Genomic DNA, 104,253 nt, shown 5'->3' with positions numbered 1-104,253 from the left:
TGATGAGTGGACCGAATCAACAAAACTAGCGATCAAACAGTGAAGATCAATGTCAGCATATGTGGGTCACGTTGTTGTATGTATGACCTGGCGGTTGAGACATTAGGCCACTCTGTGAACAAAACTCCAGGGTTAGTCACGACAGGAAGATCCGTGGTACAATAGCTGGTGTACCGTGGCAGAGAGGAATGTGAAGTATGAATGGAACATCACCTGAGCTAGGTGTTGGTTTCTGGAACGTTCCGAAATGTAGAAGTATTAACTCCTACACATTCACCACTAAAGCAGTATTTCTGCAGTTTTGTGTTTTTGATTCACACATATCCAATATTTTCCGTGATGATGTAGAAATCGTGTATGTCCGTTTGTACCACCAATAGAAATCGTTTAGAATTATTTCATGTGGTTACTATTATGTTACGAACCAACCAAATCCGACCAACATACTAACTAACTAACCAGCCAAATACCCACCAACCCAACCACCCTCCAACCCAACCATCCACCAACCTAACCACCCACTCACCAACCAATTACCCACCCCACCAACCAACCATCCAAATACCCCTTAACCAACCAACCACTCCATCAACCCAACCACCCACCAACCAACCAGCCAAATACCTACCAAGTCAACCAACCGCCAACCAACAAGCCCAAACAGCTTAGAAAATCCACCCAAAACAACCAACCAACAGATCAACAAACACAGTGACCACAGTGACCAATCAGACAAATACCTACCATCCAACCAAGCTACAGTCCATCTAAACCAACCCACCAAACTCAGGGACGAATTAAGGAGCAGTCAAGGTATCGGGTAGTTACATGGTTGCGTCGTATAGTAACATATACTGTCATACACTACTATGACTTTGAATACCTTTAACAGAAGTACCTTGCACATTTCTAATACTCATGGAACGATCCGTCCATGCCTCGGGTGTCGGAAAATACTGTATTTTATACAGCCATTCTCCTTTCACAAAAGATGCATTACGTATCCATAGGTAAACAAATCTATTATCAGTATGAAATTCGTTATTGTATAATGACTGTTTCACTAAGCTAATCTGATTCGTCCAGTTTGATGAACCATGTTTCTAAGACGAGACAGCTTGGGTATATTTTGCTAAGCTCGCCGTACTTTCAGTTCAGTGTTCTGTTTACAAACTGAACATTATAGAAAGTTGGAAGTCCCGAGATGAGAGATAACACCCAATATCTTTATATGTTATGCACCAGTGTCCCATCACTGTAGTACTCTGCACCTGCCTCTCAGCACTGCGATATATCTGTTATACACCAGCCACCCAGCAGTGTGATATATCTGTTATACTCAGCCACCCAGCACTGTGATATATCTGTTATATACAAGCTACCCAGTACTGTGATATACATGCTATACACGAGCCACCCAACACACCGATCACTGTGATATATCTATTATATAAAAGCTACCCAGTACCGTGATATACATGCTATACACGAGCCACCCAACACACCGATCACTGTGATATATGAACCAGACAACTATCATTATATATGTTGTCTATGTTATACACTAGTCACCCATTACTGTGATATATCGGTTATGCACAAGGCACCCATCACTGTGATACGTCTGTTATACGCCAGCACTATGGTACATATGCTATACACCAGCTACCCTAAACTATAAAATAAATGATATACACCAGGCACCCATCACTGTGATACATCTGTTATATGCCAGCTCTATGATATATATGCTATACACCAGCTACCCTAAACTATAAAATAAATGATATACACCAGGCACCCATCACTGTGATACATCTGTTATATGCCAGCTCTATGATATATATGCTATACACCAGCTACCCTAAACTATAAAATAAATGATATACACCAGGCACCCATCACTGTGATACATCTGTTATATGCCAGCTCTATGATATATATGCTATACACCAGCTACCCTAAACTATAAAATAAATGATATACACCAGGCACCCATCACTGTGATACATCTGTTATATGCCAGCTCTGTGATATATATGCTATACACAAGCTACCCTAAACTATAAAATAAATGATATACACCAGGCACCCATCACTGTGATACATCTGTTATATGCCAGCTCTATGATATATATGCTATACACCAGCTACCCTAAACTATAAAATAAATGATATACACCAGGCACCCATCACTGTGATACATCTGTTATATGCCAGCTCTATGATATATATGCTATACACCAGCTACCCTAAACTATAAAATAAATGATATACACCAGGCACCCATCACTGTGATACATCTGTTATATGCCAGCTCTATGATATATATGCTATACACCAGCTACCCTAAACTATAAAATAAATGATATACACCAGGCACCCATCACTGTGATACGTCTGTTATATGCCAGCTCTATGATATATATGCTATACACCAGCTACCCTAAAGTATGATATAAATGATACACACCAACCACCAAGCACTATGATATAAATGTTAATAAACACCTGCCACTCAGTACTGTAAATGATATACACAAGCCACCCAGCACAGATATAGCTGCTGATCCCCCGAGACACACATCATCTATGTTGCTGAATATGTTTCACCTCGCTACAAGGTGTATAATTACTTCTACAAATGACACTGAGGAACAATACTCAAGTCTACATCTACTCCCGAACACGGTGTAAGATGATCAGATAGGAGAAACTATCGACTGGTTGAGTCAGCGAAGCCTGACCTACTTGCCGAGATCACCTTGACCTAACAGCCATGTTGGTTTTATACGCAGCCATGTTTTACTTCCTTTGTTATTACAGCTGTTTGAGCTTTTCTAGAACAGGGCTGAATATATCCAACCCCAGACATCTGTATTCCTTAACCACATCCTTCTGTATCCCCAACCACGTCTTTTTTTATCCCTTATTCTCAGTGTTCTGCATTCCCAAAACAGAGCTTTCTGTATCTCCTATGGCTAACCACATCTGTCTGTATCCCTTAACCACAACTTCTGTATACCCTAACCACAACCTTTTGTATCCACTATCCCTAGCTTTCTGTATCCCCCAACTACAGGTATCTGTGTCACCGACCTGTCCTACTTACCCCACCCAAAGCTACTGTTAACCCACCCCACCACGATGCACCTCCCCCCTCCCTACTATAGCCTCCACTACTCCACATGGTGTTTCCTCTCCGTTCTAACACCCCACTTCATATAAGTCTGTATCTCCAACATACCGACTGTGTCCCCCACCCGTCAAACTATATCCCATACTTTTGATAATCTTTTGATAATGTTTTCTCCCACCCATCTAATACATCTCCCCTAACCTAACGCCCACCTACCCGTCACCCGTCTGTCGAACATCCACTAAGTGTGTCAGAGTCACATCAATACAGTCCCGATCAATAGAGCTCTTGTTCTGATGTTAGTATAATTCAGTACGACCACCTGGAACACACCAACTAATTTCACATTTCAGGACGAACTCAATGCCATGGTATTGATGGTTTTGTTGGAAATTTAATATTATTTATATAATTGTATCGATATCTATACTGAGTGTCTAATTAATACTACAAAAATCAACTAATCCTTGCCCTTGTCTTCACATATTCCTACGATATCATATCAACACGGAATTTAGATAGGTAGGTAGGTAAAGTTTTCGGGCGATCTTGGGCCTGTACCTTAAACGGCCTATATGCTCTTCACACTTAACAAACTGTTATATCTATGCTCAGTTAAATATGTCGTTCTTCCCCGTTTTAACTGGGAAATCCATCACAGCCCATCGCATACATTAAAGTGTCGCCGAGTATCGAGTTTATTGTGAAAATGTGTCTTGTTTTGTTAAGCACAGTTGGTTTAAGAGCCTGACGCGGTGTTTCTCGGGCTGGACATTCAATGAGATGCTGAACTGATTCTGGACAGTGTACGTTACAGCTTTCACAAGGAGGAGATAGGTATTTATGTAAATGTTTCTATACGCCTTCAATCCACAATGTCCTCGGCTGAACCGAGTTAAAACAACTGCGACTATGTCGCCGAATATGAAAATGTTCGAATTTGACAAGTGGAGTACATGGACCTGCATTTCTTTTGTCAAGGCGCATTTAATGAAGATGAAACAGAATTCAGAATAAGGCTGTCAGAATTATCTCCCTTGCATTAGATTTTCTTAATTCAACAACTGAGAGGTAGTGCATTAAGTACTCTCTGCTTACAATGTTATAATATAGCTATAATGTAGCCATAGAACGCAGTCGACATAACTGTTTGTCTTGATCACCAGCACCCACAATTATACAAGTATACCTCGATTATACTACAGAACGTGTAAATTGGGCAGGTCTGTGTTTGAGAGCAGTCTGGAAGTGGAAGTCTTTATTTTACTGTAATGAGGACACAACGACAGCTATACTGACAGCAGACAATACCCGAAGCAACAAGATGTTTGTTTCATTACTGTTTTATGGTTCTTCTTAACTGTACAGACTGCTACAGGTTTTCTATTTATCGCCTGGATAAACACGCCGTCTTCTGTACGAGGAGCGGCGACAAATATGTGACCTTTGGCATACATCCGGTAGAATCCGGTCACGCTCAGGCGCACTGATGACGCAACTGCCATGGGCTAATTTGCATATGACATAACGGCACTTATTTTTTTTGTTCTTTCCATTCCTGCTGTCATCTCGGTAAGCTTTATATATCATTTTGTATAATTATATATGCTTGCTTCTCCGCCACGACATTGAGACGACATGCAGATGTCTATCAGTTTATCACTACAATGGCTGTATGCCCATCTCGCTATGATCTGTTACTTTCTTGTCTAACGCCGCTGTCAGCAATATTCCAGTTATATTATAGTTATATTGACAATCCAGTGATCAACAGCATGAACATGGATTTACGCAAGTCGAATACGATGACAGGTGTCAACTAAGTCAGCGAGTCTGACCATCCCGTTTGTCGCGTTTTACGAAAGGCGTGTGTTGCTGAAGACGAGTTCTCACCCGGATCTTCACGGTGCTCTCTGTATGGTAAATCTGATCATAGGATAATAGCGCAAATGTATTATTGTCTCACCCAAAATAAACTGATGCAAAAACATGTCGTGTTAGGAAACGGACTGTGTAAGGTATCACGAATCGTGGCCGAGGTACTTTGATGGCTAAGAGGAGAGGAGTAGGAGAGTGTATTCGGATAGAATAGCTCTACGGTAATTCGTGGCGTCTTGAAACATCTCGATGTGATCTCGGTGACCTCGTTGGCTGTGACTCCTCCTTCCCCAAAGGCGTAGTCGCTGTCTGATGACATGAACCACTGTTATCTATTGTCTGGTCCTGGTTACTTGTCACCGTCAGATGCCTACAATACTGCTGTTAAATATACTGTACACTCAAACATAAATACATGGTAAATGCTAAATCTAAATACATATAATTTAGATATTGTCGCATCTAAGAGTAAGGTAGTTGAGACTGTACAATCAGTGCTGGTTAAGCAGTGCTGACTCATCCGTAAACAATTTTACCTCTACAACGGGTGCCTTTCACCCATTCATGCATAGGGTTTTTTTATATTTGTGAGCTGGTTTCTTTTGGCAAACAATGAAAGGAATGAGGTGTCATTTTACCAGTATATAATTTTCCATACTTTCTTTACACTGAAAATGTGCGTCCCAAACATGGACAATATGCAGAAGAGTTAACTTAAATCAGGGAAATTATTAGACTTATGTGGGAAAATCAAATATACAAGTCTTACAATTTACTCTTTCCATTTGAAGGCGGTCATGGAATAAAAAGAATCAATTCACAAATTGAAACCTGAATATTTCATGAGCATTCTTGATTCCATAAAATGTTTTCTGATGAACTAAATATCATAGTTGATGTATGTATTCCTAAGACCCCTGCTGTTATTCACACATGAAAACCACGGGACCAAGGTTATTTGGCAGTGTTAGGCAGGTTCATTCATTCACGCATCTAGGGGAAGTGAAGCCCCAGATAGCACGTCGGTGGTGGGCCACCCATGGCCCACCGTATGCGGTACTGGTGGCCACCGGTGGGCCACCTATGGCGTGTCCAGCTGATCTTCGATGACCCAACGGTGGCACTGGTGGCACCGTCGGCAAACCAGTGTCCCACTGGTGGCAAGCCGTTGCATTAACGGAGAGTATGTGTGTTTTGTATCCGTATTAAGGACACGATAAAATTATTATATCATGCGCAAACTTTTAAATACAAATACATTTTTTGGACATCATTTACTGAATTTTGTGACTTGCAGTTTTCACATCAATGATGAAAATAATTTTTATTTCTTTGCGATATATGTGAAAGTCTTTTATTGGCCCTGAAAACTCACTGACTCACTCGCTGAAGGAAATTTCAGTATACATGTATCTGTAATTAAATGGACATATTTCAGGTGATTATCACATTCAATGAGTATTTACTGAAGTCTGCAGTGATACTGTCACTTCAGGACAGGTTCTTATGACATATATAAAAGTGGCCACCAATTTACAAAATCATTTTGGTTATGGATTAAACATAAAATTTGCATTAATTTCTGTTCTTGACACAATGTATATCTGATTGAGTAGGTCTGTAGGTCTGTCCGTAATTGAATTTTACAAAGTTTCATATAAATTTCTGATTAATTTCAATATAATGATAATGAAAGAGATGATTAACAAAGTGTAATGATTATTTAACGATATTTGTATTTAATTTAGAGTTACTAATACATGAATTGTCTATAAAAGTAACTGCTTGCTGTTTAAATTGTATAACATGCTGCAGTTCTAGGTGTCCACAAGATATTCAATGCCATGATCTAAATTCATCATGAATTTATTTGCGTACAGCTTGAGGTGTAGATCACATATATTTCAGTGATTTCGTCAAGTTAAAGATATTGATATCAGTAGTTTTCCTCTCTTACTTCAATTATGTTCAAAACTCCAACTGGCCTTCATTAAAATATATTCGTGATTTATAACAATCATTCATGAATTTGGATAATAATTTACCCATGGTAAATTGTGAGTAAGTGTAATTAGCACCCTCCCAGTCTCAAGCAGGTGGAGCGGTGGGAGTGTCATAGTTGTAAACTGTTCGCTCGTCACGCCGAAGACACGGGTTCGATTTCCTACATGTTACAAGTTCTGGTGTTTCCCGTCGTGATATTGCTGGAATGTTGCTTAACCAAAACCCAAACTCATTCGTTCATTAAAGAACAAAAACGGAAATAATGTATGGACACTGATTGTTTATTCTGATATATTTATTTATATTTAATTATATAGAAACATCATAGATATCAATTTCCAGTTTTGTGTGGGTTCCTGTGTACACTGCGACCACCTTGTCTGTCCAATTAAAACGCAAATCAGTATTTTAAAGTACTGCACATGAAGCAATAGGAAATCATATTTACATTACATGTTAGGGAGTCCGAAGGTTTATACCATCTTTTATTAACAGCTAAAAGGAATGTGTTATCACTTAATTGATTTTTTAATGTTCTCAATGAACAATGGATTTTTGTCTGGGTGACATTTTCGAAATGAGTTCAACGAATTGAAAACACTACTAGAACACTTCCTCCCATATACGGGAGGAAAACATCACAGAGGAAAAGCAACAACTACAACAAAACAACAGCAACAACAACAACGACGCTGTTTTAAATAAATAAATCAGACGACGACATTGCCGATATATATAATTCCAACGCTGGGACAATGAATGCGACAGAGACGTACCAGTTATATTCGGACACTTGACGTCATGCCCGTTAACTTACATGTTATGTCAGTCTTGTATGCATACTTTCCATGAATTGAGTTTGGGATGGACGTTTCTAAAATTTGACAGGAAATTTTGAAGTTATATATGCACTGCGCACACAATTTCAGTTTATAAAACTTATGTATTATTCCACAATGGACAATCACAAAGGCAGTCATGTTAATTAGTTCACGGTACTGTGCATATGTTTGTTAAACTGTTGAATTTCAATAAATAAATAACGGAAAATTAAATAGAACTTTGTGACTGAAGTGGAGATGATTCCTCACAAATGTGCAAAATTTGACTTAATTGGATCTTTAAATTATTAATTAAATTACTAAAAAAAAATATTTATGCTACACCAAATTAACACGTAAGCTTTTGAAAATTACAAGTATGCGAATATCACTGGCACGGATCGGTCGATCCAGTTCTTTCAAAAACAGAGGTCATGAGGCAGAACTGTTCACGATTCATCACCTTTAATTTTTTCGGCAATCGAATTGTTTATCTCTTAAATTTCTTGTAAATGAATGCGTTAGGATCGCTAATTATATTCTCGCATATCCACAACTGGGTTTTACCGTAAACAACGTGTTTCATTACGAAAAATACATGTAACAACGTTGCATACCTTTATAGCAACATTGTTACAGCATACAAGCTGGCGAGCGGGTGCCAGCTACAAGCCACTGTCGGCTTGCCGACTGTAGCCACTGACGGACCGATGACGTCGTGTTATCTGGGAGGGTATTGGGTAAGTATTTCTTACTTCATAAGAAAATCACGTAAATCTTTACTTCTGTTTCTTGTATGTCAGTAAGTAGATTATTGGTTTCTAAGTGCCAAACTAATTAATTGATGATCATGCATTCCATGATTTTGTAAACGCAGCTAGTTTGTGAAATTTGAAGGATCGGTATGGTCACGTCCAGGATAAGGAGCTGGAACGATTTTAGCAACACTCCATGCTTAACCCCCTGGATGCCACAGGGACATATATGTCCCTCCTCTTCACCCCTCACTTTGAAGTCCAATAAACTTCTAAATACACCACGCATATATTAACACTTCACAGTTTTTGATTCTGCGGAAAATTCCCAGTTTCTTGATACCATCCACTATTATCTCAGACCAAGCTAAAGTGCTTAAAATCGCATTTCAAAATAGGCTTCATCATAAATGTCGCCATTTTTCAAACTGTACAAAATCGAGATTCACAGCGTTATTTGCAGTATGTTTTGAAATGTGAAAATCGGATAATTACTGGGAGTAATGAATTTCAAAAATTGCATATTAATGATCACTGATATCAAGTTTTCATGTAACCAGTAATGATAATTCTGAAACGTCACCGATGTACCCAGAATCGGTTGGGGTGTTTTCGAAAATACGCTTACGCGAACGCCGAAGTGCGCTTTCCGCCATATTGGATAGTGTTTACAAAATCACGTTTCGAGAGGGCCGGTATTGAGACGCCTATTGCATCATGTATACTTCATAGTTAGCTGCGACAAATGCATCATTGAATTCCCCAAGCATCTTAGAATCAAATTAAAAATGTCTTTGTCACCAATACCAACTGTCTAGACAAAACGAAACGAAATATACTTTGTATGAAAACGAACGCGGTGCTCGAAAGACAGCGCTTGACTGAAATGTAAACAAAGAAAAATTCCAATTTTACACTGCGTAGCATTTTCGGAAATTTTCCAACATGCAGAAGCCTAATCATTGCTTATGTAGCGGCCACAAAATATCCGAGTCCCGTGTTACCATTCGAACCTTCCGATCCGAAGTCGGACGCCTTGTCCACATGACCAAAGAAGTTAACCCCGTCAGCAAGCTGACAAGGTAAGGATGTCATCTTTGGGATGACTCCATGCCCTGCTACACTTACAATGGCTCAATACGCTTAGTATATCCAGGGGAAGAGTATCGTAGCAAGAAAAAGCAAATTGAAAACAGATACAATGAAAGCATTTGGTAATTCATAAGAAACTGTCAAACTTTCAGTGCAGCGTGACTCCATGACACGCAAAATCACGCAGAACGACAACGGTACTTATCGGCATTTCTGGCTTCATTTACAATGTAAACGACAAGAACATATAACCATACACAAAGAGTCAGAATAATTCTGATTACTCACATCTCACATTTATATACAAAAGATCCCTGAATCAAGCAAAAAGTCCTCGCAAATTCCTGTTGACCCTTGTCAGCGAAGCCGCCATTTTGAAAGAAATCGGTCATCGGTAGTGATGTCACACGTCAACATTGTAGCACATATTAGGCAATTTCTTTGAGGTGAAGGTCGGTTGAACAAGAGTAAACACAATGCCCATACCATTCCGATTGCACTTTCAGTATTGTGATGTATATTTTGCGTATCGTTCAGATATTTTTTCATGAAACTGATTTCAGTATCTACATATATTCATGTTCAACATCATATCATAAGTGGATATAAGGTATGCGATTTTATTCTTTGAAAGCTTTTGATTGTTTGAATAATATTTACATGGGAAATTGACTCAGTAAGTGTACTTTACCACATTTTAAGCCTCTACAAAAGTGTTACAAGATCACACATAGCCGTTACTGCAACATGTCCTTTAGTTCCCGTGATGTACGATATTCAATACGCTGGGACAAATATTGCAGTTTCATATGAACAGGTTAATAAACGGCGATTTAATTCCAACTTACAAGTAAAACTGATAATATTAATGAAAATGAGTTGTATATTTTATGAAATGTAGGGGCACACATATTTAAAGGAATTGTCTTGTTCATTGTATTGATTGTGTCGTTTTTATACACAAAACAATTATGAATATTGATTGACAAGGTGCGAGTTTGTCAACAACGTTTTATGATTCATTATCATTTTTTCGATAATAAAATCAATTCAAATTCCATTAAAATATATCTGATGGCAGAATATCTAACTCAAACAATATTTATACGAAAATTGTTAAAAATATATAAATCCGGTCATGTCTTAATTTGGACAAGCCTTACGTCCATATTCTAATACTTCTGTACTGAAAAGGCGATCTCTTTGTACCTTTCATTGCATACATTTCCGTAAAGATGCCAAATTTAAAAAAATCGTAGCAGTGTGCTGTTATTGGTGCACGATAAAAAAAATGGAGAAATTTACTGTTTTACAACACACACAAAAGTTTTGGACAACTTTTAGCAGTGTTTATTTGTCAAACCCCTGAGGTAGCCTCAGTTATATTTATACCAAAGGATAGGAAATTAAATATTCAACATTTCTGTGCAATTTTATAGCCGTACACACGCAAATCTCGCACAACGTTCAGTATTCAAACCTTACGAAAAACTGCGCCTGCAAAAAACTCGGCATCCAGGGGGTTAAGGAAATTCCACTGACGTCGAAATACTATCAAACTATCAAAAATGTTTAAAAGAGTTTCTAAACACGATTCTTCAAGTGCTTCGGGAGTTGATACTAATTGGTATCAGTAGTATCTTGAGCATGTATTAGAGCTGCATGAAGCTCATAAATAGAAAACGTTTCATTATAATCTTCCTCAGCAGAAGACTTTGGGATACAATCATCAACTATGATGTTTAGTTCATCAGAAAACTTATTATGGGATCAAGAATGCTCATGAAATGGCCAGGTTTCAATTTGAAAGTTTGGTTGTATTCGATGAAAGCTTTTAAACTAAAACAGTCAGTCTGAAGATTTAAGAGGTTGATGTCCCACCACCTAAGACTAATATATTACCTAATTTAAGTTTACTTATCTGCATATTGTCCTATTTTGGGGACGACACTTTAGTGGAATATTGAGTATGGAAAAATGCAAACTACTTTCATTTTATTTTTCTATTTGAACCACGAAAGTTTCAAACACATTTTAATGAACTTAAATGGTTCAAATGGTGACAAAGAAACAAAATCATCGCCGAATTGGAAGTGGAGCTGCCTTGCCATTGGAAGTGGCCATACTTAAAGAACTAAAAACTCTACACGTTTCAATACAATACTCTGCAAGGTTCAGTCAACAATTGCCCCAAGTTCATCCACGTCAATACTGCAAATTTCTAACTTCACCAATAGGAGAGAAATGCTTTTTTGATGTGCCCGTCCCCCAAAGGGACGATAATGGGTTAAGACTAAGCTAAATCTGAGTCTTTTTACCCCACCCTAGCAATTGGGGAGAGGTGAGGAAATCACACGAATATCGCGATCACGAATATTGCTTTGAAGAATGAGATACATACATACTCACATTAAACATCATGTAAACAACATATAACAAGCTGAAATACTACTACTTATCATACAATGGGCAGTGTTCTCGGTAGGATAAAGCCAACGGATATTTTCGGTATCCGTTGGGATCATATACGGATGCAAATTAGTGAGGTCATATGCAAATTTTAGGGACAGCTTTCACAGTGTCAACAAACACGGCACCGAGGGTCGGCGGTCTGTGCGGATTAATGGCGGCACTGTCAGTGTTTTTATCTCAGAATAGTCATGTCTGGTTATGACAGATGGAGTAGATTACAAAGCGAAGACAGAAATTCATAGGCGTTCGAAGATACCAACATCAGTTTCCCGACCAAATGTCAGTGTTAGCGAGAGAACGGCACAGGGATCCAGCAGTGTGTTCAATAGCCTGAAACGTTTTGCAACATTCTGTAAGAACAATCTGTTCACCTGTTGAACGCACTGTTTTGTGCAAACGTTCTGTGCACAGTTTGTGCAAACGTTTTTCAAAATGGCGTTATCTTTAGAAGAAATTGTAGTTCTCAGTGAACTAGCAGAGGGGGCCTACCTTCTACCTGCTGTAAACATTGCAAGAATAACATCCTTAACATCAGCTTCAGCTATCGGTATATGTTTGACAACTCAAGAGCAAACAGCAAGTGTGAAGGGCTACGTTGAAACAGTAATTCCAGAATACAGGGACTTCGATTTCAGATCACATTTCAGGATGAAAAGATTGACGTTTCAGGTACTGGTGACTCTAATTTTCGTACAAAAGAATTCATCATCATCATCATCATCGTCGTCATCATCATCATCATCATCATCATCATCATCATCATCATCATCATCATCATCACAACAACAATAATAATAGAACATTTAACATTTAGCATAATATATGCATCCTCCAGACTGGAATATATATACCGGTAGAACATGCAAAACACTATTTGGACAATAGGAAGCCAACGTAATTAAATTGGACTAACAAATGTTTCAAGCTGAAGCTTAACCCTTATCATACTGGTAGGGTAATATTACTAGCAAATCCCCTAGAATAATAATTTAGTTAGCATGGAAATAGTTAAAGAGTACATTGAGCCAGTTGTATGAGTACTGTTTCTTGTTGTAGGACCTATGTGAACGGATTGCACCTCTGTTACCCGAGAGAACACTGTCTGCAGAACGATAGCTACTGTCAACTTTATGGCTACTAGCCAGTCAGGAAACCTATCGTGGTATTACCGATAGGTTTGGTATGAGCAAAGGATCCCTGTATGTTATTGCTCTTAGTGTCTGTGGAGCAATTACTTCAACAATCAAGGGATATATAAAGTTGCCTACTCTCAATGAACTAGGGCTGTCGCTGAAGGATTTTCCAAACGGTGTGAATTCTCTAAAGTTATTGGTGCCATTGATGGTACTCATATTCCAATCTCCGGTACCTCTTGTAATAGAGATGCTTTCATCAACATTAAGGGTTACTCAAGCATGCAGTTACAGGTCGTTTGCGACTCCAAACTGCAGTTCACCGATATCTATGTAGGCTGGCCAGGGTCGATTCATGACTGCAGAATTTTCAAGAACAGCCCATTAACACACAAACTTGAGCAAGGATATTTGCCACCCGACTTCCATCTTATTGGTGATTCGGCCTACCCACATGCTCCGTACATCATGGTGCCATTCAAGGACAATGGACATGTATCACTTGCAGAAAAGAAGTTTAACAAATGCCATGCATCAACTAGGGTGGATGTTGAAAGAGCTATAGGACTCCTGAAATGTAGATTTCGGAGGCTGAAGTATCTTGACATGCAGCTAACAGAGGAAATGTGCAACTTCATGCTGATGCTGTTGTAAAGAGGAATGTCATTGTCCTTCTCCTGTAGATTTAGAGCCAAGTGTGCGCCTCGCAGGCAGCAGTCAACTTGAGCTCTCACAAACGTCCCCTGTTTCACCTATTTTTATCAAGTCCATGTCTATGAAAACTGCACAGCATTTGGGTCATGTTCTGGAGAATCTTCCTATGATGTTTTTGAAGTCCAAGATTGTTGCAAAATGTTGACTTTGCTGGCATTAACATTTTGCAATCTCATCTATATTGATCCTACTGCAGTGGACAGTAATTGTTCATCAATCAGTGAGCCAGGCCCACATAAAAGCAGGATCACTATGGGTGTTAGCCAACTCTCCTACAGCAGAAGCCAGCTGATTGACTCTCTCTTCAATCAAACACACAATGGATTCAGCCAGAGTTGTTGCGTCACATAAGAAGTTTGGACATCGGTGAGATTAAACCCACAAATAGAGGCTGTAGAGGTGGCAAACGTAAACAAAAAGCATTATGGTCTGCTGGTGAGATTTCAAGTGAGTACCCTGATGATCATACATTACAACCGGTTAATGACAGGACATCACTTGATAGTCTGAAGATAAGCGTATGGAATGCTCAGTCTGCTAGAAATAAAACTGTTGAAATTGCTGACTACATCATAGAATCAAACATTGACATTCTTTTCTTAACTGAAACTTGTTTGTCAGTAATTGGAGATGAATCAAAATGCTCTGAGATCACACCAATTGGTTACAAACTTCACCATGTACCCCGACTTAGTGGTAGAGGCGGAGGTAGCGCTATGATATATAGGAAGGACATGGTTATCAGTTTCTCTAAACTGACTGATAGATTCGTTACTTTTGAGTACATGGTGGCTGTCATCAGCTTCGGGAAAAAGACATTGAAGACTGTCTGTCTATATAGACCCCCATCCTCAAAAGGAAATAATCTGAAAAACTCAGATTTTCATACAGAGTTTTCATCACTGTGTGATTATTTAGATGGCAAGACTGGAACCTACCTGATTCTGGGAGACTTCAATGTCCAGTTTGACAAAAAAGAAAACAAAATGACAAAAAACGTGTGTGCAGTTCTTGACTCTCATGCCTTAAAACAACATGTTGCTGAGTCCCCACACAAATCTGGCCACGTTCTTGACTGGATAGTGTCTAGAGATGATAATACTATTCTTGGAGTCTCAGTCAATGATCGACAGATGTCGGACCATTTTATGATCGCGTGTCATCTTAACTTTAGCAGGCCTCCCGTCATCAAGAAGGAAGCTCAGATCCGGAATATGAAGTCCATTGATATTCAGTATTTCATAAATGATCTGAAGGCATCAACACTCCTTCGTTCTCCTCCTGATGATGTTAATGAACTGGCAGCATTGTTTGATAAAACATTGCTTGACCTACTGAATAAGCATGCACCAATCAAAATCAAACTAATTCGTCCTCAAGATACAGCACCTGGTACTGTTCAGAGGTCAGAAACGCAAAGAGAAAGAGGCGTGCTGCGGAGCGATGCTGGCGTAAGTCACGACTTGAAGTCCACCGCCAGATGTACAACTCTGCACGGAATGAAGTAAACAGATGTATCAGAAAGGCTAGATCAGATTACATCATTCAAGAAATTAACACTAACAGTGATAATCCTAAGCTCTTGTGTTCCACGCTTAACAAGTTGATCGGCAAGAAGGCGGATGTCACTTTGCCACATGGTACTGATACAACCCTGGCAAACAACTTTAGTACGTATTTCTCAGAGAAAATATCAAAGATACGCCATGGTGTAGGGTCCGTGTGTGATACTGGTTCTTACGCTAACTTCACGGGAACCAAATTTTCTTCTTTCACCCCAGTCTCGGAACTGCAATTAAAGAGACCAATCACTTCATCTAAACCAACATCATGCCCGCTCCAATACCCACAAAATTCCTCTTTGGATTAGTGGACGTGCTTGTAAACACCAGCTAGGCCACTGGAAAGGTGCCATCATGCTTCAAAGAGGCAGTTATCAAGCCACAAATCAAGAAACCAGCTCTTGACGTTCAGACCTTGAGCAACTACCGCCCGGTATCCAACTTGACATTCATGTCAAAGATTCTAGAAAAAGTTGTTAAAGCACAGGTCGTGGAACATCTTCAAAAGTCTAATGTGATGGACAACTATCAGTCCGCATATAGAGTGGCACACAGCACTGAGACGGCTCTAAACTGTGTTATGAATAACATAAAAATGTCTGTTGATTCTGGAGACATCGCCATGTTAGTCCTGTTAGACTTATCAGTCGCTTTCGACACCATCGACCACGCAATGCTGATGAGTCGTTTGGAACATGACTATGGCACTTTCCTGGAGTGGTGTTCATCACACCTTACAGATAGGAAACAGTTTGTCCAAATAAATAAAGCTATGTCCCGCAGTGAAGTTCTGGCCTGTGGTGTCCCTCAAGGGTCCGTGCTAGGTCCGATCCTTTTCACCATGTACACAAGACCTTTGGAACACTTGATATCAGAGAAGCATGTGGCTCATCATTTCTATGCCGATGACTCGCAGCTGGTAGACAGTTTCAGACCCACCTTAGCAAGTCAGATGGAATCTTTGCATAACATGGAAAGTTGTCTCAACAAGGTCAAATCCTGGATGTCAACCAACATGCTTAAGTTAAATGACGAAAAGACCGAGGCCATCATCATCGCTCCACCTTCTAGACAGCAAAAGTCCCGGCTAACCCACCTGCAAATTGGACAGTCTGTCATTCCTTTCTCGCCTCATGTAAAAAATCTTGGTGTTTTTATTGACTCTTCTCTTACTATGGATAAGCAAGTGGGCCATCTCTGCAAAGTATGTCACTTTCATTTGAGAAAAATAGGATCAATCCGTCATCTTCTTACAGCTGAAACCACTGCCACTCTGGCTAGATCGCTCATACTTTCTCGTCTGGGTTACTGTAACAGCTTACTGGTGGGAATATCAGGAGATCAGCTGAACAGACTGCAGAGGATACAGAACAGGGCTGCCCGTATCATAACTAGGACTAAGCTCCATTCTCACATCTCCCCAGCTCTAAAGTCACTGCACTGGATCAGGATCCGAGAAAGGATTGACTTTAAGATCCTTTCTTTAGTCTACAAGTCTTTTCAAAACACAGCCCCTGTCTATCTTCAGGACATGTTTGCCCACTACAAGCCCTCCAGAAATCCTCGATCAGCTGACCAACTGCTCTTGACTGTACCAGTATATAAACTGAAATCTATTGGGGCTCGATCCTTCTCACATGCAGCTGCCTCATTATGGAACTCTCCCCCATTTAACCTCAAGAGTGCACCTATGCTATCTTTGATTAAATCTGGACTAAAACGTATCTCTCCCAACGCTACCACTAACTGTATCCACTGTTGTCCGCCCTGTGCATATGCATAGATGCCATACACGCTTTGAGCATGTCCCTCAGTGATGTGGAACTAGCGCTTTATAAATACCCTTATTATTATTATGCTTTACAGATTGAGATAGAAATGCAGCAGAGAGGGTTTGGGTGATCCTGGCACAGTCAGGCTGGTCAAGCTCATCATCAACTCAGGGCCCTCGCCCCTCTACACGCAGCCCAGACAGCGAATGGGACTTCTCCCAGGAAACACTGCCTAGTCGAACCCACCAAAAACTTTCCGGAGAATATGGAGGCTCCCCAACACTGCAGCCTTCAGCATTACCCAGATTGTCAGAAGGGCTGTGCTCCCGGTGGAGAACCCGTGCACTCTCCTCATCTGCGCCAAGAGATCAGGAGGTACCAAACCAAGGGCACCGAGAACAATGGGGAGCCTGACGACAGTGTACTTGGGATGCAATCGAGACATTTCAAAGGCGAGGTCCGCATATTTATCATGCTTTTCCTGAATCTTGCCAATCACGTTGCTGTCAAAAGGGACAGAAAATTCTATGATATAAATAATTTCATTGGCTTTATCAAAAAGTACAAGATCAGGTTTGTTAGCTGGAATTCGTCCAAGGCTGTATATTGGCCTATTCCAGAGAAGTTTAAAAGCATCATTTTCCAGGACGCCAAGGACATGTTCAGGGTCGTACCATGGATGGACCTCGGAGTCAAAGCCACAGGCATGGCAGAGACGATAGTAAAAGCAGCGAGCCATGCCATCATGTCTTTTAAGATATGCTGTTTGTGCCAAGGAAGGGCACCCACTGACAAGGTGTTGGACAGTCTCTGTAAATTGATTGCAAAGACGACAGTTCATATTGATATTTTCTTTAAGAATCACATTCTGGCGATTGCGAGTGGGAAGTGACTGGTCCTGAGCAGCAAAAGGGAAGCCCTCAGTTTCACATTTGAGACCAGCCGACTTCATCCAGGCGAAGGACTCGGTTGGATTGCTGTTCTGTTCCACACACTGCATGTACACTCGGTGCAGTGGCTTCTCAGACAGCTTCTCCACAAAGGACCGACTCTGAGCAGACTTGGTGAAGGACTTTACCTGGTTTACTTCCATCACTGTACCGTCCAGCAGTACATCACCATCAACAAAATCAACTTCAAATTTCAAATTGTGTCCAACAACCTTGGCACGCTTAAAGTAGCTGTGGAATTCCTTGCTTTCATCGTGAATCTTGACGTGCATCACCAGAGGATCACCCGATAAATAAATATGTGCAAAAGTACACAATAAAATTCTGTCATGAAGAGCTTCCACATTAATCAAACCCCGACCTCCTGAACTGATTGGCATATATAAACGATTAAGAGAGGAACGAGGGTGGTGTGCTCTGTTATCAGACATGATCCTTCTGGTCAGGCGGTCAAGACTCTGGATGTCTTGTTTTGTTCAATCAACTACTCCAAAGGAATAGGAGAGGACTGGCACAGCAAAAGTATTGGTGGCTTTGATCTTGTTTCGAGCATTTACCTCTGAACTCCAGATTTTCTTTAAACGAGATTTATACTCGGCCCGAAGTTTATCTTGAATCTGGGCGTTCTGGAGCTTGTCTCGAACTTGCATTCCAAGATAGGTGTAGGCCTGATCTTCCACGAGATGCTCAATAACTCCTCCCCCTTGTAACTTGACCGATCCATCATTAGTTACCTTGCCACGTTTCAAATGAAGAGTATTACATTTGTCGAGTCCAAATGTCATGCCAATATCATTAGAGAAGGACTCGACAAGGAGAACCTGTTCTTTCAAATTGGTCTCTCCTTTGGCAAGGAGCCCGATGTCATCCATATAGAGGAGATGAGAAAGAGGTGTTGGGGATCTGTGCTGAGGAGGTCCGGGATGGTACCCTTCCTCCCTGTTGAGCAGAAAACTCAAAGGATTTAGAGACAGACAAAAAAGCAAAGGACTGAAGGAGTCCCCCTCTGATTGGAAAATTCCCCTTCTGATTGGAATAGATTCCGAAGTCTGCACCTCTCCTTGCGAGTACATCTCAAGTTGAGTCGACCAGCAACTCATTAAAGACTTGAGAAAATCAAGTAGTTGCTCAGGGAGGTCAATATACTGAAGAGACTTCAAAATCCATTCGTGAGGGACAGAGTCATATGCCTTTTTGTAGTCTATCCAGCACATGGAGAGATTGCGGTGGTATGTCTTAGCCTCTTCCAAAATCATTTTCTGTACAAGAAGTTGATCCTTGCACCCCCAACATCCCTTTCTCGCCACCTATATCTGTGTTTTCAAGGCCCTTCAGTCATGGTGACACTATCATGTGTCAATGAAATAATAAAGACGAACTGATAACAATCTGGCTTTTAAAAATTATTTATTAAAATAAACAAAACAATAAAATAAAAGTTTGGCACTCTTTGTTCACTGTTTACATCAACTTGGTCCAAATTATGTTATACAAAATAAATTAATAAAATAAATGAACACCTTGGTTTTCAACATGTCCTCAGACAAAAAAATCCACTGTCCACAGCATGACTTGCTTAACTGGAAAAAAGGATCACTGGTATCAATCTCAAAAAGATCAAAATAACAATAAAAACTGGAAACTGCAAATCTTTAAAGTTCTTGCTAAAGATAATTATTGTTGGATGACCCGTAACTCCTTTTGAGTAGGTATGATTAAAACAAGTCCATCAAGAACCAGAAAATAGACATGATAGAGACATACTCTTCTACTTTTTGTTTAAGATAGCCTTCAGAATTTCATTTCTTTCCCTGGCTACTTCATTTGCTGTTGCTTGTTGCTTGACCAACTCGGACAACTGCTTTTTGTTTTCCTCTGTAAACTGCTTAAACCATTCTGGTGCATGTCGCTTGCGGCCAGCCTTAGATGGTGTCTCAGCCGATGAAGATGATAGGGATTTGGAGGGAGATCCTGAAGCAGAAGGCGCACTAGTAGCTGAAAAGGCACTATGAGTTGTTTCTTGGGTCTTTTCACCTGCACAATTATACACAAACAAGACGTTTTCTTCACTATACACCTAATGCGAACATCAACAGTACATGTAATTCTAATCAATACATGAAATTTTGTTTCCCTCATTTTTATTATCATTATATTTGTGGCATACAAAATTATAATGAACCTGTGACAAATTCCTCTCTAGCATAGTGGTTATAGATATTCTTCTTAATTTGTCTTTCCTTGATTAACAGAGAAACATATGCACATGCCTTCAAGCGAAGAGACTGTTATGGTTGGTCGGACTGATGGATTGCCAGCCTGCAGATCTTCCATTAGATCAAAAAATTCCCAATTTCGTTTTCCCCTTCCAGTTTTGTTGTTTCCATCAACTATGACCTTGTGTCTGAATGAAGAGGTAGTCTTACTGAATATATGTAATAACAGACACCGGCATCATCTGCCTGAACAAAATATTCAGTTATCATTGCAGCTGTAAAGTGAATGCACTAAACATTTTTTTCCATCTAGATTTTAAAAAAGCAACACAGTTCGTTATATAATCTAAACCATTCACAAAATGACGAGCGAATGAGGTCCACGTGACTCCTCAACTGAAGTGTCACTTACTGACCGATAATACATGATTATGAATTATCATCTTGTAAAATGAATACTAATATAATGCTTAACTTTTTGCGAAGAAGACAACAATGTTAACATTCTTTTCAGTTAGACACATGATTATCTCCTAAATTACCTGTATTTCAAGCTTCTCATCTTTTTGTCACACTGATCTGCAGTATAACTATAGTTCTGTTTTTGTAAGTCTTTGACCACTCGTTTCCAAGCATCAATCTTCTTGTAGGCAGAAGATTTGAAAATATAATGTAGATCTCTGTAGGTTTCAATTAGGAGAATGGTCGGAGAGTACCCCCATGTGCAGTTGGTAGAATCTGCAAAGAAATAGTGTACTACATTGATACTGTGGGACATGCATAGGGAATATTCCTGTGTTTTTGTCGACTATCGTTTTTATCTCATGCAATTTTTATTTTCACTGTAGAAACCAGTTTTTCGTGGTTATAAGTATAATTAAGACTGCTTTACTGCATAGCTATCTTTGGTTCTATTTGCCCAATTTTCACGGTAAAGACTATATTTTACTTGATATCGTTTCCTTAACTCTGGCAAATAACTTGTTTGTTGTTCTCGTTAACCGTCTTGAAATAATATACATATAATCAATTTGCAAACAATATTTACTCTGACTGCAATTATGTATTCTATATTATGTGAACTGCATTTTCCTTCTGAATAACGTACTCTGAACTTCAATCTCCAAGTTATCATCAGTCCCGAGTTCGTCAATAGGCCTGGTCTGCATCTTAGTTGAAGCTGAAACAAATTGCAACAAGAACATATCTGGATACACTGAGAGTGTAAAATGCAGACACAGCATCTAAAATGATGCTACAAAGTGGAGAGCTGAATCACAATAACAAGACATATGCATTTTTTTGACATGGCGGCATGTGTCAATCATGATTTCGTTGCGTTCATACGTAATATTAGGTTACCACTATTGTAAAAAAATACTTCCAAAGTTTTCAGGATTCACCACAATCATGCTCAACAAAAACTTCCATCGTAGCATAGAAAATACCACACTGGGAGCACTTGTAAAATGACTTGCTGATGACACCGATGCATAGTCCGCCATCTTGGTCAATTCGCGTGCAACCTCGTTAGACTGTTCGCGGACTTTCGTAGCGTTAGGAAGAAACGGGTCTTTCAACAGACAAAACGCCCCGAATGTTGCGTAACGTTTTGCCTATTGAACGCAGGGCAGGTGCACGAACTAACGCGAACATTAAATTGTATCTGTTGTTCAAAGTGTTGCTTGAAGGATTCTGCAGTTCCACTCGAGTTTGTGGTAATTTTCGAAACGTAAGCTAAAATTTCTTGACAACCAATCGCGCTTTAACGTACTGGGAACTACATGACGTAACGCAGTCAAATGAGTGATCAGTAGAAAACTGCGTCAGCGAGCTTGTGACGTCATGTATTACTACGCACATATTTGTGACGTCATAGATATGTGGGCACATCTCAGGAAGTTTAGTTTCATAATCTGCGGCAAATGAAATCACTTTTTTAAAAATTTTAAAGTAAGAATGACATTGTATGATAAATAGATTATCACACTCGTGTGGTTTGTGACGGTTAATATCCTGCATTAGGAACAAACACTATGTATTTAGCTCGACAAGGCTCGTTAAATACAATGTTTATTCCCAGTGCAGGAAATTGACCATCCCAAAACACACTCGCGTGATAAGCTATATTTATTTCCTTTATTCGGTTGTATGTGTTTTCGATAAGGTTATATATGCGTTGATAAGGTGGTATATGTGTTGATAAGGTGGTTTATTATCCATACAGTGAAACATAACCAAGTACATGTACATAAAAATCATATGTTGCACACGTATAATAAATCCTAAAACGATTTTCATTGGTCAGTTATCCGACCATGACCTCCATGACCCCATTGGAATGTGGAACTACATTTTTGATTCATAACTTTTTACGACAAATTTAAAATTTAAAATTTACTCGCAAACATTTCATCCAGAAGCTGCAGGAACACAACGTAGCTCCAACGCAATCATGCATGTGTCTAGACATAACAATGTACAGAGTGTTAACAATTATTCACGCCACATCAAAATTGACAAGTCTTCTGTGGCAGTGAGTGACACCGAGCCGTTACAAACAGTCGCCATGTTGCTCGCTCTCCTCTCAGTGACTCTTCTGACGACGAATAACTCTCCCATTAAGAATGTTTCCAGTTACAGTTACTTAAGTTGATAAGTTGATAAAGATTACATTTCCATTCAAAATATGTTTGTATTTTTTGTCATCGTGCAAGAGTAGCTAGTCAATATGTCGCGCTCTTTTCTTAGTAGCATTACACAGGGAGTTTACGTCCATAGTGCCGTATCACTGTATTCTTGCGCGACCTTGACCTTTACGTCAAGCGACAACAGCTGATTTCGTTTTACGTGGAGCTGTTTAGAAATAAAAAGTTAGATACAAATGGATAATAAAGAAATGAAGACACTCGCGAGTGTGTCATATTGTTTTTACGAAACTCGTGTCAGAAAAATCCATACTTCCCTCGCTCTCACTTGGGAAATATGCATTTTTTCTGACATTCGTTTCGTGAAAACAGTATGACACACTCGTTCGTGTATTAATCTCCATATATATGTGGGTTAGGTGGTATACGTGTCGATAAGGTGGTATGTTTGTTCATAAGGTTGTATGTGTGTTGATAAGGTGATGCATATGTCGATAAGGTGGCATATGTGTCGACGAAGGGGTATATGAGGCGGTAAGGTTGTGTATGAGTTGATAAGGTTGTATATGTGTTGATAAGGTGGTGTATGTGTTGGTTAGGTGGTATATGTGTTTATAAGGTTGTGTATGTGTCTCGATAAGGTTGTGTATGTGTCGATAAGGTTGTGTATGTGTTGATAAGGTGGTATATTTATGACTTTATGGCACTTCTGTATGGCATAAACTATATGGCATACAAGTCTATCAACATCCATAACAGCTCTGTTGTTCTTACGAGAGTGTATTTTCTGTAAAATTGCAATATTAATTAAGTAGTAATTGTTATTGGGTCACAACGTTTAGTGTTTTCAATTATACTTATTATGGGTCAGATTTTGTATCATAAGTGTTCATTACTTTTGCAGCAGGTTTTAAGGAAGTGTTTTAGAGTTACCCCCCCTTGACCTTTATGTTTTGATTATTTGTGTTACTTCCGTGAGACTGCTAAATGATGCCACGTTGATGGCGATGGTCGTAAGTGCTCTAACTTTCAGGAATTGATGACTGGCTAGTTGCCATGTTGTCGATACGGATACAGATTGACTGGAGTACATATCTGTCAATCTCCGTCAACGCTTGATCTACATAAACGCTGCCTGACCTCTCGCGGTTACATTCTGCATAACTTTTTCTCACTCTCACATCAAGACTTCGGTGAGTTGGCATTATATTTGTGACCCATTAGTTTAGATTTGACCCAGCTGTGTTGTACATGAAACCTCTATTGTGAATCTCTTGTGAATCTTTTGTATCTTGCCTTTGTTTTTGCTGAATACAAAATTATTGAAATATGAAACTTGTCAGTGTTATATTTTGCTGTTTCTGTGGGGATTTCTTACGCCTTTTGTCACGGCATATTTTTAACCGTACCTTTGTCAACACTGTCATTACATTGTGAACAGTTGAGGCTATGGATGCTGACGTATGGACGATATTTTCCTAAAAACAACATAAATATTTAGAAGAGGTGATTTGACTATGACACAAACATTTTGTATGTTTTGTCGAAATTGCAGAATGGAATATGATTCATGGATATTTAGCAGTTCTAATTTCAAGTGTCATCGTTCATTATTTTTGACACCGAACTCCCGTGTGTACATGCTTACATCGAACCTAGCATTGGGCCACTTGACCAGTATTTTCTTCTTATACATAGATTGCACATTGATAGACAAATGTCAAACGACATGGAAGACTGGGCAGAATACACACTTTGGAAGGACTTGATGTTGCTCCTTCGTGAAGAACAATATGACCTGTTTGTCGGTTTGAATGTCTGAAACAAACACCAATTTTAGAGAGTAAACTTAAATCATACAGAACCAGGAATATTTCTTGACTCCATCGTTATAAGAAATCCGTTTCTCTTTACGACAGGTCTTTTGTGTAAAATATTTATTTCCAAACGTCGCCATTTTCAATTTCAGAATAATCCTTCATATTAAAATAGTCAGAACAATCTAGTGATATTTTACAACTGAAATTTTCATTGTCCCTCTCTGTTTTCAGAAAGTTATCAATGATTCACACATCGCGGAATCCATTAGGACACAAACATGCAGTAAAGGCTGATACCAAGGTCAATTAGCAATAAACAGAGAAGGTCAAAGGTTGATGAAGCAATTAAATTTTGTATTTCGCGGGGATTCGAATCTATTCAGAAACTTGTGGAGTATATACACTCTCCTTCATGAGAGGAATTATTCGCCTGATGAAGAAGTAGGTACATACTGCATAGCATTGTGTTCCTCATAGTAAGGGAATTGACATCCAAAAACTCCCTTCCTTTCGTGCACCACTTCCAAATGCCATTCAAAGAACTCATAATCCACTTGATCCACTTGAAATGCCTCACGTCACTGACACTGACAGTTAGTGCGCAGACTTGTACAGAGACCGGCAACTGCGTGCGACGCTTACAGTTACATGTTCCATGTTGACCATTACTTGACCATCTTGTCTCTAATGGCATGACCGGGTGCAACAAGCGCTCTTTTGGTGGAAAGGACAAGAATATGTCTCTGCGATGATAACACGATAGTCCTGAGATTCCTGCTGTTGTTGGCGTTTTCTGTACGTCACCACTTGGACGGGCGGCAGATTGATCAGAACACTGTCCTGGTTATAGATGCTTTGGTCGCACACTTGCTTTCGATCCCCCAGACACGTTCTTAACATAGTGCGGGTGCAGATTCTTTCGCGTATTTCTCCAGAAATCTCATCTTGCAAATATGAGGGACAAATCCTGTCAGCACCGCCACGTCGCAAATACCGCCACAACCACGTCTGAAAACAGAAAGAAAAAGCAGGAGCAAGGTCACTGAAATCTTTTTATGATTCTCGTGTATGAATTTAATAACGCCCATGTCAGATGACTTAAAATGCATTTACGTCATAAACCTCGATGCGAAGACATATTTCCCCTCAAATGTCGTTACTTTCAACACAAATAATGTGGTGTGTCATGAACAGTTCAATATTCTGGCAATGTATCTAAATTTATCACCGTTTAGATCGACACAGATAAGCCTGAGACGACAGTGGACAACCCGAATCTAGTTCTTGGAGCAGACATTGAAGCTATAAATAATGTTACTGACTCACGTTGGCGACTTCTTCCGGCAAGAAGTCTCAAAAGACGTTTTAACCTGCAATAGAAAGGACAAAACCCTTTCCGATTTTTTTTGCAATCTCAGCAAAAAAAAAAAAAAAGCAGAAGCGAGTGTACAGTTCTTGCTATTTCATGAGTATGTGTTTGTTAATTTTTCTCCCCACAATAATATTTTTCGTAATGTCCCATTTGAGGTTAGATAGTTGATTTTCATGTCCACAGACAGAGAGCTTATTCACTATTCCCTTGAGTTCATTTCCTGAGTACTCCTATATCTACTCGAACGGGACAATGGGGAAAGGAAGTGGACGTTTTCGCAGTCAAATAACCATAAAGCTTTAGAATGTTTGAAATTAAAGTCCCGATGTCTTTACAGTCCATTTTATCTATATTTGGCATGCTCGTCCTTCCCCACTACGGCGATATGCGGCCTAATCATGGCCGAAATATTTACAGAGGCCATTACATAATGGATTTGAACTTCATATAATTAGCTTGAAAGGTAGAATTAACACACTGGATGGTGAATTTAGATTATACGATGTAATATGTCTCACTTCTAATATGTCTCACATGTAATATGTCTCTCAGGGGCGTGGTTACATGCCGAAATCCGACATATTGATGCATCAATACCTGGATTCCAATTACCTTGGACAAACCTTCAGCGGTGGAGTAGTATACATCATAGAGGTTCTGGACCGCAATGGAAAAAATAATTATAAAATAAGAAGGAAAAAAGGAGAGGTGCATTTGTGCATTTGATCGTATACATGTGTATGGAGACATTCTTTGTCCTCCTTGCTCTCCTCCCACCAGTAGTCGACCCAACACCAAGACAGGTACGGAAAACAAACAACGGTATGTCAATGGGAGTTTTGACCAATCCTCTAGATTGTGTTGTTTCTACGCCTCCTCCAAACAGGGGCTTCCCGCAAGGAAAACCACCGGTAAAGGTGCACCCCTATTAGAGCTATTCAGGTACATAGGTATAGAACACAACAATGCCGGGAACCGAGCTATCATGTAAAACCTATGCCGAGATCCGAAGGGTCCCCATATGTTGCTTTCCGACCAAGCGAAACAGCCCCTGGAGCAATCGGGACACACCCTCTTGAGTGCTACCAGATCCCTCGCCAGTTTTTAAAACTCTTTCTTTAGTTGCCGTGCTTTTGCCAATTCGTAGAAGAAGGCATAATAGTTGATTTCTTCGACATGTACCCACTCAACCACTTTCAACCCGCGGCAGACAAACACTGAATAGTTCTTGCTGATAACTACTGCCCCGAACCCAAGGACAGCACTCACTGCCTCTCCGTTACATCGGAAGTCCCGACTCTCCTCCATTATACTACTAGTAGGGTAGCTATTTGTGTATCACTTTTTTACGAATAGGAGAAAACACGCCATCGAGGTTTTCGTAGACAATGTAAAAGCGGAGTTGGAGGGAAACCCGAGGGGCGGCTGACCCCGATGGTTTTACATTGTCTACCAAAACCTCGGAGAAGTGTCTTCTCTTTCATATATACCGTCAATGATGTATAATTACAATGTTGATGATTATTTAATGAAACTACATAGCAATAACCAAAGCGCACGTGAATTCAATGTAATGACAGTGACTATAATTAGATAATCTAACTCCTACACATTCGTCGATCCGGTGGCCGTGCGGTAGAGCGTCTGCCTACAGATGAGAATTTTGCGGTTCGAATCCCGTGTCGGACCACCTTTGTATTTTGACTATAAACTTGAACGATAATTTTCAATTGATTGCAAACCCCCGTGGATCATTTGAATCTTGATGTTCATATAAAGTTAGGAAAAGTAAAACCTGCGAAGCGGTCTCACTAACGAAAAGTAAAACCTGGGAAGCAGTCTTACTCCAAAACAAAAACCTCAAATGCGGTTATTCTGGGAAAACAAGACATGACCTAATATATACACTTTAGGTTTATATAGAGTAAAGATAACATGCAGCAGAAAGGGTTTAGGTGATCCTGGCACAGTCAGGCTGGTAAGGCTCGTCATCAGGTCAGGGCTCTTGCCCCGTCTGCACGCAGACCAGACAGCAAATATGATTTCTCCCAGGAAGCACTGCCAAGCTAGTCGTACCCACCAAAAACTTTCCGGAAAATATGTAGACTCCCCAACACTTGCTTGCTGAAGGCTCAGGTATTTTTCCCCTCGATCATTGGATGTGAATCTCAAGGGCACGTGGTATTATCAACTTCCATGGGAGTGACACTTACTGGGATTTGATTGATGAATATATTAGTACCTCTGTCAATCTTAACATGCTTACTACTGTTAATGGTGATTTTGACATAGGATTCAATCGCGGAAAGATAAGTAACCTGCAAGTGCTAAATGAAAGTGATGTATGGCCTGAAACAGATTATATGTGAACAAACAAGAATGACACCCGATCCCAGTCCCTTGATCGATGCAAGCTTACGTAGACGGCATCAACATATAAGTATCGTGAATACTGGCAGTGAAAGTAGATCCATCTCTACATTTGTAAGTAGGATCAAAGATGAATTAACACCTCAATCGATTGTAAACGCTTACCCTTACTCACTTATCCAACTCAGATCAGGTGAATTATCAATGAACTACAGTCCCTCATTCGAAAACCTGGCTAAGTCACTCTTTTACAAAGAATGCTATAAAAGGTGTTTCCCTCTAAAGATGAAGATTCTACCAGTGACATACGCACACTACCAAAACACTGCGACGACTGACCAACGCGTTTACAAAATCGGCTGATGAAACTCGGTAGTTTCCTGATAGTGTGGTAAGATTCTACAACGACCCAAGGGGATTATTAATGTTCTAAATTAAGGTTTTGATGATATGTCAACTGCAGGAGATCGAGATCGATATATGATTGGCAGGTTTCTCCTAACTCACTATCGATGACAACGGAGCTTACCAAAGATAAGGTTAGGCATATTTTCTTGTCTTTAGACACTACAAAAGCAACTGGTCCAAATGGATAAAGCAATAACGTATATGAAAGTACAGTAATAGCAAACAGCTAAGTAAATAGGAGACATGTGTAATGACGTATAAGCCATGGTTGGTGCCGGTATTTAGCTGGAATATTGTAAAACTTGCTGAGTACGGCGTTAAACAACAAACTGAACAATCAATCTTACACGTTTAGAGGTTGACGGCATGAAGGTCAGAAATGACTCGATGTGTGAAATACTTCCGATAAGGTAATGGCGAGTGGTCCTGTGCGTAGTGCTCAGGTCACAGATCACTTGAAGTTAAGCACCGTCGAGCTCGGACAGTCTATGATGGGTGACTGGCAGTTTGACTTCAGAGAGTTTCTAGACCGTCGGTTCTGCCCCACAACGAAGCACATGTGACACATGTGGTCTCACCTTAGGCAAGTCAGTTTGTTAAAAAAAAATGCCTCCCAGCACCCAGCAGAAAATGGGTACCCGGTGAGTTAAATGTCACGTGACTATAACCTTCTAGCGCATAACAGGCAGCTTGGGTAATCCTGGGTAATAATGATAATCAGTGTGTTAGCGCTTTAAGCTTGCTTTGTTGCATGGAGATTAGCACATTATAAGAATTCACATTATTGTTTTTAATGGCGTGTTCTAAAATATTGCTTAGCTGTTTAAGTTCGTTCCTCGTCATCATTAATTTGCTATTTTCCAAAAACGCCACAAGAAGCCTTTCACTAAAGACATTAGCGGAAATACGACAAACCCTACAAGAAGACTTCCATTAAAGACATTAGCGGAAGTACAACAAACCAATCGCAATCGTGAATCAAGTACTTCTGTCAAAGAATCTTTTAGGAGTTTCCATTTTATAAACGTATGCATCGATTATTTACAAACCGCCGCTGTACAGCTGGGTTATACCTGAGTGCAACATTATACCACACAAACACATGTTTAATCGTACCGTTTGTCAAATTACGCCCGACACATTCTTAATGGCATCTTAAATATATATGATATATTTAGACAATATAGGCTGTAAGTACTACATCGACTTGCCAATTTCTTTAGATGTGTGAGTTTTCCCTTACTGGACCCACATGCAGAACAATGGCCACAAGAGGTGGCTGGATATACTGGATATACTGGATATACTGGATATGCTGGTTGAACGTATCCTGTCCCACCGTAGGCACCCACCATATCTGTGTCCCCCTGAAGTACGGGAACGAGAACAGGAACATTTGGTACAGTCAAATTAAGAAGCTGCACTGGAACATGTAAATCTGGAAATGTTAAGGTCTACCAATGACAACAATAAAACCTTTTTAAAACTTTACTAATGTGCTGAATGTTGTAGTCCTGATCAAACACCCGAGCAACAGTATTTCTATAGAAGTTGGACATTTATATTTTTCAGTCTATAGCAAAATGACTACTGCCCGGAAAGTTGGGCGTACATTGATGCCTCCTGTCACATGCAGCAAACACCACGGTCTTATTTGCAGGAACTTGTACTCTCATAGAAACCAGTACGGCCTCTCCAATCTGAATCAGCTTCACTGCTCACCGTACCAAATCAATGACTAAAATATATGGGAACAAGTGCGTCGACAAGGTAGTCGCTTTGGAACAAGCTTCCACAAAACCGAGAGAGGCTGCAACAGTCAACAGTTTCAAATAGGGCTCTATATAAATGTGGCATGTTATCATCATAGATGTATTATCGTTATCACACATGTCTTGTGGAGTGTTTGTTTTCACTCTGAGTCTTCTTGCATGAAACAGATGAAGAGCTTCAGTCAGTGGAAGGGTTTGACTGTTTGGTGGTTATATAATCGATTTACCTGAAGTTAAACTTCTTGGACCAATTGCCTTGTTTGAACTTGCCAACTTGACTTGACTCGTTTATAAATAGAAAGTGGAGAAATAGTGACACAACAGTGCTCATTTGAATGCTTTCATGTTTCACCGGTTTTAGTTAATTTTAGTTAGACATTATCTCAGTACAAGTTTAACACTGCGAACATTTCATAGTGTTTACGTAATTTACATAAGGTGGAATTTGATAGTATTTTTACAAATTGGCCTGAACCTCTGAGATGGACATATACCTGATCTCTTACGCCGTTTAATAACACAGAACAGCTGGGTTCTCTTGTAATAAAATGTGGACCATAGATTGATAGATTGATCGAACTGGGCTTACCTTATCTTTTACACCATCGCCAACATATCGAACTTATTAGAACTTATCCAATCCTCAATTTAAAGGTCACATGCAACGTAAAACACAAGTTAGCAGATTCTGATATCTTTCGGTATGCGAAATCAGAGTTCAAACAATTCACTAAATTTCCCCCAGCGCTGGGGGAAAAAGTGGTTTCAACAGCTGTGCTGCGCTGCGCCCATAACGCATGCACAGTGAATAGGTTTGAAACAGTATGCCTGCCCAGAGTATGAGGTCGTGAGCTGTAGTCTAATATCGGTTGTGTACACAAACAAGTAAATAATCTACTCGCTACATAAAAAAACCTGTTGATTGTGGTAAGCAGTTTCTGACACAGAGAAAGCTCAATGTCTGGTTTATTGATACCTATATGTATGGCTGCCTGTCTACTAAAGGCAATATGCAATACACAGCTTCAACCATTGACCATATGCAATTTGAAGTTAACACCTATCAGGCTATACGCCATAAACAAAATAAATTGATTTATGACTCGTACACCCGAGTCCTGTCTCTGCCACATTATGTAATTAGACAGGTGTGATACTTGTACACATGACATATTTTTATGTCTGTGGGTTGCAAACAAACTGCATCTGATGGAAACTGGTGCAAACTGTTTCAAGTCAGTTTCAAGTCCTGCTTTGTACTTGGACGAATGGCAGGTTCCAGCCACGCAGTAGTTCACCATCTCTACGGAGATGATTTTGATTGGATCAAACGCAAATTCAGAGAACATGTATTTACAAACCCCAACATCTCTGTGTGCATTCTTTACGGATAACTATTTCTTCTAGTGTATATGATTTTGTTTGACAACGGTATATGAAACCATAATGAAACGAAGCAGCAAGTACAATGAAAGAAGTTGTTATCCATAAAGAATCTTACTTTCTTGTGACTCGCCATACTTCTAAAATGCCAATCAAACAGATCCTCTTTCAGTACACACAATGAGTCCTCAGCATGTCAGCAAATGAACCAGCGTCGTTACGCTTGACTGCATATCCACCCGCTATGACTGGGTTCGGTCTCCCGAGGGCTTCGTTTCGAGGGAAGTAAGCCCAAGTACAAAATATTGCACTTTTGAATCGCGATTGTACGCTAACAATTTTGTTTATTTGTTTTTAACAAGCAGCAATGTATATTATATGTCAGGAATAAGTGATAATAGTGTTTTAATTATGTGTGATGTTTTGGTTGCATGTGACCTTCAAGTTACAATCATGATAAACTTACTCTAAAGGAATAATGAAAAGTCAACTCCAAACGGAAATACACGTGTATATAGAAAAAATGTAGTTTATTCTGAAAAGGAAAATGCTGACTGATGCTGTGACGCTGATACCTATGGCGGTATGACGTTATGAAGAGTGGTCCTTGTCAACATTTTGCCTGACAATGCTGAACACATCACATGAATAACAATAACCGACCAGTTTGTTAATATTTGGTGTAACTTCCTCCAGCTGTAATAACATCTCCTCCTCTTCGTTAGATGTTGAATTAGACCGTGAGGTACTGACTTACATTCTTGCTGGACGGCTTGTTCTAATGCACCAATGTATGTTTTACTGGGGGATCTCTATGGCATATCCTGCGACATGCCCAGACTGAGTGGGATCTGGACTCCTGGTAGAGATGTTGCCGTCTCCTGATGCAAAAAACTCACGACCTGTGCTGATATCACCTAGCATATGGTGTATGAAGCCTAACCTTCATTCGTAACTACTCGCCTCTTTCCGTAACCTGCAACCGGCTTTCCGGAATGACCCGAGTAGTTACGAATGGCCTAGCCTTATGTTCAAAGGACGGTCATCGAATTGTGGTACATTCTGATTGTTTCCTTGTATACATGTGGAGTCATTGTTGCAGATAATGCTCTACAATACACCCTTATCCCTTATAATACTGATAGCAGCTACCATCAGCATTATATTCTCACCAGTTGCTTTCAGCTGTGCATTTCTGATCTGACCCGTGAAGGTCCCGGGGTAGAATAGGCCCAATTGCGCAGATAGATGCACATGTTGTTGATCACTGGATTGTCTGGTCCAGACTCTATTATTTACAGACCGCCACCATACAGCTGGAATATTGCTGAGTGCGGTGTAAAACTCACTCACTCACTCGCATTTCTGAACTGCTGCATGTTACCAGTACATTGTTCAAATGATAAAAATATCACGAGGAAAATATCACAACCCTTTGCCTATTGTCTCAGGTGTACCGATTACGACTCATGTGTTGAAAAACATTGTCAAACCGCTGAACGTACATCCGCCCTCAGGCTTATCTCCCAGGCAAGCAGGATGGTATTGTCGGTAAAATCAAATCATGTTTAACTGACATGAAGGATTAGAAATAACCCGCAGCATGATTTTCCTCCAAGGTGATCACACTTTCCTTCTGTTATCAATACTGAATAGAGTCTCTACACATCAATACATATGGATATTGTATGGTGGATAAATCCACTCTCTTCAGATCACAACAGTCCCGTTTCAGGCCACCCTGAAGTATCTTTGAACAGCGCAACTGATACATGCAGCAGCTTATGTGTAACAGTCCCTTCAGTTCATGAACGGAACAGGAGAGAAACATTTTGAAAGATTTGTGAATTCTGTATTGAAAACAGACACGACCTTTTTCAGTCCCATTACAAAATTAGGTGTCAAACCATTTACTCTAATTTAAACTAAATTAAACGTTATAATAATATATGTTTTTGAATAGGTTGGATCACGTGACAAGTTAAAAAAAAAAACAGGGCCCTGGGGCCCGTTTCACAAAACTTTCGTAAGCCTAAGGTCTCGTAACTTTTCTCGTAGCCTTCGTACCTCCTATACTGTAACATAGGAACAGTTACGAGATGTTCGGCTTTCTTATATTTGAGAGAGCTGAAGAAGAAATTAAGCTTCACAAACTGATCGAAATAATTATTCTCTGTCAGTAACTCATGAAGTTAAAGATCAGTGGATGTATCGAGACATGTTAGCATTGATTTGTCAACACCGATTTGTGTCTTTGTTGTCTAACGCCAGCAATATGTTCTCGAAATAATCGAGTCTGCATCGATCTACGCAAGCGATTTCAACCGGACATAATATCACTCTTTATCAGTTCTCGGACTTCTGTCCTAGAACAGGTTCATGTAAGAGTGAAATTGACTGGGAGGGATTTAATCCTTACTTTTACACTCTGTACGATACTCACAAAGGCGGTAGTGTGGTGCCCCAGAGCACCTATACATGTGTAGTCTCAGGTAGATAGATATTGTCGTGCCCCGGAGCACATCCTCAACATGTAGATGCTGTTGCCTATTAGCTGTTGACGCCACGGGCACCTGCCTCCACAAGGACATAGGACAGATTTCACGTGGCCGTACACATGTGTGTTTCTTACTTTAAGAAGGCCCCTGTTGCCTAAGGCTATTTGACAGTCCTATGATCACCATTCTCAAAGGGTCAGATTTTCATCGGACTAGGATCTGAACAACAAATCCACAGAATTGCACTTGTTTTGTTGTCGAATCTGTTAACATGACCAATAAATTAGCAGTATGTAGGCAATAGACCGACCCAGTCTGTCAATCAAAGCTGGCGCATGCGTCGATTTCGGCCAATCAGCAGGCCGGGCGCGCCTTGTGGATTTGTCAGACTTATTTCCGGGATCAAACGATGCCTCCGAAGCGATGTGCTTCGAATTATGCCATTCACGCTCGCAATATGTATTACACATTGCAGCTATTTCATGAGTACCTTCAACAAAACCATTTTGGTGAAAACAAAAAAACTGACGTTGACCAGTGAATGCGATAGGCCTCACGATCAGTTAATTGTCGGCACCATCGAAACCTACATACATGTGCCATATCAGAGTTCACAAAATGGCCGGAGATGGGGGAGATGTCGGGATGGGTGGTTGGTTGGATGTCAGGATGGGTGGTTAGGTAGATGTCGGGTTGAGTGGTTGGGTGGATGTAGGGATGGGGGGATGTAGGGTTGGATAGTTTTGTGGATGTCGGGATGGGTGGATGTCGGGATGGGTAGTTTGGTGGATGTCGGGATGGGTGGATGTCGGGATGGGTAGTTTGGTGGATGTCGGGTAGGGTGGATATCGGGTTGGGTGGATGTCGGGATGGGTGGATGTAGGGATGGGTGGATGTCGGGATGGGTGGATGTCGGGATGGGTGGATGTAGGGTTGGGTGGATGTCGGGATGGGTGGATGTCGGGATGGTGGATGTCGGGATGGGTAGTTTGGTGGATGTCGGGATGGGTGGATGTCGGGATGGGTGGATGAGGTGTTGACAGTACGTACTATCGACAAAAGATGCACTCGCTACGGTCATAGGAACGTTAACTAACACATATATGATAGCAGAATGATATTCATGACCATTCTTCTTGCGCTGAATGACGAACGTTAGTGACGTCATTACTTCCACTGTCAACCCAAGGCTTCACAACTGGCTGAATGACAAACGTTAGTGACGCCATTACTTCCACTGTCAACCCAAGGCTTCACAACTGGCTGAATGACAAACGTTAGTGACGTCATTACTTCCAGTGTCAACCCAAAGCTTCAGAATTGGATGAATGAACGTCGATGGGAAGAAGAGATAGTGTGGAGTATCACGAAATGAGCTGAAATGCATGCGCACAGCAACAAGCCTCACATTGTAAGGCTTACCGTATATATAACCGAGGTGTGCAGACTTAGGGAACTGAACCACCAGCTCCACTCAATTGTGACAGGTTACAATGAGCTACCTGGAATGTGACAGGGCGACATGCGAGTGTGGAGTTAGTGGTGTCATTTGTCATGCATACCATCATTTCACGTGGCCAGGTAGGCTGACCGTGGATCAGGGCACCACAAGAAGACTGTGGCGAGTCTTTGAGAAACGCGCGCGTGTTAGTCGCTTCACGTCATATTATAATGCACGAGTGCAGACTTGAGAAAAGTAGTTTGAAAACTGTTATTCGGCTTGGAGGCAGAATGCGTATCTTGCACTCATTAAAATAAAACAAAATCAACAAAATATATTTTCTACGATTTTTGCACTCACTAAAATCTAGGTCCTAGTATCATCACAAATGTCTGACAGAATCCATGTGCCTACGGCTGAGTGCCTCACAGAATCATATGCCCACGACTGAACCTCTCCCACTTTCCTCGTGGCTCTGTTAACTGTCATCCAAGTATGAAGCGCATTGTGTCCGAGAGGGAAGCAGTTCGGTGTGTGCTGCAATAATACATCGCATTCCCTATAAGTGTCCATTATCTACCTGAACATTCGGGACTCACCCAACAATGGACAGGTACATTGGCATTCCACACATGACACCTGATACCACCCAACACAGTCTTCGGCCGGAGTAACAGGTTTTCCTCCTCCTGCTGAGTAGAGGTGTGGCTTAGCACAGGGCTACAGTGCGAAAACTTCATTGAAGAAGTATTAGTGCGGGTGTTATGGGACTCCAACAACAACAAAATACTAGAATATGTACAGCTAAACCCTAATTAGCAACAGTTAATCCTTTCTATGCTTGGGAGTGAACCTATCAGACAGGGGAGTGTGGTATGTTTTTTTTTGTTAACTACATAATCCACTGTCTCACAATTGGGAGTTCTCATAAATGGGAGTAGACCAAAGTCACCACACCAGCTGTGACGGCGTTGTGAAGTAACGCGCCTTGTCACGTGACCACATGTTGTTCTCAGCTGACCTACTTAAGTAGATTTGCTCCAGGTTTCAACATCGACTAAACCACCGAGCAACATCCCAGCCGGACTTGGGGAATCAACATGTCGAAAACACGGATAAATATCGCCAATGGTGTCAGCTGTGCCCTCGTGATAGGGTCAGGTAAGTTATCTTGTATCTGACCAGGAGGTGACCACTGAACGAACAAGTCTGAAAACATTTGTTATTGATAAAATCCTCGTGGCACAGAACCTACTTAAATGTGATTATTATTGATTAAATGGTCAATATGTGTTCATTTGGGCAGTTCACACATTACCTGACGAGGTTAAGGAATTTTAGGGTGGGGCTATGTGAAAATCACGCTGTCACGTTAAAGAACGCCCCCTTTAGTTTTAGAACTCCTCTTCAAACTACCTCCACCGAAGCAGTAGAGTGATGTAGGTTCTCCGATGTGTAGTGTCTCTGTTTAGCAATGATACCTATTTGTAAGCCTTCGTTTTATTCTTAGATTCGGATACTCTGTTTCTCGAGATTGCCTCACTAACATCTCACATTTGACAGAACGTAGAATTTTATTGTCTCGTCTAGCAACTTTGGGGGTTTGAACTTTTGAACTGTCAGCTAACCTCCCATGTCATCCAGGGCAGGACCAACTGAAGCGATCTAGATGTTCGGTGGCTCGTGAAAGTATCAATGAATTAGTTTTGTTCTCATAGTGTCCATCAGACCCCGACGGATGTATCTATACCCCCGCTGTATGATCACCTGCTTGTAACAGACGCACCCTATGCCACTGGGCTGCCAAATCATTGGGCTTGTGATACATTGGTATTCATCCAGTCTCAGATAAAATGAACGCTACACCAGATTACCCGCCGACCATATTGGTTTTATCTTTTTAATCCCAATCCTTCACTGTATAAGACGGTAGAGGTAAGCTAGAGCTTGTGTCAGTATGTCCTCATATGGCAATGAACCACAATATTTTATTGATATTGATTATGAACTACCGCTTATACCAATACACTTACAGCGGTCACGTCTGTACGAATTTTGTTGTTAACAAAGGTAACTATATTAAAAGTTTTAAGGATGTTTAACGTGAATCAGCGGTGATATCCCATGATCCGGTTGACGCGAAATCCACACCGAGGAAAAAATAAAAAAATGAATGGCGACATGTGAGCCCTTAAACCCGGACAGGTCTTAAGTCCCGACTGAACATGAATAATCATTAGTGGGCGGAGCTTATGTGACCAGGTCGTGCGTCTTTCTTACGCACAACTTCTCAGTTGAACAGCATTCGGTTTACTTCTGCTCAGTCGTGTTAAGTTGATAAGCGTGCAATGAGAGTGTATTTCAACCTAACTACCATTTCAATACTACGGAAAATAAAGACATGTCCCAATGTTTGTTAAGAAATCGATCGTAATTATGTAAGGTACCGTTGATAATTTACCACTGGGGCGGGGCGATGATGTTCTTTATGACACCAAAGTAAGTCTACCAAGTGACCCCCAGGGTTGGCATGGACAAAATCAATGAAAGCACTCCTTGTACATGTTTACCACTGTACATTCATTAAACTGCATCAGTTATGTATCGTTGTATGAAAGAGTTTGACATGGAAATGGAGTGTTGTTGTTGTCAAGTCATAATTACAGTTTATATAGTCAGTCAGTGATTCCAGTAAATTCATAAAACCAAAGAATATATAAAATATATACATTTTCCTCAGCACTGAGCCTGTTTTGTTTCCACTAAGCAGTATGGGTGAGCATGTACCTGAAGAAAATTTGAGAGCATGAATTCTACTCCTTTAGCATGGTTGGTTATAAAATGTTTGATCAACATGAGACCCAAGTCCAGTGTTCCCCATCCTGATATTGCTGGAATATTGCTAAAAGTGAAGTAAAACCATACACACACTTTCAGCAGTGTGTTGGGTTGTTTGCAGACTTTCCCAGTGTTGGAGCTGAATTTGGTGTTTGGTGATCAATGCTTGGGTTATGTGTCATGTTCTTTAATAATAAACTTGAAATATAGGTGTGCTTATACATCATGAGAAGCACTTTTTTAAGGACACCTTTAGTACATTTTACAAAAGGTACCACATGCACATGTGACTCTTAAGACATCAGAAGTTTACATGTTTGGGACAGCTTTTAAAATATGAATAAAGTGTAAAATGAGAGGTAGTTGTTTATGATGCCTCATATCATACCAGTCACATCATAATCAAGGATATCAACTGTAAATATTTGCATTGAGGTAAGAGTAAAGCCAATATCTGTGGCATCCTATAAATGCAGCTGAACACTGACAGCTGAATCATGTTCTCGGTGAACATGTCACAGTGGACATTTTCTGTCCAAATCATGGTGTTACTTGTCTGTGTATTCAGAAATGTTGTAGAGCATCAGCTGGCCAGGTAAAACATAACCATTGTCACATTTTCCCATAAAATGACAAAAGAAATCAATTTTGTTGAAGGTGTTTTATTACAAAACAAAACAGTGCTGCATATCTTCCCAAGTAGTAGACTTGAAGAATACCATGTTAAACATAATGATATGTAGTACTAAAGTCATTAAGTTGGTATACACACATACCTTTATGTCTGTCGAAAAGAATCCAACAAACAAGTAATGCCATTGGCTAACCAACAATGAATGTGTCAGTATATGATATTTACAATTCTATGACACTGAACATTATACCCTTTGTATTTGCAAGAGCTTAGCTACCACTATAAAAAAGCCCCAGGGCTATAAAATAATCTGGTACTTTGTTATGAACTCATGATAGGAAGCTACCTGTCACAAAAAGGCCAACAGAAACAAAATATAGAGCACATTCTAATCCTGCTGATTTGATGACTGATTGTCAATATGAGGAGAAAACTGACAGAGGATGTCTGTACAAGGGGTGTTTACATTAGGTACTGATGTGGTAGCCACTGGTGGTTCATACAACTGCAGCAATCAGTACCTAAGAACTGTGACAGTGATACTGCATGTCATGGTGACATAAATAATCTGGTGAAATAAATAATACAAGTAATTGGAATTACTTGTAGTTTCTGGGATACCCATCCTTAATGATGCTGTACCTTTCTCTTTAAATGACTCTACATTATACATGAATCATTAGTCCCATGCACTTGGAATGAAGCATGCAAACCCTACAGTTTATGGAGTTTCAATATTTCTTTTGTACAGATGATGGTAAATTACATTTCAAACTTGTGGTCAATTTCTGAATGTACTGGGTCAAAAGTTCTTACTGTCCGAGGTTCTTAACTATTTCTATTTCTCATACACGTACACCCTTGACCAGAAATGGAACATTGCCCTTAGAACCTACAGTTTATGGAATTTTGAAGATGTTCTCTAAGCTTATTACAGTAAACAGCATTCATACTTGTTAAGAAGTTGTGATTCTACCTAGTCAATAGTTCAAATTTTGAGAGATTATGAACAATTTTATTTGTCACATCACCTTAACAATATATTGAATTAACGCCTTTAAAATTTACAGATTAGGGAATTTGGACATGTTCTCTGGGCTGATGATACCAAATTGCATTTCAAACTTGTCATTAACATTCCAGTGTACTTACTCAAGACTTCTATTTTTTACAGATTTTCAACTTTTCTATTTGTCACATGACTGAGACCAAAAATGGAATAACGCCTTTAAAATCTACAGTTTAGGGAATTTGGACATGTTCTCTGGGCTGATGATACCAAATTGCATTTCAAACTTGTCATTAACTTTTCAATGTACTTGCTCAAGACTTCTATTTTTTACAGATTTTTAACTTTTTCATTCGTCATATGACTGTCACCAAAAATGGAATAATGCCTTTAAAATCTACAGTTTAGGGAATTTGGACATCTTCTCTGGGCTGATGATACCAAATTGTATTTCAAACTTGTCATTAACTTTTCAATGTCCTTGCTCAAGACTTCTATTTTTTACAGATTTTTAACTTTTCTATTCGTCACATGACTGAGACCAAAAATGGAATAATGCCTTTAAAATCTACAGTTTAGGGAATTTGGACATGTTCTCTGGGCTGATGATACCAAATTGCATTTCAAACTTGTCATTAACTTTTCAATGTACTTGCTCAAGACTTCTATTTTTTACAGATTTTTAACTTTTTCATTCGTCATATGACAGTCACCACAAATGGAATAATGCCTTTAAAATCTACAGTTTAGGGAATTTGGACATGTTCTCTGGGCTGATGATACCAAATTGCATTTCAAACTTGTCATTAACTTTTCAATATACTTGCTCAAGACTTCTATTTTTTACAGATTTTTAACTTTTTTATTCGTCACATGACTGAGACCAAAAATGGAATAACGTCTTTAAATTCTACAGGTTAGGGAATTTGGACATGTTCTCTGGGCTGATGATACCAAATTGCATTTCAAACTTGTCATTAACTTCCCACTGTACTTGCACAAGACTTCTATTTTTTACAGATTTTTAACTTTTTTATTCGTCACATGACTGAGACCAAAAATGGAATAACGTCTTTAAATTCTACAGTTTAGGGAATTTGGACATGTTCTCTGGGCTGATGATACCAAATTGCATTTCAAACTTGTCATTGACTTTTCAATGTACTTGCTCAAGACTTCTATTTTTTACAGATTTTTAACTTTTTTATTCGTCACATGCCTTTAAAATCAATGGCAAGTGGGTGCATGAATTACCCTAACTAAATGCTAAATCTAGAAATTCAACAGTGCCGCTGCACTCAGTTCATAATGCTTCACTTGAGAGCAAGAGTAGACATCAACTGAATTCCAAGCTGTCTGTAAATTGTTGATCTGGACTAGGCGATCAACCCAACATGGGATGAATGGTGAACAACCTGTGAACATATGAAGTTAATCATTAATAAAAACATTTGGTTTTAATGTCATGGTAACCTGAAGGGAGGATAATATGAGAAAAATATAATGAATTTAACATCAAACATAAAAATGTCTTATTGGACAATTACGGCTAAAATCTGTCAGAAGCCTTTGAACTGTCAAATACATTTATTCTCTGAATGGAAAAATGACAAATATGTCATTAGCCATGCCACTACAGAGCCGAGGGAATTGTCTGATTGTTACTATGGCATATAGTATTGGTACTAAGGGTTCACAGAAAGCTGAGCATATACTGCCTCACCAGTGGAAACGTGCAAGTCAAATACATCTTTTCTGTGTATCTGTCTCAGTAATAATTACATCAACAATAATTTCCTTTATATCAGGCATCAGGAAGATACTTCTGCATCTGTGACTAAAACTTTAGATATGACCATAAAAATCACATTTGATATCTCATATCAGATCACACATATTTTATTTGATATTTGTCAACTACCTTTCCCTGAGATAGGGAATATTGAGTTTGACTTATTGTTCCCATATCAAGGCATAACTGATTGTGATTACACTGCCATTTAGGAAGTGATCAGATGTAATGTATGTCATATTTGGGATTACACTTTCTTAGTAAAGTACAAATTCTACTACTTTTTTGGTTGAGTCCCACCTGGGACTTGAACCTGCACCCTAATCGCCAGCACACAAAGTCAGCTGTCTAGACGGATCAGCCACTGCGACTTCCTTACTTTTCTTTCTTGCAGGTTGTGCCTGAAATGTATCAATATCAATCATTAGGATCAATTGTATTTCACATGTTTTTGTTTATTTTTTGTTGTTGTTATCAAATGCCACACTCAACAATATCTAAGCTATATGGAGAGGTATAGTTATACATAATGTCATGTTTACCATTCTTTTTTTTATCTCACATTATGTGATTAATGTTAATAATGTTATACAATTTACTGAAAATGAACAAGAGCAGAGAAACACATTCAGTGCAAAAGCCACAGATACTAATCCATATTTATTGACATGTTCATGTACCATGACTGGCTTAGCTATGGATGTGAAAAAATACATTTTAGGTACAAGGACATACTATTCAAAAACTGACTCTTCCTTAATTGTATATTGTTCATTATATACAACAACAACAACAACAAAAAAGAAAGTGGGAACATCACAGAATTTGATAGTCATATATATACATAAACTGAATCATGGTGAAGTCATTTATACTCTTAGATAAATGTAAGTGTTTGTGCGCTTAATGGTCACTTTAAATATAATTCAATATTCGTTGAGTTTGAGTGAAAAGAAACATTGTCAAAAACAGCAAAAAACAAGGGTGTTGAAACACACCAGCACCAAGTTTGATTCAAACTCCCAAACACAACAGCCTAGTGCATGAAGAAGACAGACTTCCTTACAATGCACAGGTATTGGCAACAGGGCACTGGCAGTATATTTAGTGATAACATTTTTCTATCTCAACCTATATAATGTGTTGACTAAAGAAGAATGACTATTAATCATATATGTCCATGATAGTCCTGGCTGAAAAATGTGTTCCAAATTAAACATGATTTGTACATTCCAAACCTTAGTACAAAAATACATGAGCATGATGATTACTGTTGACTTCTGCACTCCAAATAAGTTTAGCAAGCCTTAACTTACATAGCATGTGCATGTTGATGCTGCTGCACAACTTACAGTGTTGGACACTGACCAAAATGTGTCTCTGATCCAATGCACCAGCCTACAGAAAAAGTCCGTTTGTCCTGCTGGATTGCTGGATTCAAATATCATTGCTTCCAAAAAGGAGGACTATAAAAATACTTTACATCTAACCTATACACTTGTTGTTCTTCCAAATGAATGATGTTTTATATCTTGGAAAAGTGGTAATCAGCATCATGTCACAACCACAATGAAACAAGGGTCATCAGAAGCTGACATATTCCCCTGGCCCCCAAATATTTAAAAGAATAGTTACAGGGGGTATGGTAGGTGAGCTGGCTAAGGTGCCAGGCTAGTGACCCAGTGAGGTTGAGGTGTCAGGATCGAGCCCAACTGTGATCGGGTGCAAAGAACCTTGAAGTCAACTTTGTGTGCAGACTATTTGTGTTGCAGACCACTAATGTACAGTGCACAACCCACAAATCCGTTGGCATATGACCAGATGGTGGCCAAATGGATACTGGCAAACTCCAGTACAGCAACATGCAGTGAACTTGGACTAAGTACTGTGACTATGTGTCCCAGTGTGCTGTTCAGATTGACATCCAGTGATCGAGGGAAACAATACCAGTGCCTTGAGCATGTACTCATGTGTGGATATGTGTGCTATATAAATATCCTATATCATGTCATATCATATCATGTCATGTCATATATCATATCATATCATATCATATCATATCATATACCGTTCCGTCCCGTCCCGTGCCCTGCCGTGCCCTGCCCTGCCGTGCTGGGCCCCATTTCACAAAACTCTCGTAAGCCTAAAATCTCGTAACTTTTCGTAGCATTTGTACCTGGCATACTGTAACATAGGAGATGCAAATGCTACGAGGAAAGTTACGAGATCTTAGGCTTACGAGAGTTTTGTGAAACGGGGCCCTGTACCATACCGTATCTCACTTAAGGTTAAAAGTATAAATTATATCTGTAATCAGCAAAGTCACCATTTCATGATCTGTATCATATATGTGTCAAGATCTGTTGAAAGATATGAAATGGTTTTTGAGTTGTGCTACCATGGTTTACTGACAGATATTTAGAAGTTTTTTGAGTTCTGCTCCGGAAACGAAACACACCTATAACTTTTTGAGAAACTTTTTGTCCTAAATGTTTCCACGGAAACTGAGATAATAATAAATCACAAGAGTCATCAGAAGATGACATATCCCCCCAGCCCCCACATATTTGAAAGGACAAATCATCTGACAGTTACTTAATGACTTCTTAGACTAAGTTTGAATTGTTTCCATGGAAATCAAGAAAAATATAAACACCATATACCTGTAAACAGAGAGGCACCACTTCAAGATCCTCCATTTGATAACTCACACAAACCTGTAAACAGCAAAAGGCACCACTTTACATTCTGACTGTCAAAAAACATTTTGCAGAAAAATACTCAACGGTTTTTGAGTTCTGCTCCAGGAACGAACCCACTGCACCATTTGACTAAGACCAAAACGTTTCATAGAAAACCAAAAAAAAATGCCAAAAATCTGTCACTAGCAACAGGCACAACCATAGGTTGAGATAACTGTATCTATCAATTTTGGTCTAAAATTATGAAACGTTTTTTGATTTATGCTCCGGAAACGAACTCCACCCTTCCCTTTTGAGACAAAGTCTGAATTGTTTCCAGGAAAAAAAATGACAAAAATCTGTAAGTAGCTAAAGGCACCACCAAAATGTATTTTGGGTATATAGTATTCCCAGAAATTATTGAGAATCATGTTGCGTCATGTAACTCATTACGTTTATTAACTTCTGGCGTTTTACTTACATAAACATGTTAAAACATCATCCTTTTACAGTCTCAGTCTTGTTTTAGTACTTTGTTAGGCCTCCTCGCTCAGCAATGCATGCCTGAATACGCCTAGGCACACTACCCATCAAAGTTTGTAGGTAATCGTGTGACAGGGTATCCCAATATTGGACCACCTCGGCCTTCATATCTTCAATATTTCTCAGTCCCTTTTGGTTTATTCTGTCCTTCATGACTCCCCACACATTCTCAATTGGGTTTAGGTCTGGGCTGTAACTGGGCCAGTCTAAAACTTGAACATTTTCGCCCGACAACCACTGTTTTGTGTAGCGCGCAGTGTGTTTTGGGTCATTATCATGCTGGAAAATCCAATCATCTTCATACAATGCTTGTGCTGTCAGAAGAAGGTGACCATTTAGAATGTCAACGTATCTTTCTTTTGTCAAGTTTCCCGTGAAAACACACAATGGCGTCACTCCGCGAGCCGATATGCCACCCCACATGTGAAACTTCGGGCTATGTTTTGGTCGCTGGTAGATAGGTTTGACAGTATCTTTGGTCCAAATATTCACACAATTAGGGAAAAGCAAACAGAACTTTCATCCGAAAAGAAAACATTATCCCAATCTTGTTTTTCATGAGCCCGACACCAGTTTAAACGTTTTTCCTTTTGTGCATCTTTCATCAACGGCGAGGGAATTCCACGTTTTTTCACCCAATTAACTCTCTGTAATTCCTGCCTAACTGTTTCATTGCATACCTGAGGACTTCCTCTGCTAATCATTTCATTTCTGATGTTCTCAACACTTTTCAGTTTGCCCCTACTCACAATCTGCCCAAGTCTTCGGCGATCCACAACACTGAATTTCCTAGGCCGACCTGCCCCTGCTTTGTGCTCTATCCCGGTTCCTGTCTGAATATTCTTCAAAGTTCTGTATACTGTAGACAGAGGAATACCATGTCTACAAGCTAACACTTTAGCATCAACCTCACCCCTTTCAAAATCATCTAGAATGAGCTTTCTTTTCTCTCTTGCTGTAAATTCTGCCATGTCAACACAGGAAGCCGTCTGCTCAGACAAGGGAGATAACTCTTGACGTAATGAGCTGCCTTCTAACCCTTCAAGAGTTGTCTCCCTTATTTAGTATGCTTAGTGCTTAGTGAAAGCCCCTTTTCCAATCTTAGCATCATTAGAAAAAAACAAAGATTTTCTCAATAATTTCTGGGAACACTGTATCTACCACTTTTACTGTATAATATTGAACAGTTTTTGAGTTATGCTCTGGGAAGAAAATCATTATGGACAACCAGACGGACAGACAGATGAGATGTCGACTATAAAAGGCAACTGAATGATACTTCAATACTTTCTCCTGTCCAACATATCCATAAAGAGGAGATTTGTTGCATTGAAATAGCTGTTAGAGACAAATTAGGTCTATTATAACCCTCAGGTAACATTATTTCAAAAATGCTTTGCAAAATGTATTTCTGCATTACTGAAGAATCTTTTATAATCAAACAGATACCATGGGATTTCACTCATTTGTCACAAAAGAAGGGGGGCATGTGATAGTTCCAAGCAAAGGCATATTTCGAATATCGAATAATGTTTAAACCTAAAAACTGGTAACTACACAACTTCCTGTTCAGTAATGGTCAGTTGTTTGCCTTCCTATACTGACACATCAGAGTCTACTACATTAAAGGAATATGATTTTGATACTCATGACCTCATGTGATTGAGATTTAAAATTGCTTCAACAAACCCACATTTCACACATTAGTCAGTTTTTTAAAAAAATGAAGAAAACTTAAGGAGTTTATTGGTAACTCTTCTCAAAGTGAAAAAAAACCCCTCAGAAATACAAATCTAATGAATAAGGGTAAGTGAGTCATTAAATTTGATATTGAGACACAGCCTGGACCAGAAGACTTACTAAACATGGTATGTACCTACATGTCCAGTTGTGACAGCATCTACAAGGTGGTAGAGGATATCAGTGCAAAATGAGGGTGCTTGATTACATACTGCCAACATTAGCTTGGATTAACTTGGATGTGAAGGCTTCTGATTATGCTGATTGTGCAAAGATACACCTCCCCTGTCACAACAAGTCTTTCTACCAGTTGAAAATGGTGTCAATATCATGTTAAATGTCAAATAGGAAATTAACAGCCATGAGACTACATACTTGTTTGAAAGTCATAAATGAAAAAAGTGTTTTTTAAAAAGAAAACCATGTCTATTCATATGCCAAAAGGGTCAAACAGAATGAATGAATCATATGCAACATTGTTTAGTTCAATCAAAAGGGTTTGTGGCATGTTGTGCCAACAACAGTGAACACATTTCATACTCACAATACTCACATCTTGTGACTTTACACTGAAAAGATTAACTCAGACACCCAAATAGTGACAGAGGTGACTTTATCCTAATTTGTTGTCAAATTTATCGGTTCTATGAATTTAGAAACCAGGTAACAATGACTGGACAATGTGGGCTCTTGTCACTGATAGACCACAAAACAAAGCTGTGTTCAAATCTGGGCCACTAAACAATCCATTCCATTTAAAGTAACTATAGCTTCACGCCCAGTACTATGAAATCTGTCACTATTTGCCAACTGGTATCCATGGTAAAATATCAACAGGAAAGCATAAAAGTATGAATTATTAAAGTGTGTACTTGCCTTTACAGGTTGCTTAAAACTGAAGTGTTTTCCCACTAACTTCCACAGAAACATTATGTTTCATTGAAAAATATCCTTTCTTAACAGGCTGTTAACATGTTGCTGAAAAGTTATCACCATATTTTAGCAGTATTTACGAAAATATTCCGCGCAATAAGATTTAGTCATGGTACTTACTGAGCTATTCACCAATATGGCTGCTGATCATGTTTTTATATAAGATGGCAGAAGAGAATCATGGCAGTACAAATAGGTGTTTCCTCACAATTTACTCTATCGCCATTTCAGAATTCCTTGTCTCATTTGTGAATTAATGTATGTTTGTATCATGATACAGTAACCTGATATTTGATTGTGTGACTAGTTGATTGATTTTTGCGCTAGACTGGTAGGGAATGGAGCAATTAATCACTTTTGTTAACATGCACTATTATGTATGATATAGATTGCTATTATGTTGATTGTGTGATATTGCCCTGACAAAGGTGAAAACATTTATGCAGTTCATAACTTTTTCTTTAATTTTCCTCTTATGTTACATCGCACAAGATTCTTGAGCTGTCCTCTAGTGTTGTGAAAAAACACTGCAAACAAAACAGAAATTGTTAATTCAATGCCCCGAACTGTGCACACTGATACTGATATACTGGCGATAACTGTTAGGAAGCAATTACTATTTGACAGCCATATCGGCATGGAATGACCATCTCAATTTTGATGTGTCCCTTGTCAACAATGGTCACCCGAAGTTTCAATCTGAAACACTCTAAACAACCTTGAACTTGGGGTCAAATCATGGATGGGTGGAGTCAATACAATGTGCAGATTGTGGACCAAAAGAAATGTCAGTAAAGTTCAGCGTCTTTCATCTGATCTTTAATGAAAGCTATCACAAGTCACCCTGAAGAAATTGAGCCCAGACAGAACAGCCCATTTACACAAAACACTGTATTCTCCTCTTCCATTATATGCCGGGAGGATAATAATGAATAATTTTTCTCTGATGATACATCTGTATATCCGAAATGGGATCCCAAACTTTCGACTCCAGAAAACCGTTAGCAAAACCCACTCAAACCCATCAATTCGTCGAGCAAATGACGTTAGTGCCACATCAGGTTTTGCATGTGCAATCGTTCATGTGATCTTTGCATCGAAGTTTTCCTCATTTGCACATGTTTGCATTGGCCTCAAGAAGTGAAACAAGAGTCATCAGAAGATGACATATCCATCCGGCCCCCACATGTTTGAAAGGACAAATAATCTCAGAGTTACTCATTGTTTTTATAGACTAAGTTTGAATTGTTTCCATGGAAATCATGAAAATTATAAATGCCATAGATCTGTAACCAGCAAAGTCACAATTTCAAGACGTGTCTGATATATCTACCAAGATCTGTTGAAAGATATGAAATGGTTTTCGAGTTGAGCCCTGGGAACAAAGCCCACCCCTCCATTTTGAGAGAAGTTTGAGAGTTCTGCTCTGGAAATAAAACACACCTTTCACTTTTCAGGCAAGGTCCAAAGTGTTTCCATGATCACAAGATCTTGTACATAGCAAAAGGCACCACTATAGGTTCTGATTGATATATCTACCAAGTTTTGCAGAAAAAACACTGAACGGTTTTTCAGTTCTGCTCCGGAAACGAATACCATCCCCCCATTTCGAGACTAAGTCTGAAACGTTTCCATGGAAACCGAGAAAATAATACATCACAAGATCCTGTACATGGCAAAAGGCACCACTTCAGGTTCTGACTGATATATCTACCAAGTTTTGCAGAAAAATACCGCAGGGTTTTTGAGTTCTGCTCCGGAAACGAAGCCCACCCAATCATAAAACTAACACCAAAATGTTCCACGTAAAAAAAATATATATAAATGCCAAAAATCTGTAAATAGAAAAAGGCACAAAAATTGGCTGACATTACCGTATCTATCAAGTTTGGTCTAAAAATATTGAATGGTTTCTGAGTTATGTTTCGGAAACAAAATGATTACGGATGGACGGACAGACGAGGCGTCAACTATATCCCCCCACATTACATGACGGGGGGATAAAAAACACCTTTAAACCACAGTTCTAATGATATTTTAAATGGCACGACTGTGCAACATGAATGTGCCGTTGGCATGTGAAAAGCGAGAAGATCAGTTATTGACGTCACAAGAGCAATGGGATGCAGATATCGTACTGTGTATGACTTGAGAGGTCATCTACTAAAAAACTGGCACCGCTTCTGATTGCAAAAGGTCAGGTTGTCCATGTGTGACGACACAAGCAGAAGACCGTCAGATCATCCTATGTCACCTACGTGACAGATTTCTGCTGGCTACACGAACCAGGGCTGAGATGTTAAGAGGTCGACTGTCCTCACGAACCATTTGAAATCATATGCAGGCAGCCAGTCTCCATTCTCAACCTCCATATTGTGACTTGACATTCTGTATACCCATGTTTTGGAAAGGAGGTGTAACCTAATGGAACTGATTGTGGCACTGTCAGTGTATCGAGTACATCACTCAGTTCTCAGCGATGAAATAATAACAATTTAATCACCTTACCATCTCTTGTTCTTTCATAGTGCCCTAACGAAAGAATATTTCTTTTTTGACTCAGCATGCTTAAAAACTTCTCTCCACACATTCTGCAGAAGTCATCAGACTAGAAAAGAAGCAACTAAATATTAGAAATTAGTTGTAATTACTGCATGGATACAAAATTTCAAGAACACAAAATTCTTACACAAAATCATCAAATCACAAATGTCAGATGATTCGGTCAGCACTGAAGCATTTCACAATGCATTTCAAGAACAGGCCCAGCAAAAAGAAGATGCGTTTCATTTCCTACCAGTCCCAGAGTTGCTTAGGGCTGGATGAAGCTCTCCTGGGGCTGCTGGCTGCAGGTCCAAGGTACACTCTGACTGTCTGCCTGACATGCCAAGAAAGTGGCCACAGTGGGCTGGGATGAGAGAGAAAATGAATGAAATGTTGAGTCAAGAGGGCATTGCACATGGTAAAAGGGATGCGGTGGGGTCTCTGCACAAGACAAAGCAACCAAGAGGGTACAGAGAGGGTCCTAAAGCGCCGAGAGTGCGGAAAGTGGTGACTGAAAAGAGAGAGAGAGTGAATGAAATATTTGGTCTACAGAAGACTGTACAGGCTCCAAGTGATCAGGGGAATGGTCTGCACCAGCCACAATCAACCATGAGGGGCCAGGTAGGGGGCAAGACTTCAACCGGGACTGAAGACCTTTTCAGAGTTAAAATATTTAAATATTTAAACTCAAACAGGGTCTTAAGTTCCGACTGGTCCTTTTCTGAAAAGGTAGGGCAAAATGAAGATGCTTTTCATGTCCTACCAGTCTCTTGGGGTGCCAGGGGCTGGATGGATCTCCCCTGAGCAGCTGCCACCACCTGTCATCTGCCCGCTGACTGTTCGCCATGAAGCGCCGAGAGTGCGGAAAGTGGTGACTGAAAAGAGAGGGAGAGTGAATGAAATATTTGGTCTACAGAGGTCTGTACAGGCTCCAAGTGATCAGGGGAATGGTCTGCACCAGCCACAATCAACCATGAGGGGCCAGGTAGGGGGCAAGACTTCAACCGGGACTGAAGACCTTTTCAGAGTTAAAATATTTAAATATTTAAACTCAAACAGGGTCTTAAGTTCCGACTGGTCCTTTTCTGAAAAGGTAGGGCAAAATGAAGATGCTTTTCATGTCCTACCAGTCTCTTGGGGTGCCTGGGGCTGGATGGATCTCCCCTGAGCAGCTGCCACAACCTGTCATCTGCCCGCTGACTGTTCGCCATGAAGCGCCGAGAGTGCGGAAAGTGGTGACTGAAAAGAGAGGGAGAGTGAATGAAATATTTGGTCTACAGAGGTTTGTACAGGCTCCAAGTGATCAGGGGAATGGTCTGCACCAGCCACAATCAACCATGAGGGGCCAGGTAGGGGGCAAGACTTCAACCGGGACTGAAGACCTATTCAGAGTTAAAATATTTAAATATTTAAACTCAAACAGGGTCTTAAGTTCCGACTGGTCCTTTTCTGAAAAGGTAGGGCAAAATGAAGATGCTTTTCATGTCCTACCAGTCTCTTGGGGTGCCTGGGGCTGGATGGATCTCCCCTGAGCAGCTGCCACCACCTGTCATCTGCCCGCTGACTGTTCGCCATGAAGCGCCGAGAGTGCGGAAAGTGGTGACTGAAAAGAGAGGGAGAGTGAATGAAATATTTGGTCTACAGAGGTCTGTACAGGCTCCAAGTGATCAGGGGAATGGTCTGCACCAGCCACAATCAACCATGAGGGGCCAGGTAGGGGGCAAGACTTCAACCGGGACTGAAGACCTTTTCAGAGTTAAAATATTTAAATATTTAAACTCAAACAGGGTCTTAAGTTCCGACTGGTCCTTTTCTGAAAAGGTAGGGCAAAATGAAGATGCTTTTCATGTCCTACCAGTCTCTTGGGGTGCTTGGGGCTGGATGGATCTCCCCTGAGCAGCTGCCACAACCTGTCATCTGCCCGCTGACTGTTCGCCATGAAGCGCCGAGAGTGCGGAAAGTGGTGACTGAAAAGAGAGAGAGAGTGAATGAAATATTTGGTCTACAGAGGTCTGTACAGGCTCCAAGTGATCAGGGGAATGGTCTGCACCAGCCACAATCAACCATGAGGGGCCAGGTAGGGGGCAAGACTTCAACCGGGACTGAAGACCTTTTCAGAGTTAAAATATTTAAATATTTAAACTCAAACAGGGTCTTAAGTTCCGACTGGTCCTTTTCTGAAAAGGTAGGGCAAAATGAAGATGCTTTTCATGTCCTACCAGTCTCTTGGGGTGCCAGGGGCTGGATGGATCTCCCCTGAGCAGCTGCCACCACCTGTCATCTGCCCGCTGACTGTTCGCCATGAAGCGCCGAGAGTGCGGAAAGTGGTGACTGAAAAGAGAGGGAGAGTGAATGAAATATTTGGTCTACAGAAGGCTGTATAGGCTCCAAGTGATCAGGGATTACCAAGATTGTCAAGAAGGGATAAAAATAATTCCATAAATACTACGAAATTGTTGATATTTAAGTGATTTCCAGTTATGAAAGAAATATAAATGACATTTAAGAGTTAATAAGTGTGCTGTCTTTAACAACAACATCTACACAATGGTATTCTAGAGAGAACTGGCCTCTTGCACACATATTAACTGGTGAAGGTTTTGGTATAGTGGTTATTTTTTATGCTTTATATTTAATTTGGCTTCATACCAGAAACTATTACACTTTAAAAGAATTTATCTGTCTACTTCAGATACAAGACCAAAATTGCAGAAGAATGAGTTGTCATTCTAGGAAAAATTGGGGATATATATATTTCCTTTTATTTTTCAAAATGTGAACTAGCACATAGCGTGACTAGCATTGCTTCGGCCTGGGTAACCTGCCTTACATCAGTGCACTATCAGAGTTGACCCACTTTTGACATGCGCGGAAATAGCCTAATTAGGTGTGGCAATATGCATCGCATAAGTATTATGTCGGTTGACAATATATTTTACTGTGTATGGAAGGATTGCAATGAAAAGTTAGGACTGGGCTGAGACATGGCATAGTCTAATGTCAGCCAGTGGATGTTTTCGAGATGGCTTTGGAAATCGCTTCAGCTCAGCCAATGCTACCTGTAGGAAGCTGCGTCTAAAAAAATCAAAAGCACGTCATATTGAATAAACGGCACATATACTAAATATTTACACATATCTCGTATGCATCTTGTGGTTGAGACATTGCATAACGCAAAGAGGCCTGTCATTGAGACATGTATTCTATCCTTAGTTCAACAGAAACCATTGTTGCCCATATGTGACGTAGCACATAAGCCCCGCCCACTAATGATTATTCATGTTCATTCGGGACTTAAGACCTGTCGGGGTTTAAGGGCCGCACAAACGCCTATCAAGTGTATCAGGTTTTGAGAGACAGACATATTCTACCCACTCACATCTATGTGGTCATGTCACCTCCTCTACTCTAGGATATCGGTTAGATTCATCTCTAACACACAGACTATAGAATGATCAACACCCAAACTATTAAAGGAATACTATTTTCGATATTTGACATTTAAGTATTTTCCTGTTGACTAAACATGAAATTTAATTTTAACAATCATGATCAGGAGATTGTTTGAATGAAGGCTGAGCTGTGGGTTGTGATAGTAACAACGTGTTAATATACCATACGTTAAATTTGGGCTTTCTCTATTAGTAAATGTAAAGATACTGTCAGTAACGGGGAGTTGTTGGGTCAACACGTCATACAGCCCTACTCAAGGACCGGGCTGACCGGGTGACATCTATCCAATCCAAGCAGTGATGTCTCATTCAGCCAGGATATCACGCAATAGACGCGTTCGAAATGCGTAAAGGTGATGAGACAGGACTTGCTGTGTGTATAAGCTGTACGATATTTTGTCTTCAATAATGTGTGCCTATCGGACGATGCTACTAGCAGATCGAGTGATCAGACTTGCAGGTCATCGTATCCCAAACAGCGTTGATCGATACTTACTTTGTCTGTCACAGGATTGTCTGGTACAGATGTGTTCTCCGACATGTAGTTTGAGTATTTAATTCGGCCTCGAACAACAAGCTCATGTCAAGTGCAGGAGATGCCCATCCCCGAAGTGCATACTGTGTTCAGCAGGAATTAATAAACTCAAATTGCGTATGCTGGACATGTTGAATGAGGTGTGACTCCGACATACGGGTGCTTCAACTCGTTCCTGGGATCATGGGTAATGAGAGCAAGGGGTACAGAAACATGAGTGATGAACTGGGACCTTATAATGTACTATGTATTTTAAAAACTTATAAAGGTTTTAGCTTTGAATATAACCCGTGGAGACCCAGGTTAGAATTGGTCTTCAGTAATACATGCTTGCCGTCAGAGACAACTGTCAGGATCGGGTAGACAGGCTCGCAGTCATTGTACGTAGGTATATGCTGATGCGGTTGACCACTGAATTGTCTGCTCTAGATTCGATCATTAACAGGCCGCCGCCATATTGCTGAGTTTGAACCCCATTATGCAATTTTCTCACTCACTCTGAATATAAATAGAAGCATGACTTCGTGCGACTGACACTACCTTTACACGTCACTGACGAGGAAAGTTCCCTAAGTGCAGCTGGCATTGCATATAACTAAGTCTAACCTACATTACAGGTAACCGCCACTACATGTAACTGAGACTACGGGTAACTGAAATTACAGGTGACTGACACTACAGGTAACATACACTACAGGTAACAGACAACACAGGTAACTGACACTGCAGGTAACTAACAGTAGAGGTAACTGAAATTACAGGTGTTTGACACTACGGGTAACAAACACTACAAGTAACAGATACTACAGGTAACAGACATTACGGGTAATATACACTACAGGTAACTGACACTGCAGGTGACTAACGGCACAGGTAACTGAGACTACGGTTAACTGAAGGTATAGGTAACTGAAACTAGTGGTAGCATACACTACTGGTAACCGACACTACAGATAACAGACACTACAGATAACCGGCACGACAGTTTCTGGGATGCTTGCAATTGCTTGCAGCTCCTTTCTACTTACAGGCGTCTTCCTGACTGCATTGTACCTCAGAACAAATGATGAGGTCACAATGAAGTGATGTTGCCCGCGGGATGAATATGCTCTCGTTTTACAACCCAAACCTTCCACTTGTCTTTTGACGCACAGTCTAGACTTCGTTGTATATATGCCTGTATATATACATGGAGGCACAGACAGAGTATACTCCGAGCTATCTGTATGTATATCTACACAGGTACTGAAAATGATCCCCCAAGTCATCTGTATGTAAATCTATGCAGGTACTGAACAAGACAATCTGATAAGTATGTGTGTACGGTTTGATTACTAGTAGTAGATATTCGTTTTGTATTTATTTTCACGTCAAAGGGTCTATGTGTGAAGACCGTTCCTGGTGGCCCCGCCGTGATACTGCTGAAATATTGCTGGAATATTGCTTTAGGCAACATAAACCCATAATCACTCACCCTGTGTTTCATATTTTTTTTGTATTTCGGAGACATCGCGTTGCTATAATAAAAAAATACAACTGTCCCCACAGAACAGATTGAAAAGAGAGTCAAAAAAGGTCATGTACATTGTCACAACTGAAATTTCGCATTGCTCTGTCCTGCATTAAGATGATCCTTTTTCAGTTTCTATATATACACTAAACACCAAAAGAAACGTTACACTCCATCTCTAAGGACGGAGGTACCTGTCTTCAGCTGGTGTTGTGATGTGTGGGCGTCTACTATTGGTCTGTCGACGGTGACCCCAGGTCACTCTGTAGCGCCGAATGAGATATATAACCGTGACACGGTGACATCCGAAGGCGGAGGCAACAATATTGTTTGTCGACCCCATCTGCACATCCTGATGGATCTTTCTCTCTTTTTAGACGTTAATCGTGGCCTATTTCTCGTACTTGTTTATCATATCATGCATTCTAGACTGTCTTCATACCCTACAGAATCATTGTATACGTGAAACTGATGCAAATACTGATTAAGTATTGATAGTTTTCGACGATTGATATTGATATATATATATTGTATGTAAACAGAAAATGGAAAAATATTAGCAAATATAAATTTTGGATGTTTCTAAACACTTTTCCACAATATGACAGACATGTTTTACTTGTTTTCACTAATGCAAATCAGCAGAAAATGTTTTAATAGACTGAAATCATAGGAAAAATTCGTTTACAATTTCACACTCTTCAAAGGTTGCGTCTTGTTTTAATAGTTGTAAAATGGTGACTTTGAATGGCTTAGCTTTGCCTCAGCAGTATTTCATTTCAACCTTTCTTTTGGATATCCAAATCACCGTTATTGGTTTATTTCGTTATGGTCGAAATAGGACATCATAATTCGTCTGATAAAGATGCATTGCACCTAAATATGAATGCATTTGAGAATTGTTTTCGCGATTTACATCAAGCCGCGTTGTTCAGCTTTCTTGTAAACCGATGCCTTCTAACATATCTCTGCTAGTTTTCCAGTAATTCATAACGATACGAGGGTAACGTTTCTTTCCGCGTTTAGTAGATAAGTTCCTGTGTTACGTCAGCGGGTTGCGTTATTCCACTTGAAATGTACAAAACGACGTCAACCTTGTTTGATACGTGCAACATACGGGTTTAGTATCTCAACGTCTGGCGTTTGGTCATCAGCAATCGAATAAACGACACTCCTGGGTGTCTGTTCGAACGTGCTTGATGTTCATTCATAACTTGATTCCCTGAGTGGCCATTCAGAAGACCACTTCCCAGCCCTGTCATTTATAAAGACACAACCCACTTTGAGATTTAGAGTCGTCGGGGTGAAGCGACAGGGCGTTTGCCTACAACATTTGAACCGTGGGTCTCAACAAATATTACCCATGATATGTTTATGTTCGTGTTGGTAGAAATCCTCATGGGATAACATATGGAATTACCTTATTTACTGAATCTTGGCTTTCATAACAACCATGGCCTAGGCAGTAATCATACAGATGCCAAAAGGTTTAACATGGGGGAAGTTGATGCGTGTTAATCATGAAATGTTGAACATATCCCAGAAAAAGTGAATTAAAGAGAATGTTTCAAGAGAATGTTCCATATAATATGCATGCAGTGGAGCGGTACATGCAAAGACACATGAACACAAGTGACCATGACGAATTCTTTGACAAATAGCCTGGGTCTATCGAGGCCAAAATTACCGCTAAGTGGGCCCAAATCTAACTATCCATGTTTGCCGGGGACTAGTGTATTATCACTTCTAGTGACGTGACACTACACTGTCTCACACCACAGCCATAGTGCCTCGAGAGTCGCTTCTACTCCTCCCCTGACAAGCTCATACCAAGGTCATAGTGCCCCGAGAGTCGCTTCTGCCCCTATACTGACAAGCTCATACCAAGGTCATAGTGCCCCGAGAGTCGCTTCTACCCCTATACTGACAAGCTCATACCAAGGTCATAGTGCCTCGAGAGTCGTTTCTACCCCTCCCCTGACAAGCTCATACCAAGGTCATAGTGCCTCGAGAGTCGCTTCTACCCCTCCCCCGACCAGCTCATACCAAGGCCATAGTGCCCCGACAGTGGCTTCATCACTCGTGCTTTTTGATGTTTTATAAAGTTACCTACGGGCCTATTCCAGTTATGTAACACTTGTTTATTCTATTACATGCCGTTGTCAGTGTTAATCCGGTGTTGTCACAACATACCGTGTATATAAGCTTCTCACCATTTGGTTGTAGTCACTTTTAGCTTGATAACGATGTAAGAATCTACATGGAAACGTCGTTTAATGCAAGAAACAAGAAGTTGTAATCTATAAAGCTGTATGTTTTAATTTTGACTTCTTGAATGCCCATTAAACTGTTACAATCATGGTGTTTTAACTATACACAGCCGTGTTGTTTTAACTATACACAGCCGTGTTGTTATAACTATACACAGCCGTGTTGTTTTAACTATACACAGCCGTGTTGTTTTAACTATACACAGCCGTGTTGTTATGATTACAAGATGCCATTTAGAAAGTGGTCAAATGCAACATATGTCATATATAGGATTTCATTTTCTCAGTAAAGTACAAATTCTAGTACTGTTTTGGTTGAGTCCCATCCGGGATTCGAACCCGCACCCCCAGAGTCAGGCACCCAATCGACAGCACACAAAGTCAGCCGTCAAGCCCGCTCAGCCACCGCGACTTCCATAACCTGTGTTGTTGTAACTATGCGCTATTGTGCTGTTATAGTTAGGGAGAATCGTGCTGTTAACAGTCATACATAATCCTGCACAAATGTATTAACTACATTCATAAATCTCCTGTTTAATGACGTCATCACTATTTCTTCAGGAATCGCATTCAGCGTCTTGGTGTACTTGCTCTTTGACAAGATTCTCCAGGCAACTCTATCCAGTTTCAGCATCAACAACAACGGCTTCGGTGGCTATTCAGCGTATGCTTCGTCCCCAATCTGGTCAATAGGCTTTGCTGTAGGTACCACTTGCAGGAAAAGCTGCTTGGGAGACTGCTTCGATTATTCACACTACTATTGATCTTTATTTCCCATTCAAAGCTGTCATGAATTTTTTGTTGGAAATCAATATCGACAATTGCAACATGATATAAATAATTATATCCAGCATTTTGTTCAAGGTATCTTACCTTGGTTTGTTGTCTCCACAGTTTATTATTCCCGGTCTCATCGGAGCCATAGCGTCATGTGCTCGCTGTAAAGGAGGGGTGAGTAGCAGCTCCTTGTAGCCGCCCTTACATGTTACACACATGTAGTAGAAGGTTACACATACTGGCTCAGGGGAACACTTAATGTGACTACATCCTTATTGTAGCAGGCTACATTCGTATTGTAGCAAGTAAATTTATACTGTAGCGGGTTATTGCAGGTTACATCCTTACAATACAAGCGATATCCTTACCATAACAAGTAACATCCTTACTAATACAAGTTACAAACTTACTGAAGCAGGTTACATCCTACTGTAGCACGTACATTTATACTATTGAAGGTTACATCCTACTGTAGCACGTACATTTATACTATTGCAGGTTACATCCTACTGTAGCACGTACATTTATACTATTGAAGGTTACATCCTACTGTAGCATGTACATTTATACTATTGAAGGTTACATCCTACTGTAGCACGTACATTTATACTATTGAAGGTTACATCCTACTGTAGCATGTACATTTATACTATTGAAGGTTACATCCTACTGTAGCATGTACATTTATACTATTGAAGGTTACATCCTACTGTAGCACGTACATTTATACTATTGAAGGTTACATCCTAATGTAGCATGTACATTTATACTATTGAAGGTTACATCCTACTGTAGCACGTACATTTATACTATTGAAGGTTACATCCTACTGTAGCATGTACATTTATACTATTGAAGGTTACATCCTACTGTAGCATGTACATTTATACTATTGAAGGTTACATCCTACTGTAGCACGTACATGTATACTATTGCAGGTTACATCCTACTGTAGCACGTACATTTATACTATTGCAGGTTACATCTTAGTTGTAGCAAGTTCTATTCGTATTGAAGCATGTAGATTTATAGCGGGTTACATCTCTATTATAACAAGTAAATGTATACTGTAGCAAGTTACATTCTAGCTGTAGCAATTCATATTCGTATTGTAGCAAGTTACATGTTTACTTTAGCAAGTTACATCCTTGCTCATACAAATTACATCCCTACTGTAGCAGATTGAATCTGTATTTTAACACGTTACATCCCTTCTGTGGTACGTTACATCCTTATTGTAGTAGGTTTACATCCTTATTGTCGCAGGTTATACCCTTACTGTAGTAGGTTTACATCCTTACTGTAGCAGGTTATACCCTTACTGTAGCAGGTTATACCCTTACTGTAGTAGGTTATACCCTTACTGTTGTTGGTATACATCCTCACTGTAGCATGTTATCCCTTACTGTAGTAGGTTTACATCCTTACTGTAGTAGGTTATCCCTTACTGTAGTAGGTTATACCCTTACTGTAGTAGGTATACATCCTCACTGTAGCAGGTTATCCCTTACTGTAGCAGGTTATACCCTTACTGTAGTAGGTTTACATCCTTACTGTAGTAGGTTATCCCTTACTGTAGCAGGCTATACCCTTACTGTAGTAGGTTTACATCCTTACTGTAGCAGGTTATACCCTTACTGTAGCAGGTTATACCCTTACTGTAGTAGGTTTACATCCTTACTGTAGCAGGTTATACCCTTACTGTAGCAGGTTATACCCTTACTGTAGTAGGTATACATCCTCACTGTAGCAGGTTATCCTTACTGTAGCAGGTTATACCCTTACTGTAGTAGGTTTACATCCTTACTGTAGTAGGTTATACCCTTACTGTAGCAGGCTATACCCTTACTGTATCAGGTTATACCTTACTGTAGCAGGCTATACCCTTACTGTAGCAGGTTATACCCTTACTGTAGCAGGTTATACCCTTATCGTAGCAGGTTATACCTTACCGTAGCAGGTTATATATTACTGTAGCAGGTTATACCCTTACTGTAGCAGGTTATACCCTTACTGTAGCAGGTTATACCCTTACTGTAGTAGGTATACATCCTCACTGTAGCAGGTTATCCTTACTGTAGTAGGTTTACATCCTTACTGTAGTAGGTTATACCCTTACCGTAGCAGGTTATACCCTTACTGTAGCAGGTTATACCTTTACTGTAGCAGGTTACACGCATACTATAAAAGGTTTGCACACCTACTCATAGCTGCAGTTGATCCGTGAAGGTCCGGGGTAGAACAGACCTCCAGCAACCCATGCTTGAATTGAAAGGAAACTATGGTTGTCGTAAGAGGCGACTAATGGGTGGTCAGGCTCGCTGACCTGGTTCCCAATAGCGCAGATCGATGCTCATGCTGTTGATCACTGGCTTGTCTGGTCCAGACTCGTTTATTTACAGACCACTGCCATATAGCAGGAATATTGCTGTGTGCGGCGTAAAACTAACTCACTCACTCACAGTGGCACTTACATCCGTTTTGTGGTAGGTTACATCCTTGCAATAGTACGTTACATCCTTACTTTAGCAGGTTACACGCTTACTATAGAAGCTTACACACCTACTCATAGTGGTAGGTTACATCCGTATTGTGGTAGGTTACATCCTTACTTTAGCAGGTTGTGTTCTTACATAAGCAAACTGCATTTAAGTTTAGGAAGCTACATCTTTAGGATTGCAGGTTACACCCTTACAACAGCAGCTTGCACACCTTCTCTAGTAGCTTTCACCCAAGTGAATAAGTGAATAAGTTGTACGATTTGTGAGTATGTGAAGTCAAGGTCACCCATGTGGTATGAGTATCTGTAACATGCTGCGTGTATTTCAGTACATCACCCAGATGGTGTTCTGCATCTTGACGCTCGTCATCACAGGTGTCATCTTCATCATCGCGGTCTTGGCTCTGGGGGCATTCGCTGCTGCGGACGCTGGATCATGCCGGTCTGTAGGCAACACGTGTGTGTGCGGGTAAGCACCGTTGGCCACTACCAACATCAAGTTAATATTAAACGGTAACTTCGCGCGCTTGTGGTGAGCGTGCGTGCGTGTGTATCAGCAGAAATAAACAGTCTGTCTGCACTTGTGTCAGCTCAAATAAACTGTCTCCACTTGTTTCAATTGAAATTAACTGTCTGTACTTGTGTTATGAAATTAACTGCCACTTTCTCTGTATGTACCTCTGTCAACTGAAATGAACTGAAAGTCTGCCTGTCTGTGCTTGTGTCAGCTGAAATGAACTGCCTGTCTGCCTGTCTGTGCTTGTGTCAGCTGAAACAACCGGTTTGAAAATAACAAAATATGTTATATGCCACTGAATGTACAGCTATTACTATTTCCTTACCTGTTTGTTTATGTTATTGTCAGGTCGGGCTTTGTTCTCTGTTAAACAGATCCGTTGTTACCACCAACCAACAGTTCTCCTGTGAAGACCTCAACGCCATTAACGGCATGGCTATTGGCATTGTGGTGATGATCGTGATTGGCTGGATCATGACTCTCGTCGCTACCATTCTAGGGGGGATACTTGCCTGCCAACGAGAGGTACCGTACCATTGAAAGTGTTATCTTATGGATAACAGAAAAATCTCGCGTGGTTAAGTGAATAGATGCTGTTTAAAGGCGCCACTATATCACGGCGACTGGACCAGACAAACCGGTGACTGATGACATAAGCATAATGGCTTACCGTCGAGGCTATAAACTATTGCACAAATCTTACAGCCTAATCCAGTTTTAGATAAGCAAATGTTTCGTGTTAAAGTGTAATAACGGCATTTCTTCAGCCATATAGCGGCTTGAACAAGCTGTGAAACTGCCAGCGAGAGGATGGTGGTGTGTGTTTAGCCTAAACCACAATTGTTAACATATATTCGTTCGTTCGTTGAAATATAGCTTTTTCTGATACAAGTCCGAACTTTCGTGAACTCCGAGAAGGACCGGTCTTAAAATGGTAGTTTTCATGGGTATGTCAAGGGACGTAGCCACCATTATTAAAAAACAAACAAACAACCCCCCTCCCCACCAAACCCCCCCCAAAAAACCCCCAAAAGAACCCCCCCAAAACCGAAACCAAAACAAAAAGAATACCCCCCCAAAAAAACAAAAACAAATAAACAAAACAAACAAACAAACAAAACACAACAATAAACAAACAAACAAAAAAAAAAAAAAAACCCAAACAAAGCAAAACAAAACAAAACAAACAAACAAAAAACAAAAACCCCAAAACAACACACAAACAACATCAACCATCACGCACGTGATCAAACTGGCTACAAATACACATCCAACGTCTCAGGCAGATTTTATGAGCGCATCAAAGACTTACACGTTTACTCTCTGGTGATGGTAATGAAAGTTTGTCATCGGCAATGGTGTCTCGGAAAGGAACGCTTGTAGTTTTCTGTTCATAAGTTATACATACTTACGGAAAAACACAGTTATACCCACAGTGCAATACGGACTTTGTGAAGAAATCTGGGAAAGAATTGAGAATCACTTGTACTTTCATGTGTTCCCTTATTTGTTTTCATGAGTATATCAGAAAATATAATCTGAAGTAAGTGCACTTTAAATCAACAAAACGTGTTTCGTTTCAGGAGTCTCAGCCAGGTTTTGTGATTCAATCCCAGCCTGGCGTGACTGTGCAGATGGGCAATATGCCCCCTCAACAGTACGGACAACAGGCGTACAGTCCGCCACAACAGTACGGACAACCGTATGGGCACAAAATGTAACCTTCCGTCTGCAGATGAGTGTCAGGTCATACATTACGCGATGACATTCATTATCAGTGTGAATATCAGTCGATAGATGGAATGTTTTACTTGATACAGTTTCAATCACTAAATCAACTGATCTCTATGTTATGGAAGCACATTAGTGCCACAATGTGTAACTGATACTTACATCTACCTAAAGTACTTTCTTCTTCGCAGATGACACATATATCTACGTCCAACATATTATAATGTATTTAGGAGAAGGTATTATCCATTGTCGAATTTTCGACTTCTGGCGTAGCACGTTTTCTCGAGTTAAATACAATTCCGAGTTTCAACATATTGAAAATTTGCTTGACTTGAAAACCTGATCTGTGTTTATTGACGTGCTATTTAAACGAACAAGGTAACCTTTTATTTAAAATTATTGTTAAATCCCTTTTTGTTAGTTTATTTTTACGCTGACAATTTCAGATAATTTCAATTAGTCGTGAAAATACAACGACAAATACAACGACATGAGCAGTAACACTCACTCACTTTACACGTCGTGTGTTCATGTTATCGCCTTTGCCCGTTTCTCGTTTGGCGTGTACACGCCATCTCGTTACATAAAGTACCAAGAGCCAAAGAAACACGGTCTTGCGCTTATTAATATAAACGCGGTTGAAGAACTTACATTTTCTGACATACATATGTATTTACGAAGATCAGTTATTTGTGTATGCTTTAAAGCGTGAATGATGGCGTGTTATTAAGTGAGATAAAACGACCTTTTCTATTGCAACATTCCCACAACTACTAACTACACTTTTAACCTTTGCCATCTTCTCAATGTCTGTGTTTCTTTCGTGTCGTGTTTGCAGTATACGGAGTGATCCAAATGTTAAGTGTATGTTTGTATTCGATTTGCAGTTCTATGTCTTTTCATTAATGGACCCTTTATTTGTTCCTGGACATGTGGTTTATAAGACAATTGTCAAACCACAAAGTACAACATGCTACTGCTGATTACATAACATTTTTATGTTCTGTAGAAAGTCACCTATTGCTAAATGGGCCATCGCTGTTTACTCTCAAACTTTGTACTTTCATACTTTGAGAAACGTTTGCATCTCCTGTGTGAGGATTCAGTTGCTACTGTTTTCACATATTGTGCCTATGTTAGGCAACCGAATCGGTTTGTTGGTGTGACGGACAAATGCTCTAATCACTAAGCTATCCACCATGTTATGTCTCGACCATGGTATTATTTTCACCTAATCTGTGGTGTGAATGGCATTCCCGAGTACCGCGCCGTGGTGTTACTGGAACACTGCAAAAGCGGCGTAAAACCATACTCACTCACTCCTGACATGTGACATTCCTGTTTATTCGGCGTCTGTATTTACAATGCATCCTTCAGATTAATGTTGTTGCTGTTGCATAATATTTATGTAAGTATGTGCATCTCACCGTTTTATGAGTACTTTATAAAAAATAAATCATTTTTGGTAATAAAACATTGATGTTGGTTTATTATTTTGCTGGGTGTTTCGTTGCATCAAGCCATGTTTACAACCATGTCACGTCCCGTTAGTGAGATGAATCAGGGAAATCTGTGGGTGTCCCTGGGTCAGAATCGGTTTAGTAGTACCTCATGATTGTCCCTCTGTGGGTGTCCATGGGTCAGAATATGTTCTGAGTAACGTGTGATTGTGGGTGTCCCTGGGTCAGAATAGGTTGTCAGTACCCCATGGTTGTCTGTCTGTGAGAGACACCTGGATCAGAAGAATACGTTGTCAGTACCTCATGGATGACTCTCTGTGAGAGACACCTGGGTTAGAATAGGTTGTCAGTACCTCATGGTTGTCTGTCTGTGAGAGACACCTGGATTAGAATAGGTTGTCAGTACCTCATGGTTGTCTGTCTGTGAGAGACACCTGGATCAGAAGAATACGTTGTCAGTACCTTATGGATGACTGCCTGCGAGAGACACCTGGGTCAGAATAGGTTGTCAGTACCTCATGGTTGTCTATCTGTGAGAGACACCTGGGTTAGAATAGGTTGTCAGTACCTCATGGCTGTCTATCTGTGAGAGACACCTGGGTTAGAATAGGTTGTCAGTACCTCATGGTTGTCTCTCTGTGGGTGTCCCTGGGTCAGAATAGGTTCTCAGCACCTGATTACAACATATATCTACCATACATAACACAATATTTTAACAACAATATGTAATATCGATCCTATTCAAGTGTGAACATTGAAAGAAAACGCGTCCATGAAGGAGAGTTATCTCCATTATAGCACTCTTCATCCTATTTTAACACCTATGTGACATGCAGAGGGATCTATGCAACAACAACTACAGAATGATAATATATGTTGTGATAAATCTGTTTAGTGTGTCTTGTATTTGTTGTAGAATACACTAGAATACATTCTAAGTTGTAGAATAATAACTGGAATTTATGCATTTCGAATTTTACGTACCGTTTTCAAAATCTTTTTCAAAACGTTTTCATCCCTACTTGACATAAGTCTTGCAAAAGTTTCCCTACACGGGTAACTCATATAAATATAATGTAAATATTCATTTCTTGCATCTTTATAGCGTTGCCAGATCATTAACCGGTGATATTCATCTTCATCTGATGACATGCCTTTGTCATGACAGTATGAATAAGGTCTACTACACTAGGGTGTATTATTATGCCTTCCTGTTTCGATTGCAACTATTACATCTGAACTGGCTTAAAACATGTTTGTAATGCCATGGAATGTCTAGAGGTAAATATCTTTCAACACGCAGCCTTGTCTTAAACTGAGAGTATGTCTGACATTTGTTCAAAAGTGAAACAGTATGGTGCCAGTCTTGGTTCAAACAATCAAGCAATCACTGCCTAAAGAGTGAGATAAAGGTTTTTACATTTCCCATGTCTTGTTTTATCCACAAAACACCAAAACCAAACTGAAATAAAATATTTCTGATATGCGATGCCCATGTAATTCTCCCTACATCAAGTGTCTTAAGCATACTATAAGCTTGATAAGGTATTCTGTTTTTATCCGTCATAGTCAAATTACACCAATATTTAACTGGTTTTAAGAAGTAATTTTGTTGAAGAGGAACCCTGCCACATTCACCCAAAGCCATAACAATACATATATATTTATTCAGCCTCAATACTCTCTTGCATAACTGAGTTTGTACTTTTTCAACAATTTGTGAATACTGGACACCCCACAACTCTGCTCCATACGTAACTATAGGTAAAATCATTGTATCAAAAACTTTAAATACATCTATACAGGAGACTAATCCGTATTTATACTGATAACCATAGAATGACATTAAAGCCTTATTTGCCTGAGATGCTATGCAACTCTGTGCTCTAGTCCATGATAAGGTAGGAGTTAACACAACACCAAGGTATCTATAGCTATTAACAACCTCTATTCTGTTTCCCTTAAAGTACCATTTTCCATAGGATCTAAGAGATCCTCCTCTACGGAACAGCATGATTTTAGTTTTGTTTATGCTTACCTTCGTTCATGTCTCGTCACAAAACCTTTCCAGAACATTTATATTCCTTTGAAGCTGAGCAACAACATCACTAACGTTTGGTCACTCTTGAGACATGAAAATACAATTTCCACCTTGCTCCTCAAGTATAACTGATAACTGATAACTGATTTATGAAAATGATAAATATTATAGGACTTAAAATTGCAGGTTTGCCTAGTTCTGATATTACGCTGAAAAACTCTGTTGTTCCACCAGGTGTTCTGACACAGGATGAAAGTGCTGAATACATTGAAATAATTAATTTCAGAAATCTACCTCTAACACCGATATCTTATAAACTCTGAAACAAGACCCTATGGCTAATACAATCAAAAGTCTTTATAAAATCAATGAATACACAATAGATTCGACCATTTTTCTTGGAAAGATATTTTTGAACCATTGCTTGCAATGAAAACATTTGATCAAAAGGTGAATGATTTGGTCTGGTCCGTATTGTAACATGGTTCTCCGTAGCTGATGGCAGCTTGCTCGGTATTAGCTGGACCGATAGCTGGTAAGACTCGACACCCATACTGTGATATGGTTCAACTCTACTGTAATATATTTCACCCCTACTGTAACATGGTTCACCCCTACTGTAACATGGTTCACCCCTACTGTAATATGGTTCAACTCTACTGTAATATGGTTCACCCCTACTTTAATATGGTTCACCCCTACTTTAATATGGTTCACCCCTACTTTAATATGGTTCACCCCTACTGTAATATGGTTCAACTCTACTGTAATATGGTTCACCCCTACTATAATATGGTTCACCCCTACTGTAACATGGTTCACCCCTACTGTAACATGGTTCACCCCTACTGTAACATGGTTCACCCCTACTGTAACATGGTTCGCCCCTACTGTAATATGGCTCACCCCTACTTTAACATGGTTTACCTCTACTGTAAAATGGTTCAGTACGAAGTTGTTACCTCAGCGCGTTTCTTCGGTGTAACTGCTAACTGAACAACTATCAACATGTCTGGTTACATGTAAGTATATTTTACAATTTGCTTAGAAATTTTGGGAAGTACATGACATACAGGTGTGTGTGTATGTGTGTGCGTGCGTGCGTGCGTGCGTGCGTGTGTACATTTATTGTACATAGATTTTACGTGGAGCTCATTCACATTGCGTTTCCATAAACACCATCATCACCATCTTCCCAGCCACAGATTATAAACAGTCCCTAAATTGAGCTTAGTTTATGTGCTCCATTACCATACTGCACTATATTTTGTAATTTTGTAACTTTCAAATGACGAGATATTACGCTATAGTATAAAATTATCAGATGAATACCAGCGCGTTGAACATTTGAACTGTATCCTAAATATATCATTATTGTTTCATAAGGTCCTTAATAACGCGGCATCAAGCTTACAATAACACGCACCATGTGTGGAGCCCATTTCTGGTGTTCCCCGACATGATATTGCTTGCATATTGCTAACAGCGGCGTAAAACAATACTCACTCATTAAATGTTTGACACTGATGTTCCTCAATTCAAGTGAACATGATAATACATTTTGTGTGAGATAGGTGACTAGTTCGACAGTGCCACCATAGTTGTCAATATATGGGCAATAATAGGATGTTTATTAGGGACATCTGCAACAGTTTTTGTTTTGGGGGACTTGCTACTTAAAGATTTGTTGCCTGGGTCTGGGTATGTCCTTGTAGTTCACTTCAGCTCTGGCAGAAGGACATGTTGTGAAAGTTTAATTTCCAAGATGATGACCCGTGACGCTCAGTGTTAGAGCTGATATTCAGAAGCCCATGCTTCTCGTAAGACGGGATTGGGTGATCAGGCTCGCTGACTTGCTTGAGTCAGGACATCGTATCCCAGTTGACCAATGCTCGTAGACCAATGCTCATGATGTTGGATTGTCTGGTCCTGATTTGATTCATCAAAATTAGGTCATATGAAGCACAGGCAAACTGTAGCGCAAATGGGCAGCGCAGCATAGAGAAAAAGACTAGCCTTCTCTACATGCGAGCGAAGCGAGCAAAGGTTGGTAACGCACTTTCCTCGCTTCAGTTCCACAAATATTTTTAATGTCAAAATAAAATTTCGCTACCATCACTTCACTGGGTTGTGCTCTCACATTTCCAACCCCATGTTGAACAATTACTCATGTGAAATATTTTTTATTCAACATTTTAAGCGCAATCCATGGTAGATCAGACCGTTCTTCGCCTCCGTTCCCCCTTCCAGCTTCCGGGTCAACTGAGTGAAGGAACAGGAGGGTCTTATACTGTATTGAATACTTACAGTTACCCCCCCTGCATCATTCACCCATTACGCCGGAAGAGTTTTTATGTAGAATAAATATTGCGAACATTCTAACAATAGCGACGACTGATAAGACAAATAAACTCCAACAGGTTCACGATAAAATTAGGCAATCTGGTATTTCTTTTTAATTTCTGCTTATTCCGTCACTCCTTTCTACTGGAAACTGGCAGAGGTAATGAAGAACGATCTGAATACCGTGAGTGGCGCTTAAAATGTTGAATAAAACATATTTCACGTGAGTAATTACTCAGAATGGGTAAGAAATGTGACAGCACGGCCATGTGAGGAAATGGAAGTGTACCTTTGATGGTGGCGATATTTTATTTTGACATGAAAGATATTTGTCGAACCGAAGCGAGGAAAGTACGTTGACAACCTTTGCTCGCTTCGCTCGCATATAAGAAGACTTGTCATATTCTTTATGCTGCGCAACAGTTTGCCTGTGTATGAATAAATGAACAAAATTTCTCCATTCAGAGTGTCCCAACACTGTAATCATCCACTTATACATGGTTGTCGGGTAACTTTCTACCAAATGACAACGTTAACACCACACCCGCTTTCATAAGCTGGTCCTCTGTCGTCAGTGTTTGATGGATAGGTTGTAGAATTTCTTTGACAGTTTCACCCTGCGAACACGCCAACAGTGCATGTTGGCCTTATTTGCATACGGGTGCAAAAGTGCCCCAGTCGTGAAATTCGCTGTGAAGAGCTGCTTCAGAAATCTATCATCGTGGGTTCGAACGCAAAATTTATTCTGATTGTTTTCAAGTTTATCAGGACCGTGGATTTAACCATGCCACAATGAAACTGAAATACTATTACAACATCGTTAAGCAAACTCACTCACTCACTCACTCACTCACTGAACAATATCTGTAGAAAACGTGAGAATCCCGGACTACTGCAGGCTAAGCTGATAATCTGTCTCGTTTATAGTTCGATGAAATGATGAACAACAAACCAAGAGAAAACAAGTAGATATATCTGCTCCTACTTTCCAATCCTTTTCATTTGTTTTTCGTTTGGAATCGTGTTAGAACTGACCTTCAAAAAACAGAAGTTTATCGTAAGAGGCGACTAACGGGATGGGGTTGTCAATCTTGTTGACGTGGTTGACACGTATCCCAATTGCGTAGATCGATGCTCATGCTGTTGATCACTGGATTGTCTGGTGAAGACTCCATTATTTACAGATCGCCGCAATATAGCTGGAATATTGCTCAGCGCGATGCTAAAGACGAAAACACAAGACCTGATCCTGGTTTGGATGGACAGAAACCATTACCAACAATGCACCACATTCTATTACCATGAATCATTGTAGTATTGTTGAAATAAAATATTTTAGTTGAACCGTCCAACCACCTGGAATTCGTTAGTAAACCACCTGTACACTGACCCTATCAATTACCGCTATGCCCGCGTACCCCTGTCCCATTGCAGGACGCGTCACGCTCCACTATCCATGGCCCCGTGAATCACTAATCACTCACGCTCCTTGTTGAACACAGGAGCAGACGACAGTTGACAGTCACGTGACATTCCATCTATTCAAAGACGAGGCGTGCGTCAGAGAAAGGCTGGTGTTTGTGAGAGGTGTAACGTAACGTCTAGTGTACGGTATATGGTGGTTGAATCAAAGTAACTTCACCATGGCGTCCCAATCACGGACCAACATCTTCAATGGCGTCTTCTGCGGGCTGATGATATTTTTTGGTGAGTTCGAGCAACGTCCTGTTTTCGTGTAGAGTGTGAACGGGCCCTAACACATTGGCTTGTGCTGTTTACATAGTTTACTGGAGTGATCGTTCCCGTGACGGCATAACCGGTGTACATGATGTGAATTGTATTCCAGAACATGCTGACCTACTTCGGCATGTATTTACACAGTGATGCGTTAAGCAATTACACAGGGCAATCCTCACCTGGGTTCACGCACTATTTACAAGTGATCCACTGTATACCTGAAACGATTGTATACCTGGAATAAATAGACAGTCACATTGACCCCACCTCTGCATGTTTATTTGGAGACATTTAGATATGCCATTCTAAGTGAAACTACCTGAGCCCTCTCATTTCCGCCCAGGTATTGTTGTCACCTGTCAGTGTGCTGCTATTATTAGCTCTGGCAATGGCGGCTTGGAAACAATGTCTCGCAACAGGCTGGACGCGCTGAAATAGTTTAATCAAATCATTTTCCGACATTTCCCGACTGTATAAATTAGTTTCGATGTGACCATCCCACTTAGACGTAGATTCATCTGTCTGTATTTATTCTCCAGGAAAGTGTTGACACGCCCCCTTGTTTGTAGGTATCGCCTTCTCACTGTTCGTGTACTTCCTTTTCCACACCGTATCACTGTCGACCTTCGACTACACGGGGCTGCAGGTTCGAACCGCGGACTTCAGGGGCCATGCTTACCTTGCATCATCAGACCTTTGGGCTATTGGTTTTGTTGTAAGTATAGTCCAGTGATTGGCTACCTAGTCAAAGACAGTTCATTTAATAAATAAATTTTGGCGCTGAAATGTTTCGTGATTGACGTAGTTACAAAATTATGGTGTAATATTCTGCACGAATTATTTTATTTTAAATGCACAAGTATTTACCTGAAAATGTGCAATAACGAGATGAACACAATGCTATTTCTCATTGTCTCACACGTGCATGCAATACCGACCCGTGGAGGTCCCGGGGTAGAATAGGCCTTCAGTAAAGTATGCTTGCCATAAAAGGCGACTATGCCTGTCGTAAAAGGCGACTAACGGGATTGGGTGGTCAGGCCCGCTGACTTGGTTGACACGTCATTGATTCCCAACTGCTCAGATCGATGTTCATGTTGTTGGTCACTGGATTGCCTGGTCCAGACTCGATTATTTACAGACCGCCGCCATATAGCTGAGTGCGGCGTAAAACTAAACTCACTCACTGCATGTAATACTAATGTTTGATTGAGGGTGTTTATTCATGCTAATCTCAACTTGTTATTGCAGTACATGATCCCTGGTGTGCTGGGTGTGGTCAGCACAATCGTACGTTTCAAGTGGCTTGTAAGTATCCGACCCGGAAGTAATGCTCATATCACGCATTGAGATTCAAAATCATGTGTTATCGATCAATCTTCCTTTCATGGTACTATCGCTTTGTTTTGTTCAAATTTAAAATAACTTATCAGTCTTGTCATTTTGAGTTATCATAACTCACAACTCGCAGTTTTATATGTCATTCAGATTCATATATTGCATTTTGAATCTATGTGGAATACAGTTGTATAGTATGCACTAAAATATCGTTCATGGTATTACATAACACACAGGTCGCTGAAAATGCTGATATTCGTTCAAGCAGTCAGTCAATCCATATTTCCTGAGGACTTGCACCTTTGGGATGTAACACTGGTCCATAACTTGGACCCTTGGACCCATTGCCACCAGCTGAATAGAAGCTTTCCAATAAATGCTGTTTCTTGTTGCCGAAATTGTTTCCAAAACGTCACGTCAGCAACTTATGTTGTTTCGTGTTTCAGTATATCATCCAGCTGGTATGTTTCAGTATATCATCCAGCTGGTGTGTTTCAGTATATCATCCAGCTGGTATGTTTCAGTATATCATCCAGCTGGTGTGTTTCAGTATATCATCCAGCTGGTGTGTTTCAGTATATCATCCAGCTGGTGTGTTTCAGTATATCATCCAGCTGGTTTGTTTCAGTATATCATCCAGCTGGTGTGTTTCAGTATATCATCCAGCTGGTGTGTTTCAGTATATCATCCAGCTGGTGCTGTGTGTGCTAACACTACTGGCCATGGCCGGGGTATTCGTCGCGAGTGTTATAGTGGTGCGTTTCTTCACATCTGAGTATGATACGACCGGTTGCCAGACCATATATGGCACATGTGTGTGCAGGTAGGTGAACACTCTTCAACTCAAGCCCCATTGTTTTGGTGTTTTTCGGAATTGTGGAAAACGCATGTTTTAATTTGTATATGGAGTGAAGCGTAGGAAGGTGCTTTGAATCAGAAGATTCACCATATATTAATTTATCAAAACACTTGTTAGGCTGTAAAATGCCTTTTCCCCAAGGGGTTGTCTGTGAATGTGATGTGCATGTGACTGCACATCAACGATTATGTATCTCTACCACCGACAAGCAGTTCTCAGACTGGACAGTCCATTATTATTTTCCGATCTCATAGGAGGTGTTATTTTCGTTTTAAAAACATTTGCTCCCAAATCCGGCGAATGAGAAATGTTAAACATTGTCCACTTTATTAGGAGAGTTTTTCGTAAATGTTCTTAATGTCGTTTGCGTTAGGTTCGAATCCTTGATTCATCCCGATGCGGAATTTCTATCTCACAGCCCAGTGCGTGTTCTTTATCATCCAGCATGGAGCTGACAGTGAGAGAATGGAAATACTTTCCTAATTTCCGTTAGCTTGTTTTTTTGTCTTCAGCACAGTCCTGTACAGCAGTTTGAACTATACGTGCCTGGACATCGACATCATCCGCGCCACCGCTATTGGTAGCGTGGTCATGATCGTATTTGGCTGGCTGTCTACCCTAGCCGCTGCCATTTTGAGTGGGATGCTATCCTTCTTCATGGAGGTGAGTCAACACCACCTGCTCTTGGGCGCATATGTCAGTGTAGTCATCCTTGTTTGGGGGTTCCTATACAGCTGTAGTATTCCTTGTATTGGGGTTCGTATACGGCTGTAGACATCCTTGTGTGTAGACATCTTTGTATTTGTGTTCAGATTCAGTAGCAGGCATGCTTGTATTGGTGTTGAGTTATTTCAGTATGCATGCAAGTCCTGGAGCTCAGATGTGGTGTCATCACCGAATTTTAGTGGTCCAGTCGTACAATTTTCACCCTAATTTTGACATTTACACCAAATGGACTTTGTTTGAGAGTCAAAATATTCGCTTGCACAGACGTCAGTATATACATGTACACAGGTGTTTACTTGTTCATGTATTGCAGTTAGCTATGGATATACACTTGAATAATGCCAGCTTGACGATAAAGTTGATTAAAAATTCTACAACATTCTTTCCTTTTTGTTTCCAGGAGTTCAAATCCAGTTCCAGCATATCCAAATCCCGGAGCAAAGAGGTAAACATGAGCAACGTACTCTATGACGAAGACCAGTCTCTCTCTGGACAAGAGCCTTACTCCCGTCGATATCACTCAAAAGCTTAGCTTGAAATGCACGAATTATGTTAGTGTTACGAATACCGTTCAAGATCGCTGTATCCCAATAATCAAGGCAGACTCCAGACAGAAATCGGTCCCCAGTACCCCTTCGTTTGTTGTTGGAATGGACATAATTATTGCACTGTCTGTCAGTTGATGTCCAGAGGTAGTGGTCCCTGTATGTGAGCCAGTATACCCTAGCCCCCAGGCCATCGGGCAGGATTCTGCCTATTATTCAAAATACTCCTACATTATTTTCAGTAAAGAGACTCACACACGATATAAGAGTATAAGTATAAACCGGCAATAGTCTTTTAACATTTTTTCCAACAACCAATTTCTTCAGAAAGTACACCCAGTCGTTGCCAAAAGCAAATCCCATTGCAACCAATGTCCACCCATACAGTCAAGCCATCCGCTATCTGAGGTCTTTTCGTTCGCTGCCGAATTTTGGTTTGGCAGCAGAACGAAATATTCTTGAATGGATCAACTGGGAAACGGTCAAAATCTTCCCTGCATCCACAGTTTACCAAATGCTGACGATAGCCTTTACACCAGTTTAGAAGGGCAGGTGTTGCCAGCAATTGCAGATCTCAGACCAGAGATTGTATATTCGAAGCACCTCTGGTTGGAACACGCCTCAGCTTCAGCTGCGGAGGGATTGGTGAATTCAATTGATTGTTTCGTCACAATAGTCTGGGTCTTGTCCCAGTGAGAGTACTGTCCCTAGTGCCCAGTTGTAATCTTATCTTCTCTGACCGCGGTATTTTTCATGCAACTCAATTTCATGGTGTGTGAGATCGAGCAACTGTCTGTTTTATTACAATGTACTTGTTAAACAGTCCATTCGCCGCATCTTCCAGCTGTACGTCCTTGACCTCAGACTACTGTCCGGACGAAACAAAGCAGTGATTGATATTGTGAGGAAACGCTCCTTACCTACGACGTACGATGATACAACCTTAACCAAGTCACGGACCCATAACCGCCTCTCTCTTACCGCACGCGTTTGTCACTGGGGACCTTTTCTAAACTGGGCTGCTTGTTTTTTTTATTTTTGGAGACGACCCATGTACATATTATTTGTAACTTCCGAGTACTTTTGTACTCGTTGGCTTTACCTATGCATTTAAGTTAATGTCATGCTTTGAATAGAGCAGAAAACGCTCTGCAGTATGTACAGATGTTTTCGCAATATAGCATGTGGTTCGAAGAATAATCTACATCTTGACACACAAGCATGTATTTACTCATTCATTAAAATCATTTTTTCAAAGTAGAAATGTGTTTTCGGGAGTTTATAACCCACCAGCCTGTCCTGCATTTGCAACTGGCAATGGCGCTCATTGTGTCGGCCTGACTTACATTTGCCACTTGTGGTACTATACTGGTCGGCCTGACTTACATATGCCACCTGTGGCACTATTCTTGTCGGCCTGACTTACTTTTGCCACGTGTGGTTATATATTTGTCGGCCTGGATTGGATTTGCAGGGTTTTATGTGTCAACCTCAATATGACACTAACCCTGCTACAGGTATCGACCGAGGGATTCATACAAGGGGCAGGGTATACAGCTGTATAGAGCGGTAAACTGGGCTAAAGAGATATATAATCTCCATTATGATTTAGTTGATTTTAAAATTCAATATATTGATTAATAATACAGCTGAGATTAAAATCGACATAAAACAACATTCATTCCTCCCTGTTTCCAGACTTTCAAATCCAGTTCGAGCATATCCTCCAAATCCCGGAGTCAAGACGTTTACATGACCAACATAGCCTTCGACGAAGACCAGCATCCCCGACAAGAGCCTTATTCCCGTCGACATCATTCCAAAGCTTAGCTCAAACCCACGACTTTGGTGACTGTTACGGGTTCTGTTGATGTTGCCGGTGATCCTTCCTTGAATATTATGGTGGATCCGGGTTAGACTGGGGCAGAGTGCCCTATGTTGCTAGTAAGATGTTATTCAGTGTAACCTGGTATGAGAAGCCTAAACACGTCGATACATACAAAGTGCATATCAAATATCAACACGAGTTAATAAAACTTTAAAGCTCCAAATCTTACAATGGAATTTTAAACTATTATTGACGAATGTGAGACGTGGTTGTTAGATCAGCGTTATCACCCAAAATCATTATTCGTTTTTAGGTTGTGCACATAAACAGTTACTGGAGTGTAAAAGAACATGGAACCATCTTTATCAGTATGAGAGAAATTAGTGAAACCATGAAATCTGACGTCATTGTGACTGATATCGTCAGAATAATATGCAAATCAGGTGGCCGAGGAGATACAAGTCATATCTCATCTAAGCTATAAGCTGATTCTCGGCTCCCTTTGCTTGCACCAATGGTATTACGATAAGACGATGGGACCAAGCTGAACCGAAGCTGTAACTCCCCTGGAGGGTTTTGGATGATAAACAATCAACCAGCAACGTTGATGTTAATACAATTCTGGCTGCCAAAGTTTCAGGTACACATTTTATATAGGTATTAAACTTTGATTGAAAAACATGAACGATTATCCCACGAATATCCCGCCTACTGCAACAATATTGTCTCAAACTTGATGTAACGCAGTTGTTATGTTTAAAGATAACGACTGTACGTTCTCACTCCATATCTATATATATATGTATGTCTTTACGTTATAAATCACCCTTTATGTAATCCACAGAAAGGTCTGAGATACACTTTGAAAAAGTTCTCACATCCAGCTGAATTCATGGTTTGGAAGTTGATATGTAAGTCAAGAGTCCCACCAACGCTCAAAATCCTGTGATCTGTTTTATATCATTGTATGTACTCATCCATTAAACTTCTTTTCAAAATTAGATGTGTTTTAAACAGTTTGTGACCTTAAAGTGTTTTCCAGCGTTGCATTTTCCCTTACTATGTGGCGGTCTAGCTCGCACTTATCTATGGAGCAGTTACGTGCCGTCTTGACCGTTTCCTTGTGACGACCGACACAGCGACCCGAGACAACATTCTCTTGTGTTGCCCACGCTGGTAACCAGAATGAGCTGCACAACCTTCTTCAGTTTGTGTATTTATTGCTTCAACAGTTTACATGAATCAAGTATACAAATACACGAACGTATCAACAAGTAGCACCATATATCCATCCATCCGTCCACACCTCGACTGTCTCACATTTGTGTCGGGACTCGCTGCCTTTCTACAATGAACAAGCTGACAAGTGGGATTGTTCTGAATGCGGCTTTAAGTAAAAAACATATTCAAATCTGTTATAAACATGAACAGTTGTACTTCATAATTATACTGTTTCACAAAACTGTTTATATTCACACTGGGGCTCCTGGGTGGAGGAAAAGTAGATCAGCAGTTGGGAGTTCAATAGAATATTTGGGAGTTCAATAGAATATTTGGGCAAGTAAGTGAAATCGGTTGTTTGTTGTTTATTGACGCATTTAGTACTTTCCAGGGGTGTAAAGGTATCGAGTCTAGACCAGACGATCGTGTGATTGCAACATGAACATCGATGTACACAATGCTAAACGAGAACAGCTAACCGAGTCCGAGTCTGTTCTATATACTACTCTCCTGACGACAAACAAATTGTCATCAGGTGTGTATCGGACCGACATGACAGCTCGATGTTCTCCTGGGTGGGTGATCATGTCATGATACGCTATTATACATACATTGTAGCAACTGTATGTCATTCTACTGTACAAAACAGAAAAGATGTTGTATATGGGGTAAAGGGGATGATTCCAAGATACTACTATCGCACTGTATGTAACTGCTGAATCATATGTCGGTTTAAGACATTCTTATACAATTTATTAATGTTGGGTCACAAAACTGACATTAAAAAATAAAAAAAATATTCATATGCTCATATATTGTAAAGGACAGCCATGTATAAATTGTCACTTCATTTCTCTCGTGCCCTGAAACGGACAGAGTTGGTATGAAACAATGTGCTACATTTTGAAATGTACAACACTGTAACCTAATTTGTATGAAGGCGTATTTGTGATGGGTTAAAATGTGCAACACTGTAAGCTAGTTTGTATGAAAGCGTTTGTGTGATGGGTTACGATGTACATCACTGTAACCTATTTTGTATGAAAGCGTTTGTGTGATGAGTTACAATGTACATCACTGTAACCTAGTTTGTATGAAGGCGTTTGTGTGATGAGTTACAATGTACATCACCGTAACCTAGTCTGTATGAAGGCGTATTTGTGATGGGTTAAAGTGTACAACACTGCAACCTAGTTTGTATGAAAGCGTTTGTGTGATGAGTTACAATGTACATCACTGTAACCTATTTTGTATGAAAGCGTTTGTGTGATGAGTTACAATGTACATCACTGTAACCTAGTTTGTATGAAGGCGTTTGTGGGATGGGTTACAATGTACATCACTGTAATCTAGTTTGTATGAAAGCGTTTGTGTGATGAGTTACTATGTACATCACCGTAACCTAGTTTGTATGAAGGCGTTTGTGTGATGAGTTACAATGTACATCACCGTAACCTAGTCTGTATGAAGGCGTATTTGTGATGGGTTAAAATGTACAACACTGCAACCAAGTTTGTATGAAAGCATTTGTGTGATGGGTTACGATGTACATCACTGTAACCTAGTTTGTATGAAAGCGTGTGTGTGATGGGTTACAATGTACATCACCGTAACCTAGTTTGTATGAAGGCGTTTGTGTGATGGGTTAAAGAGATGCTTTAAGCAGCACCTCAACCTTATAATGGCGGGAGACTATATCAGTGGAATCGAACTTGGATGTTTGGCGAGGCAAATCATAGCTCCACTATCCTACTCTATTCAGCTCACACGTTCATTTCATTCCACAGAAATTCCATACGATATAAAAAACTATAAAATCAATATGCCGTGATTCCACTGACTGTCCACGAGCCCTAGGATGTATGAAAAACATATAAATATACACGTAAATGTTTGCTCTACCTCCATGGGCAGTGTAATACACATTGCCCTCAACTACTCATCTTTTCGAAAAGCATCTTAGAAATATATATACAGTATGTGCATCTTGTATAAAAACATGTTCTCTCATTTGTCACTATAATAGAGCGTCAGGTTAGACGTGCCAGGTAACACCAGCAGTCGTTGTAGAAGTCGTGAACTAAGCAAGTTTCATGATGCCTCAGCCTGTTTTTGATGGAGTCGCAGGGAGTCAGCAAACAGTCAACATACACTGTGCACTGGTTCTGGAAATGTCGTTTACAAGCTTCCACATTTCGACCAAATGTACTTATCTAACAGTATGTCTGATGTCAAGGTAACACACCAATATAACTGTTGTCAGGGTGACACTTCAACTGTATGACCGTTGTCAAGGTAGCGCCTATCATATTTTGTTCGTCCTGTCCCTCATCGGCATATCTGAAGACCTCGCAGCCTCCTGGATACAGAAAAAGGAGATAATTATAATGTTTGTTGTGTAAGGCCGCACTCGGCTGTACCTCAATAACAGTTTGAAGAAGACAATCCAATGGTTGATATTGCGAGTAAAGACACGCTATTGGTGAGACGCCATTACGAAGTCCTAGTAACAGTGACGGGTAGTCTAATTGATCCTCTGAGATATCTCTCACGATCAGCATGATCGGCGCTGAGGTAATACATTGTCACAGAACAACACTGGTGTAATAAGTCAGATTTAATGAATTAGCTTGACATTTGATATTTACTTGCTTCAAGTTTCTGAAAGTAATATTTTGGTGGTAAAGCCCAGTGGTTAAACAGGGGTTCTCAAATCCCATCGCCCGACGCCTGGGACAAGTCAGTTTTCATTTCGGGCAATCAAATAATGGTATCTTACTTGTCCGTGGACTACTAGATAATTTCCACTTATGGTTTCAAGCTGCAAATAATCTTGGGTCTCATTTCATATCTGCTCATAACGAGGCTATTAAAATTCGCAATGATAATAAAGTAGAGCTGGTAGAGAGTGAAATTATCACTCTTCGATAAACAGTCCAGTAAACATTAACATCACGCATTATGTCATAAAATTGGAGCAAGTGGAAAATTAGTCAGGACAAATTACTTTCTCGCTTCAAGTGGCTTTTCAAAATATTTTTGAAGCCCTGGTTAAAGCATCTATTTGTGAAGATTCAGCATCTGTGAAACACATCACTAACTCTACCATCATACTCTGCAGTCTTTCGGGCAATTGAGTAGGGTACACTTTGAAGTAACATATCAAAATTCACGAAATGTGCTGACTGGCGTATGTTCTAGTGTCGTTTGATGGAGAAGTCTACAAATTGACACTATTTTATGTTCAACATTGTATTTTCTTATATGTGTAGAAAACCTGAATATTTGATAAAAACCGGAAGTAGCTCACCTTCTTGCCAAAGGCCACTATGCCGCTGATGATGGCGGCGGCCAAGGTACACACCCATCCTAGGATGATCATAGCAACGACCCCTACAGCCATGTCGTACAGCTCGTTCAGCTCCTCGCAGGGAAAGTGCCAGTTGTTGGGAATAATCTGGCTTGAAAGTTAAGAAAAGACGTTTCAACAATATTATGTTACTTGCTGTGTCAAGCCACAATTTCACATATTCACATTTACCTCAAGACCAACACACATTCGCTAGTTCATCAGCGTCAAATATATTCATTATATAATAATATTCGTCAATATATTCACCACATGACAATATTCCTAAGAATATTCGCATGTGATATATTAAGTATAGTCAACATGTAACAAAAACTCATACCATGTTCGTAGTATGTCAGTATGTTTATGTCTATCATATGTCAGTATTCGAGAGAATACTTGCAATAGAACAATATTTGTTAGCATGTTCACCAAATGGCATGTCAGTTATTACATTCGCATTCGTGAAATATTCACAGTATGACTGTATTTGATAGTGCATTCACCAGTGTTCGTGGTAGGTTTTGTTCGAGTGTGTGCAGAAATAAGATTATAAATATGTTGTCCAAATCATTTGCGCGTGACACGTTCATGACAATCCCGAATCATTTCCAAATTTATTGTTTTGTTTTTTTAATCTTGCACTTTTAAGGTACCAGAATCTATGCGTGCATAAACAAAAACAAAAAACAAAAAAACAAAACAACAAAAACCCCGCAGATTATTGTTTGCGTGTTTTTTGCGTGAAAAACGCAGGTTTCTACGTTAACGCGAACACTGATTCGGTGTCATAATAACCGGATGACAATGTCCACAAGGATAGTTTACAGTGACAACATAAGTTAGCATTCGCCATGTGACAAAACCACAAAACGTATGTGACCAACCTGCAGACACAAGAGCGGCCAAAGCTCTGACAGAAATTCATGTTGATCGGTGAGAAAGCGCCAATGATGATCATGCTGACGATGAATATCCCCGCCATGATGAGCAGTGTGACAACACACACTATCATGTCAACTTTAAACTGTAACACAGAAACAAATTCGTGACGACACACACTGTCATGTCAACTTTAAACTGTAACACAGAAACAAATTCATGACAACACATACTGTCGTGTCAACTTTAAACTGTAACAGAAACAAATTCATGACAACACACACTATCATGTCAACTTTAAACTGTAACACAGAAACAAATTCATGACAGCACATACTGTCATGCCAACTTTAAACTGTAACACAGAAACAAATTCATGACAACACATACTGTCATGTCAACTTTAAACTGTAACACAGAAACAAATTCATGACAACACACACTATCATGTCAACTTTAAACTGTAACACAGAAACAAAGCCATGACATGCATTTAAAACATGTGCTGGATCCGACTGCATGGCCAGAGCTTTCCTCTTAACGTTCCCCTTATACGGAAAAGGTAGAAGTTGTAAACTGAAGCCGCAAATTGTGAAATTGTGTCAAGTTTGTGTCTCTGTGTAAGAGTAAGATTGCCATGCCAGTCATGAAAACAGAATGATAAAATACTATTAATGAATGTTTGTTAGAATAAGTTTAAGACATTAGTATCTCCAATAAATGATCACAATCTTCGCCGACAAGAAATAAATAAAAAAACACACAACCCCCCAAACTCTGCAGTGTCTTTGTGAAGCTATGAACTACTGATCTGTGCACGGTATACTATAGAAACATAGTGTCAACACAGATACTTACAAAAGTCTTCCCATTCATGAATGTTGCTATGATACCGACCACACCGCAAATAATGTACTGGAAATACAAGAAAAGAATGAAAAGAGTTTCTGTAAGTCAATTACATATTATCATATTTAATGTAGCTATGGCAACTTGGGCAAAAGAACTAATCAATATCCGAATTTAATATTAGCTATTTTGAAAGGTGCTTCAGCCACACCCCAGCCCGACAACAGAAGGAAAAGTGAAGAATGGGTCAAACAGTATACTAGGATAAGAGTAAAGCTTTGCGACACGAGAGCCCACGGAACACTTCTACACTGCCCGCTGTTGTTACTGTACGTGGTAATTAACATCATCTATGCACATTTGATGGTGAATGCTTTAAATGACGGTGACGGTAAAACAAACAAAGTTGGGTCACCCAGCACGTACCACCACGCCCACTATGTAGACAGGAGAGTCGGCATACGGGGCATAGCCATTGAAACTGTAGGGGGTCACTTTGTGCTCCCTGGCCTCGTAGTTGGCCCGTTCTATCAGCTTGTTGAAGAAGATTATTATGAGTAACATGGCGATCCCTGCAACAACAACAGCAACGGCAACAACGTCAAAATAGCAAGCGGTTTATAAACCTGTTTTGTGCAAATAGCACTGATATAGTACTAGAAAAACGTGACCTTTTCTGTGCTTTATCAAAGACGTCGGCCATATCCTGTAAATTACATTGACGTAATTATATAGGACAATGGTTAAGCAATTCTGTATATTTATACGTTCGTAATATTGACAGATACCGACACTACTAGTGTAGACAGAGGACAGTTTTCATCACAGGAGACTGAGTGAACACGTTTAATGTAGATCCGTCCAATGACAAGATCTGGATACCGAGAAGTGTGTTCGATACGTATTAAAACACATACATCAAACGCCATGCAATTTTTAACAAGAAAGTAAGCTAATATACGTGTAATACGTGAAGTCGTGCCATAAATTTACTTGAATGATTTTTTTACCCAGCTCTATGGGTTCCAACTTGCCTTTTGACTCACTCAACTAAACAATGTTCTTGGATTACGAAAACATGCTTTACTTGTTGAGTTGGTTTCTTCTAATTAACGTCTCACTTGTATGACAGAGGTCTGGATAGAATCAAGTTTGGACCAGACAATCCAGTGATCAACATCATGATCATGGATCTGCGCAGATGGGATGTCATGTATCCTCCAAGTCAGCGAGTCTGACCACCCGACCCCCTTAGTCGCCTCTCACGACAAACGTGGATTTTCCTAACCCGGGTATGTATTCTGTGTAACTAGTAAGGTGCTGGGGTGGGGTGGGGGTGGGGTTACATTCATGCTCGTATCCACACAGGGATATTTACAATCATGTCAGTGAAAAAAGTAGACAAAGTCACCACTGAGATATCTTTTGGTAAACCTGAATCATTCAAGACAATTTAAGTGCAAGCGGCTTTCTGATATGAACCTTGTGTACATACTACCTGAGTGATGTACTGCCAGGTGACAGGTCTGATTTAACGTGCAAATACAAACAGTGTTTATATTACTATGAGTCAAACGTTATAAACCATGGCGAATGTAGTCATGGTTACCGGTGTAAACCTGTGAATAGTGGCAGTTTAACCGTTAACTATTCAGTGAAGTGGTTCTATTCTTCTGTAATGGTTTTGTTTAGTAAAGATATAATCTGCATGTTCTAATAACAAATACAAGTTCCTACACGGCATTTAGAATTGAATAGAAGATTGCACCCTTGTAATGAATACGGGAAGGATTAAGCTTGTAAACTGACACAAGCCTCTTTGCGCTCAGTTGGACAAACAAGGGACCATATAGTAAACGAAATACCCACTTGGACGTCTTTTTGAAAAGTGCACAACGGCTGTTAAGCTCAACACTGTCAACAGACTGGAAATAACACGGACCGAAACCCGAAATACAACTTTTGTGCTTGTCATTCTCAAAAGACAGCAATACCGTCTTGTCCTCGTCAACACGAACGTCTTCGGTAGACGGTTGAGGAAAGATGGTATACCTGCGTTCGTGACGTCACGTGAGCGTGTACAGTGAATCAATAGATCGTGGCTATGGATGGAGGACCGCGACGAGGCAGGTGTTTGAAAACTGGAACAATCAACGTAGATACATTTAAACAAGATGGACTCACCCGAGATAATGGCAATTCCCGAGACGATCCCATGTCCTATCCTCAGTCCAGTCGACATGATGGAGATAGCTGTGGCTCTATGTTCCCGTTCTGAACTATGTGACAGCTTGAATAAAGGCTAGGCGTTCAGTGTTGTACACCGCGCCGTTCACATAGCATGTCACGTGACTATCTCATTCCGGAGAATGAGGTCACTTATGAAAACCATCAGACCATGGCCAAACATTGTTAACAACGCATGCAAGGACTGTATAAACTATATTGTGGTAGGGTTTGTGAAACATTGCCAATGTACCGACCAACATGAAATGTGTGCCATTGTGTTCACATTTATATGGTGTTTCTTTGCAAATGTATAAAATATTCTGTTTTTTTAACATATGCTTATAACAAGACACAAACAAAATAGTGTATAGTAAGTTCCGAGGCTCAGTACGTATATATTTACTCATCATAGATCGGTTTAAAGCTCACCCAGCTATATGTTAGTCATGGCCTTTGTGTTTTGCTAACAAGAAGGTAAAATAGTTTTCATTCAAAAACATGATACTGATACTTTACTCGGACCCCACATATCCGGAAACCTCGCCTTCCGGACGATTTTTTATTTATTTATATTACTGATACAAGTGTTGATCAGTATTGTGTCGTATTTCTACCACTTGTCGTTGTTTGAATTGTGTCAGTCTGTGGCGACGAATCACCGGGTCACTCATTTACTGTCCACGTCGAGAGAGGTCATCTGGACTGGACTATACATCACTGTTGTATAATAACTCCAGGCCACGTCATCCCTCCCCAGTACTTGTCTGATGCAACTAATTATTTACTCAAACTGTCAACGGTATGAATACCATGGTAGATGCACAGTTATTAATTAGATCGTCATTCATGTTATATCATCTGCGTCCAAACATCATTAAATAACTCAATACACGCATCATGCCTAAGAGTCCACAAACTGTAGCGGGTAAGACAGGACATTTATGTTATGTTTTTGGCACTCTTTTTATCATTGCATATGGAAGACTTTTGGTTAGTCATAAACGAAACACCATTAATTAATGGTTAATGGCTTGGTTAATTAATACCAAGCGCTTAAAAGCTAAAAAGCCGTCTGCTTCTCTCTCAGAACAGTTTATTCTCGAAAAAGACCCACCTACGGTGGTACATGAGAAAACATTGTGGATGGAAATGTATCTTCAATCAAGATGGCGGATAAAACATCTCATAAATTAAAGTGCAATAACTACAATTTGAGCATGCTAGAAAGAGTATTCAAAAACTTAGAGAGATTTTTAATGTGTTTTGTTTTCTGTACTGAGAATAGTTTTTTTCAGTTTGAATGCATTTGGCCATTTCTAGAAGTATTCTGGGATGTACATCACCCGCTGTTGGAGAAGAGCTTCGCATTTAACAAGATAATGGAATTCGTCCCCAACAGACGGAGAATCACAAAGTTTACAAAGTCTATTTTCTTTTGGAGTATTGGACCAGCGTCCTGTTTCGATGGGTAGATTATGGTTAGACAGCTTGAATTTAAGAATCGGTATATATATTTCTTTAGGAAGAAACAGATAGTTATCAAATAATATAGTGTCTTTAACAGTTTGATAGAATTTACCTTTGGAACTGGAGGACAGTTCAAAATGCCAATATTGTAGATACTGGTCTTTTAATGTTAATTCTATTTTAGATACCAAGTATTCAGTTGAGCAAAGAAAAGGGTTTTTGTATATTTCTGAAAGTCCACAATTATCTAAAATATCTTTAACACGTTTAAACCATTGTAATTGGTTTACAACGTTCGGTAAAGATGATGTTACAAAGTTATATAACATAGTTGACAGTTTCATATTGAGTGGGTTTATAGCTATTTTATGCCAGAGTGAGATAATTCTTTTATATATTTTAATGTATAGAGGATATCTTCCAAATTCTCCATATACCATATAGTTGGGAGTTGAGTTTCTAAGACCACTGGCGTATTTTAGAAATTTCAAATGTGTTTTTTTTCAATTAACAATAAGCTTTCACAACCCCATATTTCTGAACCATACATTAATATGGGAGCTATCATTGTGTCGAAGGCTGACATCAAACAGTCTAAAGGTAGATTCAAATTACGTGCTCTTTTCAGACGAGAAAACATTGCTTTACTTGCATTTTCTACAAGACTTTTGATTGCATTTAGAAATCGTCCATTACGGTGAAGCTTCATACCAAGGTAAGTATAGCTATCAACAATTTCGATTGGTTCGCCCCCGTAAGTAAAATGTAGTTTCTTTTCGAGTTTTTGGGAAGGACCACTACCGAATACAACGATTTTAGTTTTAGAGAGATTTACTTTTAACCTCCACTGACTACAGTAGTCGTAAAATGAATTCAGAGACAACTGCAAATCATTGGGATTGTCATTTACCAAGACAGCATCATCGGCATATAGTAAAATTATAAATTTTATCCAAACAGTGATGTTCTTTTCAGCAGATTGTTCAAAATTAATACCTGCACATCCTTGACTATAAAGGTGTGATTCGATGTCATTTATGAATAGTGAGAATAATAAAGGGGAAAGATTTTCACCCTGTCGCACCCCTGTGTTGCATGGGAAGTACTAAGTTATATGGTTATCAAACATAGCCGATTTTATGTTATGGTACATATTTTTAACAAGGGTTAGTATTTTACCATTTATGCCATATTTTAGTAATTTATGCCATAGTCCAGCTCGCCACACTGTGTCAAAGGCTTTTGTGTAATCAATGAAAACACAATACAATTTTTTTTTGACAACTTAAGGATTTCAAATATCATGTACATTGCAAATAAATTGTCACAAGCCGAGAAACCTTTTCGAAACCCACACTGTGATGGAGAGAGAATACTATTTATCTCAACAAAATGTGTAAGTCTCGTGTTTAAGATACTTGTGAAGAGTTTTCCAAAGCAACTTAGTATAGTTATGGGTCTGTATGAATTAGGATCCTTTGGGTCACCTTTCTTCTTATAAATAGGTTTGATTGCACCTTTAAGCCAACAGTCTGGGACGATTCCAGAATCTAAAATCAGATTAAAGAAACTAGTTAGGAGTGGTATTAATTTTTCAGACGCATCGATTAAGAAATCATTTTCTACTAAGTCTATTCCCGAGGCTTTGTTACGCTTCAAGTTTTTAATGGCAGAGGCAATTTCATCGCTTGTGATTACATCATTAAGACTATGTGTATCAAATATAGGATCATCAGTATCCTCATTATCAAGAGGGATATGATCATTACATTTCGTTTCATTAACTGTTTTAAAATACTCGTAAAAATTTTCTAAGCTAGGTGATATGTCTGTTTTTACATTTTCTCGCCTGTTTACAATCTTCCAGTAATCTTTTGGAGAATGTTTTCGTTTACTACGAAATTGTTCAGCTGTTTCTTTAGAGAATAATTTAATATGTTTATCCATGCATTTTTTATAAGCACGGGACGATTCATAAAATCTTTTTTTTTAAAATGGAGTTCTAAATTTCTTAAACACATTTTTAGCTTTATGGAAATTTCTAAACATCTTCCTACATTCAGAGTTGAACCAAGGTTTGTCTTTTCTGCCCGTTTTCGTCCTAGGGGAGTTAGCATAAGTCTTCCTAATACCAAATGTTTCACGTGCCGCATCAACTAATACCAGCGCCAAGTCAGAGGCGATGTCATTTACAATATCTGGGTCAGCCCCTTCCTCACACGCCAACTCAGTGCGTCTATGTATATCCAGGGATACTCTCTATATAGGCTCCCTGATCTGAGTAAAGAGGTGAGAATTCAAAAACTTCGAAATCTTTGTACAATGATAGACAGGGAGGGGATGTAACAATATAATCAATTACAGACTTGTTTTTACATGTTGCCTTGCCTGTTTCCTTATCTTTATCTATTCGCCCATTACAAATAAACATGTTTAGATTTCTACACAATTCTATCAATCTATATCCAAAATTAATTGCTGTGCCATTGTCTTGAGTATTTCTATCATATGGGAGGTGTAAGTTATCTAGAACATTTTCTGGGTTTATGTCGTTTTTCATTTCGTCTAAGTCCATATCAAATTCATCGACAATATGTTTATCTATCGACAAATAATCCTTCATATTACTGGTCCGAGCATTAAAATCACCCATAAGGGTGGCATAATCACTAATTGAAAGGTAATATAACAGTGACTGTTCTATTTCGCTAAAAGCATCATTATTTACATATTTAGATCCTTCAGGTGGAAGATATACAATGCCAATATAGATATCTTGATCAATGTGAAACACTTGCCTGTCAAGTTTTATCCATAAGATGAATTTATAGTCATTTTCTAAAACTGTGACATGTTTTTCATATTTTTTATAGCAACTCCTATTCCACCAGACTTTCTGGCTGCATTTAGTCTGTGTTTTAAGCATATTCTATATCCTTCTAATTTTATATCATCAAAGCAGTCTGTTTTAGTTTCTTGAAACCCTATTATCTCATGATCCTCCAAGAGCTTAACAAATTCATCATACTGAAGTCTTTTTCTAAGGCCACATACATTCAAATTTAAAAAGTTCATAATAGTGTTATAATTTTCAGATTCATCAGGAGCATCATCATCATCATCATCATCAGTATCATCATTATCTACAACAACAACCCTGTCAACATTATCTGCAGCATATGCACTATTAACAGTATTTACATCTTTGGTACCATTACAGTCATCATCATCATCATCATCATCATCATCATCAATATTGTTAACATCGACGGCATCACCAACATCAACATAAGCATCAACAGCAATTACTTTAGCTCTACTGACACATAGGGCAACATTATTGTTGACATCATCGCCCGCAAACGAAACCGCAGACAGGTTACGTAACTCTGTCGCCAGAGCCCTGCAGTGACGTCATAGAAGGAACGATGTCCAGTTAAATGTATAAAAAATGTGTAATAAGCTCGTCATTTGCTGATTTCTCGACGTCACCAAAGACATGCCGAATTGTTGTGTTGCCGTCAATTGTTCCTTGGGGTCTGGTGATGGTGTCACTATGCTAAGATTTCCACCAGACACCGTAGTTTGTGCTTAAATTGGTTGTTTGTGTGTGCGAAGTGAACGTTGTGGAAGCCTGTGGTGTATACTAAATCGGATGGTTCGCCCCCTACCACGCCTCCAGGATAGAAAATGGAGTTCAAGTTTCATCGAGTTTATAAAATCAAGACTGCTTACTACACATTGCTGACCAAAAGGATTTTGCATGGATATATCGCTTTCTTCCTCGGAAACGAGCTTGTGGTCGAAGTGACAATATTATCGTAAGTAATATTATATTGACCCCTTATATTGACCGATTCCAAGAGTGAAATTGTTCTATTATAAGCAATATCATGTAAAATCCTAATATCCATCAATAAAATACATGTTTTACTACCAGTAGAAAGTAATTTTGATTTTGTAAGTCGGTGAAAACAAACTTCAATAGCATTCATCCTCAGACAGGGCGCCGCCATTTTTGAAAATCGTGAAGTCAAGGGCTAAAGTCCGTTAGAATTATTGAGATTATGATTTGTTCTCATCCACTTAGAAAATCAAAACTACTTTTTACTGGTAGTTAAATATGTATTTGAATCATGGCCAAAAGGATTTTGCATGACACAACTTTTAACATAAGGACTTCTTCCAAGGAAGCGAGGTGGGGGTCGAAGTGACATTTATATTGCAAGCAATGTTATATTGACCTCCACCTAACTTCCAAGAGTGAAATTGTTATGTTATAAGCAATGTCATGCAAAAGCCTATTGTCCATCAATAAAATACGTATTTTACTACCAGTAGAAAGTAATTGTCCCTTTGTAAACAAACTTAAATAGCATTCATCCCAAGACAGGGCGCTGCCATTTTTGAAAATCGTGAAGTCAAATCCATTTGAATTAATGAGATTATGTATGGTTTGTTCTCATCAAGTTAGAAAATCAAAACTACATAAATATGTATTTGAATCATTACCAAAAGGAGTTTGCATGATACAACCTGTAACATAACCTAAGCGAGGTCGGGGTCGAAGTGAAAATACTGAGCGATACATTTCTTCACTTGCAATATTTACTTGGTTTGTAGACGTTCACTCACCAGTATGTAGACACTTGTCAATATATGTCTTTATACTTGGTCTTATAATCCTAATTACTTTATAATCATACTTGCATGCATTTTGGAACTTAATAAAAAGAAGTGATCTGCGAATGTATAACAGGAATGTAATATGTAGACATTTCATAGTTTTCCTCTATAAATCATAATTCGCATAACACGCCCGAGTGTATGTCGTATGCATCATTACACTTAACGACGAAAACAATGATTCTGTTGAAAGCTACGACAACTTATTAAAAACAAATATACAAATATCAAAATCAAAGTTATAGGAGCAGTGTCAGGCTATTACCTTCTTCGAGGAACGTATCCATCAATATCCACAAAAACAAGTGATATCTATATATAATTCATCTGCAGATTTCCCAAGTGATGTGTCTTTTAACAGTCTAATATACGAAAACGTGATGTATCGTTTCAGGTTTTTCACATTGCTGTATAGTTTCATTGGTTACCCAAGATAGCACACCTGGCAACTAATTGCATAATGTGCGTCATTCTTTTTAAAATGTTATTTAGTTAGCCAATAATGAGCAATCAATCAATGTATTGGCGGTTAATCCTTTGAAAGAAGGGCGTTGTTTTACATAGAGACAGACACGACAGAGTGTATTCAGTACAGATTAGTAAATATACATTCATAAACACTACCTTTTGACAAATCCCCTTTTTAAATCCGTATAAAACTAATTAATCAAGCAGCGTGTTATCGGTTAATCCTTTGATTGATCCAAACACAAGAAATGCCAAATGGGGGCCTTTGTCGGGAATCTAAGTGGTGTTACCACTAATTATACCTGTTATAAATTCATTAACTGAGCATCAAGTGAATGGTGACAAATAACGTGTAGGTTTATACCACCTAACACGGATTACAACCCAGCGACACCAAGTGATTTTGACAGAATCGTCTATGAAAACAAGGGTTGTAACTCGAAAACTAGGCAAAGCAGGAGACAAAACTAAATGACAGTAGATTGTGAGAACATAGAGCTTTCATTTCCCTCAATAGTTTTCGCGATTTCAGGTTTGTACAAACCTGTAACAAAATAGTTTAACCCCTGAAATGTAGATGAATACCGCACAGACCCTCACTGAAATTTCGTTTGCGGTTTAGAATTGCGCACTGTTGACAAAAAAGGTCGTCTTAAGTTAATTAAAGGTCGAAATGAGTAGTTTTAATGGTGGGGTTTCATTTATAGCGATGTCAGCAAGTGATTTTGTATTTGTACCCTACTTGAGTATATGTGATCTTTAAGAATACTGGCCTTTTTATGACTTATATGTTATAAGTGTGTCAATGAGTAGATGGATCATTGTACATAATTTCAAAATTTTCACATACCTGTTTTTGTCCAGTATATATGCTAGTATACAGATTCTGTGATTAGATCCTGTGGAAAACCCAGGGGCAGTTCGACACTGACATGGCACCATTCGTACACACTGAGTATTACGCCGAAGATTTATCAAGACACTAATAGATATTACAGTTATACCATTGGAGATTTCTGTGTTGTACCCCATAAGGACATTGAAGATCGATCAGACACTATATAGTATCTCAATTATACCTGTGGGAAATATGCTTATTCTTCAGAAATAAAGTATGCATGGAGAAATTACTTTACTATCTTTGAGAGAGATAGTTTGACATGTTTTTGACCAGTGATGATGAGAATAGACCACTGAGGTACGTTTGATAGGTTGCACCAGGGATACTCTATAACAGGGATTGGTCACTCGCTTGCTTTCCTTACCATTTGTACTAATTAACGTGTGCCTCGCCATGCTCCACTGCACACGTCGACTTGGTTTGTTCTCAGCGCAAATCGGCTGCGCTTAACAGTATTTCAACCAGTTTATTGTCGGAAACTATCGGCATCTCCCGGAGTAATACTCGGTAAATTGGAGTAGGCTCCCCTGAATGTTGTCACAACAAGCTGGTTACACTTCCTGTCGCCGAATGATGCATGTGTGGATTAATGAGAGGACTTGAGAATGTGTTTACACATTGCCTTGTTCAAAGACTCTCTGTTTATGTGACAGTTTTGATACAGCGTTCGAAACGATCGCCAGCCCAGAGGCCCAGCGTCGGTTGTTAATGTATCAGGCCAACAGTTTCAGTTATCTGCAGGCCCTTGTGGTCTTCTGTCAATTAGATCTCATTTCTTTTCAACTAGCATCTTGCCCATAACTTGTATTAATGTTCAGGAATTATCCCTGATCCTTCATGTTAGGATAACTTCCAGTTTCACTTCATAGTATTATATATTCAGTGCCGCATAGGAATGTCAGCAGTCTATAACTAATGTAAACTTCTCTGTGCTCCATACACTTCACTAATGGATTTTGTAGGGACTGTGAAACTCTCTACAATGAAGACTATTTTGTGTTTATTGGTTTTGATTTCAACAAAATGGCTATGCGGACTTTAAAGACTGCAAGTGGCAGCAAGCCCTGATGGCCAAATGGCAAACTAAAGAGCTGCAAACACTGTTATTATATGTATTTGAAATGATCTGTTACACAATTAAAATGCCTCATTATGTTTCAGTGGTTTTCTGTTTGTGTGGAATGCTTAGGCTGCATAAAAATATGTTTCTCAGGCACATTCTTTTCAAAACTGACGAGTAAGACTTTGATTTTTAATTTTTGATAGAAAAAATGTGACAAGGGAGGAACACATTTTTATTTCTTTTTCCTTCAGGAATACAGTTTGGAAAGTTAAGCACATGTTAAGTTAAGTCTCATTCTTACAGACACTCAGTCTATAATGGACAAATGGACGGTCGTGGCAAAGTCGAAATTATGTTTTTTAAGAGGGCAGTTAATGAAGATGACCAGATGTCTTCCTGCATGTGCGCAATTGCATGGATACTGACAGAATGTCAACTGACACAGTCACTCCCACCTAAAAAAACCCAGAAAGTTTAAAACCATCACAAAGCGTTAAAACGTCCTTTGCAGTTTTGTCAAATATCAACAATAGTTTCAGAACTAAAACATTCAAGCATCAAAGGCATCCATGGCAGATTAGAGGAGATCAGATATGTCATACCTCACACTTTCACCAGATAGAATATTCCCCTCAATACTTAGAGGTGTATTTGAAAGAAATGAATTTTAGGACGACTAAACACATTCAAACATTGGCTTGTAGTATTGAGTGATCAGATCAGATCAACGATATGTCATATTTTTCACACACATGAAATACTTGTGAATGTATAAACCCTTCCAATTATTTTTTTAATTCATAAAATCATCACTATTACTTCCAAACACCTCTCACCAGATGGAACGTTTCCCTAACAGAAATTAAAGGTGTGTGTGTGAAAGAAGTTTTTTGAGCAATAACTAGAAACACTCAAAAAATGCTGTGTAGTATTTCAATGGCGGATCAGAACAGATCAGCGAGATGACACGTTTTTCACACACCTCAAATACATCCTAACAATATGTTTAGATTATCAAATTATAAATATTACCTGCAAACACCTTTCGGGTCATAGTATATTCCCCTCATAGATATTTAAGGTGCATGTGAAAGAGGTTTTGGAGCAATAACTAGAAACACTCAAAGTTATACTATTTCAATGGCGGATCAGAACAGAACCGCGAGATGGCACATTTTTCAACACCTCAAAAACACCCTACCGATTTTTTTAAATTATAAAATTAGCACTATTACCTCCAAACACTTTTCACTAGATGGTATGTTCCCCTAATGGAAATTAAAGGTGTATGTGAATGAAGTTTTTGAAGCTGAAACAAAAGCACTCAAACAACGCCGTGGAATATTTCAATGGCGGATCGGATCAGATCGGTGAGATGGCACATGTTTCACACACCTCAAGTACGTCCTAACAATTTATTTTAGATTATGAAACTATCACTATTACCTGCAAACACCTTTCGCCTGATGGTAAATTCCCCTCATAAAAATTAAAGGTGTATGTGAAAGACGGTGTTGAGCAATATCTAGACACACTTCAAACAACGGCGTGTAGTATTTCAATGGCGCATCAGATCAGATCGGCGATCTGCCACATTTTTCACACACCCCAATTAAACCCCAACATGTTTTTAAGTCACAAAACTATCACTATTGCTTGCAGACACCTCTCAACTAAAGGTATATTTCCCTGCTAAAACATAAAGGAATGTGTGAAAGAAGCTTTTATTGACGAAACTCAGTCTATCTTCGCTGTGTACCGATAATTGAAGCCAGAGAGTTACAAGATGCCGACTTGAAACTTTACTACAAACATATTTTCTTATACTGACACTATTTACAAATATGTGACTAGAACTGAAGTAACAGAACAGGTGACTTACCTTCTACGTGTAGGTTCCGAGTTGTCACAACACTCAGCGAATGTAATCAGCTGTTTAAAATGAACCGAGCTCAATATTAAATACAAAGCTGCCGCCATATTGTCTCCACTGGTCACGTGACAAAGCGAGACATACGTTCAGCGGTTTTTCGAGGAGTTTCACCTCTCCTCTCTATATAGGCTCCCTGGTTGTACAATGTTAACATCTTGACCATTTGATGTCAACATCGAAAGACTCGGGAACGCAGACTGGTAAGTACGTCACCTGAACAACTGTCAGTATAAACAACGATCGCTTTTATTGGTTCAATTTATATTGTTAATGTACTTCTGTGACGCTTGGTCCTTGGCAATATGGTGGACTCTGGGTACATTTGACGTCACGGGCGGAAAGGTCACGTGAGTTCCAGCGGAAAATGCACAATGGCAAAAACAATCGTAACTACTCGTCTCTTTCCGTGACCTACAAGAAGACTCGTTCCCCTCTCGTACGCCACTATTGCCAAGAATCGTGGCAAACCAATCAAATCGCGCCTAGTAAAACTTTGACACTTCGCTACACTATACAATGCATAATTTAAACATAAACTTTGAGACAAAGGATGAACAACTTTCAACACTGAAATATATTTGTAAAAGGAATGACAAGAGTAGTTACGAATGTGTCAAAAGCTCAGGCAACAGAAACTGTTTTCGCGATTAAACTTTTATATTTTTATTGAAAATGTGGTATATGTTCTGATGACTTTATCTTTCACCCAGCAAATTATTGCAATTCGCTCGTATTCTCCTTTAAATATTTCAGTTATACCATTGGGAATTTCTGTGTTGTAGCCCATAGGGATACTGAAGATCGATAGAGACACTATGAAATATTTTAATTACACCACTGAGAATTCCTGTATTGTAGCCCATAGGGACATTGAAGACATTCAAAACACTCTAAAATATTTCAACAGCACCAGAGGGAATTTCTGTGTTTTAGCCCATAAGGACGTTGACGGTCGATCAAGATACTATTGAATATTTCAATTAAACGCTTCGGTGTTTCTGTGTTGTGGCCTGTAGCAACATTGAAGGTAGAACAAGTCACTATAAAATATTCAATTATAACACTAGCAACATTGAAGGTAGAACAAGTCACTATAAAACATTCAATTATAACACTAGCAACATTGAAGGTAGAACAAGTCACTATAAAACATTCAATTATAACACTAGCAACATTGAAGGTAGAACAAGTCACTATAACATATTCAATTATGACACTAGCAACATTGAAGGTAGAACTAGTCACTATAAAATATTCAATTATAACACTAGCAACATTGAAGGTAGAACAAGTCACTATAAAACATTCAATTATAACACTAGCAACATTGAAGGTAGAACAAGTCACTATAACATATTCAATTATAACACTAGCAACATTGAAGGTAGAACAAGTCACTATAACATATTCAATTATAACACTAGCAACATTGAAGGTAGAACAAGTCACTATAACATATTCAATTATAACACTAGCAACATTGAAGGTAGAACAAGTCACTATAAAATAGTCAATTATAACACTAGCAACATTGAAGGTAGAACAAGTCACTATAAAATATTTCAGTTATATCACTGGGAATGTCTGTCTTCTTTCAAGACATATCAATTCACAACAACATATTGTAATTACACGGTTGGTCACTGGTCGTTATTTGTTATTAACCCCCAAGAGACGACCAGATGCGTCGTGTGATCAGACTTTGTTAATGGCAGCTAATAACCTCAATTTGGTGAGTAAGACGGTCAACAACAAACTACTGTTTATCTTGTGGAGATTGTATGACACTTCTCTGAAGCGCACGCAAAACCATCTGATGCCATGCAACATATGTCATATTTGGGATTTCACTTCATCAGTAAAGTACAAATTGTAGTACTTTTTGGTTGAGTCCCATCCGGGATTCGAACCCGCACCCTCAGAGTCAGGCACCTAATCGCCAGCACACAAAGTCAGCCGCCTGACCCGCTCAGCCACCGCGACTTCCACAAAGTCGTGTAATCACATCTGATGCCATGTTGCTAATCGGGGCACATTTCTGTTCCTCTTTGTTTACCGATGTACTCCCGGCCAGGCAATCCAGTGACTTAAGCAGAAGGATATACGATGTATCTTGGCCACAGCTCATCACGGAAGCATGGATTACAAATCATCACATCGCGATACAAACAAACACGCACGCATGCACCCACGTACGCACACACAGATTTAGCGACCCATGTTGTCTGATTAGCTTAGCAAGTTTACTAAATGTTGTAATATGACGTTAAAACATGGTTAATGCTTTCATTTAAGAAATGAAATATGTGGCTTTAGTTGAAGGTATATAGTGCACTGGGTATGTACTAGCGTTCACTTACAGAGTCACGCAGTATATTTCTGTCAGTGAGGGTTGACCAGACGGAGGTACAATGTGTTAATCAGGGATGCCTGAAATACAGTGCACCCAACACAGACAGGATAAACGTGTCTGTGAAAAGGGTGAGAGACACTGTGACTATGTGTTCTTCTGTAACGTGCGTTGCATAATCGTCATCCAACTTTCATCATCCATCCTGAATACATGACGTCATCGCCGGAGAAAAACCAGTCTCGATTATCGGCCAACACAGAATCTACTGAGTGCAAACACAACATAGGGGCCATGCAACAGTACACGTGCCTGGACTGTGTCTGTACCGTGGGGACTATATGTGTTCCTTGAATAAGAGTGCTGTCTCACCCAGATCAGACATTCCGGACAGACGTTGGATGTAGATGATGGTTGCTGCACTTCACAAGCTTCTATCAGTCTTCAATGAGATGAAGTCAAATTGTTTCTGGGCAGTTTACATCACAGCAGTCCCAGAGAGGAGAGTGGTCTTAAATCTTAAATACCTCTTTATGCCTTTAACCCACCCTATCCCAGCCCGAGGCGCGTTAAAATAACTCCATCTCTGAGACACCTCTGATGAATTTTAAATGAAAAGTTTTTTAACGTTCACACAACTTCTTTGGTGTGTCACGACGTTTCAAAGTACACTGGCCCAAAAAAGAAACGCATAGGTGAAAATCCAATGTTATTAGAGATGATTTATTAACTTAAATTGCACAAAAAGTAATGGAACTTGAGCAATGATAATTCACACGGGTATTAACAAATGTGTGTCAAGACATATACAATCATTCACAGTGGTATTAAGCGTCTCTATTTTCCATGGCATAGTGAGAAAGTCAGTATCTGGTGTGACCACCACGGGCATCAATCACTGCTCTGCATCGCCTGGGCATTGACTGTATAAGACGTCGTATCCGCCTTTGTGGGATTCTTCTCCACTCATCTCGCAACGCATTCACCAACTGTAGACGTGTCTGTGGCTGCGGCTGTCGACGTCGTAACCGTTGACCCAATTGGTCCCATAAATGTTCAATTGGGTTCAAATCCGGCGATTTTGAGGGCCATGGAAGAACTGTAATGTTGTTGTTGGCAAGGAAATCCGTGGTAATGCGTGCTGTGTGCGGTCTTGCATTGTCGTGCTGGAAAATTTCCCTTCTAGCGTCAATTGTAGGAACAACATGACGGTTCAGAATTTCATCCCGGTAGCGTACAGCATTGAGATTCCCTTGCACATGCACCAACTGTGTCCTGCCGTTCATAGATATGCCTCCCCACATCATTACACCTCCACCACCGTGTCTGTTGACCTCACGAACGCACTGTCGAGCATATCTCTCATTTCGACGTCTGTAAACACGCATCCTTCCATCATGTCTGTACAGCAGAAAACGTGACTCATCGCTGAACCAGATCCTCCTCCAATTCAAGAGGTTCCATGCCCGAACGTTCCTGCACCACTGAAGACGTGCACGACGGTGATGGGGATGCAGAACAGGTCCTGCATGAGGTCGCATAGGTCGAATTCCATGCTCTCTTAGGCGATTCCTGATGGTTTGTGGAGAGACTCTACGCAGCCCAGGAACGTGATCAGCGGTATACGTAGCAGTGACGACCCGATTACGCAGATGAAGCACCCGGATGTAGCGGTCTTGTGCTGGAGTTGTCACCCTTGGTCTCCCACTCCTTGGACGGTCTCTGGTCGAGTTGTGTTGCGTGTATCGTTGCCAGAGACGGGAAATCGTGCTCTGCCTCACATTCAGACGTCTGGCAACTGATGACTGACTTTCCCCAGCCAGACGTCCAATGGCTCTATTTCTGTTTTCTTCATTTAACCTTGGCATTTTTAGCGTCGCATAGAAAGAAATTCGAAGAATGAATCGCAACAGGACCTGTCCCCTTTTATAGCCATCATAATCAAGATTGAGATCCTGCATTTGCACGTGCATAATGCTTTCAGATTTTCCCACGTGCAGATTATACAAAGCGTTTTCAAGGTGCTGTGGTGTGGCGAATAATCACCAGAGGTTGTGTTTGTTTGTCTGTTTTGGTTGTATTGACTATAAAAACACTTAATATTTACATTAATTGTCATTCCATTCCATATTTTCCGAAAAAATCTACTTTCAAAATGAGATTTCAGCTATGCGTTTCTTTTTTGGGTCAGTGTATATTTTTACTTCTTCATCAGGTGAATGAAACAATGGAGTACAACGAGCTATTTATGTACATGTAGGAACAACAGTATGACAAAGGAAGCCAGTAGTTAATTGCTGGATGGACAGGAGTGGAAGCCAGGAGGGTTGTTTACCCAGGCATGATTGGTAAGACAAACAATAGGAAGCCAGATGGGTTGGGGTATAATGGACAAGGGAAGCCGGGGAGAGTTCATCCAGGCGTAGCTGATGTGGTAACAGTGGCGGCAAGTAACAAGTGACAAGTGGGAGTGGACCTTATTGGTAATATGTACAAGGATGAAGTGGGCAGCAACGATAATGAATTATTCCAATATTTATAAGTCCCAAGCGCCATAGAGATGTGTTCCTTGGTCACGGTTGATAGCTGGTTGGCTTCTTCTGATGTCTATGGCTTCTTGCAATTTCCTTTGCCTTCAGTTGCTGTTGTTGACAGATAGAGCCTTGGTGGCTTCCCATATGACGGTGTGGTCCTGGTTTTTGCTGATGTGTTCGGAAACATCAGATTTGAGGTCTAGTTTGTTGACGGATGCCTGATGTTCTTTCAGTCTGGTGTTTAGGAGCCTAAGGGTTTCGCCGATGTACGTGTCACCACAATCACAGAAGATTTGATATACGCATCCTCTGGGGTTGGGTATGGAGGTAATGGTGCCTCTGCCGTTGGCGTGGGTCTGGAACGCCATTCAAAGACTCTATACGAATTTTAAATGTTTGTTTACTACCTGACCAGTAGAGTACATTTGTCTACCAGTACACGCATTAATTACAGTTGGATCAAGATCTGACTTCCAGGTGTGTTGTAGTGAGATGTGCTTAAACCGATGTTTCCACAAGATAAATATTTGTCTCTTGTCACTTGTTTCAGCAGTGATTTCATTTGTCTTGCTTTGAAGGACGGGAAAACTCATAGTGACATTTGCGATAGCTGATCAGTCTGTGGTAATTAGCCAAACGTTTAATGATTTCGTAAAGTGCTTGAATCGGGACTGTATGACAAGCTGATGCCATGTTTAACGTTCACACTCATACTGTCTAGTTCGATTACACTTAATCAATGAAGTTCACGATCCTTACGAATCGATCCAAATTAATCGCCTTGTGTCAGTGTATGAAACACCGCTAAAAACCAGGAAACCCACAGGGCTGATAACTGAAAAATGTTGCTAGCCTTGTGAACATGCAGCCAGCCCTGTATTAAAGATAGGAAACGGTTAAAATACTGTTATCAAAAAATTACTTATAAGTTAGTGAACTGAAAATTAGGCAGAAGCAAATTTTGCAAAGCATGAGCATGATCGATACTTACAGACGTCGTCTAGCTACCACATTTGTAAACTAGGATTGTTCAGGATTTTTCTCTTTGTATCTACAAATTTCTCTTTTTTTGTGCGGCAGTAATTTCACATCTTTTACGCTTAGGGGCGGGACTTGTCATTGTGACTGACAGGTGTCAAGTGCAGCTGATCTCATTTTGACTCGATCAAATCTTGGTCATTATTTTATACAGCAAGGAAACATTACAGGTAAATTACTCGAACTAAACAAAAGTGAAACCTATTAACTGATTAAAATCACAAACTAATGACATGCTCAACTCAGAAGTGTCACCTCAGTTAATCAATTACAATTGAAGTCAGCCGATGAAGACCAGTGCTAATCACAATCGCTCACGAGGTAAGGCTATTATCGGAACTTACCGAAACAAAAGTCTCATTAACCAATTCAAACTTTGACCAACTTTTCAGCCGATCCGAATTTTCTCGTGTGCAAGTGAAAATTGACACCACAAACAACTCTGGTTAAACTGAATTCCAATTTCTTGTTTCAAAAGAAATTGTTATTTATAAATGAATTTTTATTTTTAACTTAAATAACACCGTCTTTCTATACTTTATGTCGAGATTCAGGCAGCATACCTTAACTATAGAATCACAGACTGCCCCTGTTTGATGAGGTCGTAAAATCATTATCGCACTAAGTTGCGCAATAGGACGGAACCTAGTAAACAGGAAACGAAACTGTTTTGTAATGAATGTTTTGACATGCCTTTTTGATATACTGCCGGATTAATGAAGCAAAACCATGTGTAACTAGTCAATCTGTTACCGCTAATTAACGTCCGGATACGAAGACTGAAGCATCGGCTTAATGAATCAAGAGGTAGTGAGTTTATATAGTAAACAAGATTGGTTACAGCCAGCTACTGTTCGGATATCGCGGGAACCGGATATATATCACCCGTAGTCAATGACATGGTAAAATATACACCCATGGAAAATGGATCGGCTCACAGGGCTGGCTATGAAATAGTTGTAAGCCCGCCATGTAACTAGCGAGCAGCGGACCGCCGGTCACACGTTTTTTCATACACTGCTTGTGTACGTAATTGTTCAAATCTCACGACCTTTCGTTCACATCAGCAGCAGTGATCTACTGACTGAAACGCCCAGCCCAGAACACCTTGGTGCTCTGCAAGGCTATGTTAACCTGTCCGTCTACTGACACACGTAACAGCCACAGAGTTGTTACTATTAGTACGTACCTTGCTGTAATCTTCAGGAAAACAACCAGCGTTTCTGGTGAAATAGTCCCGATTAGCAAATGTCCACATTAAACGAGTAATGGGTCGCATAGCAGTGTCCCTTTAATGATATGCAGTCGTTCCCTAAGCTTTCCGGACTAACAGATGACAATGACATTTTTCGACTGTACCGTCTCCCACAATATTGTGGACTAAATAGACAACTAGAATGATCACGTGTACATTTTGCGAACATTTAATGACAAAATAATCTTGTGTGAGATTTATTTATCTATGAAAGAAATCCCAATCGAACTGAGCCAGTCTAGACTCGAGTTGGGTTCCTTTCAGTATTTATGTTCCAATATTTCTGTATCTGCACGATACAGACGTGTGTCATTAGCATCAACAACATCAGGTTGTTATGTGTTTATTATTTTCTTATATTACCTCACGATACAACCTGTCCGTGTTAAATCATTTTCTTGTATATACATATTGTCATGGTTACTAGAACGCCTCTTGGTGGCAGAATCGATATGCATGTATATGTGTTTATTTCTGTTTCCCTGGCAACCGCAGACTCTGGCAGACCTCGATCGCGGAGAGATATAGCTTCGCTGACAAATTCTATTGAGGTGAATCTGAGGTATTCTTCAATGATCTGTCTGTCATTGATGATTAAACTTGTACATGTAGCTGGTACAAGTGAACAGAATGTTTCAGGATAACCAATGACAGGCACGCGGCTTTTAACAATATTTCAGTCAAATCACAGCAGTGGACATCAGAAATAGACTTTACACATTGTACCCTTTTTGGGAATCGACCCGGGTCTTTAAGGGTGACGAGCAAACGCTTTAACGCTGGCTATCCCAGCATATAGAGTCTTCCCCTTCGTATTGTCACTATACTCGACCACTATCCGTGTTGTCACTATACTCGACCACTATCCGTGTTTTAGTTAATCAGATTTAGATCCTTATACACTTGAGCACTGCGTATC

General features: G+C 39.8%; 3 protein-coding genes across 3 annotated transcripts; 2 read left to right on the top strand and 1 right to left on the bottom strand.

Moving 5' to 3' along the window:
- The first annotated feature begins 36,914 nt into the window (after window positions 1–36,914).
- LOC137286168 (uncharacterized) lies at window positions 36,915–64,329 on the top strand. Its single transcript, XM_067817851.1, has 6 exons — window positions 36,915–37,381; window positions 59,263–59,402; window positions 59,596–59,652; window positions 62,308–62,447; window positions 62,870–63,020; window positions 64,079–64,329. Exons 1-6 carry the CDS (start codon window positions 37,321–37,323, stop codon window positions 64,214–64,216), a joined length of 687 nt encoding a protein of 228 aa, XP_067673952.1. The 5' UTR covers window positions 36,915–37,320; the 3' UTR covers window positions 64,217–64,329.
- A 7,104-nt stretch (window positions 64,330–71,433) lies between these two features.
- LOC137286670 (uncharacterized) lies at window positions 71,434–78,109 on the top strand. Its single transcript, XM_067818647.1, has 7 exons — window positions 71,434–71,780; window positions 72,380–72,525; window positions 73,062–73,118; window positions 73,829–73,971; window positions 74,520–74,670; window positions 75,134–75,178; window positions 76,977–78,109. Exons 1-7 carry the CDS (start codon window positions 71,717–71,719, stop codon window positions 77,106–77,108), a joined length of 738 nt encoding a protein of 245 aa, XP_067674748.1. The 5' UTR covers window positions 71,434–71,716; the 3' UTR covers window positions 77,109–78,109.
- Window positions 78,110–78,309: 200 nt separating this feature from the next.
- On the bottom strand, window positions 78,310–85,748 carry LOC137287678 (uncharacterized). Its single transcript, XM_067820069.1, has 6 exons — window positions 85,595–85,748; window positions 83,837–83,982; window positions 83,420–83,476; window positions 82,567–82,706; window positions 81,638–81,788; window positions 78,310–80,686 (listed from the first exon to the last, which is right to left on the bottom strand). The coding sequence occupies exons 1-6, from the start codon at window positions 85,650–85,652 to the stop codon at window positions 80,633–80,635; spliced, it is 606 nt and encodes a 201-aa protein (XP_067676170.1). The 5' UTR covers window positions 85,653–85,748; the 3' UTR covers window positions 78,310–80,632.
- Window positions 85,749–104,253: the final 18,505 nt, after the last annotated feature.

This window comes from Haliotis asinina, chromosome 6 (genome assembly GCF_037392515.1).
Source record: "Haliotis asinina isolate JCU_RB_2024 chromosome 6, JCU_Hal_asi_v2, whole genome shotgun sequence".
Classification (NCBI taxonomy): Eukaryota; Metazoa; Mollusca; class Gastropoda; order Lepetellida; family Haliotidae; genus Haliotis; species Haliotis asinina.
This window is presented reverse-complemented; position numbering and strand designations above follow the sequence as displayed.

What these genes read in the sequence shown, in the direction of transcription:
- LOC137286670 (XM_067818647.1), top strand. Translation starts at nt 71,717, where the DNA reads ATGGCGTCCCAATCACGGACCAACATCTTCAATGGCGTCTTCTGCGGG. An exon ending in CGGGCTGATGATATTTTTTG is followed by an intron (nt 71,781 to 72,379) that starts GTGAGTTCGAGC and finishes CCTTGTTTGTAG; the next exon opens with GTATCGCCTTCTCACTGTTC. An exon ending in CCAAATCCCGGAGCAAAGAG is followed by an intron (nt 75,179 to 76,976) that starts GTAAACATGAGC and finishes CCCTGTTTCCAG; the next exon opens with ACTTTCAAATCCAGTTCGAG.
- LOC137286168 (XM_067817851.1), top strand. Translation starts at nt 37,321, where the DNA reads ATGTCGAAAACACGGATAAATATCGCCAATGGTGTCAGCTGTGCCCTC. An exon ending in TCTGGTCAATAGGCTTTGCT is followed by an intron (nt 59,403 to 59,595) that starts GTAGGTACCACT and finishes TTGTCTCCACAG; the next exon opens with TTTATTATTCCCGGTCTCAT. An exon ending in GTGCTCGCTGTAAAGGAGGG is followed by an intron (nt 59,653 to 62,307) that starts GTGAGTAGCAGC and finishes CGTGTATTTCAG; the next exon opens with TACATCACCCAGATGGTGTT.
- LOC137287678 (XM_067820069.1), bottom strand. Translation starts at nt 85,652, where the DNA reads ATGTCGACTGGACTGAGGATAGGACATGGGATCGTCTCGGGAATTGCC. An exon ending in GGGAATTGCCATTATCTCGG is followed by an intron (nt 83,983 to 85,594) that starts GTGAGTCCATCT and finishes TTGTTGTTGCAG; the next exon opens with GGATCGCCATGTTACTCATA. An exon ending in TAGTGGCCTTTGGCAAGAAG is followed by an intron (nt 80,687 to 81,637) that starts GTGAGCTACTTC and finishes TTCTGTATCCAG; the next exon opens with GAGGCTGCGAGGTCTTCAGA.